Source organism: Cololabis saira, chromosome 5 (assembly GCF_033807715.1).
Source record: "Cololabis saira isolate AMF1-May2022 chromosome 5, fColSai1.1, whole genome shotgun sequence".
NCBI classification, from domain to species: Eukaryota; Metazoa; Chordata; class Actinopteri; order Beloniformes; family Belonidae; genus Cololabis; species Cololabis saira.
The window spans coordinates 42,229,991-42,338,128 of record NC_084591.1 but is presented as its reverse complement, the minus strand read 5'-3'; the positions used below and the strand labels follow the sequence as shown (position 1 = coordinate 42,338,128).

At 39.5% G+C, this 108,138-nt stretch overlaps 4 protein-coding genes and 1 pseudogene across 12 annotated transcripts in view; 2 read left to right on the top strand and 3 right to left on the bottom strand.

Annotated features, from left to right (window-relative positions):
* Positions 1-2,590: 2,590 nt before the first annotated feature.
* LOC133444903 (fibulin-7-like) lies at positions 2,591-17,882 on the bottom strand (annotated as a pseudogene).
* Positions 17,883-23,086: 5,204 nt separating this feature from the next.
* gpr37a (G protein-coupled receptor 37a) lies at positions 23,087-36,937 on the bottom strand. The gene is made up of 2 exons (XM_061722187.1): positions 35,767-36,937; positions 23,087-25,183 (listed from the first exon to the last, which is right to left on the bottom strand). Exons 1-2 carry the CDS (start codon positions 36,547-36,549, stop codon positions 24,350-24,352), a joined length of 1,617 nt encoding a protein of 538 aa, XP_061578171.1. The 5' UTR covers positions 36,550-36,937; the 3' UTR covers positions 23,087-24,349.
* A 2,987-nt stretch (positions 36,938-39,924) lies between these two features.
* Positions 39,925-76,550, bottom strand: pot1 (protection of telomeres 1 homolog). Of its 3 annotated transcripts, XM_061722185.1 has the most exons (21): positions 76,285-76,550; positions 76,097-76,138; positions 74,362-74,488; positions 72,085-72,218; positions 68,046-68,115; positions 65,951-66,051; positions 64,624-64,731; positions 63,531-63,599; positions 63,175-63,301; positions 57,692-57,822; positions 57,254-57,550; positions 48,594-48,749; positions 48,082-48,263; positions 47,828-47,919; positions 47,531-47,687; positions 46,404-46,603; positions 46,137-46,272; positions 43,697-43,779; positions 42,958-43,052; positions 41,800-41,905; positions 39,925-40,346 (listed from the first exon to the last, which is right to left on the bottom strand). In XM_061722185.1, the coding sequence occupies exons 4-21, from the start codon at positions 72,202-72,204 to the stop codon at positions 40,228-40,230; spliced, it is 2,349 nt and encodes a 782-aa protein (XP_061578169.1). In that variant the 5' UTR covers positions 72,205-72,218; positions 74,362-74,488; positions 76,097-76,138; positions 76,285-76,550; the 3' UTR covers positions 39,925-40,227. The 3 variants fall into 3 exon arrangements, 2 of the variants coding, with proteins under 2 accessions (XP_061578169.1, XP_061578168.1); XM_061722184.1 differs by having other exon boundaries at positions 76,097-76,321; XR_009782718.1 differs by lacking the exons at positions 39,925-40,346; positions 41,800-41,905 and having other exon boundaries at positions 43,033-43,052; positions 46,106-46,272; positions 76,097-76,321.
* A 30-nt stretch (positions 76,551-76,580) lies between these two features.
* ftsj1 (FtsJ RNA 2'-O-methyltransferase 1) lies at positions 76,581-84,292 on the top strand. The gene is made up of 11 exons (XM_061722186.1): positions 76,581-76,685; positions 77,347-77,475; positions 77,742-77,811; positions 77,929-78,049; positions 78,425-78,503; positions 78,598-78,650; positions 78,726-78,779; positions 80,587-80,689; positions 81,216-81,299; positions 82,783-82,886; positions 83,838-84,292. Exons 2-11 carry the CDS (start codon positions 77,355-77,357, stop codon positions 84,009-84,011), a joined length of 963 nt encoding a protein of 320 aa, XP_061578170.1. The 5' UTR covers positions 76,581-76,685; positions 77,347-77,354; the 3' UTR covers positions 84,012-84,292.
* A 3,656-nt stretch (positions 84,293-87,948) lies between these two features.
* Positions 87,949-108,138, top strand: part of LOC133444409 (bromodomain-containing protein 1-like) — a 25,259-nt gene continuing 5,069 nt past the window's right edge. For 4 of the 7 annotated variants that reach the window (XR_009782716.1, XR_009782717.1, XM_061722179.1 and 1 more), the window contains exons 1-11: positions 87,949-88,220; positions 90,407-91,792; positions 93,263-93,419; positions 93,500-93,628; positions 96,311-96,439; positions 97,301-97,613; positions 101,278-102,021; positions 102,116-102,242; positions 104,329-104,459; positions 107,640-107,734; positions 108,025-108,138. The exon at positions 108,025-108,138 is cut by the window's right edge and continues 41 nt beyond it. Coding sequence is in view for 5 of the 7 variants with exons in the window: in XM_061722179.1 (XP_061578163.1) it covers positions 90,432-91,792; positions 93,263-93,419; positions 93,500-93,628; positions 96,311-96,439; positions 97,301-97,613; positions 101,278-102,021; positions 102,116-102,242; positions 104,329-104,459; positions 107,640-107,734; positions 108,025-108,138 (3,300 nt within the window). In the remaining 2 variants the exon portion in view is untranslated. The remainder of the gene's footprint in view (positions 88,221-90,406; positions 91,793-93,262; positions 93,420-93,499; positions 93,629-96,310; positions 96,440-97,300; positions 97,614-101,277; positions 102,022-102,115; positions 102,243-104,328; positions 104,460-107,639; positions 107,735-108,024) is intronic. The other 3 variants (XM_061722181.1, XM_061722183.1, XM_061722182.1) reach the window with 1 other exon arrangement.

Below are 108,138 nucleotides of genomic sequence, written 5' to 3'. Positions count from 1 at the left end.
TGATGAGGTTGAACACTTGTTAACATAAATCGATATAAAACTATAGCCAATATATTGCATATTGGCTGAAGTTTATAGCTTATATACATGACCAGCTGGTCATTTTACCTCTGTTCAACAGAGGTGAATGCAGAGGTATTCAATAAATGTTCAATAGGACCGCTGGAAAAACACAATTCTCCAGTCTAGACAGACTGGAGACATATCTAATATGTCTCAGCTCAGGTGTTTGTGCTACAAAGTTTATTTTAACTACCTACCCACCTTAAAGAAAAAAAAGCACGAGTTTCCTTGTGTCTTGCCTTTTTTTTTTTCTTCTCTTGCTCGGTCCTGATTCATGACTTTTGAATGACATGTTGAAATCTCCCCTTCTGTACATTTATTTGCAGCAGTTGAGCCAACTTTCAGTAAAGAAAGACAAAATGGTGTTGATGATGTTACTAATTACATCAGTTGATCTGTTGAATGGTCAGTTATCCCATAACTACAAGGTGGACAGCATTCTCAGGGACACTGACAAAATGTTTAAAATTATTACAAAAATGGAATATAAATCATCAAAGTTACTAGTTTTATTAAAGAACACATGAAGAACAATGAGGAAAATATAAAAAGTACTTGAATGTTGTGTCCTTTAACCACTTTTTGCCTTCATTGAAGTTAGAACAGCAGCATGAAGGACATGCTAAAATGGGGTGTACCCAATAATCGGGGGCCATGTGTGTGAGGGCCCAATCAAACCTGCTTGCAGCTTTAATTCAATGTATTTTTTTCATTTGAGATCATCCACCAAGCTGCCCCATGATCTGCTCTGATCAGTGATGGCTGATCGTGCAGCCAATGAGCTCAGAGAGTCTTTGCAGCTGAAAGTTCAGAAAATGTTTTTTGTTTTGTTTGTTCTTGTTTTCTAAGTGTGATTGAATCAGCATAATGCAAAGATTGGACAGCGTTCCTAAAGCAAAATCAGTGTGTCGAAAAAATCTTAAACTATATAAGCACCAACAGTTTTTGACAAAGCATGTTTTTTTATTGAGCACTGACAATTAACAGATACACAACAAAGAGGAGATCCTTGGAACAATATTCACATATACTCACAGATACCTTCATGCCTTACTTAATATTAGGGAGTCACTGTAGTCATGGTCGGCAGAAATAGAACATTAACGTCACGTGTATTACTCAAATATTTCTAGATCCTCGTGTTTTATTTACACCCTTTCCAGCACTGATTTCCTCATGCCAAAGAATTTGTTGTCCATTATACCACCCAAACTTCTTTCTGCATTTAGAAAAGTTAAAGGTCTAACAACCATGTTAATTTGTCAGTTCACTAACACTGGAGATAACATTTTATGTTCTTTAATTCTAAGTAAGTAGTATAAGCATTTGCACCAAATTGTTGGTCATGGCTTTCAGGGAACTGTTCGTGTTATTTGGATTCTCTTGACGAAGTGGTTTTTTAATTCAAATCAATACAATGGAAACAATGATCATACAATGTCAGAAGGCTGTTAGTTTTGCCACAGTCTAGTCAAACATCAGAATAATTGTGACATTTTTTGTCTGTGGGGCATTATTTTTTGATTGCAGCAATTTTCTTTAAAACTGTAAATATAATATTTTTTAAATAAAATATAAATCCAAATTTAAAACTGACAACGGTGTTGGGTACAGAGTAAAGACATTTTGGAAGAAAAAAGATTTAAGGGCATATATCATGTCAGGAAATGAAAAAAACCTGTTACACAATGTTAAAGGGGACTTATTATGGCATCTAATACCTATTTTAAACAGGCCTTGGATGTCTTAAAAACAAGCTTTTGATTATTTTTGCTAAATAAAAGAGAAATTCAGCCTCTAAACCATGTCTTTATCTTCCCATTTTCTAACCTCATTATCTATGCAGGATTCTGAGTGGGCGGGGCTATGATAATGAGGCTCTGTGCTGATTGGCTGCCTGAATGACGCGATACACCGCTACGAAAAAATAGAGGAAGCTCCGGCCGGCGGAGTTACACCGTGTCAGTGCATGCGAGGTGAGCGAGCATCAGCGACAAAATCAATTCCATTGCTTTATTTTCTATTGGACTGTCCTAACTGGTGTCACTGCGCGCCGTTTTGAGCTGAACATTTGTCAGACGCCCTGCTTCTATTCTCTTCCTGTTGCTCGCGTTGAAAGCCGGTGGAAAGCGCTGCAGGAAACAGTCATGGATGAGGAACGGCTGATCCAGTTAGTTGAAATGAGAAATTATCTCTATGATTCCTCCTCATTTCACTACAGTGCGACGCGATAGTCGGACACTCGCATGCAGTTAGGACACGGTGTTTAGTTGTGGGCGTGGTTTGCATTTTGGTTACGTAACGACGGTAGCAGAATCTGAACGGCTCGTAGATCCACATCACATTGGACGGCTCATCCGGGCGGCTGTACAGACACTGCAGAATTTGGTTGCTTTCCTCCTTCTCTGAGTTGGCAGGCTGAGGGGAGACCACTTTATATATGTGAAAGCAAGAAAAAATGTGTTTTTTCATAATAGGTCCCCTTTAAACAACGCTGAGCATGTGAGAACTTTTGACTGGTCTCCTGTTAGAATACGTATTGGGAAACAAACAGGGTGACCTTGGTGAGGTAGCAGCTCAGCACGGTGTTGTGGTCCAGTTCACACATCTCCACGTGGGCCTCCAGCGAGGCCGGACCCTCCACTGCTGTCACCAGGAGCAGGGTTCCAGTCTGGGGCCCCGTGCGCTGCACGCTGAAGTGACCCTGTCCTCGACCCCGGAACAGGCCAAACCGGAGAGAGTTCCCCGACAGACGAGCTGCCGACACCCGGAGGAGGATGCGGGGGACTGTCACGTTGGAAACCACAGCAAGGAAGTGAAAACTGATGCCGTTTGCGGCCCGGGTGCAGGTTCTGTCTCCCAGCAGACAAGGGCTTTTCTCACAGCGCCTGAAGAAGCACAAAAAGTTAGTCAATCATAGCAAATATCTGATTTGCGTAGTTTTTACTTTTGTTATATGTGGTTTACTACGGAATAATATTTGGGCCATGCAAGAGAAAAAAGATTTGAGAGTGGAAGATTTTTTTTTATTGTGCACTTTGAGGAAAAAAGTCGTAATGTCGAGGAAAAAGTCGAAACGTCGAGATTAATGTTGAAATACAATTTCGAGAAAAAAGTTGAAATTTTGTGTATAAAGTCGAAATTTCGCCTTTTTTCTCAACATTTCAACTTTATTCACGAAATTTCGACTTTTTTCTCAACATTTCGACTTTTTTCTTGAAATTCTACTTCAACATTAATCTCGACTTTTCGACTTTTTTCTCAACATTTCAACTTTTTTCTAAAAGTGCATAATAAAAAAAAAAATCTTCCTCCTGTAAAATATTATTTTTATTTTTCTCCTGCCTGGCCCTAACACTCTTCCGTCGTTTACCCTTGGAGCAGGGTGCTGTGTTTTTACCTCTGCTCTGCAAAGAGGGATTACTATATGAATGATTTTGAATTAAGTTAATATACTAGTGTTATTTTTAAATAGTACCAGGAAAAATGGCACCTGCCAGTCTTTTAGATACTGTAAAAAAAAAAAAATAAATAAATACATATAAGTTTATTTAATGTCTTGTTATCAACTAATTCAGTAACAATTAATTATTCCTGATGATTTTGGTAGTTAATAAGCCTGATTTTTATTTTAATACTGGTGAGTGACCAGAGGGCTGTTTCACGAAAGTAGGATTAAGAAATCCAGAATAACAGATAAATCCAGGTTTGACATAGCGCCATCAGTTAATCCTGACTTCACCTGTTTCACAAAGGCCACACCAGACTTAAGAGGTGCAGCTTTGTAAATCCAGGTGGAAGTAATCCAGGTAAATGTACGTCCACAGATTTCTTCAAAAGACCAGGAGATCGATCACACATTCACTGATTCTACAATAGATCAATTGTGTGCGCCATGCTTCTCACCAAATGAGCAACATCTTTTGATGGAGGTTTATGAAGAGCACATATAAAGAAAGGAGTGACAAAGTGAATGGCGAGAAATAGCGGATTGCCTGAATGCGTAAATAGCCTAGCTCACATTTTCTAACCTCTTCTCTTAACAGAAAATGTTATAATCATATCATTTAAGGATTTACTTGACATTTCCTCAAATTAAAACTTTAAACTTATAAATGAATGGTGGAAGTTTATAATGTAAAGCAGATTAATTAATTTTGGGTTGAGCAGGCACCGCTTACAGAGCCCTAGTGCAGGCAGCGCAGGTTTGAATCCTGGCCTATTGCTTTTTCCTGTGCGTGTTCCCCCATCTCTCTATACCCATTTCCTGTCCTTACCTTACCACCACCAAAAATAAATTAATGTTACCCTTTTTTGTTCCACATCATATCAATATTGATCCAGAACGAACATGACTGGACCAAAGAGGACTTGGCCACAGGTCAAGATTACATATAAGAACATTTTGCAGACTGGTAAGTATCTGGAACAAATGACTACAATGTACAAATGACTTGTACTGACTTAAAAGGAGCCTGCTCACTTATTTCATCCCGTAATTATTTTAACTGTTAAAACAAAGGCTCTTGTGTCTGGCACAGGGGGTGGTCCACCGGCTGGCCCTTGATATAAATAAAAGGAGGCCAGGGGCCTGTACTACGAAGCAAGTTCAACATACCCAGGATATCTTTTCCTTATCCAGATTCACTAACCCGGACAATTGCAATCACGCTAAGCGGTCACACGACGGTGGTTATCAACTCGGTATATCAACCCAGGTTTCTCCAATCTGGATATGAGCGCGTGCACATAAAAGGGGCGGTGTTTTCAGCGCATGACCAATCGCAAGCATGGAGAAGTCCGCTGTCAGAGCCGCTTATTTCAGTAGCGAAGAGCAAACAATAATTTTACGGAAATATGATGAGTATAGGCATATAATACAGGCAAAAAGCAACACAGTTGCAGCTGCAAAATGCAGGAAAGACAGCTGGCAAAAGATCGCTGACTGTATAAATGCTTAAATTCATAGGGATATAAACATATATTTGAATATTCTGGGAATCTTAATCTTAAACTGTAAACCATGATCAGCAATATTAAAATAATAAAAGGCTTGCAATATTTCAGTTGATTTGTAATGAATCCAGAATGTATGACATTTTTTTTGTTTTTGTGTTTGCATTACAGAAAATCACAATATTCTAATTTTCTGAGACAGTCTGTATATATTGGTTCTATAACTATTGTTGTTGACCGATAACTTGTGCTGATGCTGTACCAAAGAATTGTTTTTTTTTATTTATTTTATTTAATTTTTTATTTTTTCAGGAGGGGGGTATTTAGTATTTTAAAGTGACTTCTCAGAATGTTCGAGGGACGAAATTGAAAATCCCTTTTTTGCTATCCCCTTACAAATGCATCTTCTTTTTCATTTCTTCTTGATTTATTTATTTAATTGGTATTAGTTTTGGATTGACTGTACATCGGATTTTGGGTGATGATTTGTTTTATTTATTCATTGATTGATTTATTTTTTATTTTCTCCTCCACCTCTTTTTTCTTTTTTTCCTTTTTTTTTGGATCGTTCATACAGGTACTCATCAGGGAAAGCAAAGGGGTTTTGGTGGTCCCTGAATACGCGTTCTCTTCGGAGGGATCCTCTCACGATCCGCGCACCAAGCTCCACTGGATTCTCTTCGAAAGGGCATGTCATTTTCCAAGAGAGCTGATTGGTCAGTGGGCGGTGCTTTTACACCCGGCGATCTGTATCTCGAACATAACCTGCTCCGGAGCAGGTTAGCGGTTCAGCATAAGTTACCATGGCGATGTACCCCGGTGAGAAGTGAACCACCGTCGTAGTCCTGAAAACCCAGGGTTAAACCTGAAGTTACCTCGCTAACCCCAAATCCCGCTTCGTAGTACAGGCCCCAGGTTTAGAAGGGATCCAAGGAGGGACAGTCACTGACTGTGTCCCCCCCCCCCCCCCCCCCCCATGGGACCACTTGTGAAATGTCTGAGCCCAACACAGATCATCTGCGTAACAGTGAAGGCTCCACTTGGTGCAGTGCTGAATTTGGAGACGCAGTGGTCTGCACAGGTAGCAGATGGCATCCTTAGAAAAGCAGTAGCGCTCGTGAAGATAATTGTCAGGAAAAGCCAAGAAGCCCCTCTCAATATAAGTGCTTCATCATTGACAACGTCATTCAAATATGGGCAAAAATTTGACAATTTTTAACTAAGCCTGGTTGTAACAGCACATGGAAATGCATGTGCTACTGCTTTTGTGAAACTTAATCCAGGTTTAATTCAGCCAGGATAACCGGAATATCCCAGTTTAACCTGCTATCCTGGTTTTGTGGTAAACTCAGACTAGTTTATTTTACTTTCACTTTTAGTACTTTTTTTTTATGTTGGAAATAGTGTAAATGAGTGAGTTTGACTCTGGAGCTTTCAAGGACTAAGATGAAGCTGACAGTTCATGAAGACATGAGGCCAAACAAGTCTGTATATTTTAGCACTTCCTAGTGGCCATGTGGTTAAACATATAGATGCCATTATAAATGAGTCTATAAAATATTTGCCTCTGAAATTTGATTGGCTGTTCAACACCCATTTAAAAAAACATTTAAGATTTTTTTTGCTGGCTCAACTGGCCTTTATTCCAGGTGTAGATAGGAAGGGGGAAGAGAGAGAGAGAATGGGGGTGACATGCAGTAAAGGGACCAGGCTGGGACTCAAACATGCAACTTCTGCAGGACTGTAGCCTCAGTACATGGGCCGCTTGCTTTAACCACTGTGCCACCCAGCAGCCCAAAACTGCCATTTTGAAACATTTGCCAATTAGATTTTTACCTACCTATAATTTATACCTAGCATTAGTCAAATACCAACTTTATTTTTTAGTACTGCATGAGACAAAATTATATGCAACCATAAATTTATTCAGCAATGTTGTTGAGCTAAAGGGTGGCGATACAAACTGGGCCCATGTCGATCAAAGAAGGGGATAAAGAAAGCATGTCAATAAGCAAAAAGAAAAGAGGAAACGCAAGAGACTAGTGATGAGAGTAGGAACTTTAAATGTTGGGACTATGACGGGAAAAGCTGGAGAGTTGGGTGACATGATGCAGAGGAGGAAGGTGGAGTTTAGGGTCCAAGCTGTTTTACGATGGTGTAGATGGGAACATGAATGGAGTTGGAGTTATCTTGAAGGAAAAGCTTGTTAGGAATGTTCTGGTGGTGAAAAGAATGTTACATTTATAAGTCTAAAGCTAGAAATTGAAGGTGTGATGTTTAATGTCAGTAGTTGTGATACACAGGCGGGATGTGAGTTGGAAGAGAAGGGGGAAATCTGGAGTGAAGTAGATGACGTGATGGAGTGAATCTCCAGAGAGGAAAGAGTGTTGGAGAATGCAACAGAGGTGATTAGGAAGTGATGGGATGGCTTGGTATCTAAGATGGGGTCATAAAAGCACAGATGATGTTAGATTTTGCTTAAAGGATGGGAATAGCTGTAGGGAACACTTTCTTCCAGAAGTGAGACAGGTAAGAGAATACTTGGTGTGTCATCTGGAAGGAAAGTAGAAAAGGAGACTTGGTGGTAAAATGAGGAAGTGCAGGAGCGTGGACAGAGAATGAGTTTCATTACGAACAGCACACATGTACTATACATAAGAATATACGTACAAAAGTACTATATTCTCTTACATGGGAGAAGACTTGATGTATGTGACGTTTTTCATTTGAGGACACTTCACTTTCATGCACTGGAAACCTCCGAAGGTGTTCACACAAATATGGTCTGTGTTGCAATCGTGCATCCGGTTTTCACACTCATCAATGTCTGGATATCAAAAGTGAGAGGTGAGAATTACTAACACAAATTCCCACATTTCTCTCTCTAACAAATAATTGATTATGTCTTGGATGCCGTGTGAGCTCTCACCAGTGCAGCTGCGAGCGTCTCGTGCCAGGTTGTATCCGGGTGGACAGATGCAGCGGAAGCTGCCGGGTGTGTTTACACACTGATCCATACAGAGCTGGCCAGGCTGATCCCGTTGGAAAAGATGACATTCATCGATATCTGAAACAGGAATGGATCTGTAGTGGTCATAAGTGGTTGTCTAATTAAGTGTTATAATCCAATGTGTAAATATATAATACAAATATTCAATTATTTTCAGTTTTACTTATGTAGCATATTTAACAATATACAGTGTCTCTAGGTGCAGAGACCCATGAGTAAAAAAATTAAAGAAACAAGGCCAAATAAAAAACTTTTAATCACATGCATATTTCTTGGCCACTTTCTTCAAGATGTATTAAGAACTTAAAATAAACCTAGATAGAATAGAATCCCAATTAAGTCATTGCAAACATGCGATGGGGGAATGTCTTAAAAAGTTAAGTATGTGCTTGGTTTTAAAGGAAGTAAAACTAAAATACTACACAACACTAAATACTGAATCTCCCTTGAATAGTCATTTTGTTTTGATATTGTGTGCATATTGTCCAGAGATTGATTACAATTTTTTTTCTAAGGCCAATTAATCAGTCTACCTCTAATACTCTATTTAAAGTATTTTTATCAAGAAAATATGAATGGTAATTTAAACTCTGATAAAACAGCAAAACTAATGATTGTTAAGACTTTTCCACAGCACATTACATACAGTATATTTGTATATATAGTACATACATATACAACCCCGATTCCAAAAACATTGGGACGTGTAAAGCATCAAATGTGAATAAAAGCAGAATGCAATGAGTTGCAAATCTCAAACCCAAATTTTATTGCCATTGGATTGTGAACATCAGATGTTGAACCGACACATCTTGAGAAAGTTGAAGCAGGACCAACAAAAGGTTGAAAAGTAATTTCACAAATCAACAACAACTGGAGGAGGATTTAACGGCTGATTTGGTTAATTGGCAGCAGATCAGCAACATGACTAGTTATAAAAGGAGCATTTCAGAGAGGAAGAACCTCCCTGATGTAAAGAGGTTTAGCAATCTCTGACAAACTGTCAAAAAAAAACCCCACTATAAAGACTGTGTAGAACACTTTTAGGAAATACCACTCAATGCGAAATATCAAATAGCTTTTAGATCCCACCTTCTACATCGTATAATATCATCAAAATATAGAGAGAATCGGGATGGTCCTCTGTGCGCGAGGGACAAGGCCGAAGATTAAAACTGTTATCTTTGGGCCCTCAGGCACCACTGCATTAATAACAAACATTATTCTCTACTGGAATCACTGCATGGACTTAGGAACACGTCCAGAGATAACTGTCTGTGAACACAGTACGCTGTGCAATCCACTAATACAGTTTAGTGCTCTATCATGCAACGAGGAAGCCATATGTGAACATAATCTAGAACACAACCCGTGGCTCCAGAGCCGCATGCGGCTCTTTACCGCCACCCTAGTGGCTCCCTTTTTTTTCCTTTTTTTATTTTTTTTCCTTTTTTCTTCTTTTTTTCCTTTTTTCTCTTTTTTCTTTTTTTTCTTTCTTTTTTTCTTTCTTTTCTCTCTTTTTCTTCCTTTTTCCTTTCCTTTTTAATCTCGACATTTCTACTTTTTTTCTCGACATTTCAACTTTTTTTCTCAACATTTCGACTTTTTTCTCGAGATTGTACTTCAACATTAATCTCAACATTTCAACTTTTTTCTCGAAATTTTGACTTTTTTCTCGACATTTCAACTTTTTTCTTGAAGTGCATAATGAACAAAAAAATATTCCCCCAGTTATAGCTAATATAGATAAATGCAGCATGTGTTGCCTTCATTCTAAGGCTTATACAAGACTTTTTATTTTTTGCGGCTCCAGACATATTTGTTTTTTGTGTTTTTGGTCCAATATGGCTCTTTCAACATTTTGGGTTGCCGACCCCTGGTCTAGAAACACCACTGTCTTCTCTGGACCAAAGCTTGTTTGAAATGGTCTGTGGCAAAATGGAAAACTGCTGTGGTCAGATGAATCAACATTTGAAAATTCTTTTTGGAAACTATGGACAGTGTCCTGTGGACGACAGAAGGGAGTTCTGGTCCAGCTTGTTCTTAGTTCTAAAGTCTGCATCTATGACATGTGCAGCTTACACATCTGGAAAGACACCATGAATCCTGACAAGTTTATAGAGATTTTAGACCACCATATACTCCCATCCAGACAATGTCTCCTTCAGAGAGGGCCTTACAGTATATATTTCAGCAAGACAATGCTGAACCACAAACCACAACAGCATGGCTGCAAAGAAGCAGAGTCCAGGCTCAGAACTGGCCTGCCTGCAGTCACACCTTTTTTACCAAGAGAAAACATTTGGCACATAGTGAAACAAAAAAATCCAGCATCCGAAAAACCAGAAAAGAAGACTTAGGACCGTTGAGAAGCAAGACTAGCATCAAACCTCTCCTCTCCTTAAAAGAAGATGGGATGCTACACAATGGTAAACATTGCCCTGGTCAACTTTTTTGAGATGTGTTGCTGCCATCAAATTAAAAATTAGAAAATATTTTCCATGAAATTAAAAAATATCTTAGTTCCAAAATCTAAACATGTTGTTTTTGTTCTATTGGAAATAAAATATGGGTTATGACATCCACAAATCATTGCATTCTGTTTTTATTTAAATTTCTGTGTGTGTGTATATATATATATATATATATATATATATATATATATATATGTATATATATATATATATATATGTATACAGATTTCTTACCTGTGCAGATGTTGCGGTCTGACATGCTGAAGCCCACATCACAAGTGCATTGCTTAGAGCCTCGGAAATATGAGCAGTGAGCCGTGGAGGAAGAGGAGGGAGACGGTTGTGTGGGAGATAAAGCTGAATATGAAGACAGTGAGGATGCCAAGGGGGAGAAGTGTGCTGATGCTAATAAGGCAGCAGAAGTGGGGGATGAGGATGAAGCTCTTGAGTTGGCAGTGATGTGGCCTGAAAGACATATAGATATATACAGGTTATTTATCTATATAGTATATGTGTGTATATGTATGCAATGTTGAAGGACTTGAAGGTTGTCCAGTAGTATCACTCACGTCTGCACAGAGCCTGCTCGCCGCTCCATTTCAAAGACTCCAGACAGATCTGGGTGCGTGACCCAATCAGTTCATATCCTGGTTTGCACACGAAGTGAACTTCATGTCCAACATCAAACACTCTGCCCAATCTGCGCCCGTGATCTGGGGTTTCAGGTTTAGGACAAGATGCTAAAAGCAGACAGGGACAGTTTAATTTACATTCTGACACGAGGTTTATCCACATGAGAAACTTTTGCTTATTTGTCATGCTTTATGATGTGATCTAGATCAGACTTATTATTCCTTCTATTTTATCAAAAAAATGATTTTATCAACTTTGAACTCAACAGTTGACATGAGTGAGGCTTTTGTCATTTTCCTATCCAATATCAATATTTTTCTCAAGATTTACAACTGAGAATCTTCCTGGCGTCTTTGTTTTCTAAAGGCCTCATTTTTCCTCAGAGACATACAGCAACAAAATAAATTCCTCCCTTACCATTTTGGTGAATATTGAAAATAACCATGGTGCTGTTGTGAAGAGCAATTATCTTCTTCCTGAGGTAACGCAGGCCTTCCTGGTACGACGTCTCATGTACCCCCAACATCTTCTCCACAAGTCGCAATGAGTTCAACAGCTCGTGAGTAGATGGACAATCCTGTGGACACAACAAGAACATGTTAGAAAACTAATGATGCTGCTACCTGACTGCAGCACAGATGATCTTGTCCCATGCTAACTACAGCATTTTAGCTGCTAAAAAGAGAAAAAGAAAACAAAAACGTATACTTGACCATGTGATCTGACTCTACAACTACTTTGATACGACAGTGAACAGTTCAGTTTGGTTTTTTTCAACAGTTTGCATGGCAGCAGTGTAAGGGCTTTGTAACGCAGTTTTTCAGAAACAATTCCTTCTAAAACCTTCAACACTATTCAACTTCAGCATTATCGGAACTAAAATTATATGTTTCTAAACTGAGTAGTATGTTAAAAACAAAGTTAATTCACAGTTCAGAATAATGAGCTAAAATAAAGGTCAAAAATGTCCTCATGGAATCAAAGTTTGACGTCAATAAGCTATTTCTAAAGGAAATAGAAGCCCATAGAAAGTCCTAACTGAATGCATACTTGTCACTGGTTTCTGATGGGAGATTGTTACATGAAGGCAAGGTTTTTCAGTTTATATTCTGCTGACAGCTGAAATACAGGACAACACAAAGTCCCAGGCACAGCATTTACATCTGGGTCTTGTTTTGCTACTCAGACGATTTCTATGAGTTTCAGAGAAATTCTTTTGACTGGACAAGTAAAACCGCAAAGGAGCAGAAAACATTTTGGGCTGATCATCAGTACTGACCATCAACCATCAATCACACACCAATAAGAACTTTGAGAACAGTTGCATTAAGCCAAAGATACTGAAGTAAATGGAGAAAAAAGGGATACATTTGATCTGTAACATCTGCCAAATGTTGTTGTAACTCAGTTATTCATCATTTTTTTTATTTTTTTTATTTATATATCATTTCTAAATTTAATTTAAGACAAGTTTGGATTGGAATTACTTCCAGCTTTTTATTTTGTTTATTTCTGACTTATCTATTTTATATCATATATAAATCTTCTATAGACAAACATGGAAGCTAAAATTTAGTAGCTACACATCACTTGACAAGATGCAAAGGTGCTACATGAATAAAAATGTACTTACGTATCATACAGCCCTCGTTATGCAATGCTTTGAGAAATTTAAATGGATGAATTAAGTTTGAAGAAACTTGTGCATCTATCCATCCATCCATTATCTATAGGCTACTCCATGATTTCTTGGCGTCCAAAGTTTTAACCAGGATGGACATATGTTACAAGAGTTTAATGCCAAAACTTTCCACTTCTGAGATTTTATTTCATTTTTCCATTTCTGAAGACGCAAAGAGGGGAACGTAAAAACAAATCAAGGTCAAAAGAACGCATACTTACCTGAATAGAAGATACAGCAATGTGATAAAGACTCGGCATGAGCATAATGATCCCAATGGTCTTCATATTTGACAAAACTTCTATCCTAATCCAGATAAACTTGCTCCTTATGACTTCTTTGCTTCACTTGCTCAGTTCTGTGGCTCCAGCTCCTGTGCAGCTTCTCTGATTCTGCTGTCTCTTTTTGAGGGTTCTTGCAAAACTTGTTCTTGCCTTCAAGACCTTTTTATACCCACCGCCAGGTCGTTAAGATATTTAAGATTTGAATAATGGAAGAAGAGGAGGAAAAGGGAGAGTTCCACATCTGGAATATGCTCTAAATTTCTTTCAACCTCAAATTATAATAAGAGGTCAGCTCCCAGTAGTACTCTTTAATCAGTATCAACAAAACAATGAAGCTGTGTTTCACTGACTATTATAATTTCCCTTCCCAACTCAGGAATGCCAATTGAGCTCTATTTACACTAGATATAAAGTGTCCCTTTAATTTTAAAACCTTGCATTTTCTGTCTTCCAGTGTAATCTATTGTACATCCTTCATGGCCAGACAGTTTATGTCAGTCGTGGGTGATACCCCCCTTCTACTATGCAAGAAGGAAATTATAGAAAAGACCCCCAAAAGGTGCTTGGAATACAAGCTTTGACAGATTAAAACTTAAAATAGCTAGTTTTATGTTTTTCATAAAATAAAAAGTACAAATGGATAAACAGTATTCCATCATAATTACAATACAAATACTTGAAAATCTTAACCAGAAAAGTGCATTCCTCTATTATGCTGTTGGTCTTTTAGTGTTCTGAAGGTATTCCCCAAAATCAACTGTTCCTTGCACTGAGATGATCAACCCCATCTGATTGAGCCTTTATTGATTTTATTTAGGCTTTAAATTGGTCGTATGAGCTGTTAAATTAATCCTGCATTGATGAGAAGAAACAGCTTTTTTTTGACGATCTAATCCCCACCCTCATCAAATGCTTGATTGATTCAGCTTTTGAAAATGTTTTTGAAACATTACACTTTAAATTGTATTAATTTTTTTTTAATCTCAGACAGAACCAGAACCACCCCAAATAAAACTAAGGCAAGACAAGGCACGTTTATTTATAAAAACCAGAACCAAAATGTGGATTATGTGTTACATACTAATAGAACTCCGGTGATTTCAATAATATGGGGTAGTGGTATAGTGGTAATAGTGGTAGTCTAGTGGCTACAGAGGGCTTGGGTCTGGAGGACCAGGTTCAAGCCCTGGAAAGGCAACCAAGATGAATCACCCTTGGCCCTTGAGCAAGGCCTTAACCCTAATTGCTCCCTGGGCAAAATGGTGTGTTTGTTCCCTTAGATGCAAGTCGCTTTGGATGAAAGCATCTGCTATATGAGTGGTAGTAGTAATACGTGAAGCTAACACCTTCATATTAAGACCATATAACATTGTAGAATGTTGGTGAAAACCAGTCGGAGTATTTTGGAACTTTACATGTTGAATTCATGACATTTAGTTAAAATACCGTATGTTCATATAATTTCATATTGGATGTGCTCTTAAAATTGAGCACAAGTTAAAAAATGAATGCTCTAATTTTATGACTGAAGGCTTGAGAAAATTCACGTCTAAAGACTGTTAAAAACAATTTCAGGGGGGAGATTATCTCTATAAGTTTAAAAATGTAAACTTGCCACAGTTGAACCTGACATTTTATGTATGATGATTTGAAATGTACATAAGTGATTAAGTCATTTTTATTTGTTTTATCTGCACAATATGTGTAGACTGTTTTTTTGAGACCCTTCGATTGAATGAGTGAAGTCTTCACAAGTGACGGCGAGCCAGACCTGCGGACGACGCTTTGAAGATTCCTGTTAGTAGACTGGCCAGCTGCTGAAGGAACTGACAGTGAGATCATCTTGAAACTCTCAGGATTTCCCAGCTAAGGAAGTACACCTACACTTATACCTACCCGGGTACTGTACATAAGAGACACGGAACAGCACAGGAAACCGCAAAAGGAAAATTACCAGTACAGTAAGAACTGAACAAGGGTTAGAAGGAAATTATTCCTTATTTTATTTTATTTTATTTTATTTTATTTTGGGTTCTTTTTTTGTCACTGTAATTGTGATAATAATATATATATATTTGGTGTGTTTGTTATGGCAATAAACTTGTCAGTTGTTTACTACAACCACATTCTTTCTTGCTCCTCAGAATCTAGGTCTTATATATCTTATATATCATATACCCTTTTGCAGTTTTCTGAGTACAAGTAGCCTACTATGAACAGTTCTGGTGTTTTTTTCCCGAAAAGTTCAACTCCCATTCAGCATCGCAGCTTTCCACCCTGCATTTTCAAAAGGAAATGTAATCTTTTGTAGTTACTCTTTTGAATGCCTCGGATCACATGTAAAGTGTAAGCATATAGAAAACACATGTAGGGGAAAGAAGTGAGGCATTAGTGATTGGATGAGGTAAGGGGCCATGTGGATAAAACAGTTGATCAGTCTGATGAGACTGAGCTCTGAATATTTCCGGAGTGGTTTTTAGGGAAATGAGCCATTGATTGATCTGGGATCAAACTGAAGATTTTCAGAGTGGCAAACTCCTTTCATACATCACCTGTGGGTGCCACATGTGCATGCATGGTGTCTGTGAGTGGCTGCTGTGTTTGGAGTAGCAGAGGACATAAGCCAGTCATACATTTAATGAAATGAGTGCCAAGAAAAGCGTGTTGTGATTTTGTGTTGTGGGAAATTGTGGGACGATTACCTGATTTGATCTATATTGTGGGGAATTAACTGAGTGAAAGTCTATTAGAGATTACCGCATTCACTTAGTGTTGAACCCAGGAGAACAGGAAAAGTGTATTGGGTTGGTAGTAAAGGTTATGGCAAAAGTGTGTCAAAAGTATTCACATTCATTACTCAGGTAGAAGTATAGATACTAGAGTTAAAAATACTCCTGTAGAAGTTGAAGTATCAACTCAAGTTTTTACTCAAGTAGAAGTATAAAAGTACTGGAGTCAAAACTACTTAAAGTATAAAAGTAAAAGTAATGTAAGGGGGGAAAAAGCCATTAAGGACAAAAGCCATTGAAAATGAATGCATCTTAGTATAATGCAAATATATTAAAGAACCATATATGTGTACTATTGAGCATTAACATGTGTTTCAGAGAGCAGCAGATATGATGACTAGTTGCCTATAAGTATTGTAATGGTGCAAAAAGTCAAACTTCAGAGGCATGTTATCATTTATCCTAACCTTTATTGGAATGTACATCCAAGTTTAGTTGCAGGAATCTGAGGGAACGGATGTAAGAACAAAACTGGACAAGAACATCTGAAACAACCACAACCAAATTCACTCTATCCGGATGGAGCAATTTAACTGGATAGTTTTTTTTTAAAGGCCGAAATGAAATAGAGTAACGAGGCTGTTTTTAAAATGTAAGGAGTAAAAAGTACAGATAATTGTGTGAAAATGTAAGGAGTAAAAGTAAAAAGTCGTCTGAAAATAATTACTCCAGTGAAGTATAGATAACCAAAATTTCTACTTAAGTAAGGTAACAAAGTATTTGTACTTCGTTACTTGACACCTCTGCCCAAAGGGAAATGTGTTAATTATATGTCTGGATGGTAAGCATACATCTGCTCTAGGCAAGTTACCTAATCACCCCAAACTAGATTTTTGTGTTAGAAGGATATCTGGTAAGTTGTCTTAAGAAGGTTGAAGGTGTTGGAAATCCAGACACATAAAACATTGATAGGATTGTGAGTACAACTAACCATAAGACTTTTTGTAGCACATCTTAGTGAGTAATTATGACCTTTACTCTCATATTGCTTCCTCAAACCACATGGAAGTTGATTGAGAGGCAGATGGTATAGAAAGAGAGAAAGAAAGAAGAAATTAAAAATAGCTTACAGACTGTAGAAACCGACGAGAATTTCCGGGACATTAAGCACCAGTAAAATTAAAATGCAGAGTTTGATGGATAATGTACCAGTAGCCAAACATGCATATGAAATATGGGAAGATAAAGGTAGGCCCAGATTGAGCAATGTGGTTAAACAAAAGAAGGAAGTTATATGTGTCCTCGTTATTGAATTATGATAATGGTTAACACTAAATTAGAAAAGGGGCGTGAGACAGAGTTTATGGCAGTGCAGCAGCAAAATGGTGCAGGAGGACACAACAGTGGAGAAATTGTAAACAAGCAGTAAATAATGCAGTGAGAGCTCCCCCACCTTATGCTCAGACTGAACTTTTTGCACCCATTTTGGAGTCTAATGGACATAACCCTTTCATATACTTACAACAGGACCTGGTTGAACATAGACCCTGTTCAATCTCAGTCTAAGACAGTGATGAAGTATTTATAAGTTGGTTAAAAAAACATGGAAACTAAAAAAATGAAACTTCTGGTGCATGTTAATCAGATGCTAGACACAGCACAACCAGAATCTTTCTTTTGTTCATTTACGTGGCCTTGTAAATAACAGAGTAAACTGAACTGGCCCTCATACAGCAAATTAGTTCAAGAATTGCAGGGGTGCTGTGGCTCTGTACCAGCTTTTCATGGGGAATAATCCTCAGAACTACTTCTCAGGGACTGTGGATCTGCTTAACATCATCATCACAACTCCTATGACTACCGCTGAATCTGAGACATCCTTCTCAACACTGAAGACAATCAAGACCTTTCTCCGGAACACATATCTATCTATCAAGTATCATCTTGATGCATTGGCCATGCTCTCTCTGGAGAAGAAACTTGGCAAAAATATCCTTGGCTTGCTATAGACAAATTATAGTCACATAACAGTGGCACTCACCTGTCACTCATGCATTATAAGAAAAAGTAAATAAAAAAGTTTATTCGTATTGCAACTTTCACAGACATAAGTCACAAAGTGCTTCACAAAAGAACAATAAAAATACACATACAATAAACTGAAAATACAATGATGATAATTATGATTGTCATAAAAACAACCCATATTCTGCCGTAGTTAAAATGCTTAGAGTAACAATTGGGTTTTGAGATTACTCTTAAAAGCATCAGCAGAGTTCAAGGAACATAGGGAGAGGGGAAGCCAATGGAGGGCTGTGTGATTCGGGATAATATGAGCCCTTCGGTTGGTGTCAGACAACAATCTTGCAGCAGAATTTTGAACTTGCAGCAAACAGGATAGCTCTTTTATTTCAGATAAGAACACAAACTGTTACAATAGTCTAAACAAGAAATCACAAGGGCATGGATAACCAGCTCCAGATCAACTTTTGATGAAATACTCCTGAGTTTGGAGATATTTCTCAATTGGAAGAAACAATTTAGAATGATGCCCTCATGACAAATCCTTATCAAAGATAACACCAAGATTTCTGAGGCTTGATTTAGTGCTCAAACTCAATTAATCAAAGTACTGGTTGATCCCTGGAATGGCATCATCAGGGGCAATTACCAGCGCCTGAGTTTTATACCGTATTTATAGTTATAGTTTTCCACAGTAACATAATTGTCTCAAACCATCCCACCATTTTCACAGGAGGGGGCAGACGAGCACAACAAACTACAAGAACAATGGAGAACAATGATGGTTAAGAGATACTTGTAATTAATAAGTGAGAAAGAAAAGAGAAGGAGGGTTAATGAGCACCGCTCAGTGGATCATGTTGGAGTCCCCCTACAGCGTACTGTAGCTCTATAGCAGCATATTTAGGATGAAGCTCTGTTGAAGACAAACTGTTTTAGTCTTGTCCTGTAGCTGCAAAAACTCAAAATCTTACCAGGAATATTTGTCTTATTTCTAGTTAAAATATCTAATTTTTAGTCAAAAAATGTCATTACACTTAAAACATGAGTCATTACCAGAAAAAATAATATTTGATAATTTTCACCTGTTTCAAGTAAATTTTCACTGGAAATAAGTAGAAAAATCTGCCAGTGGGACAAGATTTATCTTCTCATTACAAGCAAAAAAATCTTGTTCCACTGGCATTCTATTCTATTCTATTCTATTCTATTCTATTCTATTCTATTCTATTCTATTCTATTCTATTCTATTCTATTATATTCTATTCTATGTGCAGTGTCCTTGAGTGCCAGAAAGGCACTAATAAATAAAATGTATTAGATTCAAATCAAACAAAAACTTCCCTCGCCCAAGAAAACACAAGAAAACAGACTTTCAAAATGGAGACTGTTAATCGAACCCGAAACCGTAATAGCTTTGAAATGATCATCTGATCATAACTAAAATATGAGTGGATAATAATTACTTGAGAAGCTGATGTTAGCTACAATGTTACGCTTATAAATCTATATTAAAGAATATGTTTATAACTGAAATTGTCAATGCATATAAATATACATAAAAAAATGTATCTACTAATGTTAAAACACTCATTTACAAGCGATGGATTGTTTACCAACTCTTAACGAATTCTCAAATACTTTTTACTTCTGTGCAAATACATAGTAATAATGTGCAGAATTTGAACATTGAACTTTTCGGTTATTAAAGTGACTGTTTCAAACTATTTCATGACTGGGTATTTGTATATCTCATATTTAAAATTTCTATAAGACTGAGGGGTGAAAAGAATAACTTTTTCTTTTAAAAGTCGGTCATCACTCAGGGCCAAATCAGGCTGCAGAACAAAAAGAGAGAAAGGTGTTTGTAATCATCAGCAATAAATGATTGACTTCTGATAACATCTCCACAAATGTTTATTTGTAAAGAACATTATGTGCTGAACGTTTTGAAAGAGAATAGAGTATTTAGGCTACAGAAAGTGACAAGGACAAATATGAATGGGGAAGGATCTGAGGGCCTGTACACCCAATAATCACTATGAAAGAGCCCTTTCACAAGTAATTTAAGCAACATCCATAATGCATTTACTCTAGGAGAGAGAGAGAGGGAGGGAGAGAGAGGGAGGGAGAGAGAGAAGAGACAGCAGTCCACTTGTTGTTGCTAATTGTGTTCCCTCAATCGTGCTGGGTGAATATGGTGATGGTGGGGTGAGGGGATTAAAGGGAGGGCTGGAATTCCCTGTGTAAAGAACTTGTTTGGGAAGTGTGTTGTCACGGTCGGTGACCTAGAAATATTGCCTCAGAATCCAAGAGAGGAAGAAATTAGGGACAATAAATCTCTTATCCTGTCTGTACAACACATGTCCATCATCTGACAAAGCAGTTTATGGAGACAGAAGAATAACCAAAACCCAGCCAAGTCAGGGCTGAAGGCTCACCGGGAGTTCCCCATAGATAGATAGATAGATAGATAGATAGATAAGTACAATAGAATAAGATGTCGATAGATAAACGATAAGATAGATAAGATAAACGCAGGACTGCGCGTTTACATACAGTCACTAACCCTTTTAAAACCCGAATATTAGCAATAACCCGGTTTTGCACGGCCATGTAAACACCAATAACCCTTTTAAAAACCTGAATATGACCCCTGGGTTACTCCTTTTAAAACCCGAATATTCGGTCATATAAACGCCTAACGGAATATCCCCATCAAACGGAAAATGAATTTGAAAAGTTGCGCGAAGCAGCATTTGTTTTGAATTTGGATTCAGGAAGAAGAAGCGGAAATGACAGGAATTGCGTCATGATGTTCTCTGCGCGTCGCTGGTTTAATCCAGATATCCCAAATGATTAATTACCATGTAAACGGAATATTCCGAATGTCTCAGTAACCGGAATATTAGCAATAACCAGAATTTTGACTGCATGTAAACGTAGTCCATGATAGCCAGCAGCTTTGCCAGCATCCTATCCTCCACCACCTCTTTCAGGGTGACAAGTTTAGAGCCAACAACAGACTACCCAATGTTTTTGTTGTTTTTAGGATGCTCATGGAGACGGTGTGTCACAAGACCTCACAGAACAAATAAGGAAAATATACAAAATTAAAACCGAACTGTGAGTACTGTGATGACACTGGTGCCATGGTGGAGGGTGGAAGTTCTGGCTGCTCTACGTAATGTTCCAAGGGCTTGCGCCATGCTTGTTGGATTGGCATATGTAGTGGATCTTGCCTATCCCAAAGAACTATGGTACACCTTTTGAAGTTTTCCAGAAACTTTTCCTTGAACTGGATTGTGCAATACTGTTACTAAAAGTGAAAAGCCTCAAGAATAAGTTGCTGGCTTTAACATGGACCCTTACAGAGTGAAACGGAAGTGAGGTCACTCTCATTATATAACATGATTACTTTGATGCTTTGTTTACTGGATCTCTGTCAGTCTTCCAATTAAGCACCTGTCAAGTTAGACCCCACCCACGTGGCCCCTGTTGTTTGACCGGCTGTATTTATAATCTTCTAAGGCTAAGCTAAATTGTAATTGTAAGTTGCAATTAGATCATCTTTTATCCAGATTCCTTGCAAATATTATTCATTTTACCCGCTAAGTTAATTTTCTCTTCAGTTCAGTAATTATTTGTAAAGTTTCTGCAGAAACTGAGTAAATGCAATTTAAAATTTCCCAACAAAAACTCCCCTAGTGGGAGAAAAACCTTAATTACTAAATTCAACACATTTTTTTCAGTTCTGTTAAATAATATCTACTTACTTTTTTTATCAAAATTCAGTTAATCTTTAAATACATACTAATCAGAATGTACAGTAGGAAACTACTTAATTTTATCAAGTGTCACTTTTTTGCCATCATTTTGAGTAAACCTCAGTTCACATTTTTTAGATGTAACTCATGTTTGTACTGTCTGGAATAGACTCCCTCGAGAACAGAAGGTTGTTTGTGATTATGTTTGTATGGATGTTAGAGGTAAAAATTGTAATTTTCAGTTTGAACCATTTTAACTGACTGTTGGAAGTTTGTTTGTAATCTCTCACCCTAGTTCTAAAAAATGTTTCCAGAATCTTGTATAATTGGTGGGTTTATTGTAAGTACAAGTTGTAATTACAAAGGAACAGTTCCAAAACTTGATGATTTAGCTGCACAATTAAAAGTAGATAATGAAAGACAGTGACAGGAATAAACATTCCATTTCATGGTTATTTGTGGTAATTTAGAGGAAGAAATGTGTCAGAAGACAAAATATTGCCCTGTGTTCAGAGAACAGTCCCAAAGTGAGGCAAGATGTGTTCAAGCAGTTGTAATGTTGTTGGCTTTAACTACTGTGCTGACATTTGCGGCCTGGGATGTTGTTCTCTGGTTCACCTTCACATGCTGCTTGAATTGTTCTATTTGGCTTCTGTAATATCATGAGAATCAGATTTGACAATGTGAAGTCATTCTAAAACTGCTGGATAAGGTTGAATACAGTCAAATTTGTATTCCCATCTGCAGTAATAACAACCAGGGAAAATAAAAATAAAAGCTAAAATCCAGTCCATCAAAACAACTTCAATAAATCAGTGGAATTTAGAGTTTGTGTTCAGGGTGGTTGTAGTTCCTTTCTTGGGTGGTTTTTGTTCTGTCTTGTGTGGTTCTGGTTCTGTCTGACAGGTTGTCATCCCTCACTTTTTCTATTGATGCCTCTTGTTTTTGCACTATCCCCTTTGCTGCTGTAAACTGCAAATTTCCCCTCCCCACAAATTAAATATATTATAAATGCTGAATTTCTCATCAAACTTCGTGTGATATTTCAAAAACTACAAAACATTTAAAAAAGCTGAATCAATTGGTATGAGTTTAAAGTCTTGTGAGTATTTTAAATTTTGAATGGTGTCTTTAGCTTCACTTATGCTGAAATAATAAGGTCTGAAAGAGGTGAAAGTCTTTCAAGGATTTGAAGGACCAAAAGGCATAGCAGTAACAACCAGAACGTTTTGTCACCTGAATGATTGCAATAGCTGAAAAAAATGCAATGAGTTAATCGGTGAAAAACATCAGAAGAAATCGAGAAAGAGGATCACAAAAATGCTGACTCAGTATTCAACCAGTAAAGAGAATAACGATCACAATAGGTTGAACGCAATGGTCAAAAACTAGAACTGCAAGCAAGGAGAAAGGAATTTCTTGCCCAAGGAAACAAGGATGGATTGTGATAAGAATAACAATTCCTTTATTCATCTCAATTTCCATTATCTTTTGTCATTGTACTTTGCCTGTACACACTGAGCTTTTTCCAGACTCACCTGCACCTTTTCACAATATTATGCACTGTACATAATGACTCCTTTACATAAAAAACTACATGTTGCCAAACAAATGTTGAGCGAGTCACTTCCTGTTACCAGTAGGAGGCACTATGAGTATGACTAAATATGACCATGTGGATCTGTTCAGCGCTGAACTCTCATCATACACAGGACGTCTGAGCTCTCTGGGAAAATGCAGGTCTCAGTGAGTGCAAGTTGAATTCTGAAGGTAAAATGTCAAGTTTTGCTGCAGCGTCACGGGTGAATCCCTGGATGAAAATTCAAAATTTAACCCCATGAAAGCCCTTAAATGAAACACCAAATATGAAGTATCCTCAATTGCACAATCAGATCCAGAGGCTCCAGCAGTCCCCAGACCAGAGCAAGTCTTCTTTATCAGTTTGTTCACTTTCTTTAAGTCCCTGGCTCAGATGCTGCTCCCCCGACACATGAACTCTCCACGACAGACTTATAGAAGATATATGTCTGTCTAAATAGAGTTAAGAGATCAGCAGTCAAAACGCAGAGTGAAAGCACAGAAAACTACAACTTATTCACAAGAACACAAGGAAACACAATACCCATTGGCAATATATTATTGCATATTATATTATGTATTTTCTTTCATGCCGGTTATATCAGTACATCTCACAGTGCTTTTTGTGCTCCGTTACATTCCAGTAATATCCTTGAAGAGTTCCACAAATATATGTAATGGCACAAATAACAGGTAAATACAAAATGTCCAATTTTGAGGTTTAAACATAGGAGTTCTTGAGTACCAAATAACTTAAACACAACTATCAAGACTTGTAATACAGAGAACCAAATGAAAAGATCATACTATGAGAATAAATCACAGACTCACTGTCCATGTTTGCTCTCAGCCTGTGCAAACCACTGACAAAATTGCAAATAAATGATAAATGAAAATGACCTCCCTTAAAAAAAATACTAGTCCTCCTACCACTACAACTTTTACAACTTCTTCACTATGTTTTTCCAAAAATAGTATAGAAATTCTCTTAACAGTTTGACATATGTGCTCAACTTGCATTTTGAATCTACCGTAGAAATAAAAGCGTGCTCTGGTATGTCTGTGAATCCAACAGCAATATTCTTTAAAACAAAAACATCTGATGAAGCTACTAACTGCTAAACTCAGTTGTAATATTGCTGGCATGTGAGCTCAACAGTAAGTTCCCACTGAAGACGTTGCAGAGGTGGACGGTTCTCTACGGATGGTACTTAACGGTGACAGTTCCAGCTGGGTGACGACACACTCATTATCAATGTCAGTGATTTGTGTCATTTCAGGGGAGCTGGGCGTGCTGCAGTCAGTGCAGCAGCAGCAACAACAATCCAAGAAGGCTCTGGTGAACGGCTGGCACAGGCAAAACAGTAGCGTAGGCATCACTGCAGACTTGCAAAACAGCAGCAACTGGCTGATCAAATGCAGAATGTCCAGTGTTTTCCTGGAAACGCTGGCCGCCATGTATATGCTGACGATGTTGCAGATGTTCTCTGGGATTATGCAAAAGCCGTAGACGATGACCAATGCCACGACGACACAGTTCATCTGACTTTCCAGCTGGATGTGTTTCTTGTTCCCACGTATGCAGGCCTGCTCAGCGTGACGGATTTTGTGGACCGTGACCAGCGAGCTGCAGATGGTGAAGAGTGTGGGCAGGCAGAAATAGCAGCCAAAGTACCACCACAGGCGTGCACTGTCGTAGGTTAATCCCAAGACGTAAAGCGTGTCCGGTAGTTCAGTGGAGATCCGAACCACACAGCGCTCGCAGGGCAAGATGTCGGGTGGGTCGCCGTCTTCAGTTACCAGCTGTCTGATCAGCAGCTCGGGCAAGGCCAGCAGTAGAGCTCCCACCCAGATCACAGCGAGTTTAGCCGTGGTAGATGCACAGTTTTCAACCATTTCATAGTACATCTTTACATTAGTCGCTGCACGAAAACGATCGATGCAAAGAGCGCATAGGGTAAATGTTGTCACCCCAAGGGATGCCACCTGCAAAAGACAGAGGAATGTAAGATTAAAGGGTATTTGAAAGTGCATTAAAAGCATGAACATACTGTAACAAAACAGGATTTCTCTACATACAAAACAAAACACCATTACTGGTTCATAAACCACATGGAGGACAAAAGACCAATTGTCACAAAGAGCTGTACACAAAGACATGTGTATACTGCTCTGGTAATTATAAAATATTCATATTATGAATATTTTTATAGTTTCATAATCTGGAAACAGCGTAAAAGTTAAAAAAGTTGAACAAAAAATCGTAATAATGGATTAGATTTTTACCAGTCTTTTCTAAGGACACTCAAAGCGCTCACAATGGTTCGATTATTCAGTCCCTCCTCATTCATACTTGGTGATGGTAAACTATGTGAGTAGCCACAGCTGCCCCAAGGCAGACAGAAACATGGCAGCCAATGTCTCTCTAACGGCCTCTATGACCAGCAGAACATTCACACCAGCGATGCCTCACTGGAGGAGAGGAGAGGGAAGTGTCCTGCCCAAGCACGCGACAGATGACTGGGGGGAGCGGGGTTCAAACCAACAATCCTTTGATACCACTGACTGACTTTTTCTCATTGAACTGTGAAAAGGGGCGAATTATCCATATTTTTTTCATTGAGGAATAATGTTCAAGTTAAACATAGTGCACTATACAAAATATGTGTTCTATACAGAAGCCATTTTCACACAGATTGCTGTATAAATATGCAATGCCGAACCCCCACTTTATTACGCCTCCAGAGTCCAGTTATGCATCCAAAATGATCCAACAAAGGCTCAATATTGCCTCCTCAGTGTGGGCTGGAAATCTGTATTCCTCTTAAAATAATTATGATAATAATGAAAAGTAAAAAACAATGGTTCTTCACTTGTTTAAGTTGCTCAGACTGGGTGGCTTAGATAACAATACAGTCATTGTGCAATGTATTACTGATGCAAAGGAGGACTACAATCCATCACACCACTCATTCAGGAATGCACCAAATTTGGAAAGCAGGGTGACAGGAAACTGAAATGATGAGAAGTTAAGGAAATGCTGTCTGCTTATAGCAAATATGAAATGTCTTGACATTTAAGTGATGCAGTTGTCTACAAGATGCAAGCTCTTACAATTAAATGTTGAAACTTGACGAAAGAGGCATCTAGATTAAATGTGCAAAACCACAGGCAAGCTATATATATATATATATATATATATATATATATATATATATATATATATATATATATATATATATGTATATGTATATGTATTTGCAAGACCTTATAGCACCTTATGTTCCTAATAGAGCTCTCCCTTCTCAGAGTGCAGGTTTACTTGTAGTTCTTGTATTATCCAAATGTAAATTTGGAGGACGGGTCTTTATGCTATCAGGCACCAGTACTATGGACCAGTTACCATTTTGTAGTAAAGAGGCTGACACCACTTCCACCTTTATAAAACACATTGAAAAGGTTTCTGTTTAGTAAAGCCCTTCTAGCCCTTGGCCTCGAGGGATTTTTTTTTTTTTTAAATAAAAATTATTTTCTATGCCCAGGCCAGTCACCCTCCTTTGTGAGTTCTCACTTGAAACTTATAAATATTAATAAATACATTTAAAAAAAATGGTGTTCCTAAAATGTGGTGCTGCTGAGTCACAGGACGGGTCAGCACCTCAAGGACAGAGGGATCAGCTCAGGTCAGAAACCAGTGACGGTTTGGTTATTTATGAGACGAAAAGGACATCCATGCGCAGAACAGAAAGAGAAGAAAAGCGGAGGAGAAAGGGAATTGCAATGTAAGGGTAACATTAGGCTGTACTAATTTTTAATTATGCCGTTTTGTGTGAAGATGTTTTATTTATGCTAACTCGCTACATGTATTTCTGCTTGCTGGCTACACCGTGTTGAATGTGAAATGTGCACTGCATCGGAGCTATTTACGTTTGTCATGAGTTTTAATTAGTTTTCTACACAGTTATCATCTCTGTCTGTATGTCTGGTCTGATTTGGTATTTTATTTCAGTTTCATCATGTCATCATTATGTTTGGTCGAGTTGAAAAAGTATTTTACCATAGTCATCATTAGTAAATTAACATCTGTGTGCCCACTGACACATTTGCTGCTGCGGGTGCTTAGTTCTCCTACCGTCTTGTCATATTTGATATCGTGCTGAAATTCAGTAGTTAAGATGATGCAAGCTGCAGCAGGTAATACTTCTTTTTTTCTTATTATCTGTGAGAAAGTGAGCAACCCCTCCCCTTCTCACCATCACCGGACATTTTTTTTTAATGTGTGTGTCAGAGTGGAGGATTGGGTGTGGTCTGCAGAGGAGCAGCACACAGGTGTGCCTGGTTCTGTTGATTGTGGAACACCTGTGTCCAATCAACCTCTCCACCCTGCCTGGGGTTATAAACAGCGGCTGGATACCAGAAAGAGTCGCCTGAATGGAGGAAGCTTGTTGCGAGGCTATGCCCCATTGTGCCATATTTTAGAACTGATTTTGCCTTCGTCTTTGTGCTTTGTTTTTGCACACAATAAACAGCCTTATTTTTTGGCATTCTACGCTCTGCAAGGTTCTTTTTACACCTCATCACCCAGGTCCAGTTTTGCCTTGTCCCCTTGTACGTGGGGAGGCCGCTCTGGTTCCTCACATTATCATTTGTTTTTGCTTGTAATCTAATACATTTACTCTGTCTGTCACTCAAAAAATATTTACAGACACCTCAAACAGCTTCTGGAGAGGGGCCTTCCACAGAAACACCTCTCTGTAGCATGTAAGTTTATCCACGTTATGGTTGTTGTTACTGAATGGTACAACCTTCTTAGTAATGCAAATAAATTAAATTTTTAGTCAATTAAAATTAAGTGATTTATTAAGTAAAATAGAATGCAAGGAAGTCCAGACATGTACAGTTTTATTTGAATTGAAAGACACACTGGAAATAGATACCTGAAAGTTTGCTGCTGTCAAATTAAACTGTTGTGATTGTTCTTTTGGCTGCTGTAATTTAATTGTGTGTGGGGAGGGGGCGCCGGACAGTAATCTTGCCTAGGACACTAAATCAGGTAGAGCCGGCCCTGGGTTTAAGACAAGCTGAGGGGGGAAGATGATATCAAAAGAGTGAGATCAGCTGAGGAGAAGTTCAACTGAAGCCAGGAAGATGAGCGAAAGACAAAATGTTTACCTCGAAAATGGAATATCAGCTGAAGAGGAGGAGAATAAGAGCTGAAGGCAGGAAGATCAGTTGAAAAAATAAGATGAGTTGAAGAGAAGATGAGCTGAAGAGAGGGAAGGTCTGCTGAAGTAACTCTGTGTTGAAGAGAGGAGGCTCAGTTGAGGAATTTAGTCAAAACTCTAGCAGGGTTATCAAATTCAGCAGAATTAAGCAAGTGGCTGAAAACCATAAAAGGAAGGACTGATAACTGAATTAGTATAAATCTTGCATAAAATGAATGAAGAAGAGGAAGCGGTGGGAGAAGCAAAAGAGTGAAGGAAGACATAAGGTCAGAAGTGCAGAGAGGGAGACAAACAAGCAGATATGTAAAAATGTAGAAGATATATGGTGTTATAATTATACTGTTTCCTCTCTGTCTCTTTGTATTGTCACCAAAAGCCAGATTTTATGCTGTTTTGGTTTATGTGTGTCTATGTTTGATCGTGAGTGTCTTAAGGCTGGAATATACTTGCTGTTTGACCACGTGTTCGCATCCGCACACAACCAGCTGCAACCAGTTGGGGCAGTATGCAGAGCCAGAGTTGGAAAAGTAATACAATATTTAGTAGTAGTATAATAAAGTAGCTGACGGAACAACAGATAAATAAACAACACAGTAAAACTGGATGAAGATGAGAGCACTGCGTTGCTTTGCTTGGGATCTTAGCAAAGGCCCCAGCGCCATCGGAGATGGTTTGTCAGGCCGTTGAACCAAAGCCATCGAGAGAGTGGAGAGCTCGTAACCCTTGCTTTGCTAATGCAGGAAATTGATGATGAGAAACACCGGAAATATTTCCGCATGTCCTCCGCTTCGTTTGACTTCTTACATTGGATTGCCCAGCTAATTCAGCACAAGACCACACACTGCCAGTCTGTGCCAATGCCAGAACTGCAGGTACGCGTTCCGTATTTTTTGGAGTACGTGCACAACGATGTGTCAAACAAATGCAGGATACGCATTTCAGCCATGATCGGTCGCATACGTTTTGTGAACAGCAAGTATATTCCAGCCTTTATTGGTTATGGATTAATAGCTTTTTTATTTACAAACAGTGGTGGACCGAGTCAGTCAAGACCAGCCCCCGAATCTCGCGCTCAGAAGGCACGCCGATTTTTTCCAGTGGCCAGCCGCGGTACTGCAACATAAAATCCCATGGGGCCCAGAAAGCTTTTTTCCCATAGACCGCAATAGTAAAAGAGAAGCCTCTAAAACTGTTCACAGGACACCTCCAGCTGTAATCACCGTCAATTACTAATCTTTGTATTCTATATTTTTAAGTCATGGACTTTATATCCGTCAAAAATGTTTTATAACGGCCAGAAAAGTCAAAGAAAAGTCTCTTTCTGGGCGTGACGTCACAGATGACGTCACAGCTTTGTCCGTGCATTCCACGGATGTTTATATTAATATATATTATGTAATTATATTATATTAATACATTAATAATATATGTAATACTATACATGTAATAATATACATGAATTAATATATTATATTAATACATATTATATTAATACTCGCGTCATTGCCCCGGGGCATGATGGGAGGCCCCAGAGCATCATGGGAGGTGACTCAACTGCGCATGCTCTATGGGCCGCATTACGCGGAAGTAAACCCGGAAGTCAGAAATTTTTTCGGCACATGCGCTGGCTGAGAAAAATGCATTGAAATGAATGGGCGGCCATTTTTGGTCTTCCATCCAGTTCTATAATACATCCATGGTCAAGACACACACGTGAGCAGAGACACAAAAAGGGCTTCTGTAATTTTGGGCTGTCCATCTGTCCCACCATCTATGCATCTAATCCATCATCCATCATCCTTTCATATGCAATCCCTCCATCATCCCCTCATCTGCAATCTGTCTATCTATCTCTGAATCATCCCTCCTTCTAACATAACTCCGTTCATCTCTAAGTTAATCCACTTATATTCAGGTTTTTTTTTATTTAAAATCTTTATCATTTTCAATTTGTCATTTAGAAGCCTTAAAAATACTTTATTTTGTCATTCTTTTATGATTATTTGTGATTTAAAAGTTTAATGTAAAGCAAGACAAGTTGATTTCTATAGAAATACACAATTCAATAACAAGGTGATTCAAAGTGCTTTAAAAAATATATTCAACCATAAAACAATTGAAAATATAAACAAAAAATAAAATAAGAAAAATAGATCAAATCAGTATATAGTCAAAATATGATTAAGTTTTGGGACTGCAGATTTGCTTTATTCAAATGCAGATGAGAACAAGTGTGTATTCAAGCAGGACTTAAATACAGATGATCTGAGGTTTCTGGGAGTTTGTTCCAGACATGTGGAGCATAGACGCTGAATGCAGTTTGTTCTTAACTATAAACATGTAGTTTAATTACTGCTGAAATTACACAAAATTGTTGAAATGTATGAAGATGATGATAAAAGTAATGATTATCTGAAACACAGAGATGTAAGGAAGAATAGGAGCAGAAAAGGGACAATGAGGAGGTAGAATAACAAGTGGAAAGGGTGGGATTAGGAGAAAAAGTACAGAGGAAAGTAGTTCAAAGTATTGTTCACAGTACACATTAATTAGGTAAATGAGCCCCAACTGTGAATGGAAGGTCGTGCAACTAGAACACTGGTGCAGCCTTGTATCTGTGTCACTTTGCTCGAGTGACTAAGCCATTTTGATGTGTCAAACAAACGGTCAGTGTGCGGGAGCGGAAAGAGATATCAACAAACTTCTTACAGCGTTAGTGGCAGATGTATTTTCTGAATGCAAAGATGTCATTTTAAGGTTGGCAGGGGTTTTAGTTCTGGAGTTGGAGCAAGTTAAAACTTTAAAAAACTCTAATAAACTTTATCTTTACTAAAGAGGTCATCTGTCGTCGACTCCCCATTCTAAAAGATAGGCAGAAAATCAGCATTCCCTGAGCAGATTTGACAAAAAACTGAATATCACATTCTCAAAAAATAGTATTTTCTGAAAACCAGTAAAAATAGCTTCATCTTGATATATGGGGGTTGAATGAAAGATGAGGACAAGAGACTGTTTTATTTTTACAGTATTTTTCAGATTATTCCTCCACTTTAGAAGCTTAGAGTGGATGATATCATCAGCTAGTGTAGTTTGGAAGGAAAATGTCTGAAAAAAATCATACAACAAACTGCCATATCTCAAAGACAGTAAATCTCCTACAAACCCAGATTAAATATGTTGTAGTCTAGATTCTCGAGATTCATTTGCAGTTTGAACTGTGTCTCTAGCTGAAAGTATGTTGAAGAAGTGAGCTCTCAAATAGAGTAAAGTCTTTCAAGGATGTGCAAAGGGTCTGTAATTGAAATCCATTATAAATGCTGAAATGGTTTTACTAAATTACTAAACCAGCTGTAGCCAGGAAGATGAACTAAAGACAAGAAGTTGACCTTAAAACAGGGATTTTAGCTGAAGGAAGGAAGATCGGCTGAAGAAATAAACTGTTTTCGAGAGATGATGATGCATTAAAAGAATGCAGAACAATCAAATTTGGCAGATGACTGAAAGCCATAAAAGGAAGCATTGATAGCTGCAGTAGTGTTGATTTTAAACAAAATATTTGGAATGTATGAAGAAAGTGGAAAGCGTTTTCAATTGCTAAAGAACTTGAAATGAATCCAAATAGAAATTAAGAGGAAGAAGAGAAGGTAGAATGGGCAATAAAGTGGAGGAGGTGATGAAGTGGAGTGGATCAAAGTTGGAGCAAAAAGAGGAGGGGATGATGGACAGAAATACACCTGAAGGAAGGCCGGTAGACTGACAGAAGTATGAAAACTGAGAAATAGCAGAAATGTAGAAAGGCAAAAAGACTAATATGGTGTTATATTTAAAGTTTTCTCTCCGTCTCTGCGTATTATCATCTGAAACCAAAATTCAAATAATTAGAATCAGGTGTTTGTGTTTATGCGTGTCTTTTTTTGAGTGTAAATCTCAGTGTTTATCGAATAACAGCTGTTTTACTTACAAACAGTAATTGAGTGAGAGATACTGAAAGGAAACTGAATGAGAGCCAATCTGCTGAGGAAACAGCTGAACTTGATTGAAAATAAAAGAAATGGCTGAAATCAGGTAAAAAAACAAAAATCAGCTGAAGATAAGATTATCAGCTGAAAAAAAAGGTCACCTGAAGAGAGGGAGATAAGTTGTAAGACTGATATTAGAAGGCCAACGTAGGTGGTGGAAGGATGGTTAAGGGGAGAGGGTGTTTATAGATAACAGATATATTATCTATAGTTATACATAATACGTAGTAAGTACTCTTTTCAGTTCAGTTCTTCAGCCATAGATAGCAATGGAATGTTATCAGTTATCACTTTCCGCCAGGATTTTGTTCACACAGCATCTTAGTCTGAGTATTGATCGTGCAACTTATCCCTTCACACGCACCAGGCAGCCTTGAAAAGGCCACAATAGCTATCGATGTTTTCCGAATTTGTCGATACGGCAGGTAATCGTCAACTCAAAGAAGCAGAAATCCTGTTATCAGAAATCCATTTAGCACCTTCAACATCCTCTCAACTATCAACAGATGCACAATTCGCCACTTGTGCCAGCAGTCCATCGTGTATTCAGCTGCAAACATCCCATCTAGTTTGGGGTCTGAAAGATGCAAACGTTTTTCAAGGGTTTGAAGATTCCCCTATTTTATTCCAGTGGGGCTTGAAAATCCTTGAACATCTTAAAAAGTTTAAGACAGCCTGAATGAGCTTCATGTGTTGGTACCTGAATGGTTGCAATAACTCAGAAAATGTGGAATTAGTTAATCGGCGAAAACGGCAGGAGAATTTGAGAAAGAGGATCATAATAGGTTAAACGCTATACAGCAATGCTATATAGCAATAAACAGTGTGATTTCAATCAGTGCACGGGCCCTAATGATCATGAGGGAATCACAAAGTACCCCCAGTTTAGGTTTTAAATCAGCTTTCAGTAATAAAAAACGTATTTTAATTGAATCAATTTAGAGATGAACTGTCATAAGGAGGGATGATGTAGAGATGGATGGAGGGATGACATGGAAAGGTGACGGAGGGATGGACAGATGCACTGATGTAGGGTCAGATGGACAGACCAAAATGACATGACATCCTTCTCTGTACCTCTCTGCTCATGCGTGTATCTTGACTGGCTCTTATCAATCACTTTTTGTAAATAAAAAAGATGTTAATCCACATACAGTGAGACACACACACGAATACAGACACATGAACACATAATCTGTCCTTCCCTTCCCTCCTTGTCTCCTTCATACATTCCAACAATTGTATTTAAGATCAGCACTAATTCAGCTATCCGTCTTCCTTTTTATGGTTTTCAGCAACTTGCTAAATTTGATCATTCTCCTAGAGTTTTGGTTCTTCCACTCATCTTCCTCTCTTCAACACCGTTCTTTTCTTCAGCCTCTCTTCAGCTCTTATTCTTCTCTTTAGCTGATCTTCCTCTTTTGAAATCAACTTCTTATCTTCAGGTCATCTTCCCGATGTAAGCCCATCTTCTTCTCTTTAGCAAAGATTCCTCTTTTCAGTGCCTCTTCCTTTCTCTCTTCTTCCATCCGAATAGTTTTCAAATGTTTGAGCTACATTTCCCAATTTCTTCACATGTTCACCTGACTTCAGCAACTTCTTTCATTTTCAGCAGTTCAGCTGTTTGTTTCACCCCACGCTCAGTTCAGCTCAGATTCAGCATCATAGCAACCCTGCATTTTCAAAATGCAGTCTTTTCTAATTTTATATTTTTATATTTTATTTATATTTTTTATATTATTGTACACCTCTTTACACAGCTCACCTTTGGTGTAATTAAACCACCGCCAAGCTAAAGAAGTTGCAGGTAGCATATAATGATGTGTTCAGGATCCTCCTTAAGCTTAAGATGGACAAGTGCAAGCACTTTATTTGTTAATTGTTATGTCCCCTTCCATGCTCTGCTGAAGAATTTTATGTTTAAATTCATGTCGTCTCCATGAGTCAGAAAATTGTCTCATAACTGCACTCACTAACATCAAACGGAGTGATACAAGGTACACATCTGGACTATGGAAACATTGGAACAGATGTTTGCATGCATTTTAATGTGTGACCGAACTGTAATTTTTATGTAGTTTTATGTATTTCATAATGGAACCTTTTGAGTCTGTAATAAAGTATTAATTCATATATCTTCCTCTGCCATCTTTTGCTGGCTATCTGGTTCTACTTCTTTCTTTTTTTTAGCTATTTTAGCCATTTAGATAAGAAAACGTTCACTTTTTATAGTTATTTTGTTGATTTTGTCTTACTATAGTCCCAATGTATGAAGACATGCAGGAAATGTGCCCTCAGACCCCCCACATCTCTAATTAGTGTTAGTAGTAGAATCTCCTTGGTACATATAAAATGAAATGAAATGAAAGTTGAATTCTGGAAAGTAAATTTTAAGTAATTTTAAGACTTGCAGAACACGGACAACAATGAAAAGATTTTCTATATCAGTCAGTGGAGTTAAACTATGGAACAGAATGGATTCAGAATTAAAACAATGTCTAAACATTAACCAGTTTAAAAACAAATACAAAAACATGATTTTCACTAGGTACAAAGAGGAAGGGGTTTAGTGGCTTTTAGGGGCCTGCAGATAACACTATTGGGGGAATGGGTAGATCTGTGTATATTTACCAGTATGTACAGAAATGGCAGCTAAATATATGTGTATATATGTGTATATATATATATATATATATATATATATATATAGATATGTATGTAGGTATGTATGGGTGTATGCGTATGTATAGGTATATATACGTGTGTGTGTGTGTGTGTGTGTGTGTGTGTGTGTGTGTGTGTGTGTGTGTGTGTGTGTGTGTGATTATGTGTGTAAGTAGATAAATACATAGATATAGAGCAGATGCAGTTAATAGAGACAGTATAGTAGAAGTATAAGTATATTTATATAAATATTTATATGGGCATGTGTGTACAAATATATAGTGAAATATTCAACTATGTGTATGTATGCATGTATGTATAGGTATGTGTGTGAGTATAATTACAGTATATAATTATAATAATAATAATAATAATAATAATAATAATAATGTTATTTAGCAGTGTGAGTACAGTGTGGGAGTATTCATAAATACGGGTTAAATGATTAATGATTGGGGGTAGGATTAAATAAATTTACACTTCTTCCTACTCCTTTTTTGCACATGTAAATTAAGATATCAAGTGCTAAAGGATGAAATTCTTTGTTTTGTTTTCTTAAACTTCTCTTGAAGTGTTGTGTTTTACATGTACAAAAATAAAATAAATCAAATCAAATATTAAAAAAAGTAAAATGGGGCCCAACAGTATCCCTCCCTCTCACCTCCAGATAGGGAACAATCTTGCAGGAGAAGTGTCCCAGCAGCCAGTTCCTGGTGATCTGGTGGAACACGACCAGGGGCAGGCAGAAGAAGAGGATGCAGAAGTCCCAGAGCGCCAGGCTGGCCAGCAGGGAGTTGGAGATGCTCCTCATGTAGTAGTTGTGACTGACGATGCACATGACCGACAAGTTCCCGATGACCCCCACGGTGAACACCACAGAGGCCAAGATCAGCACGATGTAAGCCTTGTAGGACTCGGAGGTGATCGGGTACAACAGGTTGCTCATTTTGCGCCTCGTCCGCGTATTTTCGGGTGCGATAGTGGAGTCGGAAACCTCCGGGAGACTGTAGTCGTCCCCATACTCGCTGGTGTTAACTTGTCCCTGAGCCATGACTGCAGGCAGGGTCTCCCCTGGATACTGGCCGGGTTTGGGTCCCCATGTGCGCCTTCTCCTGCGTCTGTGCGCGGCTGGTGTGAACACTCCCGGATAAAATCCGCCGATCCTCTGTTCGTTTGCCTTATATTCTTCCTTGTTATTCTCTGTAAAACTTTTCCCGGCAGCCTCCCGAGGCAAGTGCGGAGTCCCAAAGTGCCCTCCACCGGGGTGCAATGCTCTATCTGCTTTACTCCCGTCCCAGCTGAGCCGCTTCTGCCCGGCTCCATCCTCGCTTGTGAGGGACTCACTCAATGCTGCTTTTGTCTTGTTCCAGTGGTGGTGGTGACTTGAGACGGCCTTGCTGCACGACCACAAACACAGCAGCTTCAAGACTTGAGGAAATAACATGTTTTGTTTTATTATTAGGCTTTTTTTTTTAATTCCAAACTGTGTGGTTAATTCAAAATGGACCGATCCATTTATACTTTGTAGATGCCAGTCAAACCGGTGTCAAACTATTTCAAATGACTGCTGCGGTTGTGAGTATTTGTTGTGATAATAAAGGCTTACGGAGTCTCTGGAGTTGGAGACACTTGTCGCTCCAGCGGGTCCGGAGCGTCACGGATGTAACGCAAAACAAAAAAACACAGGAACGTCCGAGAATTAGGTTTGAAAAGTGAAGTTGCCTTTCAGAAAGCAAGAAAATAAAAGCTTATGTTGGATTGCGCCATGAACCGCTGTCTCCTCCGTCTCTGCAGGCGCTCAAGAGAGCTGGGACACCGAGGGAGAGAAGTCGAGCAGAGCGGAGGGAGATGGCTCTGGTCTGGGAGGAGAGGAGGAGGAGGAGGAGAATGCAAGAGAAAAGAGGAGGAGGAGAGGGATTCGTTTGTTCATCATATCATCAAACTATGTTAAAAGGAAAAGTCGGATGTGACTATAACAGTATATGAAGAACTGGTGGATCGTAATGAGGCGTTTTGATTCATGTCAAACATTCGTGTGGAAAAAGTAGCCTATTTTCATTTGCCAAATATCTTGCCAACATTGCAAGAGAAACTTTATTTTGGCAGCTCATAAAATAAAGTAAACTTTGCAGTGATCATACGAGACCACTGCACAGCCACAGACACTGCCTCGAGAGCGTTAAAACCATGTTATGTATATATATATATATATATATATATATATATATATATATATATATATAAATAAATAAATAAAAGTATTAGGGCCAGGCAGGAGAAAAATAAAAATAATATTTTAGAGGAAGATTTTTTTTTCATTATGCACTTCGAGAAAAAAGTCAAAATGTCGAGAAAAAAGTCGAAAAGTCGAGAAATTAGTCGAAATGTCGAGAAATAAGTCGAAAAGTCGAGATCAATGTTGAAGTAGAATTTCGAGAAAAAAGTTGAAATGTTGAGAAAAAAGTCGAAATGTCGAGAAAAAAGTCGAAATGTTGCAAACAAAAGTCAAAATTTCTTGAATAAAGTCGAAATGTTGAGAAAAAAGTCGAAATGTTGAGAAAAAAGTTGAAATTTTGAGAAAAAACTCGAAATGTCGAGAAAAAAAGTCAAAAAGTCGAGATTAATGTTGAAGTATAATTTCGAGAAAAAAGTCGAAATGTAGAGAAAAAAAAGTTGTATTTCAACATTAATTTCGACATGACTTTTTTTCTCAAAGTGCACAATAAAAAAAAAAAAATTCTGCTCAAATTTTTTTTTTTTGCATGGCCCTAATACTCTTCTGTAATATATACATATACTGTATGTATGTATATATATATATATATATATATATATATATATATATACACAGTTGGGCAAAAAAGTATTTAGTCAGACACCAATTGTGCAATTCTCCCACCTAAAAAGATGATAGAGGCCTGTAATTTTCATCACACTTCAACTATGAGAGACAGAAGGGGGGAAAGAATCCTGGAAATCACATTGTAGGATTTTTACTGAATTAATTGGTAAATTCCTCTGTAAAATAAGTATTTGGTCACCTACAAACAAGCCAGATTTCTGGCCTTCACAGACCTGTAACTCCTCTGTCCTCCACTCATTACCTAGATTAATGGCACCTGTTTTAACTGGTTATGAGTATAAAAGACCTGTCCACAACCTCAAACAGTCACACTCCAAACTCCACTATGGCCAAGACCAAAGAGCTGTCAAAGGATGTGAGAAACTAAATTGTAGACCTGCACCAGGCTGGGAAGACTGAATCTGCAATAGGTAAACAGCTTGGTGTGAAGAAATCAACTGTGGGAGCAATTATTAGAAAATGGAAGACATACAAGACCACTGATAATCTCCCTCCATCTGGGGCTCCACCAAGATCTCACCCTGTGGGGTAAAAATGATCACAGGAACAGTGAGTAAATATCCCAGAACCACACGGGGACCTAGTGAATGACCTGCAGAGAGCTGGGACCAGAGTAACAAAGGAACCATCAGTAACACACTACAATCAAGGACTCAGATCCTGCAGGGACAGACGTTCCTGCTGAAGACAGGACATGTACAGGTCTGAAGTTTGCTAGAGAGCATTTGGATGATGCAGAAAAGGACTGGGAGAATGTTATATGGTCGGATGAAACCAAAATAGGAGTTTTTGGTAGAAACGCAACTTTTCTGCAAAGGGACCAGGACGACTGATCCATGTAAGGGAGAGAATGAATGGGGCCATGTATCGTGGGAGTTTGAGTGAAAACCTCCTTCCATCAGCAGGACATTGAAGATGAAACGTGGCTGGGTCTTTCAGCAGGACAATGTTCCCAAACCGGGCAACAGAGTGGCTTCATAAGAAACATTTCAAGGTCCTGGCCAGTCTCCAAATCTCAACCCCGTAGAAAATCTTTGGAAGGAGTTAAAGTCCGTGTTGCCCAGCGACAGCCCCTCTGAATGGTCTAGAGCCAAAATACATGTCTGATGTCCTGGTCCATTATGAACCAACCAGAACCCTCAGGTCCTCAGGGTCACGCATACTTTCTGTACCCAGAGTTAGAACCAAACACAGTGAGGCAAAGTTCAGATTTTATGCTCCTCACCTGTGGAACAAACTCCCAGAATGCATCAGGGCTGCTAAAACTTTCAATTAAGTCAAAGGTTAATAACCTTTTTATTTACTGCAGCATTTCAGTAATCCACCACAATGCACTGGAACTTTTGTTTCTCTCATCTCATGCATTTCATTCTTTTTAATTTATGTCAGTCTTTAATCTCTGCTTTTAAACTCTTGGGGCCAGTCCCAATCCCCCCACTAACCCTACTTTTCAGCCCTACCCCTAAATTTTGCGCGTTCCCGTGAGGGTAGTGGTGTCCCAATTCCTCTTTGCATCTAGGGGGAGTGCGGAAAACAAGGGTAGTGTGTATGAATCTGGCCCTTCACAGCTAGTGATTTCAGATGTACACTAGCTGACCTAGGGCCAGAAAAATTTCCCAGAATGCTTTTTGTCGTCATTTGCGGACTGAATAAAAAAAACAACATGGCAGACATTTCTTATTTTTTAGACTGGACCTGAAGTCCCACATTTTAGATGTTTCCCTGCTTCAACACAACTTGCTCAAGTTAGTGGACCACTGACAGGCACACAGACTGAGTTGCTGTTTAGTTGGTGATGGTGATCCAATCAGGTGATTTTGAGGAGGGAAACATCTAAAACATGCAAAACAGTTGCCTTCAAGAACCACCGATGAGTTAACAACCATTATGGCCACCTCAACATCTCTGATACATAGATGACAATAAACAAAACCGTATTAGAAATCAGGATACATGAAGAAATCTATTTATCACATACGGTAAGCACAAATACAAGAAAGTCTTTAAAAAAAATGCCCAAACATTGCTGTTTAAGGTGGATTTCAGTGGTTGTTAGTTTTATTTATTGTGTAAAAAAGTCAGTCTGAGCTGTACATGAAACAATAGTAAGTAACACATTCTACATTTTGCTGCTTCATACTGGCTTGCCCCATGAATGCTATTACGTTGACACTGAGAACAAATCTAAAACTTCAGAAGAGAGGAAACAAAATAACCAAAACAGCAAGACAGAAACTTGAGCCAGTGGGTACTGTTTCATCACGTGGAGGAGTTTTTGATGATGGGGGCGTTGCAGACGTGGTAGTAGTTCTGGTCTTGTCCCCCATCATCCTTTCCTCTGAATGTCTTCAGACACAAGTCAAGCCATGGGCCCCGTCCTGAAAATGATATCACATTTCAAACCCAAGATAATTATCAAACCCATTTCTGTTTTAAAACGGGTTCAAGGTTTAGAATAAAACCTCAAACTAAGAGTTGCACTCTTTTCTTCTCTTACATACTGTTTTCATAAGCAAATACACAAAATGCTGTTTATTAAATCAGGGCATTACAATAACACTTTAAATTTGATCATTTGATTGTGCTATCCATTTGCAATTTGTAACTACGTTTTTACACATTTGGCATATTGCAAGTCTTCCTCTACTGTACCGTATGGTTGATTGTGTTTCTGTTCTTGCAAGAGCCTCGTCACACCTTAACAGTTTAGGCAGCATTTGCCAACATATCACAATATCTCAAACACTGATATAAGCTGAACTATTTGTTTTTTTTTTTTTTCCAATTTTGGGATTATACATAGCGATGCGGGTTCCAACGCACCGACATTGACATCAGTAGCTTGTCTGTGGGCTACCATAAGTTCCACCATAAGCTGGTCATACATGCCAAACTGCTGTCGCCTCCTGATCCATAGTCTTACCCAGTTCCCGCTCCTCTGTTCACCTCATCTTCGTCTAGCTCTTTTGGGACACAACTGGTATTACATCAAATTGATAAGGTCATGCTGATCTTGGAGGACAGGGAGTACCGTGTTCTTTTCTCAGCCTTGACAGATCCTGCATCTCTCAGATGGACATATGCTCACCATAGTGTCTTGAGGGGAGTACCGAGTACTTTATACTTTAATTCCCCTCAACGTTTCAATACGCTATTATACAGTAGCTGTATGTTGGAAATATGTTCAGTAAGTTCTGTTGTAACTGGAAAATGTGAAATACATCTACATATGTCAGTATACATTAAGTTCACCTTCAAAATTCTCCTTCATACCTTATAACTAAAGTGTATACATATTATTAATATTATTATTATTATTATTATTATTATACGTATATAGATTGTGTGTGCAGAAAATGTTTCAACAACCTCGTCGTACCACAACTTGTACCAGCGTGCTTCATGATGCACTTAACCTATGCAAAACCTAGGGTTCTACCCACATCATTTTTTTAACTCAGTGTATTCAGCAAATCTTTCGTATGTTCCCATACGTTGTCTAAATTGTCAAGGTGTGACAGAGCCTTAAGTTGGTTTGGATAAAGGCATCTGCTAGATACAATGTAATGGAATTAAAAAACGAAGTAACAAGCATTTTATGGTGAAAAAAGACACGACTTATGTTTAATTCTGTATATTCTCAAAGTAGCCTAGGACCTCTGATAACTGCTTCGTGTAAGTGTTCAGAAGTTAACTGATAACAATTACCCTTTTTAAACTAAACTTATTTTACATGAAGTGACTGTCCACATATACTTGAAAAGATAATTATATTGAGTTACAAAAACGTGAAGTATTCAGTAAATGTGTTGGTGGGTTTGGTGGACATACCTGTCCTGCTCTCTGGTGGACAGAGAGAGTCCATGGTTTGACACATGTGGTTCTGAGCCTCCTGATTTACTGCTATGTCCTCTGCTGACACACCCAAGAACAACTCCTGAACAACAAGACAAACCATGTCATTTACATGCATTTATTTCACCAGCACAGCAAACAATCACCCACATCTGAACCCAGGTAAGGAGCTTATCAGAAACAAGTTTATTGCCAAGTAGGTTTGCATTTACAAGTCATTGGACTTGGTGTAGTTGGTGCAGACAATGTAGAGATACACTGACCGGCCACTTTATTAGGTACACCTGTCCAACTGCTCATTAACGCATATTTCTAATCAGCCAATCATTTGGCAACAACTCAATGCATTTAGGCACGTAGATATGGTTAAAACCAGGGGTCTGCAACCCAAAATGTTGAAAGAGCATTGTATAAGCCTTAGAATAAAAGGCACACATGCTGCATGTATCTATATTAGTTATAACTGGGGGAAGAGTTTTTTTTTTCATTACGCACTTCGAGAAAAAAGTCGAAATAAGTCGAAATGTCGAGAAAAAAGTCAAAATGTCGAGAAAAAAGTTGAAATTTCGAGAAAAAAGTTGAAATGTCAAGATTAATGTTGAAGTACAATCTCGAGAAAAAAGTCGAAATGTTGAGAAAAAAGTCGAAATGTCGAGAAAAAAGTCGAAATGTCGAGATTAAAAAGGAAAGGAAAAAAGAAAAAAAAAAGAAAAATCGATCTGCCGCAGTTAAAACCAGCATCAGAATGGGGAAGAAAGGTGATTTCAGTGATTTTGAACGTGGCATGGTTGTTGGTACCAGGCAGGCTGATCTGAGTATTTCAGAAACTGCTGATCTACTGGGATTTTCACACACAACCCTCTCTAGGGTTTACAGAGAATGGTCAGAAAAAGAGAAAATATCCAGTGAGCGGCAGTTCTTAGGCTCAAAGCCTTGTTGATGCCAGAGGTCAGAGGAGAATGGCCAGACTGGTTGGAGCTGATAGAAAGGCAACAGTAACTCAAATAACCACCCCTTACAACTGAGGTTTGCAGACGAACATCTCTGAACCCACAACACGTCCAACCTTGAGGCGAATGGGCTACAGCAGCAGAAGACCAGGACAAGATCAGGACATTTAAATCTTAAACTCACAGCATCTTTCCATATCAAGACTTCCAGTGTGTCAGTGGCATCCTGTACCTCCAGTTTCATCAGCAGAACAAACTCCAACAGTTGAACACTAAAAGCTGTGGATCAGAGAAGCAGAGGCTTTAACAAGAGATTATTTATAATCAGAGGAAACCTGTACCACAAACAAACATCGGCCACACGCTGTTCAGAAAGTTTTACAACCTATCGAATGACTTAGAAGGAAAAGAAATCAAAAAATAAATTACTAAAAAAAAAAACACACAACAGCTCAAAATATGAGTGAAAGTAACAATTCATTTTGGTACTACTTGTTTTTAAATTTCTTCGTCTCCCCTTTTTTTACTTTACCGTATGCATTTCTGCCGCAAATGAGGCAGGCTGCCCTTCTTGGTATATATATTTTTTTAATTATGTCAGTTTTGGTCCTCCATACTAGGTACGTGAAAGGGTATGATGACAAAACTTTTTTTTTTTACGAAAAAAAAGTTTAGAGTTCATCACAAATGATTTAAGAAGGCCCCCAAACATAAAAGAATGTTCGTCTACATTGTTTGTTTGACAATAGAATATTTATTTTTTGCCTTTAAAATGGTGTTTATGCCATGATGATTAAGGGTTTTGGCTTTCGTGAACTTTAGCAAGTGAATGTGTTAAATTATGCATTTCTTCTGCCTACTTTCACACAGTTTGGGGTGAGCTATTTTACATCTATTATCCATGTCTCTGATAATACTCTCACCTTCTGCAAGAGTCTTGGCGTTGAACACGCCAAGTCCATCAGGGCTTGGATTTCTTATTGCAGCCTCAGAGCATCGCTTACACCTGCAACACACACATTTAGTTTGTGAAGAAGATGGCAGAACTGTCCATATATACAAGTGGATGGATGGATGGATGGATGGATGGATGGATGGATGGATGGATGGATGGATGGATGGATGGATGGATGGATGGATGGATGGATGGATGGATGGATGGATGGATGGATGGATGGAGTCTACCTTGCATACTGTAACTATAATGGAGTGGCAGTCCTCCCTCTTTTTATGCCCTGGGCGAACCGCTCCCCTTTTAACCTAATTTAGCAAGGAATGTTTTATGTGTTTTTAATTAAGTTTTTAATCAGCATTCTCATAAAAGCCTAGCATCTTTTTCCTTTCTACCATTTTTCCATGTATTTTTGAATTAACTTAAAGGGGACCTTATATTAAAAAACAGTTTTTTTCTTGCTTTATCATATATAAAGTGGTCTCCCCTCAGCCTGCCAACTCAGAGAAGGAGGAAAGCAACCAGATTCTGCAGTGTCTGTACAGCCGCCCGGATGAGCCATCCAGTGTCATGTGGCTTCTACGAGCCAATAAGATTCTGCTTTTGGAGTGATTTACATCGGTTGGCCTCCGATGCGTGAAACCACGCCCACAACTAACTCCTGCTGGCCGGAGCTTCCTCTATTTTTTCGTAGCGGTGTATCGCGTCATTCAGGCAACCAATCAGCACAGAGCCTCATTATCATAGCCCCGCCCACTCAGAATCCTGCATAGATAATGAGGTTAGAAACTGGGAAGATAAAGACATGGCTCAGAGGCTGAATTTCTAATTTATTTAGCAAAAACAATCAAAAGCTTGTTTTTAAGACATTCAAGGCCTGTTTATATAGGTATTAGATGCCATAATAAGTCCCCTTTAACTGAGTTTGTTGTTGACCATATTCTGCGGGATATTTGCATTTCACACTCAATTTTCCAGTCTACAATAATATTGAAATGTAGCCAGGTGCTGCTTTTTTTTTCAGTTTTTGCCCATTTCTTCCCATGACATACTTACATTTAAATCCTGCTCCCCTGTCCCCCTGGTCTTTACTGTATATATATATATATATATATATATATATATATATATATATTATATATATATATATTATACTCCACTCGCTGTCTGCAGAGCATCTGGCCCCCTTTCTTCTTTTACGTAACAAAGTCTGTTCTCGAATGCATATGCTGCATAATGTGCCCATCAAAATAAAATACCCACACCTGCGCGCCCTAATTCTCAGCAGAGGTGCTGGAAATCCAGCCTCTCGTTCAAAGAACTGGCTCTTAGACACACGTTCATGAACGAGCAACACAAAGCTTTCTAAGCAGTAATTTGATGCGAGGTCTATAAAGAGTACACTGGGCACTTGCCCACTGTGCACATATCAAAAACCGCCCATGCATAGTTTGCCTCTCCAGCAGAAGCCAGTCAGAGCTCTCCTATGACTGACCTCTGGTTGTAATCATAGAGTCTATATAACAATGGACCAAGCATTTGATGACTCCTTGGTTTCTGTAGACTGGTTTTGAAGCCTGTTTTCCCGACAGGAACATGCTCATCGTGTGTCAATCTAAGTTAGTTTTGCTCGCAGCTCCTTTTACCGAACCCCACCAATATATCTGCAGAGAGTTACAGCAGTATATAAAGTTTTACATGTCGACCCAATGGTGAAATCAAAAATGGCCGTCATGTTTAGCCATAGCCCGGTTTGTACAATGGGAGCTTTCTTCGCGAAGCATTACAATTATGGATTTTTTTTTTTTACACTACTTTTATTTTCATTCCACTGTATATACCGTTTATATTTTGTAATTATATATTTTTTACTTTTTATCCCTCTTTTGCTGCATGTGTGTGTTGTGTGTAATGCTGCTGCGCAAAGCAAATTTCCCCACTGAGGGATAAATAAAGGACAATCTAATCTTAATCTAATGGATGAAGACATGATAAAGGCTAGTGATCGGCTGAGCTGATAAAACAATTTCATTGTTTGATATAAACCCAGTGGTGTTGCACAAAAAAATTCCCTCCCGTCAGGGTCATGGGTGCAAAATCAAAGGATTGAGACCTAAAGGGTTATTTTAACCAGGCTATAAATGTGTTGATTTCTGCTCTAAAGTTGGACATTTTAACATGGGAGTCAATGGAGATCGACTCTCTCTTGCAGCCAACCTTTATCCGTCAGTCGAGGAACTGCAACAACACTTAGTTAGCGCTTGGTTGTACCACACCCTAATTGCATTGCAATACATACTTCCTACTGAGTTGTATGTGCTCTATCCAGTTTTGAAATGGCCATAGTCTCCTTCAGAATACACATTCCTTCAAACTGTACTTTTTCAGAGTGTGTGAGGCCCATCGCTGACCCGTAGTATCTCTTCCTGCCCGTGAACAGGAAAGGTGCAGACGAGTCGAGCGGGGCCAGGTGACCTCCTGACGATGTGACAGGAACTACGTTCTGGTAGCTTGCTGCTAGTCGACATGTTTCCTCCAGAGTAGAACCTGAAGTGGAAGAACCTAAATATTACCACATAGACTCTGTAGACGTCATAAAAAAAGGTTGTTATTTAACATATTTGACAATTTCCCTTCAAATGTGAAGAGCAATATTAAATTTGAGTTGTGACGGTTACCCATGAGGAAAAGAAGTTCCTTGGTTTTTCCTTCAGTCACCAGGTGGGTGGGCAGGTAAATACTCAGTGTGCGGTCAGGGGAGTCTCCGGGAAGGTTGACGTTTCCACGGAGCGCCCACCAGGGAGGAGTGCAGGATTCAGAACGCTTGGATGCTTCAGAGAAGACATCTGCCACTAGCTCATCATCTGGGATTTCCTGACTGAGATGAGTGTAGTGAGAAATCAGATATTTACCCCATTACCATTGAAAAATATCTCCAAATAAATGCATTAAATACATGTTTTCATAGTTTTGAAGCAAAATATGTAATTTAACTGCCATCTTTTCATTTGTCTAGATAAATTAAATACTCAATAGACGCATTTCCATTAGCGGGGGCTCCAGGTAGTTTTTTTTAGGGGCTGGATTATTGACATGTGTCTCCAATACCAGGAACTGCACAGCAAAAGTGGCCTTCAGGAACTTTTACTGGGTGAAAAACATATCTGCCTTGGTTACTGAAACGCTCTTCTAATGCCTGTTTGTAAGATGATGTGTAAATATTACGGATCAAGCTGATCCTCGATCATTTTACACGGTGTCAGAAGTAGTTCAACAAATGGCAGAGAGATAAAGTAAGAAGACAGACGGCAGGAAGAAAAAGTTTAACCCGATGGAGTGGCCCAAATGGACACAACGGTTCGAGCGATAACGAGTCGCAACTAAACTTCACAAGGACGAGGGGACAAGTATAAGTGAGCTGCCTAATTTATGCCACGAGCAACAAGGCAGAGAACATTTTTAAGTCATTCACCTTTGCTCAAAAGGAACTAAGATTTACACAAAAGACAAGAAGACTTATTCATCTCTACCCTCTGCCTGACCGTCCATGGAAAAGAATAGCTCTTGACCTCTGAACACAACAAGAACAGCACACTGTGATACAAGTACTTCCTTCTGTGTTTACTTGTTTCTTCTACTTCTTTGAATGTATCCTTCTATTTTGTCTCCTTTTATGTTGTTGCACTTCAGTGTAATGGAGACACGCCGGCTGAAGGGGCTGAGGTGGCGGTCGCTGTCTGGCGCGTTTGCCCGGAACCCCCCACAAATGGAAATGCCCTTTGTTTGAGTTAAAACATGTGCCTACATTGATGTACACTTCCTGCAGAAGAGTTTCAGTGCCTGGTAGAGTCTGCGCGGCTGGTAGGATCTCAGCTGGACTCTGACATTGTGCATTTGGTCTGGATTGCTCTGCTTCAGCTCAGACAGTGGGACCAGCTTTATGTGGTGGCTGCAGTCGCTTTCTGGGAAGAAAGAGGAAGAATATGTTAACATAAACAACATTTCTCATACCTGTACTGTGCTCCACTGCCTTACTGTCTGAACAACATTAAAACCATTCAAGAGGGAAACAGATACAAAACAAGAGTACATTCTCTCATACCCAGTGACTCTGGTGGAGTTCCCCAGACCTCCAGCAGGTCTGAGTCGTTCAGTTCTTCAACCCCAACATCCACAGGAAAGGAGTCAAGGACTCTGCAGAAATACAAAAGAGGATAAGCACTTATGCTTATGTGACCTATGATCACAGACATGCGTATTAGTACTGCATAAATCATCATTAATTTCAGACAAATAGATGAAATACTGCAGAAAGATTCCTGAAAATGTTAACTTCTCATTTGCCTGCTCCTGTACCTCTTCAGCTCTTGTATAGGTGCGCTGTTTTCTGGAAGAACTCCAATCCCTCTGCCATATGACGTGCCACCGTGTAGGTAAAAAGCCAGGTGATCCCCCTCTGATTGGCTGCTGGCGAGGCCTAGCACCTTACTAGAGCCTGATGTTGCTTGCAGGTTGTTGATCCTCAGGAAAGCACCAGGCTGACAGCACAAAAAATAAGTAGTTTATCACACACACAAAAAATAGGGATAAAAACAAAAAAAGGGTTCACTGAAAACGAACCATATCAAGCCCAAATTATGATACACGAGCCAGACATTTAACACCATAATCAATCAATACAATACAGTACAGTACAGGCAAAGACACCATTTCCCATGTCTAATTCATACACTGTTGACATACTTTCAATGTCTATGTCAAACAGCAGCACTTTACTTGTGCTGTGGTAAAATACATGTTTTTATGAAAGAATGCACCAACAATAACCTGAAGAAACAACAGGCAACTGATTTTTGTTGAATTCTGACCTTAAGCTGTCGGGCCATCTCAGTATGGTTGTCGAAAACCAGAACATTTGCGATGAAGTTCTCTTTGTTCTTTGAGAAAGAGGTTGGTCCCTCTGTGACAGCTGGCTCAACAACTGCATTAAGCAGAGTGTGAGGGCACCTGGTCCCATCCCAGACCTGTTCATTAAAAAACAAAAAATCACATACTGCAGCAAGCAAGCATGGGGCACATGAGGTTGAGAGCCAGAGTATAAAAATGGGTTTTAAAACGACTTTTAAAAGTGGATAGTGAAGGGGACGGTTATTCCACAGGTGGGGACCAGGCCAGCAATAGAGAAGGTTCCTCCTAGACCTTAGTACCTGCAGGAACTTGATGCTATACCCTGATTAAAAAGTGTTTCTTTTTTTTTTTGAGCAATGCCCGTACTACAGCTTCACTAGTATGATTCCTGCTCAAACTTATTGGACAAAAATATGAGCTCTGGCCAAAACTTTGAGAGTAGAAACGGTTTTTTTGTTAATCTGGTAAGACAAAGTGTCAAACCAGCATAGACAAATGTACAGCTAGTGCTGACAAAGAGAAAATTAGTCTAGAACACCTAGGTCTGATATCAAGGATGTAGAATACCAATCCTTGGTATTCTACAAGGATTGGTACACTCTTTTAGAAAAAACACACACTATGCTAATATCCACCAAACACAGACAAATTCAATTCAATACTTTACATCAAATCTACTACACTCCCTATAGATTAAATACATTTTAGTAGTGCGGTCTCTGCCATGTGCCAAAGATGTAAAATAACACTGGAAATCTATTCTATATGCTCTGGAACTGTCCAATTATAGATGCTTTCTGGAAATACATGGTCAAAACAGTCTGACATTTTAAAATCCTATATTCTTGATCCTAAAGTCTGGATACTGGGAGATAACAGTTTGCTAAATATGACTTATCATAAAAAGTACTTCATTCTGCTTACAGGCACCGCGGCAAAAAATTGTATTCTAAAAAACTGGAAATCAGAAAAAACCCCAGCACCCAAACAGTGGATCAATGAACTTGCATCATATAGTACTCCAGAAAACATACTGTATTCCGTTAGAAAAAAACCTTATGGCCTTATTTGGGGACCCTTTTTGGATTTTTTGCCTTTATTGGACTAATGATCTGAATCATCTACTATATTAATGAATGTTTTTATTTAGTTTAGTTTATTTCGTTTATTTCGGCATGTTTATATAGACACATTTCATCTCCAGAACATTATACATTGCATACTCAGCACATGACGAAAAGGGTACGGGAGAAGCTGACGCTTATCAAAGTCCCGCCCCGTTCTATGTAAGATTCATGATCACATCAACAACAGAATTCAGTAAGATACATAGTTTACCACATAGCAATTTGTCTAATTTCATCCTTCACAGTCCAGATAGCATGTATGTTTGTACACGTGTCCAGTCCACTCATCCTGATCACCGTTCCTGTGCACTTGTGTTTACACAGGACTTGATTATTTACTTTATTATTCATTTGTTCCAGTATTGATAGGCATATGTGAAAAGAAGCTAAATGATTTTGAATGATGTAATCTATTGACCATATGAGGGAAGGAAGGGGAGAGGGGTGTGTTGTTGTATTTATTTATATTTACTTATTTATTTTTATTTTATTTTTTTCCTCTCTTATTATTATTATTATTATTAGGGCCCGAGCACTTGCAGTGCGAAGGCCCTATTGTATTTGCAGGAATTTTTATTATTATTAATATTATTATTATTTTTCTTCTGACAAAGTGATGGCCTTTTTGCCCCCCTTAACATGCCCAAAAAGTCACCAAATTTTGCACCCAAGTCAGGCCTGGCGAAAAATTTGATATTTAATGGTTTGCATTAATGGGCGTGGCAAAATGGCTCAACAGCGCCCCCTTGAAAACTTTGTGCCTCAAGCCCCACGATACGGTTTGACGTACATGCACGAAAATCGGTACACACCTGTATCATGGGACAACTTAAAGAAAAGTCTCTTGCCGTCATGCCCGAAACCGAACAGGAAGTCGGCCATTTTGAATTAATCGTGTCACTTTGGCGCAATTTATGCCATTCCTTCGGCAGTTAATTCAGCCCGAACCGTAACGTGCACCCAGGTGTATTATACATCAAAATGTGCGTCTCCCTCCTGCGACCACACGCATTACTTTTCTCTTTCAAAAGCGTTACCGTGGCGACGCTAGACGCCAAAAAGCGCGCCCACCCTTCATCTGGTTGGTTCAGACAGAAAAAACTTTGCGCCTCAAGCCCCATAATACGGTTTGACGTACATGAACGAAAATTGGTACACTCCTGTATCATGTCGCAACTAAAAGAAAAGTCTCTTGGCGCCATGGCCGAAACCGAACAGGAAGTCGGCCATTTTGAACATTCTGAATTAATTGCGTAATTTTGGAGCAATATATGCCATTCTTCGAGAGTTAATTCAGCCCGAACCGTATCGTGAACCCAGATGTGTTATACATCAAAATGTGCGTCTCCATCCTGCGACTACACGCATTACTTTTCTCTTTCGAAAGTGTTACCGTGGCGACGCTAGACGCCAACAAGCGCACCCCCCCTTCATCTGATTGGTCCATATTTGATAGTTCCCCAAAACGCACCAAATTTGGCATGCAAGCCAGGCCTGGTGATAAATTTGATATTTCATGGTTTGCATTAATGGGCGTGGCAAAATGGCTCAACAGCGCCCCCCGGAAAACTTTGTGCCTCAAGCCCCACAATACGGTTTGACGTACATGCACGAAAATCGCTACACACCTGTATCATGGCACAACTTAAAGAAAAGTCTCTTGGAGCCATGGCCAAAACCGAACAGGATGTCGGCCATTTTGAATAAATTGTGTCATTTTGGCGAAATTTATGCCATTCCTTCGAGAGTTAATTCAGCCCGAACCGTATCGTGCACCCAGGTGTGTTATACATCAAAATGTGCGTCTACATCCTGCGACACCACGCATTACTTTTCTCTTTCAAAAGTGTTACCGTGGCGACGCTAGACGCCAAAAGGCGCGCCCCCCCTTCATGTGATTGGTCCATATTTGATAGTTCTCCAAAAGTCACCAAATTTTGCATGCAAGCCAGGCCTGGTGATAAATTTTATATTTCATGGTTTGCATTAATGGGCGTGGCCTAACGGCTCAACAGCGCCACCTTGAATACTTTTCTCTGCCATAACTTTTGAATGGTTTGACATAGAGAGTCGTGGGTGGTGTCATCAGATGCTGTATGGAGTCCTTGACCTTCATTGGCCTGAATTAGCCCCACCCCTTCTTCTAATTGGTTGTCCCTTTTTTCTGCTATAAACTTTGAATGGTTTGACATAGGAAGTCGTAGGTGGTGTCAAGGGACTCTGCAATGAGTCCTTGAGCTTCTTTGGCCTGAATTAGCCCCGCCCCTTCTTCTGATTGGTTGTCCCTTTTTTATAATAAAATCGCCACGAGCCGCCAGTCGCTCTCGCGCTGACTCCCGCTTCCTGATTCAAACGTCTGCCGGCCCCGCCCCCCGACCAATCGGTGGCGAGTAGGGTGATGACGGCCCCGCCTCCCGACCAATCAGTGGCGCGGAGGGTGATGACGGCCCCGCCCCCCGACCAATCGGTGGCGAGTAGGGTGATGACGGCCCCGCCCCCCCGACCAATCAGTGGCGAGTAGGGTGATGACGGCCCCACCCCCCGACCAATCAGCTCCCTGTAATGTGGTGACGTCAGAAATATTCCCAGCTCAGCCCGGTTACAACCTTGGCAGAATGGTTACAGAAAAAGTAATAATTAAAATAGTAGGGTTTTACTAATATTTATAACTTACAAATATTTAAAAAAAATTAGAAAAAACAGCTCCAGACTTATATATTTAAATATCGATATGTTGGTCTCTCCTAAGTCAGTAGGTCAAATAGAAATGAGAAGCTGAGTCTTAGCTCAGCCAGAGCGTTCCCGTCTTTGGAGTCAGAGATCAGAGTTCGATTCCCGCAGTATCCAGACTTTTTTGTCAGCAATTTTTTTTTTTCTACATCAATATGTGCGTCCCTGTCCTGCAACGACGCACATTACTTTTCTCATTTAAAAGCGTTACCGCGGCAACGCTAGACACCAAAAAGTGCGCCCACCCTTCATCTGATTGGTTCAGAGGGAAAAAACTTTGAGCCTCAAGCCCCATAATACGGTTTGACGTACATGAACGAAAATCGGTACACACCTGTATCATGTCGCAACTTAAAGAAAAGTCTCTTGGCGCCATGGCCGAAATTGAACAGGAAGTCGGCCATTTTGAATTAATTGTCTAATTTTGGCGCAATTAATGCCATTCCTTCGGCAATTAATACGGCCCGAACCGTAACGTGCATCCAGGTGACTTATACCTCAAAATGTGCGTCTCCATCTTGCGACTACGCGCATTACTTTTCTCTTTCAAAAGTGTTACCATGGCGATGCTAGACGCCAAAAAGCGTGCCCCCTTAATCTGATTGGTCCATATTTGATAGTTCTCCAAAAGTCACCAAATTTTGCATGCAAGCCAGGCCTGGTGATAAATTTGATATTTCATGGTTTGCATTAATGGGCGTGGCAAAATGGCTCAACAGAACCCCCCGGAAAACTTTTCTCTGCCATAACTTTTGAATGGTTTGACATAAAGAGTCATGGGTGGTGTCATGGGACTCGGTATTGAGTCCTTGACCATAATTGGTGAAAATTAGCCCCGCCCCTTCTTTTGATTGGTTGTCCCTATTTCCTGCTATAACTTTTGAATGGTTTGACATGGAGAGTCGTGGGTGGTGTCATCAGACTCTGTATGGAGTCCTTGACCTTCATTGGCCTGAATTAGCCCCGTCCCTTCTTGTGATTGGTTGTCCCTTTTTTCTGCTATAACTTTTGAATGGTTTGACATAGGTAGTCGTGGGTGGTGTCATTTCTGATATGCTTATGGGGGGCGGCGGCCGTGAGTGCGAGGGCCCGTTCATCGCTGCTTGCAGCTTTAATTATTATTATTATTTTTCTTCTGACAAAGTGATGGCCTTTTTGCCCCCCTTAACATGCCCAAAAAGTCACCAAATTTTGCACCCAAGTCAGGCCTGGCGAAAAATTTGATATTTAATGGTTTGCATTAATGGGCGTGGCAAAATGGCTCAACAGCGCCCCCTTGAAAACTTTGTGCCTCAAGCCCCACGATACGGTTTGACGTACATGCACGAAAATCGGTACACACCTGTATCATGGGACAACTTAAAGAAAAGTCTCTTGCCGTCATGCCCGAAACCGAACAGGAAGTCGGCCATTTTGAATTAATCGTGTCACTTTGGCGCAATTTATGCCATTCCTTCGGCAGTTAATTCAGCCCGAACCGTAACGTGCACCCAGGTGTATTATACATCAAAATGTGCGTCTCCCTCCTGCGACCACACGCATTACTTTTCTCTTTCAAAAGCGTTACCGTGGCGACGCTAGACGCCAAAAAGCGCGCCCACCCTTCATCTGGTTGGTTCAGACAGAAAAAACTTTGCGCCTCAAGCCCCATAATACGGTTTGACGTACATGAACGAAAATTGGTACACTCCTGTATCATGTCGCAACTAAAAGAAAAGTCTCCTGGCGCCATGGCCGAAACCGAACAGGAAGTCGGCCATTTTGAACATTCTGAATTAATTGCGTAATTTTGGAGCAATATATGCCATTCTTCGAGAGTTAATTCAGCCCGAACCGTATCGTGAACCCAGATGTGTTATACATCAAAATGTGCGTCTCCATCCTGCGACTACACGCATTACTTTTCTCTTTCGAAAGTGTTACCGTGGCGACGCTAGACGCCAACAAGCGCACCCCCCCTTCATCTGATTGGTCCATATTTGATAGTTCCCCAAAAGGCACCAAATTTGGCATGCAAGCCAGGCCTGGTGATAAATTTGATATTTCATGGTTTGCATTAATGGGCGTGACAAAATGGCTCAACAGCGCCCCCCGGAAAACTTTGTGCCTCAAGTCCCACAATACGGTTTGACGTACATGCACGAAAATCGCTACACACCTGTATCATGGCACAACTTAAAGAAAAGTCTCTTGGAGCCATGGCCAAAACCGAACAGGATGTCGGCCATTTTGAATAAATTGTGTAATTTTGGCGAAATTTATGCCATTCCTTCGAGAGTTAATTCAGCCCGAACCGTATCGTGCACCCAGGTGTGTTATACATCAAAATGTGCGTCTACATCCTGCGACACCACGCATTACTTTTCTCTTTCAAAAGTGTTACCGTGGCGACGCTAGACGCCAAAAGGCGCGCCCCCCCTTCATGTGATTGGTCCATATTTGATAGTTCTCCAAAAGTCACCAAATTTTGCATGCAAGCCAGGCCTGGTGATAAATTTTATATTTCATGGTTTGCATTAATGGGCGTGGCCTAACGGCTCAACAGCGCCACCTTGAATACTTTTCTCTGCCATAACTTTTGAATGGTTTGACATAGAGAGTCGTGGGTGGTGTCATCAGATTCTGTATGGAGTCCTTGACCTTCATTGGCCTGAATTAGCCCCGCCCCTTCTTCTGATTGGTTGTCCCTTTTTTCTGCTATAAACTTTGAATGGTTTGACATAGGAAGTCGTAGGTGGTGTCAAGGGACTCTGCAATGAGTCCTTGAGCTTCTTTGGCCTGAATTAGCCCCGCCCCTTCTTCTGATTGGTTGTCCCTTTTTTATAATAAAATCGCCACGAGCCGCCAGTCGCTCTCGCGCTGACTCCCGCTTCCTGATTCAAACGTCTGCCGGCCCCGCCCCCCGACCAATCGGTGGCGAGTAGGGTGATGACGGCCCCGCCTCCCGACCAATCAGTGGCGCGGAGGGTGATGACGGCCCCGCCCCCCGACCAATCGGTGGCGAGTAGGGTGATGACGGCCCCGCCCCCCGACCAATCAGTGGCGAGTAGGGTGATGACGGCCCCGCCCCCCGACCAATCAGCTCCCTGTAATGTGGTGACGTCAGAAATATTCCCAGCTCAGCCCGGTTACAACCTTGGCAGAATGGTTACAGAAAAAGTAATAATTAAAATAGTAGGGTTTTACTAATATTTATAACTTACAAATATTTAAAAAAATTTGAAAAAACAGCTCCAGACTTACATTACTAAATATCGATATGTTGGTCTCTCCTAAGTCAGTAGGTCAAATAGAAATGAGAAGCTGAGTCTTAGCTCAGCCAGAGCGTTCCCGTCTTTGGAGTCAGAGATCAGAGTTCGATTCCCGCAGTATCCAGACTTTTTTGTCAGCAATTTTTTTTTTCTACATCAATATGTGCGTCCCTGTCCTGCAACGACGCACATTACTTTTCTCATTTAAAAGCGTTATCGCGGCAACGCTAGACACCAAAAAGTGCGCCCACCCTTCATCTGATTGGTTCAGAGGGAAAAAACTTTGAGCCTCAAGCCCCATAATACGGTTTGACGTACATGAACGAAAATCGGTACACACCTGTATCATGTCGCAACTTAAAGAAAAGTCTCTTGGCGCCATGGCCGAAATTGAACAGGAAGTCGGCCATTTTGAATTAATTGTGTAATTTTGGCGCAATTAATGCCATTCCTTCGGCAATTAATACGGCCCGAACCGTAACGTGCATCCAGGTGACTTATACCTCAAAATGTGCGTCTCCATCTTGCGCCTACGCGCATTACTTTTCTCTTTCAAAAGTGTTACCGTGGCGATGCTAGACGCCAAAAAGCGTGCCCCCTTAATCTGATTGGTCCATATTTGATAGTTCTCCAAAAGTCACCAAATTTTGCATGCAAGCCAGGCCTGGTGATAAATTTGATATTTCATGGTTTGCATTAATGGGCGTGGCAAAATGGCTCAACAGCACCCCCCGGAAAACTTTTCTCTGCCATAACTTTTGAATGGTTTGACATAAAGAGTCATGGGTGGTGTCATGGGACTCGGTATTGAGTCCTTGACCATAATTGGTGAAAATTAGCCCCGCCCCTTCTTTTGATTGGTTGTCCCTATTTCCTGCTATAACTTTTGAATGGTTTGACATGGAGAGTCGTGGGTGGTGTCATCAGACTCTGTATGGAGTCCTTGACCTTCATTGGCCTGAATTAGCCCCGCCCCTTCTTGTGATTGGTTGTCCCTTTTTTCTGCTATAACTTTTGAATGGTTTGACATAGGAAGTCGTGGGTGGTGTCATTTCTGATATGCTTATGGGGGGCGGCGGCCGTGAGTGCGAGGGCCCGTTCATCGCTGCTTGCAGCTTTAATTATTATTATTATTATTATTATTATTATTAATTTTTGTTTAATTATTGTTATGCAAAGTAAAAGGGGGGAAATATTGATATTTATATTGTTATTGTAAATCTAGTTTTTTTATTGCCTTCAATAAATATATCTATACAAAAAAAGGATGTAGAATACATGTTCAAAGGACTTGCTGTCAACAATTATGAACTTGTAAGGTGGGCACAGGATCAATGGAATATTTAATTACTGCAGTTGATTAGTTAAAACCTTTAGAAAGTTCACAGACTGAAGTCCAGTCATGACTGAAATCTGCAGAGATCACTGAGAAGATTTTGAAATGTTGTTGCTGTAGCCAGGCAACAAATACTGCATATTATCCATGTGTCCATGTTCCTCCAGGTTTCTTACCTTCAACAGAGTGCAGGTACTGTCAACGGGGGCTTTGGCCAGCAGCTGGCAGGTCAGGTTGAAGTATGTTTTGGGCTGAACAGCAGACAAGGGGATTGAGGCTGAATTTTGAGGGAAAAGAACCTGGCCGGCGGCCCATGACCGCAGCTCTTCCACAGTCCGCTTATCTTCTTCATCGAAGTGGAAAGACTGGCTGGAGGTCCGAGGCTCTACGGCTCCACCCACTGCTCCATCAAACGTCAACGCAGAGAAACCAAATGTGTTCACTAGGTTAATAGAGCCATCGAATAACTGAGCCTGTGAACAAAAAAGAAAAGATTTGATGTAGCATTTCTGTATTGATTTCTTTGTTATAAATGTCATCAACCTGAATAAATTCATCTTTATTCTCAGTTTTGCATGTTACCTAATTTAAAAACATTTTTTCTAAGGAAGCACCTTGACTCTGTGCAGGCGGACGATGTCTCCAGCCTGATATATTTGGGGATGTTTCTCCCGATTATCACAGAAAATGGTGCAGATAGTCCTTTGCTTGGATTGATCAGTGATCTTCAGGCTGGAGCAGAAGTCTGTAACAAGATTAAAATCAAGATTATTTTTCGTCGCGCTGTGAAAAACAAATGTTAGAGAAATCCACGATGAAAGCCATGGGCTGATAATAGCCGCTGTCATCTGGCCTCTTTGTCTTACTTCATAATATTATAATTATGCTATCATCAATATTAACATGCAGGTGGGAACAAGATCTCCATATTGATTTACAGAAAGAGGATTGGTCTTACATTTGTAGGCAAGTTCATAAATGTTCTTACAATTTAAGGCATAAACTAGCTATTTTTAAGATGATACACAGGATTTATTATACCCCAGAGAGATTGCATAAAATGAACAGTGAGATGTCATTTCTATGCTGGCGTTGCAAGAAACAAAAAGGAACTTTTTTTCATATGTTTTGGTCATGTGATGCACTTTCCTTTTTTTGGAACTCTGTTACTAAGCTGATATCTCAATGTTTACGTGTAGCTGTCTCTTTGTCACCTCGTTTATGTCTTTTGGGAACTAGTATGTCAGACAAGTGGAACAAATATCAATGCAAATATATAGATCTTGCTATGTTGGCAACCAGGAAATGTATAACCTTAAATTGGAAACAATCTAAACCCCCAGTATTAGCCCATTGGTGGAACGAACTCTCAAGCTACCTTACACTTGACAATATTTACTACAAGAGTAAAGGCAAATCCTCAGACTTTTTAAAAATATGGCAATCTCATACAGAATTTGATTTTAAGAAATCCGTAGGTAATTGTAAGGCATAGTGACAATGATAAGACCTGAGTGTAATGGTTTGTATTGTTTTGTTGTCGTGTTTGTTTTAAGTGGGGTTTTCCCACCGTTTATGTCTGTTTTGTTAGGTTTTTTTTTTTTTTTTTTTTTTTTTTTTTTCGTTGTGTTTTGAGGGTATATATTTGGATATCATTTTTGTTCTTTAACGGACCAGCCCCAACTTAGGATAAGAAAGTAATGGCATTAAGTGTTTCCTACTTTTTTTTTTTTTTTTGATAAGTCCCCTTCATCAAGAAGTAGGTAGAATATTATTTAACTATTTAATTGTTATCTCAGAGTCATTGATAGAACAGATAGGGTAGTACTATCTGGTATTCTCAATTAGTGCATTGAGTAGAATTTTTGGTTGGTATATTTGGCATGATTATAGCACTATGAAATATGTTTGGTATGTATGGACTTTGACTTTTTTATTTTATTTTTTTATTTTTATTTTTTTATTTTTGGAAATTGAGTTGTAGGGGTTTGTGTTCTATGTATCTAAGGTATACCCCTCTTTTTGTGGCTGAAAATATAAAAATACAAAAAAAAATTATAACATGCAAAGCACTGTCAATGAGACCGAAGAGAACATATATACATATATATATATATATATATATATACACACACACACACACACACACACACACACACACAGTGCCCTCCATAATTATTGGCACCCCTAGTAAAATGTGTTAAAAGCCTTAAAATTCAATTAAATTCAATTTTTATTGCAGAAGCATACTATCACACTGAAAATTGTAGAAAAATGTAACCTTCAACTCAAGTGAATTATAAAGGGGGGAAAAAAAGAAATATATATTCTTCATAAAATCACCTGTTCTACAATTATTGACACCCTTAACAATTCCTAAGAAATACATACATTAAAGTATTCCTGTAACTTCCATGGTAGTTTACAAAGTTGGCCAGTTTATGTAGGAACATGTAATTAGTAATTCACAACTTCCTGTTTCCCTGGGGTATAAATATGACGTGACACAGAGGCCATTTCTCTTCAACATGGGAAAGACAAAGGAACACACCATTCAAGTAAGGCCGATGTGTGTTGACCTTCACAAGTCAGGCAATGGCTACAAGAGAATAGCCACTCGCCTACACCTGCCTATATCTACAGTCAGAGGAATTATTAAGAAGTTTAAAACAACTGGAACAGTGGTAAACCAGCCTGGACGAGGACCAAAGTCTATTTTTCCACCACGCACAGTGAGGAGGATGGTAAGAGAAATAAAAAGTTCTCCAAAGCTCACTGTTAAAGAATTGCAACAAATGGTAGCATCTTGGGGTCACAAAGTCTCCGAAACAACCATCAGGCGCTATCTACATGCCAACAGGCTGTTTGGGAGGCATGCACGGAAAAAACCTTTTCTCACTCACAATCATAAACGCAGACGCCTGGAGTTTGCTAAGCAGCACTGGGGCTTCAACTGGGGCCGTGTGCTTTGGTCAGATGAGATGAAGATAGAGCTTTTTGGCAACAAACGCTCTAAGTGGGTCTGGCGTAACACAAAAGAGGAGTATGCAGAAAAGCACCTCATGCCCACTGTGAAGTATGGGGGAGGATCGGTGATGCTGTGGGCATGTTTCTCTTCCAAAGGGCCTGGGAACCTTGTTAGAGTGCATGGCATCATGAACGCTTTGAAAAACCAGGACATTTTTTCGTGGCCTCTGCCCGAAAGCTGAAGATGGGTCGTCACTGGGTCTTTCAACAAGATAATGACCCTAGACATATGGCCAAATCTACACAGAAATGGCTCACCAGACACAGAATCAAGCTCCTCCCATGGCCATCTCAGTCCCCAGACCTCAACCCCATTGAAAACCTGTGGGGTGAGCTGAAGAGGAGAGTGCAGAGGAGAGGACCCAGGTCGCTGGATGATTTAGAGAGACTGTGCAAAGAGGAATGGTCGAAGATCCCTCTTTCTGTATTCTCCCATCTTGTGAAACAGTATAGGAGAAGATTAGATGCTGTTTTGTTGGCAAAAGGGGGTTGTACAAAGTATTAACATCAGGGGTGCTAATAATTGTGGCACACATGATTTGATGTAAAACAATTATTGCTTAATGTGGGATTTTTTTCCTACTGAATAAATGCACTTGAATTAAAGCTTGTATTTTACTCTTTTTTTTTCATTGTGGTTCTATTTTATTAAAAAAAAAAACAGAATTTATTAGAAACTAAAGATCACATCTTAACTAGGGGTGCCAATAATTATGGAGGGCACTGTATATATAGAAGATGCTGATTGGCCTGGGTAGTCACTGTAAGAAGAAAGGATGTAACAGCACTTCACAATCAATGAGGGAATGTTCTCTGCATTCTCATTGGGGAAAATTCTCTTGAACTGAAGATTCAGCATCGCAAAATGTGCTGCCCCTCCTGGCATGCACATAATGAACTGATTTGGCTGACATATTTTGTTCATTGTGTGCTGCTGGAGAGTATCGTTAGTAAATTAATTACGCTACAGCTTTCTTATCCATTGAGGCAGAAATGGCCTGATATTACATAATCTGTCAGGAAGACCCAGGAAATAATTAACATCATCACCCCTGACAAAATGATCATTATGTGCATGCCCAGTGGCAGCACATATTGCAATGCAGGCAAAATGGCCTTGAAAAAACCCCAAAAATAACCATGACGTGCACCCAGGCATGGCAAATATCGACATGTGCGTCTCCATTTGGAAAACGATGGGTATTACTTTCATAGCAGTCTGACCAGCACTTATCCATGCTGGAGCAGTCAAAAGTGTTACCTTGGCAACGCGAAATGACAAAAAGTAGATAGACATGGTGAAAATTCTTTGGTTATTTGCTCTGTCGTACTTTATCGTAGAGACATCATTCAAAAGTTCAAAGACTCGGGACGCTTCGGACTACAACATATTAAAGCCTCCTTATGCTAGCTACAGTTTTTGAGATATTGAGGAAGAAAGTAACAAGTTACACAGCGAGGATGGCCTCATTCATTCCTTTGGGGGGTGTTACCACAGTAGTAGAACATGGTAACACCCCCCATAAGAATGAATGGGATCCATTTAGCAAAACCTTTTCCCATTTTCTATATCTGTTTTAATCCTGTACAGCAGGGGTCTTCAACTAGATTCGGCCGGGGGCCGCATCTGCAAAAGGACTGTATGGAGAGGGCCGCACAATTTGAAAATGTGGGGGTTTTCAAAATGTATTTTACACTCAAAGACGAAGACTTATGTAAATATAATACATTTGTATTATACATTTGAATATATCTAGTTTACATATGAATTATGTATAAATTGTCTCCAGATTTAGTAATTGTGAATGTTAAATATAATATTCAGATAAAGAAATATTATTTTGAATGCAAGTTCATTTTGAAACCATGCATTGTGCAAAACTTAATTGATATTGACCTACTTTTAATAAAACACGCCATAATGACAAAGCACCACTTTCCACCAAGATTTCCTTATTTGAATATTATATTAAGCATTGAGCACAACCATTTTAGTCCATAGTAGCCAGTTATAAAAATATTATAAAAAAAAAAAAAAAAAAAAATGTTTTTTTTTTTTTTCAACAAACACCCCCTTTTTTTAAATATGACCAGGGGCCACATAAAAGCTCCTGGCGGGCCGCATGTGGCCCGCGGGCCGCCAATTGAATATCCCTGCTGTACAGGGTCACAGGGGTTTGCCGGAACTTATTCCAGCACGCTGGCTCAGTGGTTAGCACCGTTGGCTCACAGCAAGAAGGTTCCCGGTTTGGTTGATCGATGATTCTAAATTGCACGTAAGTGTGAGTGCGTGCGTAGACTGGGGACCTGTCCAGGGTGAACCCCTGCCTCTCGCCAGCTGGGGGAAAAAAACTTTTTGTTGTAAAACCTCTTAAATGCACCATCTAATCCTTGCTCTCATCTTCGTGGTGGAACGGAATGGGGAAAAAAAGTCATTAAAACTGTAATTGTCAACATAGTTCTGGACTAATCAGTACATGTGGAGAGTTACGATATTCCACTCCAACATCCACATGGTTTTCCCCTTTTAGGGCGAAGAAAAAGATTTTTTCATGAAAGCTGTCACAGCTCGCTATGAAGAAACTAAATTGTTCCAAACTGTTTTACTTATCAAGTAAACGCTTGAAACATTATTCATGCTTTTATATTATATAACTTATTTTGTGGTAGACAATTATTGTGTATTCATACAATTATATACAGTATACTGTACAGGCATATAGAAAAAATTTGTAGTGCAATTACAATAGCATATTTTATGTACCGTATAACTTATTTTTCTTCTCTTGTTTCCTTCAGATCCACACATCTAATTCAAATTAAAAGATCATCATCAGCTTCTCATCAAGGTCTGCAAAGTCTGTTGAGGACGCGGTCATTTGTATGAGATTCTATTGAAGCAGGGAAACAGCTAAATCATGCAGGACAGGGTGCCTTGAGAATTTGACTTTGACACCCTGCTGTAGTGTGTGACCCTCTATCTGCCATCAGTTACATCATTTGAGAAAGAAAGACTCCTGATTACAAAACAGCACGTTGTGTAAACTGAACAGACTAATGATTTACTGACCCGTGCCACGGCTCCTGAACGGTTGTTTGAAGAACACCACCACGCCGTACACATTGACGACAGATCCAGCCTTCAGGTCACCCAGCTGTACATACGTGTATTTTGGAGCTTTGGCTGCCTTGGAAACCTGAAGTGAAACACATGACAAGGAGCCAAGAGTAGAATAGCATTGATATGTTAAATACACACAATTAGAAAGATGTTTTGAATCAAAGCTCACATTTTCACTTCCCATCACTTATCTAGTGAGAGGAGGTAAAGTGACTAAGACCAGCAAATGACATGAAGCAACTACAAGGAACAACTCCACACACACTCCAGGAGCCTCCTCCATTAACCATGGACTTGTCTGTCACCTCCAATGTAGAGCTCCTCTTGCTGGGTACGAGGGAACTGGGATCAGGTGAAGGCTGCTCGCGGAAAACCTGCCGGACCAATGAAAATGTGTTTTTTTCCCATTTTTTCTTGGCTGTGAAAAGTCAATCAAAGTATAAAGATTGCAACCGATATTAGCTCAGCTAAAGGGACAAGCCAATTGTATTCATAAAATTAAGATTACAAAAATGTGTCTGGAACATCTTTAACTGTACGAAGAATAACTACAAATACAGACCAAATGATGAGAAATCTGTGTCTGTGACTCAACGCACACTACGTTTTTAAAGAAGTGGAGTTTAAAAAAAATATACCGTATTTTCTGGACTATAAGCCGCTACTTTTTTCCTAGGTTTTGAACCATGCGGCTTATACAAAGGTGCGGCTATTCTGTGGATTTTTCTTCCACCGCTAGGGGGAGTGCTAATCGGAATTAGAATAAAAACTAAGAAATAAATGCAAAGAAGAATACGCTACTTCTTTAGCAGATAGAAGTAGAAGCAGATTTCAAACAGATAAATAGATAAATAAATACTGGTTATTTTCTCTTGGTTCAGTCCAGTTTTAATCAGCAAAGTTGCTGCCGTGTTAAAAGACACTGTTAGGAAAGGATCTATTTAGGTACAAACATGTAGATCATTTACAGTTCAAAATCCTTCTGTACATGTAGTAAATATCTAATCTAACAACAGAAATATCTGCGGCTGAAATATCTTTTTTTTTTAAATAAAAGTGGGTGCGGCTTGTATATCTTTTTTTATTGTTTTTTTTAAAATAGAGCGGGTGCGGCTTATAGTCCAGAAAATACGGTATATTAGTTCACCCGTAGCAAGTCCAATTACATCTGTTTGGTGAAGAAAAAAATTTGGATTAAGAAAGAAATGGAGACTGAGGAGGGAAGGTTTTGAAAAAAACAAAAATGTATGCAACAACATACATAGTAAAGTTCATTCTTTTGTATTTTAAGTATCTGTGCCATTTACTATTGAATGCAAACAGTGCCATTGGCGATTAATCGTTATATAGATCTGTGCATACAGAGTGAATAAAACTTTAATTTTAAGAAGGACTCACATAGATGCATGCAGAATCTCCAGACAAGAGCAGGTTACACGGGTGAAGCCTGTCCTTACTAGCTGTGGGAGATTTTTCAACAGTGAAGCCAGAGACTAATATCATATCCTGCAAAAGAAACAACACAAAGAAGAAAAAAATATAACGATTAAAAAAATAAACACAAAATATCAATCAACTATGAGAGCATCCATACTGTTCGAATACACATACATATATTTTACAGGGGTCTTAAATTTAACTCTTCAATAATGGGTTTACACAAATCGTGTTTAACACCACGTCTTTTTAATGCCAAATTATTGCATGCACGTTTCAGGAAATCAATACTAGATGTGTCCGTAACCATTCACTAATCATTATATTATCTGATGGTAACTAGTCAAACAATCCGTGTCATCTTACATTACACTAAGGCGAGAAAAAAAAAAAAAAAAGAGGGACCCTCAGGTACAGAGATCAGCCATAAAATACCTATGAATCTATGCACCACTTTACTTTTTGGTTGTATGCTGAAATTGATTTTATAATAAATTGCTTAAAAGGGGACCTATTATAGCATCTAATACCTATTTTAAACAGGCCTTGAATGTCTTAAAAACAAGCTTTTGATTGTTTTTGCTAAATAAATTAGAAATTCAGCCTCTGGCCATGTCTTTATCTTCCCATTCTCTAACCTCATTATCTATGCAGGATTCTGAGTGGGCGGGGCTATGATAATGAGGCTCTGTGCTGATTGGCTGCCTGAATGACGCGATACACCGCTACTAAAAAATGGCAGAGGCTCCGGCCGGCGGAGTTAGTTCTGGGCGTGGTTTCACGCATCGGAGGCCAACCGATGTAAATCACATTTTGGTTAAGTAACGAAAGGAGCAGAATCTGAACGGCTCGTAGATCCACATGACACTGGATGGATCATCCAGGCGGCTGTACAGACACTGCAGAATTTGGTTGCTTTCCTCCTTCTCTGAGTTGGCAGGCTGAGGGGAGACCACTTTATATATGTTAAAGCTAGAGAAAATGTGTTTTTCATAATAGGTCCCCTTTAATGTTTACTATAAAAACAGGTCAGGGTTAATTATTCAATCCAAATGAAGGTAAATGACTATGCAGCTCTCACTGGAGCGGTTCGCAGCGGAACGTGAAGCAGCTGAGATGAGAATCAGCACCTCCAAATTTGCGAACATGGCCCTCAGCCGGAAAAAGATGGAGTGCTCTGTCTGGGTTGGGGACCAGATGGATGGACTTTGTTTTTTTTTTGTAAATATAATGTTATCATATATGTTTGTCTTCGAAAGTAAAGTGTGTGAGGATTGCACAAACCTACCCCTTGATTGACATCCTGACTAAACTTCTTAGCCAGTGCTCCCAACAGGAAGACGTTGATGGAATTATTCTGAGATGAGACATGGGGCGAGGAATCTTTCTCTGAAAAACAATGAATAAATATATTTACAAAATGTAATGAGTCAGGGCAATGATTCTTCTATTGTTTTGTTTTATTTATTTTAATTCTCTTGGTGTTCAGCATTTCAGTCAACTATGTCGTTTGAGCTGAGTTGAAATATAAAAACGATTAGGACAACTGAATTAGATGAGCGAAAAAAAGATATCTGCCACAGCCTTGGAAATTCGAAGGAGAATTGTATTCTTTTGTAAAAAAAAAAGTACATTGTATTGGATGGCTCTTAGATGTAAACACTTGTGGATTCCAATATTTTTAATCAGAATTATTTACAATGTGGGTATCAGAATCAGAACTCTAGTTGATGTTAGTTGTGAAATGAATCAATTATATATAGTAATTTCAATTTTGATGCCCATAAAATCACAAAAACTGTATGTAATGTAATCAGGAGCAACCCCCCCCCCCAAAAACCCTCTTATTTTACCATGATTTGTGTCCTTGTCTTGAACGAGGTGTGTGTTTCTAGTATAGTCTACACTTAACCATAAATGTGTAATTCTTACTTTGTTTTCTGTGTGATATAAACTTAATTCATTTAAAACGGGTTTAAAAGGGAATTTGAGCGACTCTACCAGGATTTGCTGCGTTGGCTTGAAAACTTTTTCTTTAGTATCAATTTTTATTTCTTCCTAAATTTAATTTTACAGGAGAAATTTCAACATCAGATTTAAAGTTTGACAATTATGTCGAAAAATTCAGTGGATAAATATATTTAAAGGAGCTGTATGTAAGAGCAATAATAAAACAAATCATAAAATGACCCCGATATGTCAACAGACATTTAAAAATCATGTTCATTTCAAATACTTATGTCACTGACAACAGCACTCAAGCCAGGATATTCCAGTTTAAAAAGAGGAGTTGCAGCCCTAAACTGATGTTTATGTTGTCATTTTTTGTTTTGGCCTGAAGCTCCACCCTCCACCTATCTCCCAATCACCAAGTCAGTATTGTTTCTGAAGCTCCACCCTCCACCTATCTCCCAATCACCAAGTCAGTATTGTTTCTGAAGCTCCACCCTCCACCTATCTCCCAATCACCAAGTCAGTATTGTTTCTGAAGCTCCACCCTCCACCTATCTCCCAATCACCAAGTCAGTATTGTTTCTGAAGCTCCACCCTCCACCTATCTCCCAATCACCAAGTCAGTATTGTTTCGGCATCCGGGTTGCCAGCTCGGCTCTAATTATGGCAGCCATGGCAGCCTACGTTCCTGCTGCATTCTGCAGCCTACCTGGCAACCTCTGGTCGGGGGGAGGAGGGGGAGGGTACACGCCGCTCAACAATATTTTGAAAGTGACTGCAGTACCAGTTTTGGACATTTCTTACAGACGGCTCCTTTAATAAATATTATTTCAGTGTTGAAAAAAAATTTACATTACTTTTAGGCCTGTGAAAGTAACATATTTATTACACGTCAAAGCTATCTGTTGTACCTGTGCCTGCGCACTTTATATGTTTCACCGAGGGAAGTGGGAAACGTCCTCTCGATTCCTTGTATGTCTGACATGTGAAGAAACGACAATAAAGCTACTTTGACTTTGACAAATTCTGTTTAATGCACTAAACAGAAGATTAAAAATATATACAACTAAGCGATTAATCTCAAGTTAACGATGAAAATCTTTCAATTAATCGTGATTAAAACATGTAATCAATTGAGAGGAATAGTTATTTTACAACATACATACAACATATCTCAACTCCACTGAAAAGGTTAATATATGAAGCATGTTATTTGTAAAATCCTTTTTTTTTTTTACACTTATGCATATTGCCACATATGTATTGCAATATATTGAAATATATATAATATAATCTATTCAACAAACTCCTCCAACAAATTCCTCCTGCCAAATCACTAAGAAAATAAAAAGAATTGGAGGTTAAAACAAGATTAAGCAGATCAACATCAATTCAAAATTGCAGTTAACAGATTAAAAAAGGTTTGTTACCTTCAATGACAGCTTTCAGTATGAAGTCCTGCACAGCTGACACTAGAGGTCCCTTATGAACCACTCTTCCCTGAAATGGGAAAACACATTCGAGTTTATTACACATCATAAAGTATTCAGCTCTGGCCGATGCTCTCCAGAATTTCTGATCAAAGTCACATAAAAAAAACCAAGCCGCAGGTAAATGAGCCACAGGACAGAAGGCTTGGTTTGGATGAATGTATTACTACACTCTCACTGTGATCTCAAAAGAAAAAACTGGGCTTATTGAAAAAAGGAGAAAAAAGAAAAAATTGAATTGAGCAATGATAGTCACTAAGGGCTCACGGTGTTCTCAAAATGTTCGTTTCAAGCCTGAATGAACAGTATGCAAACAAACCTAATTCTTTCCTTTGCATGAAAGGGTAAAGATGCTCTAAAAAACATGTTACTAATGCAGTGGTCAGTAACCACAGGAGGATGTCCAGCCTCCATTCCTGTTCAACCAACACTTGGGACCCTAGACCTTTTCAGGACCATCTCACTTTGCCATAAAGCCTTATTTCTCTGCACGACATAATGATGATTTTTGAAGTGACACGCACACGACCTGTAGGAGATTTCTCTGGCACTCAGCACAGGTGACAGACTGAGAGAAAGTCTGGGCTCTTTCAAAACTCTCAATCTCAGGTAAACTTCTATCTTTAAAAGAAAATCTGCAGGGAAAGCTTCTGGAAAAAATGGACAATTTGTGATCTTTTGCTGTGAAGCACAACATATGGGTCACGGGTGCATTTTGAATAATTGACACAATACAGTACAGTAGCTATGTGTGGTTTGTATTATTGAGTCGCACATCAATTGTGGTTGTAAGAGGCAAGGAGCCTGAGCCTTTTTTTGTTTTGTTCTTTTAACAAGTGTCAAAGGTCACCTGAACAGCGGATTTAATATGTGAAAAAAAATCAGTTTACCAGGACAGTCCAAAAGGTTCTGAAAAACATCTTTGGATACAAAAAAAAAACAGAATTATTGAAATCATTGTCTGTCTGGACCATTGTCTGGTACTCTGGTCCCCTTCACAGAGATCAGTGTATGTCATGGAACTCACAGTCCCGTGGGAAAACTCTGTTGAGGAGGCGTATGAGCGCAAAAAACTGCGATACACAGAGCTGGCAGCAGACGCATCTCAACGTGGCTGGAGTGCAAAAGTCTACCCAGTTGAAGTTGGATGCAGGGGATTTGTGGCTTCTTCCACCATCAGATTGTCGAAGGACCTTGGAATCCAAGGACAGGCTCTGCGACAGACTATCAGAGCAATTTCTGAAGCAGCTGAAAGAGGCAGCCAGTGGTTGTGGATCAAACGGAAGGACCCTTGCTGGGCTCCAAGAACTCCCACCTGAGAATCCGAACTCCAACCCTCCAACCCTTAGGAGAACCGTGAGGATTTTTCATGTAGGCAAATCCTAATGATTGGGCGTGATCACCCTATAGCTGGCCACTAGGGCTGTTCGATTAATCAATTTTAAATCGTAATCGCGATTATGTAATTAGAACGATGTTAAAACGTGAAACTCGTAAAATCGATTTTTCACTTTTTTTTTTTTAACCTTGTCTGCACACATATTAATGATTGATACCATATTAATGATTGATGGAAATACCTCTCAATACCTGCGACAAGTGCCCCATCGGAGAGGCTCTTTAGTGTAGGAGGGGGGTTGTAACATGCCACCGGGCATCCCTCAAGCCAGATGCCGTAGACCGACTCGTGTTCCTTGCAAAAAACTTGCAAATGTGAATAGCAAATGTAATGACTGACATTACACACCTCTACCTCCTTCATGGGTTGCATTATTATTTAGCATGCAAAGACCCAGTTTAGTTTAATTAGAAAATGTCTTGTTTTATTTAATTGGAAATATAACTTACTGTATTATTGCAAGTGCTGATTTGCTGATTTTTTTTTCAGAGAGAAACTTTATATTTTATTATATTTTTTAAAACTTTTTTTAAACTTATTTTACAGAGTTTTGCACTTTATTCATTCATTTTTGGTTTAATAAGAGCAAAGTTTGCACTTAAAGCCCAATGGGGCAAATGTTCAACAAAAAAGACAGCATATTTGAAATAATTTCTTTGCCTTTTGTCAATTCACAAAATAATCGTAATCGAAAATCGGATTTTGAGAGAAAAAAAATCGAGATTTTATTTTTGGGCAAAATCGAACAGCCCTACTGGCCACCTTTGATGAGGGTGTTTAGTGTTTAAAGGCCGAAACACCCCCTGATTCAGAGGCATACCACTGAGGATGTGTCCCGAAATTGACATCAACCCCCCCACTCTTAACATCCAGGCAAATCTCATGTGAGTGCATACTGGCACAATGGACAGTTCCAACATAATGTCCCGTGTTTATGATTCTGTGGTCCACAGAAAAAGCTAAAGTGTTGTCAGTTACCTTGCGACTCTCTGTAGAACCTAATAATCAGGTTAGAAATCTAGGGATAATATTGGACTCAAATCTGAACTTTACCAGCCACATTAAATCAATTACATAAGCAGCTTTTTACCATCACAAAACATGACCAGAATCAAAGGAATAGTGTCTAAACCAGATTTAGAAAGAATAATCCACGCGTTTGTCTCTAGCTGTCTTTCAGCTAGAGATACCATTCAAACTTTAAACTACTCACAAGACTTTATAATTGTAAGAGCCATTTGTGAACATTCTACCATTCAAATGTGCTTATCTTGTGTTTTGTGTCAGCTTTCCATCCACTAGGGGGAGTAGTCATACAATCAATTGGGCACGGTTTATTTAATCAACGTGTAATCACACACACAGGTGGCTGTGTGGAGGCAAAGGTTTTTTGACCGTGCGTGCGGGCGTGTACAGAGGAAGTAAGAAATAGCAGGTGGATATTTATGTTTGTTTATTTTATGTTAAAAGTGACAAAGTAGCAAGACCTGCATGAACACTGTAAGGAATAAAAATACATTGGAAGCATTGGAACATTGGAAAAGGCTCGTATTTGAACGCGTCATAACTGAACTCTAATCACAGCCAGGTAGTGGCTTTTTGATAAGCAAATGGTTGCTACAATAATCTTACCATTAGATTCAGTATTTTAAAATGTTTTGTAGTTTTTGAAATTACACTTACAATTACACTACACAAATTTCATGAAAATTCAGCGTTTACAACGGATTTCAGTAGTGGAATGTTCAGAATTTTAGAATGTAGGAATAATGAGGCGCCATACACACACTGGTTACTGTGACTACTGGACCCGTCCTTTCTCTGTTCTATAAATACATTAGCTGGCAATGTAGTTGCTGTCATTGACAATTGGAGGTCATAAATATATTGTAATGTAATAAATGCACTTGAGGAGTCTTTTAATAGCTGACTTACAACATATCCTCCTCTCTTCAGATCTTTTCCTTTTCAGCTCATCTTCCCCTCTTCAGCTATTTTTCTTCTTTTCAGCTAATCTTCCCCATTTCAATGTCTTCTCTTGTTTTCCACTATTCTTTCTCTTCCATAATTTGAAGAGTTTTCAGATGGATGAGCCTTGTTTCAACATTTCTTTTCACATTTTCACCTGACTTTTTCAATTTGTTTTACATTTTCAGCACTTCAGCTGTTTTTTCAGCTTCAACGTTTAGCAAATATTCCTCTTTTAAGCGTCTCCTCCTGTCTTCAACTCCTCTATTCTTCCATAAATGTATTCAGATGTTTGAGCTATAAACATTTTCATAAAATGTTCCCCTGAACTTAGCAATTTCTTTGATTTTTCATCAGTTCGGGTGTTTTTTCAGCAAAGTTTAGCTCTTATTCAGCTTTCCTTCAGCACCAAAGCAGTCAAACTTGCATTTTCAAAGGAAATGCAGCCTTTTCTAGTTATATATTATTCTTATGTTTCAGAATTATTATTTTTGCCTTCTTGTGATTTTATGTAGCTATAAAAATTGCCTTGTGTATGAATTGTGCTGTACAAATAATATTGCCTTTCCCTTTTTTTTCTTCCCCCCTATCATTGACATGTAGTATACAAACCTCAACTCTTCTGTTGACACAGTCGGTGTGGACACTGATCAGAGAGACTGGAATCCTGCTGAGGTCTGTTGGTACCAGGGCAGACGGCCCTGTCCCCTCTGACAGAATATGGAAAGACATGATGTTGAGGCAGCCTGAAAGGCAAGAATTAAAGAATTTTAACTCTTTAGCCACAAAGTGAGTAAAGAGACTAGTATTTTCCACACAATTACTATGTTTACACAGACTACAAAACTATGATGATAGTCAGATTCAAGCTAGTTTCTTTTCCATAACAATTCAGCACCTGGAGCAGAAGTAGGAGGTTTGGAGCAAAGCTGCTGTGACATATTTGATTGTGTGATTTAAACAAAGAAGACAACAACACTAAAGATGTAGAACATGGAGTAGATCATACATGTGCTGCTGGGTCTGTGACTTGTGTTCGATACCAAGTTAAAAAATGAGAGTGAGAAAAGCTTCAATTTTTTTTTAGTTCATCTCGGCGCTGCTGAAATGTCAGCTGGAGCCGCGAGCAGCTATGAAGTGACGGAGCTCCTGGTAGATCTTTTCGTTCCTTATCACCCGTCTAGATCCCTTTTTAATTCTCTCCCCAGCACCAGGTTTATGAACATCTGCACCTCAGAGTTGGATCACCAAACAGACTTTTGCGCTGCCATTGCCTCTTGAATATTATGAACAAGAAGCTGCCGTCAGAGTCGCTCTTTCTCTGATGTCACATCCTGACTCAGACGTCTGACTCCAACCCCCTGACCAATCAGTGGCCTGTAGTGTGATGACGTCAGATGCAGCCGACTCAGCCCCTTATGGCGCTTTTCCACTAGTGCCTACTCAGCCCGACTCGCCTCGGCGCGGCTCGTCCCGGCTCCACCGGTTTTGTCCCCGTTTGTTTTTCCACAGCCAGGCTAGAAGTGGGGGGGGTGGGGTGAAGCTGCTGTGACGTACTCGATTGCACAACACCTTTGTTCGTGTCGGCGCTGATCAGAAATCAGCTGGAGCCGCGAGCGGCTGAGAATAAAACAGAGCGCCTGTGGATCTGATCGTTCCTTATCGCCCGTCTACATCCCTTTTTTCTCTCGTCAGCCCCCAGGTTTATGAACATCTGCACCTCAGAGTTGGATCACCAAACAGACGTTTGCGCTGTATAATAAAATCGCCGCGAGCTGCGAGTCGCTCTCGCGCTGACTCCCGCTTCCTGATTCAAACGTCTGACGGCCCCGCCCCCGACCAATCAGTGGCGTGGAGGGTGGTGACGTCAGATATAGTGCCGGCTCAGCCCGGTTAGAACCTCGGCAGAAAAGATAAAGAAAAAGTATCTGCTTGGCACGGCTCCACCCGCCTCGGCCCGTAGTGGAAAAGCGCAAGATGGAGGCGTGACAGGTAGAAGCACGCTGAGTAGGTACTAGTGGAAAAGGGCCATTAGAACCTCGGCAGAGTAGTTACAGAAAAGGTATCTACCGGTATTCGGCACGTTAGACCCCTAGTGGAGAAGCAACAAACCGAGTGGAGGAGAGCCGAGCCGGGCTGAATAGGTATTCTAGTAGGTAACTAGTGGAAAAGCAAATGGACCGAGGCAAACTCATCAACAATAAATCCCATGTCCTCCACACAAGAGAGGAGAGAAACCGGCAGGCCTGTTACCAGCACTCAGTTCAAAAGCCTGCATCTCTTAACAGTATCGTTGTCAGTGACCAAATGGGAAGCCAGGATTGACAGTATGAAAGTTGTCCGTTACCACCTCCCACAGCTCATACAAGCACTGTCTGACCTCCAAATCCTCTGTCTCAGAATCCTTCTCCTGCACTTTGTCCACAGCAACCAGCATAAAGGCCGAAATCATGACATGGAGATGTGTACTGTGTACTGTAATCTGGTATAATAGTGTGTATCAGATTGGGTCAGCAAGACTCTGCAGAGCCCCAGTGTTTCTTTAATAACACTTAAAACAAAAAGCTCAAACTGATGCTATACAGATAGCAGAGAGCCTCAAAATTGACAGGGAATTTTCTGCAAAAAGACAGTGAAAAACAACCCAACAGTTCCTGTATGAGAGCAGAGAGAAATCCACCCCAGATTAGCAGTTTAAGAGAGAGTTTTTCCTCCCCTTAGTGGACAGTGGAGGTTTTTGGGCGTTCATGATTTTCTGTTCTTAAAAGAAAACATGAGAGAGAATGATCAGAGCGGCCAACTCGCAGATAACTGCAAGAACCTGGAGAAAACCCTACATGATGTAGAGTCTGAGGATTTGGTTCTGGAGATAAGAGCTGCAATCCATACCTTTCCTGATGCTGTAGCCTCCTGTCCAAGAGTGATGCTGGATTACATCTACAAGGAGTAGGTTTTGGATCTTTATGGAAACCTCAGCATTGCTCTCCGTCTGCTTCTCCTCCGGTCACTGTTGCCTCTGGAAGGAGAAGTTTGTCAGCTTTAAAACATAGAGTACATATGTGCAAAGGTCTTTGGATCTGGACGACCTTGTGGAAGCATTTGCACGAGCAAGGCTTGTAAGCATAATTTTTAGACCAGCGGACCTGTGGGTACGCAGTGAATTTTGCACTAGCCATGCCTAATTTGTATTTTTTTTTTTACATTATTTTTTTCCACCATTTAATTGTTTTTTTCTCTATTGTGGCAATTTTTTGTTGATGTGGCCTTATACATACTTGGATTTGTATTTTTTGACCAGCGGACCTGTGGGTACCCTGTGAATTTTGCACAAACCAAGCCTAAATTTGTATTATTTATTTCATTTGATATTATTTATTTCTACTGTTTAATTGTTTTTTTCTGTATTGTGGCAATTTCATTTTTCTTTTCGTCTCAGAGCTGGACCATAACATTATACTTGAAGTTTAATAATTTGCAGTGCACTTTTGTAATAAACATTCATAGATTTATATGTCTTGTTGGTGTCAGATTATTTACAACAATTATTGATAGGCATGGGCTTTCATGGACTTCTGTTGGTCCTTGGACCTCACTTTGAGAACCATTTATGAGAACCAGGGGTCGCCAACCCACGGCTCTTTAGCGCCGCCGTAGTGGCTCCCTGGAGCTTTTTCAAAAATGTCTGACGTTCTTTTTCTTCCTTTTTCCTTTCCTTTTTAATCTCAACATTTCGACTTTTTTCTCAAGATTGTACTTCAACATTAATCTCGACATTTCAACTTTTTTCTCGTAGTGCATAATGAAAAAAAATGTTTCCCCCAGTTATAACTAATATAGAAACATGCAGCATGTGTTGTCTTCATTCTAAGGCTTATACAAGACTTTTCATTTTTTGCGGCTCCAGACATATTTTTTTTGTGTTTTTGGTCCAATATGGCTCTTTCAACATTTTGGGTTGCCGACCCCTGATCTATTGTAATATTTTTTTATTCAGTATTAATCTAAAATGTCCTGGAAATTGTGCATTTATAAGTGCAAAAAAGATTTTCTATGCGTGCATTGGTTGGGGGCCCCAGGAATTTCTTGCTTGAAGCCCAAAAACATCCTAACAACGGCACTGATCATACAATCAATTGCACACACTACACTGAAATATATACTTATTTATTATTTTATTTATTTATATAAACTTTAAATATGATATACTCACTGCTGTGCCACATCACATCGAAATTTAATTTCCAATGAAAATCCGAAATGACAACTAAAGTCTGTCTAAGTTTAAGTCTAAGAAATACCAATGGATTTCCAATAACACACCTAACATCCATCACAATCGTCTTTTTTTTTAAATTTATTTGTCTGTGATTTTAGTCCTCTTTGCCAGAATCTGTCTCAGGTCATTATAAAGTTTGTTAGATCAGACTGTCAAAAGTGCTGGTGTTTCACCTTCACTCTCACACATGCACAGGAAAACACATCTGCTGCATACTTTTTTTTTTTTTTAAAGGTTCTTTCGCCAAACTCGGCACAAATCCACCATATATATGCAGACATATGTATTAAAAAAAGAAAAGTGGGTAAGGCCACCCAAAACATCAGTGATACGAGTGGATGTCTTTACCTATGCACGATCTTTCTTTCCTTGTAGTTCATCAGCTTGAAACTGTCACGGAGTAAAAGCCACCAAGAAACTTAGAACATTACGACCAAAAAGTATTCATATCATAAAAACATTACACGCCAGGGTTAAATTAAAAGCAAATACAGCAGCAGATTAATTAAGGTTTCGCTTGTTCAGCTTGAACACACCGGTAGGTTTCAAACTACGGTCTGCAGGCGCGGAACTTCTTCTTCTACGTCTTTTTTTTTGTCTCGATTTTCTTCTTCTTCTTCTAACCAAATCACCCCATTATATGCAAAGCTACGGTTATCGTTGAGGATAAAGGATTTTAATACATCCACAAGATGTTTGTAAATATTCATTTGGAAAAATAAATACATTAAAAAGAAGTGCGACATGAATAAAGTTGTTTTTATCCACTGCTGTGGTGCGGACCAACCACAACCTTTTTCCGTCACCATGCCAACGTCCAGCCAATAATATAGTGTGACGTCATCGGAAGGGGCGGGGCATCTGGCACCTACACCGGAAGAGAAGCAGAGAACGTGTACTGTAGACTGGAGAGAGTAATTACTTTGGCAGCACTGTAGTAAGTAAATCATTTTTAAATGCCTCGGAAGCTGTTTCAGTTCAACTATTATATTTATGTTTCACACGTGCACTTTTATTATGCATTATACCATCTTTCGGCTGTTCCCTTCAGGGCTCACTACAGCGGATCATATGTCTCCATCTAATCCTATCTTCTGTATATTCTTCTCCCACACCAACTAACTTCGTGTCTTCTTTCTCTACATCCATATATCGCCTCTTTGGTCTTCCTAGACCTTCCTCCTGGCTGCATCATCCCTCTATTCATTATCCCTCATGTCCTTCTCAGTCTGGCCTCTGACTTTCTCTCCAAAACATCACTTTAAAATCCTTCACCGCCTTTGTCTCTGAACATTATAGCTAATACATTAACAAAACAAAACACTTGGGAGTAAAAATATAATTTGGTTGTCCACTCTAAACTCAAACGTAAACATTGAAATTAGACACAATTGACTGAATAACATTGCTCTTTGAATCATGTTTAGGGTTTAAAAAAAAAATCAATGTTAACTGTTCATTTCAGTGAATAACAAATAATGTCTAAAATCATACAGTTGTCAAGGTAGCTGTCCCTGTAGTGCTGCTATGTTAACTCCAATATAAAACATGGACAGTTTATTTCTGTTTTTACACAACTGCATTTTTTCCCTGGCCAGAGGTTAGGATGGGTCGCTCCTCCAAAGATAAGCGGGACATTTACTACCGTCTGGCCAAAGAGGAGGGTTGGAGAGCAAGGAGCGCTTTCAAACTGCTGCAGCTTGACCACGAGTTCAACTTGTTCACAGGTATGACACATCCAACCTTTAATGCAGAGAGTTTAAAAAAAAAAAAAAGTCATGTATTCATTAATTTAATTTGGGACACGACCATTAGAACTTACCAGATGCCTCCAAACCTTTTATGACAATTGCTCAATAGATCCAAACAACAGAACCAAATGATTATCTTTCTGTCAAATAGAAATAGTAGATCTTGTATTTGAGAAGATGAGACGGACTACTAGTTTTTTTGTTAGTAGTGATCTTTCTGATCCTTTTTTTTCCCTCCTCAGGTGTGAACAGAGCGGTGGATCTGTGTGCAGCCCCTGGCAGCTGGAGTCAGGTCCTCAGTCAGAAACTCAGGTTGCCTACATAAACTGTAGCAAATTAATTACATCTATCCATTAATGACAACATTTAACATTTGAAATGCAGTGCCCGAAGAATTAAATACATTTTATATTGTTTGTTTTCACTCAGGGGGCGGGAGGTGAAAGGTGAGAAACGTGAGGGGGTTGAGGAGCCAAAGATTGTGGCAGTGGACCTGCAAGCCATGGCTCCTCTGCCAGGAGTCATGCAGATTCAGGGGGACATCACCAAGGTGATGAACACAAGCTTTGGAACTGATCTTATACTGGGATCCAATGTTCCACCTTAATTGTTCTTTTGTTCTTCTTTTCCTAGTAATAACTCTCCGTCTCTGTCGTTGTTGTACATGTTCAATGGTCTTGTTTTACTTTGAGTTGTCCTTTTAAATGATGATTATAATTTCCCGTTCCCCCCCCATGTGTACTTTGTGGCTATCATGACTCATGGCTATGATGGCTACAAACCAGAATGTCACAATTTGTTGAGTGCCTGCCACTTTATTTTTTGTTCTCTTCATGCATGTCCTCAACTCGTTATACAAAAGACTCCCTAAAAATCCTTTGTTTAAGGTTGTGTTGGATGACCTGGGATCTGTTCTTCCTCTCAGGTTTCAACAGCTCAGGAGATAATTCGTCACTTTGAGGGGGAGCCGGCTGACCTGGTGGTGTGTGATGGAGCTCCAGACGGTGAGTTACAAACCTCTCATGTGTGAAGTCTCCACTATTTCCCTCTGTTGTCATTCTTATCCACTGCTCTGTTTTTCTGTCTTTCCCTCCATAGTAACTGGGCTGCATGATGTAGACGAGTACATCCAAGCTCAACTCCTATTGGCTGTAAGTACAGGGGCATGTTTTTGTTCACTTCTCATGTGTTTTGTGATGTCTTACTGACAGCTGTTGGTCTCACAGGCTTTGAACATTACAACTCATGTCCTAAAACCCAAAGGAATGTTTGTGGCCAAGGTGAGTCCAGCTTTTATTTTTATTTGTTAATTGTGTATAGATTCTTAAATGGCTCTGATTCAGCTTTCACATTTTATGAGGTTATTTAAATGTGCTCATTAAAAATAAAAGACATGAAAGATGGACGCTTGATTCAAAAAATACATCTTTTAATGATCTTTGCTGCCCGTTGCCCTGGTGTTGCATTGGCCACTGCCATATTATTTACCTGGTGCTGCGAGAGATGTCTCACTCTGTTGGAAAAACATGCATGGAGACAATGCAATTCTCAGCAGAAATAGGAAGGGAGATGCCTCACTCTGTTTATTTTTCTTCTCTTTTTTTCAGTCGACAATTACATTTGTTGGCAGCGATTCTGATTATCGATTTTTGTCAACAACGTCAACTAATCATTGCACCCCTAATATAGATGTACTTTTCCTGTAATTTCATGTTTCCAATAAAACATCTAGTGTCATGTCAGGAATAATGGACTTGTTAATGAAATAAAGGAATAGTGAGGTTTAGGGCTGTTCGATTAATCGATTTTAAATCGTAATCGCGATTATGTAATTAGAACGATGTTAAAATGTGAAAATCGTAAAATCGATTTTAATTTTTTTTTTTTTTTTTTTTTTTTTTTAAACCTTGTCTGCACACATATTAATGATTGATACCATATTAATGATTGATGGAAATACCTCTCAATACCTGCAACAAGTGCCCCATCGGAGAGGCTCTTTAGTGTAGGAGGGGGCGTTGTAACATGCCACCGGGCATCCCTCAAGCCAGATGCGGTAGACTGGCTCGTGTTTCTTGCAAAAAACTTGCAAATGTGAATAGCAAATGTAATGACTGACATTACACACCTCTACCTCCTTCATGGGTTGCATTATTATTTAGCATGCAAAGACCCAGTTTAGTTTAATTAGAAAATGACTTGTTTTATTTAATTGGAAATATAACTTTTTTAAAACTTTTTTAACAGAGTTAAAACAGAGTTTTGCACTTTATTCATTCATTTTTGGTTTAATAAGAGCAAAGTTTGCACTTAAAGCCCAATGGGACAAATGTTCAATAAAAAAACAGCATATTTGAAATCATTTCTTTGCCTTTTGTCAATTCACAAAATAATCGTAATCGAAAATCGGATTTTGAGAGAAAGAAATCGAGATTTTATTTTTGGGCAAAATCGAACAGCCCTAGTGAGGTTTGTCGGCACAATTTGGGGTTTTTTTTCAGAATTTTACTGTGTATGGTTGAATTGTGATAACATGTTTTAACCATTACTCAAGTTCATGCTGGGTACAGTTAGTTGAGGGGAGCAGGGGCAGTTACAGTAAATATGCCCCCTGTGCCCTAACTCAGCCATACATTGTTTTATCTGTTCCAAGTTTGATGCATATGTTTTGCGGTATAACTTTGAACACGCCTGCAGTGTAATATTCATAACGCCAGATGTTGGCAACGATAAATATCGTGTTTTCTATTATGTTTTGTCTCATATGTTCTGTGTTTAATCAGAGTGCCACCATGAAGTTATCAATAAGCTCATATTTGCTCACACTTATATCGCCACCATGTGGTCATGGGAAGGAACTTAACGTTTGGTCGAATTGCACGGGAAGCAACTGGTGGCAGTGGTGCTACAGTAGCTGTGATGGCTGTTTGCAACTTTTAGTTATTTTTTTTCATGGTTTATCTTTTGGAGAGTTAATAATGTCAATATAATAACACCCAAAAAGTAAACAAAACAGTAATATGGTAATCCATGTGAGAGTTCTTGTTAGATCAGGGTATTTTAACTCTGTTGTCCTGCCTGTTTCAGATCTTTCGAGGTAAAGATGTGACTCTGCTGTACTCCCAGCTGAAGATCTTCTTCAGAAGTGTGACCTGTGCCAAGCCTTGCAGTAGTAGAAACTCCAGTATTGGTGAGTTACTGCCACTGAGAAGAAATCACACAGAAAGGAGACACTTGTGTTGGACATTAAGTGATCTGAAATATTTTTTGCCATGGATCAGTGTACTGTTAGGCTTAAAGTAAAAAAAAAAAAAGAAGTTAGGTCCCAAATTTAAAATATGTTTAATAATTCAACATTTTTCTGTAAATCTTTCTACAGTTTCAGCATTATTTATTATTCATCTGTGTACAAAATAATCTGAAATGGTCTTTAATTGGACTGTGTTGGACTTGTCTTCTGTGTAAAGTGCCTTGAATGACTTGTGACTTGGCGCAAATTATAGGTGAATTTGGAATGGAGAAAATAATAAATGGATGCCCGGTCTTATTAAAGTTGTTAGATCGTGTCTGAGTGAATTAAATCTACAGTGATCCACTGGGCTTGGTGGAAATGAGCAAGAGGAATATTCTTCTTTTTACCACACTGATTAACATCTCGTAAATATTTATCAACACTGCTGTCAAAGTATTGACATTATTTGTATTTGTACGTGCAGAGGCCTTTGTGGTGTGTCAGGACTACTCTCCTCCTGAGGGCTACATCCCCAACATGTCCAACCCCCTGCTGGGTCACTGCTATGGTAACTATGGGCTGAATTAACTTTCATTGAGCTTCAATCAAAATAAGTCATCAGGACGAGTATACTGTATAAATGTGAGCCCAACACACGCTGGCGCATTATATTCTGAGGTGCATGTTCTACCATCTCTAAAGTTAGAGGAATCCTTCCAGTATGTTGGCAGGATTGTAATATGTTGACCGCATTTATAAACACACCCCTTTGCATGTCTGTAACACGGCAGGAGGAGATTTGCTATGAAATCAAAACAGAAATGAGATGAGATTAAAGCTGCAAGCAGCGTTGATCGGGCCCATGCAGCTATGGCCACGCTCCCCAGGTGCAACCACATTCCTGGGTCAATATAAATATAAATATATCAATATCACTATTTGGTGTCCCACATCAAAGTCACCCAATCATCATGAACATGTTAGAAAATAATACAATTCAGAGGTTCTGGTATAAATGACCAAACATTTACACACGAGTGTAATGACAACTCTTGTGACATTTTAAACCCTTTTCTTTGATGGAATGTACACAATTTTGGCATGTCCCCCATTCTGCTGTGCTAACTTTGGTGAATGTGGTGAAAGGACACAACATCAAAATACTTAATATTTCCTCATTGTTTTTCACACGTTCTTTAATAAAACTAGTAACTTAAATGATTTATATTCCATTTTTGTAACAGTGTTTGACATTTTGTCATTGTTCCAGAAACTGCTGTCCACCCTGTCGTTATGGGGTCGCTGACCATTTAACATGTCAACTAATGTTATTAGTAACAGTTTTCTGTTTGTTCACTTTTTTCCAGCCTGTCATGTCATTGTCCACCCTGTCTTCCCCCAAGTAGATAAAGAAATTATTGTCATAAATTAAAAAAAATCTCTGATCACACAAAAAGAAGATCTTAGGTCTCTTGGACAATGCAAAATGTAATACAAAGCATGTTTCCTGTTGCCAACAGCTGGTGCTACAAGTTTTCCTAAATATTACACTGTGTTCAGAGTTGGTCTGAAAACATATCCACCAAATTTGGGTCAGATTAAACAATGTATGGCTGAATGACAGCCGCTGACCCAGTCCGGACCCCAAAAATGCTATAAATGCCCTCTGCTTCTCTCTACTGATTGTACACAGCAGATCCTGAAAATTAATCAAAATTCACCTGTTCTTGTCTGAGTATGTTGCTTTTTTGTGCTGAGGTGTTTTTCTGAGGAACAAAATAATAATAATAATAATAATAATAATTAATAATAATAAAGAGTGATTTCAGGGTCCTCATCCCCTCTGAGGTCAGGCCCTAACCATTAGCAGTAATGCTAGTCATGCTTTGCTGGAACTTGTTGGCATTATCTTCTTCTTGTTGATGACACCCCTGAATGCACTGCATTGGACAATTCTGTATACAAGTTATTGCATGTAATATCTTACTTACAAACGAAACATGCCATTTCCTATTCATGTGTTAGTGAGGGTTCTGGTCTCTGTCCTGTAGATGTGGATTTTAACCAGCTGGAGGGCCCAAACCGCGTCATTGTTCCCTTCATGGCATGCGGTGATATCAGCGCCTTTGACTCTGACAGAACGTACCCCCTGCAGGTGAGGAGCTTTGTCATGTCTAACTATCCAACCCCAAACACGGCTTGTGCATATGTGTTTGTGACACTGTGACATCCTACCAAGCAAAAACACATGCATGACAATGCTGTATTTCTTATTTTTGGGAATGCATTCCCATTGGGATACTTACTTTATATGCATCATTGTATGATATTGATTTATTGATTGATTAAATTGTTTATTTCGAACACATAAGGGAAAAATATAAAATTGTAAGACAAATTCAAAACATACAGAACGTAATGCAAACAGGGGAAGAAAAAAAACAGTGTCAGAAAAGGAGCAGGTAGAAGTACAACTTATTTAACCCTTTGTTACCTCTATTATAAATTAAACATAAATATTAATAATAAATAGCTGCTAATTTACACTATTAGGCTACAGATTTTCCCATTGGTTGTGCCTTTGCACCTAACCAGCTAACACAATCTTTCCTAAACATAACTTCTCCTCAATCAAATAACTTCCCAGCCAGAATTTCCTTTTTTTACCGTTTTTTAAATTGATTTATATTTGTACATTGCTTCAACCATCACCCAACCCATTCTATAGATCCACTCCAACAACTGAGATACACATGCTTTTCCTATTAGAATGAACACATTGTTTTTTTCAATTCAATTTTCCTCTTAAATTATAACCCCCCTCCCTGTCACAAAACATTTTCTGTAAATTGCCTGGAAGTGAATCAGTTCTCGCTTTGAATGATATAGCCTTTTCTTGCTGTGGGTTACTCCTTACTTCAATTACATGATTTAAAAACAATGAATAAAATACAAATATACTTATTACAAACCCTTGATTGCTCCATCCCTTTTTTTTTCTTCCCTTTTTTTTTTTAAAGTCAAGAATAAATGAATTCTTGTTTTTATATGGTGTGTAATTATGTTACTGGTGTAATTCTCTCTGGCTCTTCCCTGCCTTTTCCAGCTTGATGTGGATAAGCAGTACCAGTACACTCCCCCTACTCAGCCACCTTTACGGCCGCCCTACGAGCAGGCCTGCCACCTCCGTAAAAACAACCTGCTGTCAAGAGAAGAGGCTCCATCTGTCTGTCCCGAACAGAGTGAAAAAGAACCCCAACCATCAGTTGAGTCCGCTTAGAAATGACAGGTGCCATGTAGAATAGAAAATACAGACTAAAGTTGAAGGTGGAATTGTTACGAGATGAAGGCTGAGTGCGCCCATTGCTAGGATAGTTTCAGGGTACGTTTAGCATGTCCTGGTCCATGCTGCTCTGTATTAATGGATGTTTTCAAAGCAAAGGGGGATGTTTTTATTAGTTTGACTGATTTTATATAATGTTATATAATGTATGTTATAATGTGGAACTGTACAAATTTTGCAATTGAGAAATAAAATTTGTTTTGAAGAAGCAAATCAAACACTCGATTTTATTTTGAGACTGATTAAACTTAATAGTACGGTACCTTTTTAACCAAAAAGTATATTGGTTATATAAACTATATTGATTATATGTATTGATCACACAAAAGAACGAATAGTGAAATGTCTGCTCGCAGCTCTTCCAGCTGCAGAAACGCACACACACTAAACTGTCATCTGCAGAAATGTTCGGATGACCATTGTTGGTCTCATCAACAATGGAGATGAAAAGGAGTACCGATAATTGATCCAAAACTTTGTGGCCTGGTGCCAATGGAACCTCCTCCAGATTGAAGCCAGAGAAACCACAGAGGTAGCTGTGGACTTTTCCGGGCGCAAGGCCACCCCTCCCTCACCAGTGAACATCCAGGAAATAGACATTGAGATAGTGGACTCTTACGAGCACCTGGGTGTTCACCAACATAAGAACCTGGACTGGACGGACAACACTCAGGCCGTATATAAGAAGGACCAAATCAGACTGCACCTGCTGTGGAGACTAGGGTTCTTTGGAGTACAAGGAGCCCTCCTGAGCACCTTTTATGACTCTGTGGTCGGATCAGCCATTTTCTTTGGTGTGGTCTGCTGGAGCAGCAGCACCACGGCAGCACAGAGGAAGAGACAACAAGCTGGTGAAGAAAGCTGGCTTTGTTCTGGGCTGCAGCCATGATCCTGTGGACGTGGTGGGGGGCAGGAGGATGACAGCAAAGCTGTAAAGCCCAGTTTCTACTGAGCAGTTCGGTCCAGGCTGTTGCGGTCGTGCACGCTATTTTGTGTGTATTCATCATAAAAGGGTCACATACAGTTGAACCAAACTGCACCATTTTTTGGCCCCCTTCAGGTGTAGGTCCATAGGAAACTGGTATGGATGGTTAAGGCAGAGCTACTGGCATCACATAATATGTATGTGGATTGGTGGACAGGAAAACGTCACTGCCCAATGGCAAAAGCAAGAATTTTTCTTCTCTTTTCAGCTGTGTTTCTCTTCCCCACCTGTAACCTTCTCTCATACAGTGTGGCATGCACCAAAAGACTAGCAGGACACAAACGACCTGCTGGATGTCCTCCATTATTGTGTTTTGTAGCATCATGTTTGTTGTCGTCACACTAGTATGGACCCCGCGAGCCCAGTGGTGGTGCGACTTGCAGTGGGAACACTCACCTGAATCAGCTGGTACATTGTAACCCTTTCAAACTGTTCCGGCCCAGCCAGAACCGCTCAGTGGAAACGGGGCTTAAGAGTCCCGGAGAGCTCCATCAATGAGAGGCTTCTTCACCCATACAGTGTTATAGAGGTATCGCATGGCCTTCCTCCCCTCACTTTTTCATGTTATATATTTTTTATACCTGTACATATTTATATGTATTTGTGTGAGTGGGTTTTTATGTATGGACTGCTGCAAAGATGTGAATTTCCTCATTGTGGGATACATAAAGGAACATCTTATCATATCTTATCCATGTTCTTTTGTTGTTAAATTATTGGCTCAGCATGCCTCAAGTCTTAGTTTTCAATTTTGAAAATTAAACAGACAATCTCCCAACTTTTCCAGAGGTCAGATTTTTGGCCTTTTTCTCTTTACTCAAAAAGACATATTGGTCTCCGTGACCCTGTACAGGATTAAACGGGTATAGAAAATGGATGGATGGAAAAACTGGTCATACAACTGATTTAATTTTGCACCACCATCTAAAAAACATTTAAATAGTTTCCAAATTGTGTCCTTATTCAACACTGAGATTAAGTACCTGGGATAAACAGTTCAAAATGTTTAATATAAGTATGTGCTATAGGCAAAATGCTATCTCTATGATGGCTAAAAAAATGAAAAAAAGGAGTATGACCTCAGATAAATGGGGCCAATGGTGGATTTTATCTTATGGGGACAGATAATTTGTGCTGATTACAAATAATATAATATATTACAAATAATTGCACTGACCAAAACACCTGCAGAAATACTGCAGGAATGACATAGCAGCAGTTAAATGCAGCCTTTTGTAAGCTTTAAATATCCACTGGGCTTACATCAAATACATCAAAACACAACAATAAAAAACACTTTTCTGAACTTATCAATATGACTCTGTCCTTCACAGGATAAGTAACATGGATCACTGCAAAAACTCAAAATCTTAACAAGAATATTTGTCTTATTTATAGTTAAAATGTCTCATTTTAGTAAAAAAAAATCTCATTACACTTAAAACAAGACTCATCGCTAGAAAAAACAACAATTTTCACCTGTTTCAAGTAGATTTTCACTTGAAATAAGTAAGAAAATCTGCCAGTGGAACAAGATTTTTTTGCTTGTAATAAGAAGATAAATCTTGTCCCACTGGCAGATTTTCCTACTTATTTCAAGTTACTTGAAACAGGTGAAAATGGTCAAATAAGTTATTTTTCTGGTGATGACTCTAAATGTTGAAATAGCAGTAAAACCACATTCATTGATGAAATGACATAAGGGATGGAAAGGAGGGATGGCAGTTTTACAGGGGGGATGATTTTGACCGTTTTTATTTCAGGGGGATGCCATCCCCCCTCATCCCCCCTCAACTTCATTTTTTTTTTTTTTTTTTTTAAGGATTCGACAGAATATCCCGTTTTATATTTTACCACACACACACACACACACACACACACACACACACACACACACACACACACACACACACACACACACACACACACACACACACACACACACACACACACACACACAAAAACAAGTAAAATAAATAAGGACACAAAACTTAACATAACAAACACCCCAAAACACACACACACTGCAAAATACGTAATTATAAACAGGTCCCAAAGTAAGTACCAATTACCAATCAAACTCTGACTGAAGACAATAATAATAGGAAAAATAAAGTAATAAAATAAAATACAGGACACACAAAACAACAACAAAAAATAAATAAAATAAATAAAAATAAATAAATAAATAAAATGAAATAAGATAAATAAATAAAAATTAAAATAAACAGACATAAGAGGAACCCTAAAAAAATAGACATGGTTAGCAATATCACACTTCCCTATAATTAAATTAAATCAAATTAAATGAATCTTCCAAGGATGCCAAAGAATTAAGAAAAGAAAGAATAGGTTCCCAAATATAAGAAAACTTATCAGAGCAACCCCTACTACCGTATTTAATTTTCTCTAAATATAAAAAGGACATCAGGTCTTTCAACCAAGAATTGGGATATTGGAGGTTTTTGGTCCTTCCATTGAAGTAGAATACGTCTACGAGGTACAAGAGAGGAAAAAGCAATTATATTAATCTCCTTCTTAGTAAAACTATTAAAATCTTCAGGTACACCAAAAATAGAGATTAAAGGGCTAGAAACCACCGGTTTATTAAGGGCTTTTGAAAGAGTATTATAAAAAGATGACCAAAATGAACACAGCTTTGGGCAGGAAAAGAACATATGTGTATGGTTAGCAGGTGATAAAGAGCACCTGTCACATTTATCACCTGTATCAAACAGTCTATTAAGCTTGACTTCAAATTTTGAAGGATACATTGCCAAATCATGTGTTGTGTCAAAAAAAAAAAAAACAGCGACTTCCTGGTTTTTGCGCTTACGTAATGACGTCACTACGCTCGGAGCTTTGCGTCGCCTCACACCAACCGCATTGTTGTGGGGGTGAGAGAGCAAGGAAGCCACTGAGCAGTGCCTTTACACGATCCTACACCCCAGTTCCAGGAGCACTGTTCACCCCCATGTGAGCTTCTGGTCGCCTACATCACTAGCTGTCGCCCCGCATGCCTGCCGGACACTCAGGTTCCATTTAGCCCCGCGCTGAGCCGGTGGATGAGCCCACTCAGGAGGATTTAAGTCCTGCTCCGAGCCGCGGGCCGCTCCGCCATTGATGCTGCTTTTCTGAGCTGAAGTTGTGGAAACACCGAGGTAGGTTTCTGCCTCGCTCGTTTCGCCCACCTCATTAATGTTCATGCATTAGGGTGTAGATGTGCTTAATCGCCGTTTGAGCCATCGTTGCTGCGGGGAAACGGCAGTGGTGTTTAATTAGAGGTAGTATGTAGTTGTGTTGGTCGCCATGTTTCTTCAAGGCTGATTTATGGTTCCGCGTTACACCGACGCAGAGTCTACGGCGTAGGGTAAACGCGGCGACGCGCACCCTACGTCGTACCCTACGGCGTAGGCCCTGCGTCGATTTAACGCAGAACCATAATTGACGCTTCACCCTGGTGTTAGCGGAGCAGCGTTTAGCTTGATTCCTGGACGGAGTGTCCTAACTCACTCACTCCGCCTGTAGAGAGGCCACTGCGGGTTTGGGGAGCAACATCTATCCCATTTCACTGTTACTTTGGAGCATACTCATCTGTAAATCGCATGCATTAATGATAAAGCTCGTTTATTCAAAGTTAGTCATGGCTGTGGGACGGCTCAGCTCACACAGTGAAGTAGCTGGTGTTTAAATAGAAACACACGCTGCTGCCAGTGGCTTCAGAATACTGCAACCTACACCAGAATCAGGGCTTATTGGCCAAGTTTGAACATGCCAGACAGGGAATTTGTTGTCACTGAACCCAGATTTAAATAATTACAAACAGTAACAGACACAAATGGCTCTTATTTAAATATATACAATGAAAGGTGCAGCAGTATGAGGTAGACATGGTTATTGAAACGTGCATTGTTACAGCATATGATTGTGGTTATTACTATTGCACAGTGATTGATTACTCTGAGACTTTATGAGAGCAACAGTTTGGAGGAAGAAGCTGTCTCTGAGTCTGGAGGTTTTGACTACAGAGCTCTGTAGCTCCGTCCAGAGGGGAGGAGTTCAACCAGACTGTGTCCTGGGTGTGAGGGGTCTAGTCCTGGTTCCTGGTCCTGGTCTAGGTCCAGGTCCTGGGTGTGAGGGGTCTGCAGAGATGTTACCTGCCCGTTTCCTGGTCCTGGACCGGTACAGGTCCTGGATAGATGGGAGGTTAGTCCCAATTATCCTCTCTGCAGACCTGATTGTCCGTTGCAGTCTGTGCCTGTCCAGTTTGGTGGCTGATCCAAACCAGAAAGTGATGGAGGTGCAGAGAACAGACTGTATGATGGCAGAGTAGAAGGTGATCAGCAGCTGCTGTGGAGGTTAAACTTCCTGAGCTGATGCAGGAAGTACAACCTCTGCTGAACTTCTTCCTGACAGAGTTAATGTGGATGAGGTATTTGTAATCGTTGTGGAGGCGTGCTGCTCTTGGTTGTACATTTATTTAACGAGTGGCGTTTCCATCACATGTAGCATTTATTATCGCTGGTGTCTCATATTAACAGTGCATGATCACACATTTGAACAGTAGTCTTGTGTTCTGGTTTGAACTACAAGCGGCTTGTAGAAGCCTTTGCAAGGGCCTAATTATGGATCAGTTTGAGTTTTAGAGACTGATGATATTCTGTCATAAAACGTGTATGCATGCATGGATGGAAGTAACTTTGAGTTCACCTTTTCCTTATGCTTGGATGCAGCACAGTGAGGTACCAGTAATACCAGTAATTCTGCTATGGAAGCAGCATTCAAACTGTGTCCATTGCAGGTTTTGTTATTCACATAGCTTCAGTATCACCTAAAACACATTGATACAATTTGTTGGACCAGTCTTTTGATTCCTTTTGGGAAAACAGTACCAAGTGAGTGGTGGATAAAACCCACGCTAGTAACAGCCTATTTTTTCCTACATGATTTATTGCCAGTATACTGGTTCGTGTTTAGCTGTGCAACATTTCTCAGTGGAAAGGGTGTGATCTACATACATGGTTAAATAAATGTTGTTCATCGGAATCAACAGCACCTGCTTAATCAGAAAAAAAAAATGAAAATGAAATGCTAAGAAATGTAAAATATATTTTGGGGTAAAATAAATATTGCCATTCTTATTGAAACACAAAATAACGTTCCTTCGTGGTGCATTCATGTAGAGGAACGTTAGTCATTGCTTAATCTTCAGTTGAACAGATTGTTTCAGGCTCCGTTCTGTGTGCTTGTTTTTTTTCTTCATGGGGGAAGTTAATGACTCAAAAGCCTGTCAGTTACTACCACAACACCACATTGAGTCTTTGACACTGTTCTTTCATTAATGCAGTTTTAAGGATCATCGCAGCTTCAGCATGAAGAAAAAAAGTCGAAACCCCCGCTCTCCTATGTTAAAGAGGGAGTCTTCTCCAATCAAACCATCGCCCAACAGGGAGACGCTCACGTATGCACAAGCTCAGCGAATGGTGGAGCTGGAGGTGGACGGTCGAGTGCACCGGCTCAGCATTTATGACAAACTGGATGTCATTACTGACGATGACCCCATGGCCCAGGAGATCATGGAGTGCAACAGCAACAAAGAGAACAGTGAAAAGCCCCAGCAGATCCTGGTTCGCTCTGTGCGCCTCAAAAATAGCCAGCAGAAGAAAAATGCTGCTCTAACCGCCTCACATGGCGGAAGCACTAGTGGCCTGTTACAGGCAAAGGTTAAACCTGTTGAGTACAATCTGCCAGTGGTGCCAAAGAGGCCAGTAACATATTACAAATACACTGAGAGGACAGCGGAAGATCTGGACGAGGAGGTGGAGTACGACATGGACGAGGAAGACTACGCGTGGCTGGATCTCATCAATGAAAAACGTAAGAGTGAGGGTATTAGTCAGGTGTCGCACAACCTGTTTGAGTTTCTCATGGACCGTTTTGAGAAGGAGTCGTTCTCGGCCACGCAGGGTCAGAGTGACCTTCAGTCGCTAGTAGACGAGGACGCCGTCTGCTGTATCTGCATGGATGGAGATGGAGCAGACACAAATGTCATCCTCTTTTGCGACTCTTGCAACATCGCCGTACACCAGGAGTGCTACGGCGTGCCCTATATACCCGAGGGTCAGTGGCTGTGCCGTCACTGTTTGCAGTGTCCGTCACAGCCAGCCGAATGCCTCTTCTGCCCCAACAGAGGAGGAGCTCTGAAGAAGACGGACGACGAGCGCTGGGGCCACGTGGCGTGTGCTCTGTGGGTGCCCGAAGTCGGTTTCTCCGACACCGTTTTTATCGAGCCCATCGACGGCGTTCGCAACATCCCGCCAGCGCGCTGGAAGCTCACCTGCTATCTGTGCAAGGAAAAAGGGGTCGGAGCCTGCATCCAGTGCGACAAAATAAACTGCTACGTCGCTTTCCACGTCAGCTGTGCTCAGAAGGCAGGCCTCTATATGAAAATGGAACCTGTCAAAGAGGTAACTGTGTCCGGATCCCCCACCTTCTCTGTGAAAAAGACTGCCTACTGCTGCAGCCACACGCCCAAGGGCTGTGATCGCCGTCCTCTCAACATCTACGAGGAGCCTCATCCCAACAACGGAGCCTGTCACAAGAGGGCGGACAAGAACGGGAAGGCTCGCTCTAAGGGCTGGGAAAAGAAAAAGATTAAGAGAGCAGAGCCGGAATCAGATGCAGAACCTGCAGAGACCCCAATGAACCCTGGGCCGAGCATCACTGCTTCAAGGTAAGCTGCAACAAAGCATACACTTTAATGCTCCGTACGTAGGGCTGGGGATCGATTCAGATATCAAGATTCGATTCCGATTCTTAAGATTCAGAATCGATTATCACGCTTTGATTCGATCCGATATTGATTTGGGTTACTGTTAATAAAACAGTTTTTTCAGCTGTTGCTTGAATTATATGACTGTGTAGTTCTGCAACATATTAATACTAGTATTATATTGAGATTCAACAGCAAGTATTGGCAGCTAATGATGCTGTAAGGACCAATCAGACCAGAATGCTGATAGAACTGCTTTCAGAAACATCATGTGGGTCAGAATTACCAAACAGATCCAGGGCAGCAAACAGAGGACGAAAGAAATCACTTTTATTTTTTTCCCCATTTATGAGAATTTGGTTTTTAACATTTATGCAAATGTAACCCCAAGACAGTATATAAAGCAAAGTAATATAGACAATTATATTATAATTATAACTGAAAACTTTAATGTTTTCCTACTTTTAAACATATTTAAAGGCAAAAACATGGCACCAGTTATTCTAGTGTCCAACAAAATATTCCTTTTTTGGGCATAAACAAAAAAGTACCAAAAGTTGTAATGTAATGATGAAAAAAAAATATATTTTTTTTAAATCGATCTTTAGACATATGAATCGATTTTTAGGAATTAATATGAGAATTGATTTAAAATCATATAATCGATCTTTTCAACACAGGCCTATCAGTACGTAACTTTTCTCATGGAAATTAGTTAAACTAGGTAAACCTTTTGGTAAACTGCTTATAAATTATATTATAATTGGTTACAGTTCTTTTTGCCAGTTTCCCAGTCCTGATATGGTGTAATTTCAGAGCCCTGCAAGCCAGTGGCGTTTCCTATAGACATGCCCATAAACACCAATATTAATATGCTGCCACAGACTCTCTAAGTCAAAGTAAAACTTAAAGCCCTTAAAGCAGGGGTGTTGGACTCCAGTCCTCGAGGGCCGCATTCCTGCACGTTTCAGATGTTTCCCTGCTTCAGCACACCGTGATAAAAGTAGCTGTGACACCAACAGAGCTGTCCAGACCTTGATGACAAGCTGGTGACGACCATTCATTTGAATCAGGTGTGTTGATGCAGGGAGACACCTAAAACATGCAGCCCTCAAGGGCTGGAGTCCGACACCCCTGCCTTAAAGACAACTGGCCATCCTTTTGGTTTGTGTGTTTTTTTTTATTTATTTTTTTTATGCATATAAACAGGAAAAATAATTCCAGCTGTCTTGATTCAGGCCTTTATCAATAAGTGCTAGCAAGATGAATGGTGACATCACTATAGTCTTGATTGGTCTGAAAGGACAGTCTGTACAATAATACGGATCAAAAACAGTTTGTAAGACAGCAGGCTTTGCTACGGTAGTTAATCTCCTCTCACTCTTTATCTCTCCCTCCCCCCTTTCTTTTCCCTCTCTCCCATTGGCTCAGTTTTGACACTATCCTTAACCAGGTAGCGGTTCAGAGGAAGCGTCTGTTTGTTGAGCGGGTGGTGAGTTACTGGACACTAAAGAGGCAATCGAGAAACAACGTTCCCTTGATCCGCCGACTACAGGCCAACCCTCAGCCATCCATAGCCAAGCAGATGGTCAGTGCTACTGACTACAGCATTAAAAAAGTGTTTTGAATGTATTTGTTACAAACCAGAACCTTGCATGTTTCTTGCAGGATCGTGTGGAGACTAACCAGGCCCTGAAGGAAAAGCTCAAAGAATGGCATCGCCTTCGTCACGACCTGGAGAGAGCCCGTTTACTGTTGGAACTCATCAGGAAGAGGGAGAAACTGAAGAGAGAGGAGGTCAACATTTATTTCTTATCTTGTGCTAACTCAGTTTTATTAACGCCTGATACTTCATTGGTGCAGATACAGATTTGTACTTATCAGTGCTCCAAGTTCATCTACCTTAATTGCGAGAGACCAGGGGCCTCATGTACAAAGAGTGCGGCGCACAAAAAACGTGCGTACACTTTCTATGCTCATGGTCAGATGTTCAAAAGGTGACTTGACCGTGAAAACTTGCGGTCCTTCACGCACACATCAAGGTTAGCATTTCTACAATCAGCTGGTTTAGGTACCAAGAGGATCCTTCTGGATCTCTGCCCTGAACTGGACCAGCTGCTCCGGTTCGGACCAACATGATGCTTTCAGCTGGAGCTGCTATGACAACCATGACGCCATGACAACCGTATGGGACGACTACTCGAGATAAAAGCCAGATCCTAAAATGTGTCTGAACAGACAAACATTAAACATTAAAACCGGTTCTCTAAAGTTGTCTTTTTAAAATAAAACTAACATATCACTGAAAGGTTGGTTGGTGCAAACTGATGTTTAATTTTTTTTTTTTGTTTAATTATTTATTCAAACAGGTTAAAACAAAAACAAAAAAAATAATCAGAATACATAAAATGTATATACCGAAAAAACAAAAAAAAACATAAACAAAGCAAATTAAAGAGACAAATCTATATGTACCGGTAGATAAATATTTCCTGTTTTGAAAGGGTGTAGGATGAAGTTTCAAAAAACTTTTCTAGTCCTACCCCTTCTAATGTTCCCTTTTTTACCATTTCTTAATTTCACAGAACTTCTAAAAGAAAAGCATGTGACTCTGCAATATATAAATAATGTTTTTATTGAACGTTTAAGCGACTTTCAGAGTGTGATATGGAGTCGGCTGCAGGTGCTGCAGGACTCCAGAGAGTGTTTCTCCCGGTGATGGAGGCCGGGACCGAGACCGGTCTCTCCTCCTGGGGCTTCAACACTCCGAGTTACAGCCACTTTGTTCCGACGTTTGCGCCTCCATAATCACGTTGGCACAAATTGTCTTCATTTCTGCAGCGGATGAGTATCAGATCGTGATGTTTCAAGGATTAAATATAAGTTCATGCTGTTCACATGATTATACTTATGAGAGGTGATACGTGGACATATATTATGCAAGTTGTAAGACTCAAAACACACGTATATTGAAATCTGTTAGTATGTAAATCATGTGACAGCAAAACGGAACGAGGAGAGACATTTTCATCCCACCAACTCAAGTTATGGCGTCGATTCTTAAAATACAAACAAGAAAAGAGTGTAATGATGCACTAACGCTGAACATAAACATTCACAAACCTGTAGGAACATAATAAAACCATAACTCTTCACCGAACGCAACACAAAACAAGGAACAATGATACCCTGTGAGCGACTGGGTGGTCACCTCGTTTCAGGATGTGATCAGCCTAGACTCTGTTTAGAGGAGTTGGAAGGAGGAAGTGGCAGTTTGATGGTTTTTACAAAAAGTTGTTTTATTGCAAACCAAACAGTGCACAGGTCGCCAAACCAATAACAAAACCAGAATAACCGGTTTGTACTTTAAGCACGGTTGCTGCTCCCTCCAGCAGGTTTAACAGATCTACCCTTATTCACCCCGAGACTGGAGTGCAGGCACCCTTAAATACTGCCAACCTGAAATTAGGACAAACCAATACAAAGGGGGATTTCAAACAAACTAAATTAAGATAAACCATTTATCAGACCCCCACAAGAATATAACTGAAAAACAAAATCACACACACTATCCACTAAGTTTCCCCTTTTGTTATTTCCTAAAATTTACTCAAACAACACACAAAAAACGGAATAAAAAAAAATAAATTAAAAATCAATGATCTTCCTGAAGACGTAGATAAAAACAAAAACAACTAAAATTGTAAAAGGCTAGTAATAATCAAGGGCTACCATGATGATTAAGCTACCACCATGAGCAGCAGTATTGTAGAATTTACATTGTACGAAAGAACTATGAACATAATTGATGGATAGATATTTAGTCGAAGTTTCCCTTTAGGGATTATTAACTTGTTCCGTTCCAGGAAGCCCCTGAGAAGCAGATGGGCATTAAAAATCGGCTGGAGCTTAAAGAGTTAGTTTTTTTTTAATTGAATTAGTTGACTATCTGCAGTGACACATTAAACTATACAAACCAGTTCAGTGGACCTTAAAATTCTGCAAAGATTAAAGTACTTGGAGCTCAATATGCTGTATATTTGGATGTCTCCACAGTGCAAATGAGTGATAAGTGCATATAGGTGATTGGGAAAAGTACTTCAAAGATTATTGTCTTGTACTCTTATTTCTTTTGAATTCCTGATTTCTTTCAATTCAATTCAAAATACTTTATTAATCCAAAGGGAAATTGATTATCGGTTGATCTTTATCTGCTGGATTAACACGTTCCGGAGAGTTCCTACTAAGCAGCTGCTTGGGTACTGTCTGGAAAGTCTCAAGTAAATGCCCAGTGCCATTGAACATGTCAAACATTTTGGGGTTTTTAATTGAATGTGTGGTAACAGCGATTAAAATAATATGGTAAAATTGTACTGGAAGCTCAGTAGGTCGACAGTTTGGGTTTATAAATAGTATCCTGGACAAATATGTGCAGAGCTGCTCCACTTGTGCTTAGGCTGATTGTTTTTGCCTTTTCAGATGAAACTCCAGCAGTCGGTGCTGGAGGTCCAGCTGACTCCCTTCAACATCCTGCTGAGGGCAGTGCTCAGTCAGCTGCAGGAGAAGGACCACTACAGCATCTTCGCTCAACCTGTCAGCATTAAGGAGGTTTGTGTCTGATCAGTCTTCTGAAAGAGCAAGTAAAGCAATCAGATAAAGAGTGCAAGGCTTATTCCAGTCCATGTTTTAAATGTCCACAGTGTAATGAATGAAACGTACACACACTGCATGTATGTGTGTGTTGATCACAACCTCGTTTTTCCTGCTAGGCTTGACGTGCAGGTGGTTCAGTTCAAACCAGTCAACAAAATACCAAAATACTTTTGAAAATATCACTTTTGTGGGGTTTATTCACCATAGGTATTGAGCCAATGAGGGATTACTTTTGGTGGGTGCTCTTTAATAGGTGTACAACCATAACAAAACATGCTGTGGACCAAATCAAATGAATGTTTGGAAAGAAGATGATATCCTAATAATATTATCATAATATACAGAACTGTCTCAGAAAATTTGAATATTGTGATAAAGTTCTTTATTTTCTGTAATGCAATTTAAAAAAACAAAAATGTCATAAATTCTGGATTCATTACAAATCAACTGAAATATTGCAAGCCTTTTTATTATTTTAATATTGCTGATTATGGTTTACAGTTTAAGATTAAGATTCCCAGAATATTCAAATTTTTTGAGATAGGATATTTGAGTTTTCTTAAGCTGTAAGCCATGATCAGCAATATTAAAATAATAAAAGGCTTGCTAATATTTCAGTTGATTTGTAATTAATCCAGAATGTATGACATTTTTGTTTTTGTAATTGCATTACAGAAAATCACAATATTCTAATTTTCTGAGACAGTCCTGTAAGTCTTTTTTTCCAAGAATAAAAAATGGGGTGATGCTAATCCAAACTTGTCTTTTCTTGTCAGGTGATCTGCAATTGTCATGTGTCTGCTTTGCCTTTTGCAGGTCCCTGACTACCTGGACCACGTCAAGATTCCCATGGACTTCTCTACTATGAGGAAACGGATTGATGCTCACTGCTACAGGAGCTTGGATGATTTTGAGGCTGACTTCAACCTTATCATCGCTAACTGCATGACGTACAATGCCAAGGACACATTCTTCTACAAGGCAGCTCAGCGGATGCAGGACCACGGAGGAGTCATCCTCCGCAGGGCCTGCAGAGAGGCGGAAAGCATTGGCTTTGATTTCCCCAGCGGCTTGCACTTGCCAGAAGTCCCAAAACCAGAGCCGTCACCTCCTTTCTCCTGGGAGGCCGGTAAGTTGGCTTATCTTTAAGATGCTGTAAATTCAGGTAAACAGTTGGTGTTGTGGAAGTTGATCTAAAGAATATTTAATAGTATTTAAATATTCATAATATTTACCATGGGCAGGTTTCATTAATTAATGAATAAATAAACAGACTTCTCAATAGAAAATTTAATAAATAAAATAAGTCAGTTGACTGACAGCTGTTGAAATATTTTTTTTTTTACATTTTTTTAAGCCTAACCCTTTAGGCTAAATGTTAGTAACCCCATTGTAATCTCTCCTGGTTATTAATGTTTTAACAGATCAGATTCCTGTTTTATTGCGTTCATCCTATTTTACAGCATGTTTGAATGCTGAGTCAGTATTCAGCCTATTGTGATCCCGCCATTTTTCACTGGCTATCTAGTTCCACTTTTTATTAACTATTTCAGCCATTCAAATATCAAAACTTTCAGTGAGGTGTTCAGACTTTTTTGTTGTTTTTTTTATATACCACTTCTTTATTTATATTGCAAAACAATAGATATGTTCAGTCCCAGAGCTTCCAATGGTTTTGTCCATTTCTGCAGAAAAACATTAGTCTTTCCATCAATACAATACAACAGTTTTATTGAAGTCAAAGCTTCCAAAATCAGTGATTTCCATACGGAAATAGAGGGAAGTTTATCTCCGACCCACTTTACACGTAAGCTTATACACTCTCAGCCCATTTAAAGGACGTGACACTTGTATAATATAAAGAAAGTGAGCAGCGTCATCTCGTCCGCTAAGGTTTTTATATTATTTATTTACCATGAACGTGACATGCACACATCGTCTGGTAAAGGAGCTACAGCTGTGCAGCTGGAACGCTGGTTACTGCCTGCAAAAACCTGTTGCTCTGCTGGAACGACTCTGTGATTTTAAGGCTCTGAACAAACACTCGCTGTGCGGAAACAGAAATAGTATGTTTTGATAAAGGGGTGGGTGAAAGGTGTGGACGAGAGAGGTTTGCTACAGTTTGTTTCAGATGATTCCTCTACCTCAGAAGCTTAGTGTGGATGACATCATTGGCTAGAGTGTATTTGATGGGAAGTTTTCAAAAAAAAAAAAATCATAAAACTTAAAATTGCCATATCTCAAAGACCATAACCTCATTGAAAACACGGTTCCATATGTTGAAGCCCAAAGTTGACTCATTTAAAGTTTGAATGGTGTCTCTGGGTTGAAGTATGCTAAATTGTCACCTCTCAAAGACAAAAAAGTTTTTTTCAGCGATGTCTGAAGGCTCCGCAGTTGAAATATATTGTAAATGCAGAATTTTTCATAAAACTTAAATCGTAACATTTCAAAAACTACAACTTTTTTTTAAAAGAATCTTTAAAAGATTCAATTGGTAAGAGTTTAAAGTTTTGTGAGTAGTTTAAATATTGAGTGGTGTCTCTAGCTGAAAGTATGCTGAAGTAGTAAGCTCTCAATGTGGTGGACGTTTTTCAAGGATTTTAAGATTATCCCCATAATATTTCAATAGGTATTGCAGGAATTCCAAAAGCTAAGTCCCTTAGCTTTTGGAATTCCTGCAATACCTTAACAAAGTGTTGTTGTTTTTTTTAGGTTTTTGTGGTACTAGTGGCCTTTATTGAGAAAGTAGGTAAACAGGAACCGGGTGGGGGAAAGGGAGGGACACAAGGACTATAGCCTCTGCAAATGGCGCCTGCTCAACCCACTGAGCTTTCCAGGGCCCCATAACTTAAAAGGTTTGAGGATTTGAACGACCAAGGTAATGCCATAAAATATGTTACCCATAATAACATATTTTGAAGTTTTCCAGAACGCACCCGTTAGAGGTTCCTGTTCGGTTTACCAGGTATCCGCCCTAATGGAAACTCGCCTGGTAACAGTGAATGTGCACTGATTGTGTTTTTTGTGCATGGTCTCATGTACCAGGGATTCTGAGATAGTAGTTTACTTGTCTCTACCACTTGCAGTGTGTGAGCCTGAGAGGATTGCCTTGGCTTTTTAGTTGACAAGGACTTAAAACTTCAGCAGATGCCAGTCTATCTTAGATATTAAACTGACAATCCTAACCTCTTCACTCAGTGTTCTTTTCACTCTCTGTCTGACTCGGGATCAAACTTGGATAGCTGTATAACATATACTTGCGTTTTTAAAGTTGGTAGCCTTGTTTCCCTCTGTACAATTATTTATGGAAGTGGTGGGAGTGTGTCATTCGCACTTGGGCAAGCAGGGAAGTAGCTTATTGGCATTTAAAGCAACAGTCACAGAAATACCTACTGGTCAGATAGGATGAAACTTTTTTAAGCGTAACCCCTCACTCACACATACCTGTTGGGAGCTTCCACGTTGTACTGTTCATTACCTTTCAACGTGCTGATGTCAACTTTTCAGATGCAAACACAAGGATCAGCCACTCAAACTGAACATTGTAAATGGGGATAGGATTTTCTAAGAACTTGGCTCTCCTTATCACTACTTTTCCCTGTTTCAGGCAATACAGTACGGAATAAAAAATTAAATCTAGCTTATTCAGAGATATTTTATCAATCCCCAAAGGGAAATTAATCGGTGCAGTTGTCCTGATTTATGATTTGAGTCTCTTCAAAGAGTCATCATAGAGATATATTTCTGTGGGCAGGAAGGATTTCCTGTAGCATTCTGTGTTGCAGTGGATCTAAGGAAGACTGAAGACACTCTGGTACTCAATCACGGTTATGAAGAGGATGCTCAGGGTTGTCCAGGATCTTCTTCATTTTATGGAGTATCTCCGGATGCTCCAGAACAGTCTCCGGAACTGAGCCAGACGTCTTTACCTGTTTGTGTAGTTTGGCTCTGATGCTGCTCCCGAACAGATGACTGGAGATAGGGCTGGGCGATATGGACCAAAAGTCTTATCTCTATATTTTCTAGCTGAATGGCGATACTCTATTTGTGGATATTTTTTCTGTGACATAATTGGGGTTTCCCCCAAAGCAAACCCTGAGGCAAACCCTTAAAAAAACAGTCAGTTTTAATACAAAGCCTCGTGCCAAATGTCACACAGGTACCTTTATTAACAGAGGTCTGCACAATATCAAAATGTATAAAACAAATGAAATAAAAATAAACTGCCTGTATAGATAGAATAAAAATGCTTCTTGAATAAAATAAAACAAATATCCCTTTCCTGCATAACAATTACATTAAAATACACTGTGCAATTAATACAATGTAAACGGTAACAGGCAGACTTTTCCACTGAGGTTGACAGTTGTGCAAATAACAAAACATTTGTGCAAATCTTAAATAAAACATTCAAGTCAATTTGTCACAAAATAAGCTATATCAAAATCATAAAAAAAATAAAATAATTTAAATCGATATAAACGATATTGTCTCGTACCATATCGCGTTTGAAAATATATGTGTATATATATATTAAAATCTCGATATATCGTCCAGCCGTAACTGGAGATGTGACTGCACTCTTTTCACATGACGGAAAAACTATTTAACGTAAATCTGGCACTCCTGAAATCAAAAATCATCTCCTTTTGTCTTCTTCACATTCAATATGAGATGATTGTAAATATTATTGAACTGTTGTAACAATTATCACTTGCATCATTTGCTGAAAGAGAGGTGCTCTAGTAATGTTGCTTATTTTACTACAATAACATTTGTGTCTTTCATAGTGGACAGTATTCTGAACCCCAACTACCGTCAGCGGGTACCTGTGGAGGATCAGCTGAAGGACCTTTTGGAAAAGCTGGACCAAAGCACTGCCATGAAGCACAGCCCATCCCGCAGTAAAAGGCTGAAACTGCTAAAGAAGACCATTATGGAAGTTCGGAATGAGATAAGCCTGACAAAGTCCCGCTTACCGCTGCCGCCCTCGGCCCACGACTGCGTCCCAAAGCCCGCAAAGTCGGAAGAAAAGGCAGCAAGTGAATCCCAAAAAGAGTCCTGCAAGTCTTTGCCTCCGCCGACGTTAGAGTTGCTAACGTCACCTTTCCAGTGTGAAACCTCACCCAGCAACGCAGAGCCTCCTTCTCTAAAGCCCATTGATCCTCTTTTAAACCACACTCCCGTGGAGTTGGACGACACCACCGACACACCTACCTCAGGGCCCCTGGATCCCCCCAATCAGAACATTCCAGACCAGCCACTTCCTAACGGTGACGTTCACACTAAATCCTCCGGCGCCTGCAACCGACGGACCAACGTCCTCTTCCGTAAGTCCAAGAGTGCCAGCCCGCAGAAACCACCCAAGACTCCAGACTTGTCCACTCTGTCGCTGCCTCCACTGGGCGCCAAAACGTTTCTCTCAGTGGTGATTCCTCGACTGGAGACCCTCCTCCTGCCCAAAAAAAGAACCCGCAGCAGCAGCGCAGACGGCGAGGAGGACGAGGAGACGCCGATCAAACGTCTGGGCACAGGTATGCAGTCAAAAGCAGAACATGAACTTAATTTTAAAGGAATTACCTTCATGCACAGTGGAATTAGTGGCACCCTTTTCTCCTCTTCTACCAGGGATAGCAAACGGTTTTGTGGTGGAGGAGGGTGTGGTGTCAACATCTCCACGGTTACTGGAGCCACGGCGGCGCTGCGCCTCAGAGTCAAGCATATCGTCCACAGGGAGCATCCTCTGTGGTTCAAGGTGATTGAATGTTACAGTTCAAGTTTCACTCAGAAATAATGCTGCACTCAAAAGTAGAGCTGCACCGCATACACGCTTCTGGGCCCATTTCTGATATTTTAGTGATTTTGCTGGTTGTGATTTTATTAAGAACTAAAATATCCAGTACGTACTACACAAGTTATTTCTTTATATCAGGCTTTCATTACTTACCATATGTTACATCATTGTTATTGTAAAACTAGTATTAGATATAGTACCGTAATTATGTGGATTTCCAGCTATGTATGTTTCTTTATTATTATTGTAGTAACAGTAGGTTATAAACCTTGACTTAATAACTTGTCTGGTTTAAGTATACCGTAGCTTCTCTTCAGTGTCGCTGAACGTTCTCTCAAGCACCTCAATCAGTTTGGTTTTAGCTATTTATATACTATTATTTCTTACCACGTTAGGTGAACTTGTGTATTATTTCACAATCATGAAGACTGGTGTTTTGCAACAAAGGGAGTCTTTGTTCATTTATTAAAGGGTTATAAATAGTTGACAGTTACTAATAACATAAATAAATGTCAGGAATTAAAGACCAAACAGTCACCAGGGGTGGTGCTATAGAGTAACAGGGAAGTAAAGAGTCTGAGCATAGGCCTTTGCAACCAGCAAACGTGTAAAATAGCCACAGACAACTTCTCTTATTCAAATTAATCAGAATGCGGATTAAAGGTGAAGCAGGACTAAAATTCTGATACCTAAACTCCACATAATCAAACAACTAACTAAACATGTAAAAGAAACATCAGTCTATATACATGAGTGTGTGTGTCAAGATGGCTGTTCATATATGTTGTGTGAATTGTAAAGATTAGGGTGGCCTAAATCACGTGGTGACTGAGTCTCGCGTGATTCAAAATTCATCACACCCAGTGAGGAGAAATACAATCAGAGAGTTTTGATGGCCAAGAAAAGAGTGTGCATATGGGTTAGTAGGACAGGACGATGGGAAGATGAGAGTACTGACAGACAGACTGTAGTTGCCGTTTCCTGGCAACCAGATGCTTCTTCAGGTAGGACAATGGAGAAGTAAGCCGTTGGCTGGTAGCTCGTCTCGCTAAAGTAGTCGCTGTGTCCTTCACAGTTCACAGGCTCAGGAGCGAAGAGGTCCGTGAAAGAGTGAGAGAGGGGGAGTCGCTCTTTCTAGCCAGGCCTGGGTTGCTGTACATCCATGCCCAATGAGAGGCTTATTCCTTATCACCTAAGTATCATAAATGGAGCAAAGCCTGATGGGGTTTTGAGTCATGAAGGTTTTCCTTTGTTTCAAACCATGTCATCAGGCCTTAAAGTTGCTGTTATGTTAAGTTGCCTATCTTTGTTCAACACTGGTACCACATCACATAAAAGGTTTGTTTCCATTTGCAGGGGTTCCAGGTAAACGGGTCAGATGGGTCTCCATTGCACTGTAGTGCCATAGAACCATTGATTGAACTGAATTGTGCATTTTTTGAAGGCCCTGTTCCTGGTAACGGAGATGTGCGTCAACGATCTTGCCACTAAAAAAAAAACTACCCAGAACCCCCACTAATGGAAACGCACCTAAATGAATATATCCATCCATTTTTTTGTATACCGCTTTAATCCTAAGCAGGGTCACAGGGTGTGCTAGAGCCTATCCCAGCTCATTACAGGTAAAAGGCAGGGGTTACACCCCTAGACCTTCACCAGTCCATCACAGGGGGGACCAAACATGCTCACACACACATACAGGAAATTAAACTCATCAGTCAACTAATACATGGTTTTGGACTGTTCAAACCAGAAACCTTCTTGCTGTGAGGCAACACAGTATTGCCCCTAAATTAAGAGCTGTGTGTGAATGTGTGTGTGAATGAATGAAAACATGTTAAGACACTTTTTTTTCTTCCAGAGACTAAAGCAAAAGTTTCTCACAAATTGCACTCTAAAACTCCCTAAAACTCTCCACATTATTTGCTGTCATTCTCCTTTGCTCTCTCACTTCTCAAAGTTGATTGCTCCATTCTACGGCACATCAAGCATTTCTTAAATCCCTGTTGACCTCTCTTGACACAGCTTCACTCTCCTCTCTTTCCAGCTCTGCCGTTGTTTCTAAAAATCGAAAAATGCAACCAGCTGCGGCGCGACGAAGCACTGTGGATGACAATAGCACTCTGATGACCTGTATTGAGAACAGAGAGTTCTCCAGAGCTGCCAAGATATCTTCAGGTGAGCAAAGCAGCATCGTTCAGGCGGTGTCATCACATGGTTGTGCACAAAACGGCAAGTTCTTGAGAAGATTAATTTAAACTCATTTGTGCTTGTGAGTTTACTAAAACTGCTTGTGTTGGCATGCATAGTTTATGATTCCATGCTGATATCTTATATATTACAGTATTTTTTTCTAATGTTTGAGCTAAGTAGTTGAGCAGGTATTTTTATCCCTCTCAGTCTCCCACATAGGAAGTCTTGAATGGCAGTTTACAGAACAAGCTGATCTCCGATCAATTGAGTCAACTGGATACGGTATTAAAACTCAGGTTTAAGAAAACTCAAAATATCCTATCTCAAAAAATTAGAATATTCTAGGAATCTTAATCTTAAACTGTAAGCCATAATCAGCAATATTAAAATAATAAAAGGCGTGCAATATTTCAGTTGATTTGTAATGAATCCAGAATGTATGAAATTTTTGCTTTTTTAATTGCATTACAGAAAATAAAGAACTTTATCAAAATATTCTAATTTTCTGAGACAGTCCTTTTTATAGGATCCTGGAGGCTGGCAGTATTAAACTCATACTGCAGGAAAGGCCTAAACAATTTGAGAAAATAATCAAATTCTTCTAAAAAAAAAGAAAAAAATATCCCCAATAATGCCATTGTGATATAATATATTCTTAGCATCCAATATCCCACCATGAGAACATTAACCATCAAGGAGTTTAATTGGCTCAATTGTTGAAAATATTGTTTTTATTATTCAAAATGGAAAATCGTGAGAAATGTTTAAAATGTGTGTCTAATAATGGCTTATGTGCCAAGGCTCAGCTCCAGAAAAATGTTATTTAACTCCTGCTATACAGTTTATCAAAGTTGTAAACCCAGGATTGGTCACCTTGCCGACACCGTGTCTTTAGCTAAAAATTCAAGCCGTTTTTAAATTCTGCTCATATGGAGTGACACTTTCAAACATTTCAGGCAATGATCCCTGTGTTTGGCTTGTCTGGACGCACTAACTCACAACCCCTCTACCTGCTCAACTACTCAGCTCAACTGTCATACATTTGCTCCATGATGTGGTGGAACGAGTTTGTAGTTATACACGGCAAAAACTCAAAAACTTACCAGGAATATTTGTCTTATTTCTAGTTAAAATGTCTCATTTTTGGTCAAAAAAGTCATTACCAGAAAAATAACTTATTATTTGACAATTGTCGCCTGTTTCAAGTAAATTTTCACTTGAAATAAGTAGAAAAATCTGCCAGTGGGACAAGATTTATCTTTTCATTACAAGCAAAAAAATCTTTTTCTACTTATTTTAAGTGAAAATCTACTTGAAACAGGTGAAAATTGTTGTTCTTTCCAGTGATGAGTCTTGTTTTAAGTGTAATGAGATTTTTTTGACTAAAAATGAGATATTTTAACTAGAAATAAGACACATATTCTTGTTAAGATTTTGAGTTTTTGCAGTCTACTCCATGAAGTAGCAACATTAGCACGACATGTTCTGCACACCTGACGTTGCACACCATCTTCTTCTTTTTACAACCCAAATAATCCCACACAGTGGATGTGCTGTTCCTCTTGGAGACTAAAGTTTCAGCTGATCCAGCTTCTGACTGTTCCGATGAGCCAGAGGCCATCGCGAGTGCTCTGTTCACTCTTGCGTCACGTGACATTGAAATCACTCACTTTGCAATTACAAAATCACATTTTATGATATTGCAATATTATCACAAATGCAATTAATCGTTCAGCCCTTCTGCATGTTTAAGATGAAGAAGGTTGAAGAATAAAAGCAGCAACAGAGTGTCTGATAAATGAAATGGAAGAGTGAGGGGCTGTAATTTCTGTTTCCCGTTCAGAGTGAATTATATGCTCCTAGGGCCATATGCTATTTCTGTTCAGTCACTTTGTTTTAGCTGATCTGGAGATTATCGTTGTTATCGTCCCGCATACTCTGAGAACCAGAGTTTCATCTAGTAACTTTTGTGGTCAAGTTTTCATGTGGAAAGAAGTGGCATAGATCTGGCAGTGCTTCAAAAGATGTCTAACACTTTATGGCTTGAAGTAACATATCTGGTTTTTGCTTTATGCTCGTAGTTTCTAATTAAGAGGCTGAGAACATATTGAGGGTTAGTGGTCTGAAGTCTGTTGCTGCTGTTTGTTGTGAGAGAATTAAGTGTGTTAGAAGTGGCTGCAACTGCAATTTATGCTCATGTTCATTGCTACCAAAGAAGCGCTTAACCAGTAACATCGAGCACTATGTTTGAAGATTTTCCTGAATCTGAATAGTCAATATTCATTTACGTTGGACGTGCTTAGAAAATGCGAATAAGTTGTCATGTTTGTTGGTTTGTTCAGTGATTATTTTAGAGAGATGTATTCTTGTTGATAAACTTTCATTAAAACTTACAGTAACATAAGTTCTTATCAGCTCAATTAACTTCACTATACACATATGGAGCTATAAATACAAAAAGTTATTTCAACAACACAAGGATCAAAACCATTGAGCTTTTGCAAATAAATAGGTATTGAAAACATCCAGATCAATTATGTTTATGAGAGAGAAGGAGAAATAAGACTCTGTGCTTTAAATATAATGGAAATCAAAACGAGTAAAAAAAACTCAATTCCCACATCTCAAACGAAGTACTTTAAAAGGTGTGTGCATGTACATTTGCACATCTCCTGTCCAGACCTCTTTGTACAGGTTGTTTGGTTTCGATTTACATCATTGACCTCAACCTTTTCAATGAGACAACGATCTGTTGTTAATTTGGGCCGTTGTTTGTCGGCTGCACAACAACAAACATAACTTCCAACTAGGTAGCGTGTTCAGGATGCTGACCAAAGATTACAAACGTATATTCAAGAGCCAGAGATATCTCCAGATAAGCACAGGAAGGTAAAACATACAAACACCAGTGTGGCCTTCTAAGAAATGTATACCTATCTAAAAATGTCAATGCATATCAAAGAAGGCCCAACATGAGCTAATCATATCATTAGTGTCTATCCAGTATAAATGTTGGTACAGTGTGTATCCACAGCCACTCAAGTGTGAGTGAATGAGATCTCTGTATGCCACTCTGCTCCAGTGTGTGTGAGACTGTGTTTTCAGACGGGTTGTGCTCTCTGTTTCAGTGAATTCTTCATAACTTGCTTGTCGTTGTTCCTGTAGAGGTGTGGAAGTCCACCGCTGGTTCTCCATTTGTTCTGGAACCTCTTAAAGTAGTTTGGGCTAAATGTAGTGGATATCCCTCCTTCCCTGCCCTGGTGAGTGAGTGTTAGTCCCCCTGTGTCTCATCATCCATCCCCTCTGCCACTGTCCATGGTCCTCATTTCTATGCAAACCATGCAGGAACATCCAGTTAGCTTAGGGTCGGCTGGCTGGTGTATTTATTGGTTCTTTTTTGCTCAAAGCGCTTTGTGCTTGACCCCGCCTTGCATGCTTGAATCTTAACATGGGATTTTTCTGTGTGAACAACTCCACCTCGATACATTCTTTTTAGTGCACAAGGGTTTGCCTTACTCAGTACCCATCCCCCTCACTCCCCATCCCACAGATCGTGGACCCCAGAGCTCGGAGGAAAGTATTTCCACACAACGGGCCGGAGCTTCCGAAACCACCTCTGGCCGTTCTCAGAGTCGGAGAGCAGATGCAGTTCAGGTCCGCAGAG

What these genes read in the sequence shown, in the direction of transcription:
- gpr37a (XM_061722187.1), bottom strand. Translation starts at nt 36,549, where the DNA reads ATGTTATTTCCTCAAGTCTTGAAGCTGCTGTGTTTGTGGTCGTGCAGC. An exon ending in AGATTGTTCCCTATCTGGAG is followed by an intron (nt 25,184 to 35,766) that starts GTGAGAGGGAGG and finishes TGTCTTTTGCAG; the next exon opens with GTGGCATCCCTTGGGGTGAC.
- pot1 (XM_061722185.1), bottom strand. Translation starts at nt 72,204, where the DNA reads ATGTCTTTCCATATTCTGTCAGAGGGGACAGGGCCGTCTGCCCTGGTA. An exon ending in GTGTCAACAGAAGAGTTGAG is followed by an intron (nt 68,116 to 72,084) that starts GTTTGTATACTA and finishes TTCCCATTTCAG; the next exon opens with GGAAGAGTGGTTCATAAGGG. An exon ending in TCCGCCTGCACAGAGTCAAG is followed by an intron (nt 57,551 to 57,691) that starts GTGCTTCCTTAG and finishes TTTTGTTCACAG; the next exon opens with GCTCAGTTATTCGATGGCTC.
- ftsj1 (XM_061722186.1), top strand. Translation starts at nt 77,355, where the DNA reads ATGGGTCGCTCCTCCAAAGATAAGCGGGACATTTACTACCGTCTGGCC. An exon ending in GTCCTCAGTCAGAAACTCAG is followed by an intron (nt 77,812 to 77,928) that starts GTTGCCTACATA and finishes GTTTTCACTCAG; the next exon opens with GGGGCGGGAGGTGAAAGGTG. An exon ending in AAGGAATGTTTGTGGCCAAG is followed by an intron (nt 78,780 to 80,586) that starts GTGAGTCCAGCT and finishes TGCCTGTTTCAG; the next exon opens with ATCTTTCGAGGTAAAGATGT.